Here is a 144,179-nt window from a genome sequence, read left to right as displayed (position 1 = left end):
GGTCCAGTATTTTAATTTTCAACTTTTAATTTTAATTTTCAATGCGGATAAATTGACCTTTTTCATTATGAGCATGAAAGTTAACAGGGTTTTAATACTTATTCATGTATTTAGGATGAGAGTTAGACATTCATCCTAATTACATACAATCTCTCTCTCTCTCTCTCTCTCCGAATCACCACAATATTAAAAAAAGGGGAAAAAAATAAAGTTATAATTTATTATGTTGAATTACGATAAATTTATTAGTTCACAATAATCACCAGATTTGATTTTATCAGAGTAAACAAAAAAAGACCATTTGTACACGCTTCCGGTGCTGTGAATAGTGCTCAGGAATGTAATGGCGGGCAGTCCTTTTCCAGATAATTCACTGATTCTGAAGATTTCAAGATACGAATTGCTCACAAAGATACGAAGTACAGTTTTTTTGTGAGTATTTATAAGATAAATTGTTGTTTTTGCATGTGAAATGTTTTGTAATAGAGAAACAAATTATCTTATGGGTTTAACGGTGAAAGTTGAACAAACAATATTACCAATGGCCAGTGGAAATCTATAGAAAGGAAGTACGTCGTAAATGGTGTAATATACATATTATATTTAAAAATACAGAAAGGGATGATTCTTCCTCCTCGAAGTATCAAATTAACACTACAATCAAATAGTTACTGTCATATCCCAAGACTTGTTAAGTGACAGTATATAATTTTTTGGTTCAGTATAGCAGGGAAACAGAGGAATTTATTTAAACCGTTCTCAGAATGTTTCCCTGTAATTATGCTTCTATAACTGCAGACTTTTTTGTTCATGAAGAAGGAGAAAAATAAACGATGGTTATATTTTTTCTGATGGACTGTGTATGGTTTATCAATTTTAAAATTTACAGTGAATTAAAAATAAAGGTAGTGTTTTTCAGTATAGTTTACTGGATATCCCAATTAATTTACAATTTGATCTGCCAAGGATCACATTAATTGGGCTTGAATCTAAGTCCTGAGGTCACTCAGTTGAAACTTAGCTATTTCAGGTAAATCTGAGTTGATATTAGTGTACAGTGTTTTGATATGACAATAACTAAAACCGAACGTTGAGAATATAATTTTGCAGGTGTAATTATTTACACCCATATTTAAATGATCATTGATGGTTCAAATATAATTTTTCTCCCCCTTTCTCTCTCTCTCTCTCTCTCTCTCTCTCTCTCTCTCTCTCATGATCACGATATTTTAAACTAATCACATTTAATTTTTTTTTTTTGAGCTAGGCATGTTTTATCGGTTCAAAATATTCACTGCAGGTTTGAGTTTTATCTGTTACATGTAACCTCATAGTATCCCCTTAGTAAATTAAGGACGCATTTCTAAGCACTTACAGTATGTTATGGCGGGCAGGCTTGGGGGTAATGCTAAATGTAATAGTAATGCATTGCAATGCATTACTTGAACTCGAAGTAAAGCTAGTAATATGTATTGCCAAAAAATTAGCAGTACCTGTAATGGTAATGTAATGTATTACCTTCTCAAATCCAGAGTAATGCTGGCATTACATAGCATTGCAAAGCATTATTTTGTATATATCTTTTTTAAAAAGTGGTAAATGGACCTCAAAATTATTGTTTGGATAATTTTTTTTAAATAATAGAAATGAATGAAAAAAAGTTAGCCATTTAAATAAACTCTCTGATCTATTTAAATGCACTTTTATATACTGTTGAAAGTACAATTACCACGCATTTAAATTTTCATATTTATAATTTTAGATCAGATTTAATTTCGAAGAATATTTTAAAAGTTTTTTTTTAAATACATCCCTTAAAACTAATTCCTGTATGAGAAACACTAATTACTGTACACTGTAAACTTATAATTGTCACCTTTTGAATAGAGTGTCATCAAAACAATGGCTCTAAGGTTATGTAACAATTAAAACAATGTATTGTTATAAGTACTCCAAAAACCAGCCCTTTCTTCTGACTGTGTTCATGAAACTTTAACTGAGTTAGTCTTGTTTGAGTTGACCATGACAAATCCATTGCACCCAAAGGGAATAGAAGACAGGCATTCTACTTTTAGAAGAGCAAAATGTACATACTGTCCAGTTTGTCAATGCATTTAATTTTTGTTATAATTTAAGGTACTAGATCCAAATAATCTTTATATGTCTTTATATGTCTTAATAAGTTTAGTTTTAGTTTTGGGGAGGGAGTAAATTGCTCAAAAAGTTAAATTGCTTTAAAACATTAATAGTTACACAAAAAGTGCATATAGTATATGTTTTATCTTATTGTTTATTGAAAAGTTTCAACTTCCTATGAATACTAAAAAGATATGTAAATTATTTACAGTGTAATAAATAAAAGTACTTGAAATTAAAGTTGAATTATCATTTATCATGTTTAGTTTTGAAGGGGTGGAATGCATGTTTATGAAAATAGTTGCAAAGTTTTGTATTTCTAATTTTTGAAAACCTCCAAAAGTAATGGTAATGGTAATGCATTGTTTTGCTAAAGTAAAGTTTTTTAAATTCACGGAAATGTTATATTTTTCTAACATAATGTATTCCGTAATTTTTTCTTCAACACATTTGATTCAGTTATTAAATATTGAATGACTTTTTGATTGATAATTTGTTTTTAAAGTTGACAGTAAAGCATATTTAGTGGAAAATGGGTTTATTAGAGCCATAAAAATGATTTCTGAATATGAATGGGTCAAGTTTACATATTTCATTAACGTTTATATGACGGAAAAGTAAATGTAAAGTCTATTTCATATTTCCAAAAAATGGAGTCTGAACCCATTCTATATGAAAATCGAACATTTCTGAAAACAATTTTACGCTTCAACAAACTCGTTTATTTAAATCACACTGACATCAAACAAAACAAGCAGACTTCGTAGCGTAGTGGTTAACACGTTCAGTCTTACGCCTGACCGTGAGCTTTGGAAAGAGTTCGAATCATGCGTGAAGCTTTTCTTTCTTTTTCAAATACTTTAAAAACATTAGTGAAAAATAAATTATTTGTCAATAATTCATTAAAGAAAGTATAGGAAACTAATGTGTAAAAGAATATATTGACAATATAATTTTTGAAAAAAATAACTTTTCATGAACTTTTAGAATTGAAAAATGTCTTTCAGAGATTGTCCGCACCTTTCAGGGATCGTCCGCACCTTGCACGCATTCATTCTTTCTAAGGTTTAAAGATAACATTAAAAAATGAATACAATCAGGTAAAAAGTTTATTTACAAACATCAGATATTGATTTAAACATTAAATGTTATCTTTAGACCTTTAAATCTTGTTTTTGTTTTGATACAAGATGATGGTTAAGGGTGACTTGGATCCCGTAATGAGGAGGAGTCATCGTCTCCCAGTCACCTGCAGCCGTCATTGGAAGATGCGGTAAGATTCGGGCTTTACTTCCTGCACATTTTTCTGATGTATACTTGCTGACAATTGATGCTTATTTGCCATTTTGCCTTCTAATTAACAGGATGCAGAGCAGCGGCACCCAAGGCGCAGCAGAATGAGCCATTTCAGCAGACATGGAGTTTGATAGAGAAGTTTTTTAAAATTTATTTTTATTCTCCTCCCTACTTTAACATTACTAATCATTGCCCTCTCAACCCACTCTTATACTCTTACCTAACTGTCCCCATTTGCTAACTTCCTTTTCACCTCGTTTTATTGTAATGATTATTTTACATGAATTTTTGTGATTTGTGGAATTGTTTTGAATCATTACTAATTATCTGTCAGTCTTATATTTTCAGAGACGAGGGACGACACGTGAAGTCTGAGGTCGGCCAACAGAAGAAGAGGAGTCCATTTCGCAGCTATGAGCAGTAGCCAACATTGGCCAAAGGGTTAAGTAACAAACTGTAATTGCTGCACTTTGGAATCCCTGTGTTTAAATCTAACTTGATCAAAGCGGGTGGGGTACTCCTTTTAACCTCGTGACTTTCTGTATTAACAGGGGGGCTGTTAGGCAAGCCTGGATCCCACTGTGGGCTACAACTTAATCGTGTGTCAGCAGAGGTGTGGAGAGCAGGGATCGACAGCATCCATCCATGGAAGAAACGGTAGGGTTCGTGTGTAATACCTGTACTGTCTGAATTTCTTTGCCTCGTTTTCTCTTGATGAAGACTGTCACCTCTTTTGATTTTTGTCTTTTTTCTTAAAGAGGATGATGAGACAGTCATGCGGAAGAAGAATTCACAATGGAGAGATCAACTGCGGCCAACCAAAGAAGTGTTGGTAAGATTCAACGTCTATTTGTTCTTTGCACTGTAAATTTTCATACCTTTTCTCACTCGACATGAGCTCTTAGTTTTCCTTTGACATCTTTTTATTTTGTTTTGGTAACAGCAGATGGTTAAGGGTGACTTGGATCCCGTAATGAGGAGAAGTCATCGTCTACAAGTCACCTGCAGCCGTCATTGGAAGATGCGGTAAGATTCGGGCTTTACTTCCTGCACATTTTTCTGATGTTTACTTGTTGACAATTGATGCTTATTTGCCATTTTGCCTTCTAATTAACAGGATGCAGAGCAGCGGCACCCAAATGCAAGGCGCAGAAGAAGGAGCCATTTCAGCAGACATGGAGCTTGATAGAGAAATTTTTTTTAAAATTTATTTTACCCCCTCCCTACTCTAACATTACTAATCATTGCCCTCTCAACCCACTCTTATACTCTTACCTAACTGTCCCCATTTGCTAACTTCCTTGTCATCTCGTTTTATTGTAATGATGATGTTTTACATGAATTTTTGTGATTTGTGAAATTGTTTTGAATCATTACTAATTTTCTGTCAGTCTTATATTTTCAGGGACGAGGGACGACACGGGAAGTCTGAGGTCGGCCAACAGAAGAAGAGGAGTCCATTTCGCAGCTATGAGCAGTAGCCAACATTGGCCAAAGGGTTAAGTAACAAACTGTATTTGCTGCACTTTGGAATCCCTGTGTTTAAATCTAACTTGATCAAAGCGGGTGGGGTACTCCTTTTAACCTCGTGACTTTCTGTATTAACAGGAGGGCTGTTAGGCAAGCCTGGATCCCACTGTGGGCTACAACTTAATCGTGTGTCAGCAGAGGTGTGGAGAGCAGGGATCGACAGCATCCATCCATGGAAGAAACGGTAGGGTTCGTGAGTAATACCTGTACTGTCTGAATTTCTTTGCCTCGTTTTCTCTTGATGAAGACTGTCACCTCTTTTGATTTTTGTCTTTTTTCTTAAAGAGGATGATGAGACAGTCATGCGGAAGAAGAATTCACAATGGAGGGATCAACTGCGGCCAACCAAAGAAGTGTTGGTAAGATTCAACGTCTATTTGTTCTTTGCACTGTAAATTTTCATACCTTTTCTCACTCGACATGAGCTCTTAGTTTTCCTTTGACATCTTTTTATTTTGTTTTGGTAACAGCAGATGGTTAAGGGTGACTTGGATCCCGTAGTGAGGAGAAGTCATCGTCTACAAGTCACCTGCAGCCGTCATTGGAAGATGCGGTAAGATTCGGGCTTTACTTCCTGCACATTTTTCTGATGTTTACTTGTTGACAATTGATGCTTATTTGCCATTTTGCCTTCTAATTAACAGGATGCAGAGCAGCGGCACCCAAATGCAAGGCGCAGAAGAAGGAGCCATTTCAGCAGACATGGAGCCTGATAGAGAAGTTTTTTTTAAAAATTTATTTTACCCCCTCCCTACTCTAACATTACTAATCATTGCCCTCTCAACCCACTCTTATACTCTTACCTAACTGTCCCCATTTGCTAACTTCCTTGTCATCTCGTTTTATTGTAATGATGATGTTTTACATGAATTTTTGTGATTTGTGAAATTGTTTTGAATCATTACTAATTTTCTGTCAGTCTTATATTTTCAGGGACGAGGGACGACACGGGAAGTCTGAGGTCGGCCAACAGAAGAAGAGGAGACCATTTCGCAGCTATGAGCAGTAGCCAACATTGGCCAAAGGGTTAAGTAACAAACTGTAATTGCTGCACTTTGGAATCCGTGTTTAAATCTAACTTGATCAAAGCGGGTGGGGTACTCCTTTTAACCTCGTGACTTTCTGTATTAACAGGAGGGCTGTTAGGCAAGCCTGGATCCCACTGTGGGCTACAACTTAATCGTGTGTCAGCAGAGGTGTGGAGAGCAGGGATCGACAGCATCCATCCATGGAAGAAACGGTAGGGTTCGTGAGTAATACCTGTACTGTCTGAATTTCTTTGCCTCGTTTTCTCTTGATGAAGACTGTCACCTCTTTTGATTTTTGTCTTTTTTCTTAAAGAGGATGATGAGACAGTCATGCGGAAGAAGAATTCACAATGGAGGGATCAACTGCGGCCAACCAAAGAAGTGTTGGTAAGATTCAACGTCTATTTGTTCTTTGCACTGTAAATTTTCATACCTTTTCTCACTCGACATGAGCTCTTAGTTTTCCTTTGACATCTTTTTATTTTGTTTTGGTAACAGCAGATGGTTAAGGGTGACTTGGATCCCGTAGTGAGGAGAAGTCATCGTCTACAAGTCACCTGCAGCCGTCATTGGAAGATGCGGTAAGATTCGGGCTTTACTTCCTGCACATTTTTCTGATGTTTACTTGTTGACAATTGATGCTTATTTGCCATTTTGCCTTCTAATTAACAGGATGCAGAGCAGCGGCACCCAAATGCAAGGCGCAGAAGAAGGAGCCATTTCAGCAGACATGGAGCCTGATAGAGAAGTTTTTTTTAAATTTATTTTACCCCCTCCCTACTCTAACATTACTAATCATTGCCCTCTCAACCCACTCTTATACTCTTACCTAACTGTCCCCATTTGCTAACTTCCTTGTCATCTCGTTTTATTGTAATGATGATGTTTTACATGAATTTTTGTGATTTGTGAAATTGTTTTGAATCATTACTAATTTTCTGTCAGTCTTATATTTTCAGGGACGAGGGACGACACGGGAAGTCTGAGGTCGGCCAACAGAAGAAGAGGAGACCATTTCGCAGCTATGAGCAGTAGCCAACATTGGCCAAAGGGTTAAGTAACAAACTGTAATTGCTGCACTTTGGAATCCCTGTGTTTAAATCTAACTTGATCAAAGCGGGTGGGGTACTCCTTTTAACCTCGTGACTTTCTGTATTAACAGGAGGGCTGTTAGGCAAGCCTGGATCCCACTGTGGGCTACAACTTAATCGTGTGTCAGCAGAGGTGTGGAGAGCAGGGATCGACAGCATCCATCCATGGAAGAAACGGTAGGGTTCGTGAGTAATACCTGTACTGTCTGAATTTCTTTGCCTCGTTTTCTCTTGATGAAGACTGTCACCTCTTTTGATTTTTGTCTTTTTTCTTAAAGAGGATGATGAGACAGTCATGCGGAAGAAGAATTCACAATGGAGAGATCAACTGCGGCCAACCAAAGAAGTGTTGGTAAGATTCAACGTCTATTTGTTCTTTGCACTGTAAATTTTCATACCTTTTCTCACTCGACATGAGCTCTTAGTTTTCCTTTGACATCTTTTTATTTTGTTTTGGTAACAGCAGATGGTTAAGGGTGACTTGGATCCCGTAGTGAGGAGAAGTCATCGTCTACAAGTCACCTGCAGCCGTCATTGGAAGATGCGGTAAGATTCGGGCTTTACTTCCTGCACATTTTTCTGATGTTTACTTGTTGACAATTGATGCTTATTTGCCATTTTGCCTTCTAATTAACAGGATGCAGAGCAGCGGCACCCAAATGCAAGGCGCAGAAGAAGGAGCCATTTCAGCAGACATGGAGCCTGATAGAGAAGTTTTTTTTAAAAATTTATTTTACCCCCTCCCTACTCTAACATTACTAATCATTGCCCTCTCAACCCACTCTTATACTCTTACCTAACTCCCCATTTGCTAACTTCCTTGTCATCTCGTTTTATTGTAATGATGATGTTTTACATGAATTTTTGTGATTTGTGAAATTGTTTTGAATCATTACTAATTTTCTGTCAGTCTTATATTTTCAGGGACGAGGGACGACACGGGAAGTCTGAGGTCGGCCAACAGAAGAAGAGGAGACCATTTCGCAGCTATGAGCAGTAGCCAACATTGGCCAAAGGGTTAAGTAACAAACTGTAATTGCTGCACTTTGGAATCCGTGTTTAAATCTAACTTGATCAAAGCGGGTGGGGTACTCCTTTTAACCTCGTGACTTTCTGTATTAACAGGAGGGCTGTTAGGCAAGCCTGGATCCCACTGTGGGCTACAACTTAATCGTGTGTCAGCAGAGGTGTGGAGAGCAGGGATCGACAGCATCCATCCATAGAAGAAACGGTAGGGTTCGTGAGTAATACCTGTACTGTCTGAATTTCTTTGCCTCGTTTTCTCTTGATGAAGACTGTCACCTCTTTTGATTTTTGTCTTTTTTCTTAAAGAGGATGATGAGACAGTCATGCGGAAGAAGAATTCACAATGGAGAGATCAACTGCGGCCAACCAAAGAAGTGTTGGTAAGATTCAACGTCTATTTGTTCTTTGCACTGTAAATTTTCATACCTTTTCTCACTCGACATGAGCTCTTAGTTTTCCTTTGACATCTTTTTATTTTGTTTTGGTAACAGCAGATGGTTAAGGGTGACTTGGATCCCGTAGTGAGGAGAAGTCATCGTCTACAAGTCACCTGCAGCCGTCATTGGAAGATGCGGTAAGATTCGGGCTTTACTTCCTGCACATTTTTCTGATGTTTACTTGTTGACAATTGATGCTTATTTGCCATTTTGCCTTCTAATTAACAGGATGCAGAGCAGCGGCACCCAAATGCAAGGCGCAGAAGAAGGAGCCATTTCAGCAGACATGGAGCCTGATAGAGAAGTTTTTTTTAAAAATTTATTTTACCCCCTCCCTACTCTAACATTACTAATCATTGCCCTCTCAACCCACTCTTATACTCTTACCTAACTCCCCATTTGCTAACTTCCTTGTCATCTCGTTTTATTGTAATGATGATGTTTTACATGAATTTTTGTGATTTGTGAAATTGTTTTGAATCATTACTAATTTTCTGTCAGTCTTATATTTTCAGGGACGAGGGACGACACGGGAAGTCTGAGGTCGGCCAACAGAAGAAGAGGAGACCATTTCGCAGCTATGAGCAGTAGCCAACATTGGCCAAAGGGTTAAGTAACAAACTGTTATTGCTGCACTTTGGAATCCCTGTGTTTAAATCTAACTTGATCAAAGCGGGTGGGGTACTCCTTTTAACCTCGTGACTTTCTGTATTAACAGGAGGGCTGTTAGGCAAGCCTGGATCCCACTGTGGGCTACAACTTAATCGTGTGTCAGCAGAGGTGTGGAGAGCAGGGATCGACAGCATCCATCCATAGAAGAAACGGTAGGGTTCGTGTGTAATACCTGTACTGTCTGAATTTCTTTGCCTCGTTTTCTCTTGATGAAGACTGTCACCTCTTTTGATTTTTGTCTTTTTTCTTAAAGAGGATGATGAGACAGTCATGCGGAAGAAGAATTCACAATGGAGGGATCAACTGCGGCCAACCAAAGAAGTGTTGGTAAGATTCAACGTCTATTTGTTCCTTGCACTGTAAATTTTCATACCTTTTCTCACTCGACATGAGCTCTTAGTTTTCCTTTGACATCTTTTTATTTTGTTTTGGTAACAGCAGATGGTTAAGGGTGACTTGGATCCCGTAGTGAGGAGAAGTCATCGTCTACAAGTCACCTGCAGCCGTCATTGGAAGATGCGGTAAGATTCGGGCTTTACTTCCTGCACATTTTTCTGATGTTTACTTGTTGACAATTGATGCTTATTTGCCATTTTGCCTTCTAATTAACAGGATGCAGAGCAGCGGCACCCAAATGCAAGGCGCAGAAGAAGGAGCCATTTCAGCAGACATGGAGCCTGATAGAGAAGTTTTTTTTAAAAATTTATTTTACCCCCTCCCTACTCTAACATTACTAATCATTGCCCTCTCAACCCACTCTTATACTCTTACCTAACTCCCCATTTGCTAACTTCCTTGTCATCTCGTTTTATTGTAATGATGATGTTTTACATGAATTTTTGTGATTTGTGAAATTGTTTTGAATCATTACTAATTTTCTGTCAGTCTTATATTTTCAGGGACGAGGGACGACACGGGAAGTCTGAGGTCGGCCAACAGAAGAAGAGGAGACCATTTCGCAGCTATGAGCAGTAGCCAACATTGGCCAAAGGGTTAAGTAACAAACTGTAATTGCTGCACTTTGGAATCCGTGTTTAAATCTAACTTGATCAAAGCGGGTGGGGTACTCCTTTTAACCTTGTGACTTTCTGTATTAACAGGAGGGCTGTTAGGCAAGCCTGGATCCCACTGTGGGCTACAACTTAATCGTGTGTCAGCAGAGGTGTGGAGAGCAGGGATCGACAGCATCCATCCATAGAAGAAACGGTAGGGTTCGTGAGTAATACCTGTACTGTCTGAATTTCTTTGCCTCGTTTTCTCTTGATGAAGACTGTCACCTCTTTTGATTTTTGTCTTTTTTCTTAAAGAGGATGATGAGACAGTCATGCGGAAGAAGAATTCACAATGGAGAGATCAACTGCGGCCAACCAAAGAAGTGTTGGTAAGATTCAACGTCTATTTGTTCTTTGCACTGTAAATTTTCATACCTTTTCTCACTCGACATGAGCTCTTAGTTTTCCTTTGACATCTTTTTATTTTGTTTTGGTAACAGCAGATGGTTAAGGGTGACTTGGATCCCGTAGTGAGGAGAAGTCATCGTCTACAAGTCACCTGCAGCCGTCATTGGAAGATGCGGTAAGATTCGGGCTTTACTTCCTGCACATTTTTCTGATGTTTACTTGTTGACAATTGATGCTTATTTGCCATTTTGCCTTCTAATTAACAGGATGCAGAGCAGCGGCACCCAAATGCAAGGCGCAGAAGAAGGAGCCATTTCAGCAGACATGGAGCCTGATAGAGAAGTTTTTTTTAAAAATTTATTTTACCCCCTCCCTACTCTAACATTACTAATCATTGCCCTCTCAACCCACTCTTATACTCTTACCTAACTCCCCATTTGCTAACTTCCTTGTCATCTCGTTTTATTGTAATGATGATGTTTTACATGAATTTTTGTGATTTGTGAAATTGTTTTGAATCATTACTAATTTTCTGTCAGTCTTATATTTTCAGGGACGAGGGACGACACGGGAAGTCTGAGGTCGGCCAACAGAAGAAGAGGAGACCATTTCGCAGCTATGAGCAGTAGCCAACATTGGCCAAAGGGTTAAGTAACAAACTGTAATTGCTGCACTTTGGAATCCCTGTGTTTAAATCTAACTTGATCAAAGCGGGTGGGGTACTCCTTTTAACCTCGTGACTTTCTGTATTAACAGGAGGGCTGTTAGGCAAGCCTGGATCCCACTGTGGGCTACAACTTAATCGTGTGTCAGCAGAGGTGTGGAGAGCAGGGATCGACAGCATCCATCCATAGAAGAAACGGTAGGGTTCGTGTTTAATACCTGTACTGTCTGAATTTCTTTGCCTCGTTTTCTCTTGATGAAGACTGTCACCTCTTTTGATTTTTGTCTTTTTTCTTAAAGAGGATGATGAGACAGTCATGCGGAAGAAGAATTCACAATGGAGGGATCAACTGCGGCCAACCAAAGAAGTGTTGGTAAGATTCAACGTCTATTTGTTCTTTGCACTGTAAATTTTCATACCTTTTCTCACTCGACATGAGCTCTTAGTTTTCCTTTGACATCTTTTTATTTTGTTTTGGTAACAGCAGATGGTTAAGGGTGACTTGGATCCCGTAGTGAGGAGAAGTCATCGTCTACAAGTCACCTGCAGCCGTCATTGGAAGATGCGGTAAGATTCGGGCTTTACTTCCTGCACATTTTTCTGATGTTTACTTGTTGACAATTGATGCTTATTTGCCATTTTGCCTTCTAATTAACAGGATGCAGAGCAGCGGCACCCAAATGCAAGGCGCAGAAGAAGGAGCCATTTCAGCAGACATGGAGCCTGATAGAGAAGTTTTTTTTAAATTTATTTTACCCCCTCCCTACTCTAACATTACTAATCATTGCCCTCTCAACCCACTCTTATACTCTTACCTAACTGTCCCCATTTGCTAACTTCCTTGTCATCTCGTTTTATTGTAATGATGATGTTTTACATGAATTTTTGTGATTTGTGAAATTGTTTTGAATCATTACTAATTTTCTGTCAGTCTTATATTTTCAGGGACGAGGGACGACACGGGAAGTCTGAGGTCGGCCAACAGAAGAAGAGGAGACCATTTCGCAGCTATGAGCAGTAGCCAACATTGGCCAAAGGGTTAAGTAACAAACTGTAATTGCTGCACTTTGGAATCCCTGTGTTTAAATCTAACTTGATCAAAGCGGGTGGGGTACTCCTTTTAACCTCGTGACTTTCTGTATTAACAGGAGGGCTGTTAGGCAAGCCTGGATCCCACTGTGGGCTACAACTTAATCGTGTGTCAGCAGAGGTGTGGAGAGCAGGGATCGACAGCATCCATCCATGGAAGAAACGGTAGGGTTCGTGAGTAATACCTGTACTGTCTGAATTTCTTTGCCTCGTTTTCTCTTGATGAAGACTGTCACCTCTTTTGATTTTTGTCTTTTTTCTTAAAGAGGATGATGAGACAGTCATGCGGAAGAAGAATTCACAATGGAGAGATCAACTGCGGCCAACCAAAGAAGTGTTGGTAAGATTCAACGTCTATTTGTTCTTTGCACTGTAAATTTTCATACCTTTTCTCACTCGACATGAGCTCTTAGTTTTCCTTTGACATCTTTTTATTTTGTTTTGGTAACAGCAGATGGTTAAGGGTGACTTGGATCCCGTAGTGAGGAGAAGTCATCGTCTACAAGTCACCTGCAGCCGTCATTGGAAGATGCGGTAAGATTCGGGCTTTACTTCCTGCACATTTTTCTGATGTTTACTTGTTGACAATTGATGCTTATTTGCCATTTTGCCTTCTAATTAACAGGATGCAGAGCAGCGGCACCCAAATGCAAGGCGCAGAAGAAGGAGCCATTTCAGCAGACATGGAGCCTGATAGAGAAGTTTTTTTTAAAAATTTATTTTACCCCCTCCCTACTCTAACATTACTAATCATTGCCCTCTCAACCCACTCTTATACTCTTACCTAACTCCCCATTTGCTAACTTCCTTGTCATCTCGTTTTATTGTAATGATGATGTTTTACATGAATTTTTGTGATTTGTGAAATTGTTTTGAATCATTACTAATTTTCTGTCAGTCTTATATTTTCAGGGACGAGGGACGACACGGGAAGTCTGAGGTCGGCCAACAGAAGAAGAGGAGACCATTTCGCAGCTATGAGCAGTAGCCAACATTGGCCAAAGGGTTAAGTAACAAACTGTAATTGCTGCACTTTGGAATCCGTGTTTAAATCTAACTTGATCAAAGCGGGTGGGGTACTCCTTTTAACCTCGTGACTTTCTGTATTAACAGGAGGGCTGTTAGGCAAGCCTGGATCCCACTGTGGGCTACAACTTAATCGTGTGTCAGCAGAGGTGTGGAGAGCAGGGATCGACAGCATCCATCCATAGAAGAAACGGTAGGGTTCGTGAGTAATACCTGTACTGTCTGAATTTCTTTGCCTCGTTTTCTCTTGATGAAGACTGTCACCTCTTTTGATTTTTGTCTTTTTTCTTAAAGAGGATGATGAGACAGTCATGCGGAAGAAGAATTCACAATGGAGAGATCAACTGCGGCCAACCAAAGAAGTGTTGGTAAGATTCAACGTCTATTTGTTCTTTGCACTGTAAATTTTCATACCTTTTCTCACTCGACATGAGCTCTTAGTTTTCCTTTGACATCTTTTTATTTTGTTTTGGTAACAGCAGATGGTTAAGGGTGACTTGGATCCCGTAGTGAGGAGAAGTCATCGTCTACAAGTCACCTGCAGCCGTCATTGGAAGATGCGGTAAGATTCGGGCTTTACTTCCTGCACATTTTTCTGATGTTTACTTGTTGACAATTGATGCTTATTTGCCATTTTGCCTTCTAATTAACAGGATGCAGAGCAGCGGCACCCAAATGCAAGGCGCAGAAGAAGGAGCCATTTCAGCAGACATGGAGCCTGATAGAGAAGTTTTTTTTAAAAATTTATTTTACCCCCTCCCTACTCTAACATTACTAATCATTGCCCTCTCAACCCACTCTTATACTCTTACCTAACTCCCCATTTGCTAACTTCCTTGTCATCTCGTTTTATTGTAATGATGATGTTTTACATGAATTTTTGTGATTTGTGAAATTGTTTTGAATCATTACTAATTTTCTGTCAGTCTTATATTTTCAGGGACGAGGGACGACACGGGAAGTCTGAGGTCGGCCAACAGAAGAAGAGGAGACCATTTCGCAGCTATGAGCAGTAGCCAACATTGGCCAAAGGGTTAAGTAACAAACTGTAATTGCTGCACTTTGGAATCCCTGTGTTTAAATCTAACTTGATCAAAGCGGGTGGGGTACTCCTTTTAACCTCGTGACTTTCTGTATTAACAGGAGGGCTGTTAGGCAAGCCTGGATCCCACTGTGGGCTACAACTTAATCGTGTGTCAGCAGAGGTGTGGAGAGCAGGGATCGACAGCATCCATCCATAGAAGAAACGGTAGGGTTCGTGAGTAATACCTGTACTGTCTGAATTTCTTTGCCTCGTTTTCTCTTGATGAAGACTGTCACCTCTTTTGATTTTTGTCTTTTTTCTTAAAGAGGATGATGAGACAGTCATGCGGAAGAAGAATTCACAATGGAGAGATCAACTGCGGCCAACCAAAGAAGTGTTGGTAAGATTCAACGTCTATTTGTTCTTTGCACTGTAAATTTTCATACCTTTTCTCACTCGACATGAGCTCTTAGTTTTCCTTTGACATCTTTTTATTTTGTTTTGGTAACAGCAGATGGTTAAGGGTGACTTGGATCCCGTAGTGAGGAGAAGTCATCGTCTACAAGTCACCTGCAGCCGTCATTGGAAGATGCGGTAAGATTCGGGCTTTACTTCCTGCACATTTTTCTGATGTTTACTTGTTGACAATTGATGCTTATTTGCCATTTTGCCTTCTAATTAACAGGATGCAGAGCAGCGGCACCCAAATGCAAGGCGCAGAAGAAGGAGCCATTTCAGCAGACATGGAGCCTGATAGAGAAGTTTTTTTTAAAAATTTATTTTACCCCCTCCCTACTCTAACATTACTAATCATTGCCCTCTCAACCCACTCTTATACTCTTACCTAACTCCCCATTTGCTAACTTCCTTGTCATCTCGTTTTATTGTAATGATGATGTTTTACATGAATTTTTGTGATTTGTGAAATTGTTTTGAATCATTACTAATTTTCTGTCAGTCTTATATTTTCAGGGACGAGGGACGACACGGGAAGTCTGAGGTCGGCCAACAGAAGAAGAGGAGACCATTTCGCAGCTATGAGCAGTAGCCAACATTGGCCAAAGGGTTAAGTAACAAACTGTAATTGCTGCACTTTGGAATCCCTGTGTTTAAATCTAACTTGATCAAAGCGGGTGGGGTACTCCTTTTAACCTCGTGACTTTCTGTATTAACAGGAGGGCTGTTAGGCAAGCCTGGATCCCACTGTGGGCTACAACTTAATCGTGTGTCAGCAGAGGTGTGGAGAGCAGGGATCGACAGCATCCATCCATAGAAGAAACGGTAGGGTTCGTGTGTAATACCTGTACTGTCTGAATTTCTTTGCCTCGTTTTCTCTTGATGAAGACTGTCACCTCTTTTGATTTTTGTCTTTTTTCTTAAAGAGGATGATGAGACAGTCATGCGGAAGAAGAATTCACAATGGAGGGATCAACTGCGGCCAACCAAAGAAGTGTTGGTAAGATTCAACGTCTATTTGTTCTTTGCACTGTAAATTTTCATACCTTTTCTCACTCGACATGAGCTCTTAGTTTTCCTTTGACATCTTTTTATTTTGTTTTGGTAACAGCAGATGGTTAAGGGTGACTTGGATCCCGTAGTGAGGAGAAGTCATCGTCTACAAATCACCTGCAGCCGTCATTGGAAGATGCGGTAAGATTCGGGCTTTACTTCCTGCACATTTTTCTGATGTTTACTTGTTGACAATTGATGCTTATTTGCCATTTTGCCTTCTAATTAACAGGATGCAGAGCAGCGGCACCCAAATGCAAGGCGCAGAAGAAGGAGCCATTTCAGCAGACATGGAGCCTGATAGAGAAGTTTTTTTTAAAATTTATTTTACCCCCTCCCTACTCTAACATTACTAATCATTGCCCTCTCAACCCACTCTTATACTCTTACCTAACTGTCCCCATTTGCTAACTTCCTTGTCATCTCGTTTTATTGTAATGATGATGTTTTACATGAATTTTTGTGATTTGTGAAATTGTTTTGAATCATTACTAATTTTCTGTCAGTCTTATATTTTCAGGGACGATGGACGACACGGGAAGTCTGAGGTCTGCCAACAGAAGAAGAGGAGACCATTTCGCAGCTATGAGCAGTAGCCAACATTGGCCAAAGGGTTAAGTAACAAACTGTATTTGCTGCACTTTGGAATCCCTGTGTTTAAATCTAACTTGATCAAAGCGGGTGGGGTACTCCTTTTAACCTCGTGACTTTCTGTATTAACAGGAGGGCTGTTAGGCAAGCCTGGATCCCACTGTGGGCTACAACTTAATCGTGTGTCAGCAGAGGTGTGGAGAGCAGGGATCGACAGCATCCATCCATAGAAGAAACGGTAGGGTTCGTGTGTAATACCTGTACTGTCTGAATTTCTTTGCCTCATTTTCTCTTGATAAAGACTGTCACCTCTTTTGATTTTTGTCTTTTTTCTTAAAGAGGATGATGAGACAGTCATGCGGAAGAAGAATTCACAATGGAGGGATCAACTGCGGCCAACCAAAGAAGTGTTGGTAAGATTCAACGTCTATTTGTTCTTTGCACTGTAAATTTTCATACCTTTTCTCACTCGACATGAGCTCTTAGTTTTCCTTTGACATCTTTTTATTTTGTTTTGGTAACAGCAGATGGTTAAGGGTGACTTGGATCCCGTAGTGAGGAGAAGTCATCGTCTACAAATCACCTGCAGCCGTCATTGGAAGATGCGGTAAGATTCGGGCTTTACTTCCTGCACATTTTTCTGATGTTTACTTGTTGACAATTGATGCTTATTTGCCATTTTGCCTTCTAATTAACAGGATGCAGAGCAGCGGCACCCAAATGCAAGGCGCAGAAGAAGGAGCCATTTCAGCAGACATGGAGCCTGATAGAGAAGTTTTTTTTTAAAATTTATTTTACCCCCTCCCTACTCTAACATTACTAATCATTGCCCTCTCAACCCACTCTTATACTCTTACCTAACTGTCCCCATTTGCTAACTTCCTTGTCATCTCGTTTTATTGTAATGATGATGTTTTACATGAATTTTTGTGATTTGTGAAATTGTTTTGAATCATTACTAATTTTCTGTCAGTCTTATATTTTCAGGGACGAGGGACGACACGGGAAGTCTGAGGTCGGCCAACAGAAGAAGAGGAGACCATTTCGCAGCTATGAGCAGTAGCCAACATTGGCCAAAGGGTTAAGTAACAAACTGTAATTGCTGCACTTTGGAATCCCTGTGTTTAAATCTAACTTGATCAAAGCGGGTGGGGTACTCCTTTTAACCTCGTGACTTTCTGTATTAACAGGAGGGCTGTTAGGCAAGCCTGGATCCCACTGTGGGCTACAACTTAATCGTGTGTCAGCAGAGGTGTGGAGAGCAGGGATCGACAGCATCCATCCATAGAAGAAACGGTAGGGTTCGTGTTTAATACCTGTACTGTCTGAATTTCTTTGCCTCGTTTTCTCTTGATGAAGACTGTCACCTCTTTTGATTTTTGTCTTTTTTCTTAAAGAGGATGATGAGACAGTCATGCGGAAGAAGAATTCACAATGGAGGGATCAACTGCGGCCAACCAAAGAAGTGTTGGTAAGATTCAACGTCTATTTGTTCTTTGCACTGTAAATTTTCATACCTTTTCTCACTCGACATGAGCTCTTAGTTTTCCTTTGACATCTTTTTATTTTGTTTTGGTAACAGCAGATGGTTAAGGGTGACTTGGATCCCGTAGTGAGGAGAAGTCATCGTCTACAAATCACCTGCAGCCGTCATTGGAAGATGCGGTAAGATTCGGGCTTTACTTCCTGCACATTTTTCTGATGTTTACTTGTTGACAATTGATGCTTATTTGCCATTTTGCCTTCTAATTAACAGGATGCAGAGCAGCGGCACCCAAATGCAAGGCGCAGAAGAAGGAGCCATTTCAGCAGACATGGAGCCTGATAGAGAAGTTTTTTTTTAAAATTTATTTTACCCCCTCCCTACTCTAACATTACTAATCATTGCCCTCTCAACCCACTCTTATACTCTTACCTAACTGTCCCCATTTGCTAACTTCCTTGTCATCTCGTTTTATTGTAATGATGATGTTTTACATGAATTTTTGTGATTTGTGAAATTGTTTTGAATCATTACTAATTTTCTGTCAGTCTTATATTTTCAGGGACGAGGGACGACACGGGAAGTCTGAGGTCGGCCAACAGAAGAAGAGGAGACCATTTCGCAGCTATGAGCAGTAGCCAACATTGGCCAAAGGGTTAAGTAACAAACTGTAATTGCTGCACTTTGGAATCCGTGTTTAAATCTAACTTGATCAAAGCGGGTGGGGTACTCCTTTTAACCTCGTGACTTTCTGTATTAACAGGAGGGCTGTTAGGCAAGCCTGGATCCCACTGTGGGCTACAACTTAATCGTGTGTCAGCAGAGGTGTGGAGAGCAGGGATCGACAGCATCCATCCATAGAAGAAACGGTAGGGTTCGTGTTTAATACCTGTACTGTCTGAATTTCTTTGCCTCGTTTTCTCTTGATGAAGACTGTCACCTCTTTTGATTTTTGTCTTTTTTCTTAAAGAGGATGATGAGACAGTCATGCGGAAGAAGAATTCACAATGGAGGGATCAACTGCGGCCAACCAAAGAAGTGTTGGTAAGATTCAACGTCTATTTGTTCTTTGCACTGTAAATTTTCATACCTTTTCTCACTCGACATGAGCTCTTAGTTTTCCTTTGACATCTTTTTATTTTGTTTTGGTAACAGCAGATGGTTAAGGGTGACTTGGATCCCGTAGTGAGGAGAAGTCATCGTCTACAAATCACCTGCAGCCGTCATTGGAAGATGCGGTAAGATTCGGGCTTTACTTCCTGCACATTTTTCTGATGTTTACTTGTTGACAATTGATGCTTATTTGCCATTTTGCCTTCTAATTAACAGGATGCAGAGCAGCGGCACCCAAATGCAAGGCGCAGAAGAAGGAGCCATTTCAGCAGACATGGAGCCTGATAGAGAAGTTTTTTTTTAAAATTTATTTTACCCCCTCCCTACTCTAACATTACTAATCATTGCCCTCTCAACCCACTCTTATACTCTTACCTAACTGTCCCCATTTGCTAACTTCCTTGTCATCTCGTTTTATTGTAATGATGATGTTTTACATGAATTTTTGTGATTTGTGAAATTGTTTTGAATCATTACTAATTTTCTGTCAGTCTTATATTTTCAGGGACGAGGGACGACACGGGAAGTCTGAGGTCGGCCAACAGAAGAAGAGGAGACCATTTCGCAGCTATGAGCAGTAGCCAACATTGGCCAAAGGGTTAAGTAACAAACTGTAATTGCTGCACTTTGGAATCCGTGTTTAAATCTAACTTGATCAAAGCGGGTGGGGTACTCCTTTTAACCTCGTGACTTTCTGTATTAACAGGAGGGCTGTTAGGCAAGCCTGGATCCCACTGTGGGCTACAACTTAATCGTGTGTCAGCAGAGGTGTGGAGAGCAGGGATCGACAGCATCCATCCATAGAAGAAACGGTAGGGTTCGTGTTTAATACCTGTACTGTCTGAATTTCTTTGCCTCGTTTTCTCTTGATGAAGACTGTCACCTCTTTTGATTTTTGTCTTTTTTCTTAAAGAGGATGATGAGACAGTCATGCGGAAGAAGAATTCACAATGGAGAGATCAACTGCGGCCAACCAAAGAAGTGTTGGTAAGATTCAACGTCTATTTGTTCTTTGCACTGTAAATTTTCATACCTTTTCTCACTCGACATGAGCTCTTAGTTTTCCTTTGACATCTTTTTATTTTGTTTTGGTAACAGCAGATGGTTAAGGGTGACTTGGATCCCGTAGTGAGGAGAAGTCATCGTCTACAAATCACCTGCAGCCGTCATTGGAAGATGCGGTAAGATTCGGGCTTTACTTCCTGCACATTTTTCTGATGTTTACTTGTTGACAATTGATGCTTATTTGCCATTTTGCCTTCTAATTAACAGGATGCAGAGCAGCGGCACCCAAATGCAAGGCGCAGAAGAAGGAGCCATTTCAGCAGACATGGAGCCTGATAGAGAAGTTTTTTTTAAAATTTATTTTACCCCCTCCCTACTCTAACATTACTAATCATTGCCCTCTCAACCCACTCTTATACTCTTACCTAACTGTCCCCATTTGCTAACTTCCTTGTCATCTCGTTTTATTGTAATGATGATGTTTTACATGAATTTTTGTGATTTGTGAAATTGTTTTGAATCATTACTAATTTTCTGTCAGTCTTATATTTTCAGGGACGAGGGACGACACGGGAAGTCTGAGGTCGGCCAACAGAAGAAGAGGAGACCATTTCGCAGCTATGAGCAGTAGCCAACATTGGCCAAAGGGTTAAGTAACAAACTGTAATTGCTGCACTTTGGAATCCCTGTGTTTAAATCTAACTTGATCAAAGCGGGTGGGGTACTCCTTTTAACCTCGTGACTTTCTGTATTAACAGGAGGGCTGTTAGGCAAGCCTGGATCCCACTGTGGGCTACAACTTAATCGTGTGTCAGCAGAGGTGTGGAGAGCAGGGATCGACAGCATCCATCCATAGAAGAAACGGTAGGGTTCGTGTTTAATACCTGTACTGTCTGAATTTCTTTGCCTCGTTTTCTCTTGATGAAGACTGTCACCTCTTTTGATTTTTGTCTTTTTTCTTAAAGAGGATGATGAGACAGTCATGCGGAAGAAGAATTCACAATGGAGAGATCAACTGCGGCCAACCAAAGAAGTGTTGGTAAGATTCAACGTCTATTTGTTCTTTGCACTGTAAATTTTCATACCTTTTCTCACTCGACATGAGCTCTTAGTTTTCCTTTGACATCTTTTTATTTTGTTTTGGTAACAGCAGATGGTTAAGGGTGACTTGGATCCCGTAGTGAGGAGAAGTCATCGTCTACAAATCACCTGCAGCCGTCATTGGAAGATGCGGTAAGATTCGGGCTTTACTTCCTGCACATTTTTCTGATGTTTACTTGTTGACAATTGATGCTTATTTGCCATTTTGCCTTCTAATTAACAGGATGCAGAGCAGCGGCACCCAAATGCAAGGCGCAGAAGAAGGAGCCATTTCAGCAGACATGGAGCCTGATAGAGAAGTTTTTTTTAAAATTTATTTTACCCCCTCCCTACTCTAACATTACTAATCATTGCCCTCTCAACCCACTCTTATACTCTTACCTAACTGTCCCCATTTGCTAACTTCCTTGTCATCTCGTTTTATTGTAATGATGATGTTTTACATGAATTTTTGTGATTTGTGAAATTGTTTTGAATCATTACTAATTTTCTGTCAGTCTTATATTTTCAGGGACGAGGGACGACACGGGAAGTCTGAGGTCGGCCAACAGAAGAAGAGGAGACCATTTCGCAGCTATGAGCAGTAGCCAACATTGGCCAAAGGGTTAAGTAACAAACTGTAATTGCTGCACTTTGGAATCCCTGTGTTTAAATCTAACTTGATCAAAGCGGGTGGGGTACTCCTTTTAACCTCGTGACTTTCTGTATTAACAGGAGGGCTGTTAGGCAAGCCTGGATCCCACTGTGGGCTACAACTTAATCGTGTGTCAGCAGAGGTGTGGAGAGCAGGGATCGACAGCATCCATCCATAGAAGAAACGGTAGGGTTCGTGTTTAATACCTGTACTGTCTGAATTTCTTTGCCTCGTTTTCTCTTGATGAAGACTGTCACCTCTTTTGATTTTTGTCTTTTTTCTTAAAGAGGATGATGAGACAGTCATGCGGAAGAAGAATTCACAATGGAGGGATCAACTGCGGCCAACCAAAGAAGTGTTGGTAAGATTCAACGTCTATTTGTTCTTTGCACTGTAAATTTTCATACCTTTTCTCACTCGACATGAGCTCTTAGTTTTCCTTTGACATCTTTTTATTTTGTTTTGGTAACAGCAGATGGTTAAGGGTGACTTGGATCCCGTAGTGAGGAGAAGTCATCGTCTACAAATCACCTGCAGCCGTCATTGGAAGATGCGGTAAGATTCGGGCTTTACTTCCTGCACATTTTTCTGATGTTTACTTGTTGACAATTGATGCTTATTTGCCATTTTGCCTTCTAATTAACAGGATGCAGAGCAGCGGCACCCAAATGCAAGGCGCAGAAGAAGGAGCCATTTCAGCAGACATGGAGCCTGATAGAGAAGTTTTTTTTTAAAATTTATTTTACCCCCTCCCTACTCTAACATTACTAATCATTGCCCTCTCAACCCACTCTTATACTCTTACCTAACTGTCCCCATTTGCTAACTTCCTTGTCATCTCGTTTTATTGTAATGATGATGTTTTACATGAATTTTTGTGATTTGTGAAATTGTTTTGAATCATTACTAATTTTCTGTCAGTCTTATATTTTCAGGGACGAGGGACGACACGGGAAGTCTGAGGTCGGCCAACAGAAGAAGAGGAGACCATTTCGCAGCTATGAGCAGTAGCCAACATTGGCCAAAGGGTTAAGTAACAAACTGTAATTGCTGCACTTTGGAATCCGTGTTTAAATCTAACTTGATCAAAGCGGGTGGGGTACTCCTTTTAACCTCGTGACTTTCTGTATTAACAGGAGGGCTGTTAGGCAAGCCTGGATCCCACTGTGGGCTACAACTTAATCGTGTGTCAGCAGAGGTGTGGAGAGCAGGGATCGACAGCATCCATCCATAGAAGAAACGGTAGGGTTCGTGTTTAATACCTGTACTGTCTGAATTTCTTTGCCTCGTTTTCTCTTGATGAAGACTGTCACCTCTTTTGATTTTTGTCTTTTTTCTTAAAGAGGATGATGAGACAGTCATGCGGAAGAAGAATTCACAATGGAGGGATCAACTGCGGCCAACCAAAGAAGTGTTGGTAAGATTCAACGTCTATTTGTTCTTTGCACTGTAAATTTTCATACCTTTTCTCACTCGACATGAGCTCTTAGTTTTCCTTTGACATCTTTTTATTTTGTTTTGGTAACAGCAGATGGTTAAGGGTGACTTGGATCCCGTAGTGAGGAGAAGTCATCGTCTACAAATCACCTGCAGCCGTCATTGGAAGATGCGGTAAGATTCGGGCTTTACTTCCTGCACATTTTTCTGATGTTTACTTGTTGACAATTGATGCTTATTTGCCATTTTGCCTTCTAATTAACAGGATGCAGAGCAGCGGCACCCAAATGCAAGGCGCAGAAGAAGGAGCCATTTCAGCAGACATGGAGCCTGATAGAGAAGTTTTTTTTTAAAATTTATTTTACCCCCTCCCTACTCTAACATTACTAATCATTGCCCTCTCAACCCACTCTTATACTCTTACCTAACTGTCCCCATTTGCTAACTTCCTTGTCATCTCGTTTTATTGTAATGATGATGTTTTACATGAATTTTTGTGATTTGTGAAATTGTTTTGAATCATTACTAATTTTCTGTCAGTCTTATATTTTCAGGGACGAGGGACGACACGGGAAGTCTGAGGTCGGCCAACAGAAGAAGAGGAGACCATTTCGCAGCTATGAGCAGTAGCCAACATTGGCCAAAGGGTTAAGTAACAAACTGTAATTGCTGCACTTTGGAATCCGTGTTTAAATCTAACTTGATCAAAGCGGGTGGGGTACTCCTTTTAACCTCGTGACTTTCTGTATTAACAGGAGGGCTGTTAGGCAAGCCTGGATCCCACTGTGGGCTACAACTTAATCGTGTGTCAGCAGAGGTGTGGAGAGCAGGGATCGACAGCATCCATCCATAGAAGAAACGGTAGGGTTCGTGTTTAATACCTGTACTGTCTGAATTTCTTTGCCTCGTTTTCTCTTGATGAAGACTGTCACCTCTTTTGATTTTTGTCTTTTTTCTTAAAGAGGATGATGAGACAGTCATGCGGAAGAAGAATTCACAATGGAGAGATCAACTGCGGCCAACCAAAGAAGTGTTGGTAAGATTCAACGTCTATTTGTTCTTTGCACTGTAAATTTTCATACCTTTTCTCACTCGACATGAGCTCTTAGTTTTCCTTTGACATCTTTTTATTTTGTTTTGGTAACAGCAGATGGTTAAGGGTGACTTGGATCCCGTAGTGAGGAGAAGTCATCGTCTACAAATCACCTGCAGCCGTCATTGGAAGATGCGGTAAGATTCGGGCTTTACTTCCTGCACATTTTTCTGATGTTTACTTGTTGACAATTGATGCTTATTTGCCATTTTGCCTTCTAATTAACAGGATGCAGAGCAGCGGCACCCAAATGCAAGGCGCAGAAGAAGGAGCCATTTCAGCAGACATGGAGCCTGATAGAGAAGTTTTTTTTAAAATTTATTTTACCCCCTCCCTACTCTAACATTACTAATCATTGCCCTCTCAACCCACTCTTATACTCTTACCTAACTGTCCCCATTTGCTAACTTCCTTGTCATCTCGTTTTATTGTAATGATGATGTTTTACATGAATTTTTGTGATTTGTGAAATTGTTTTGAATCATTACTAATTTTCTGTCAGTCTTATATTTTCAGGGACGAGGGACGACACGGGAAGTCTGAGGTCGGCCAACAGAAGAAGAGGAGACCATTTCGCAGCTATGAGCAGTAGCCAACATTGGCCAAAGGGTTAAGTAACAAACTGTAATTGCTGCACTTTGGAATCCGTGTTTAAATCTAACTTGATCAAAGCGGGTGGGGTACTCCTTTTAACCTCGTGACTTTCTGTATTAACAGGAGGGCTGTTAGGCAAGCCTGGATCCCACTGTGGGCTACAACTTAATCGTGTGTCAGCAGAGGTGTGGAGAGCAGGGATCGACAGCATCCATCCATAGAAGAAACGGTAGGGTTCGTGTTTAATACCTGTACTGTCTGAATTTCTTTGCCTCGTTTTCTCTTGATGAAGACTGTCACCTCTTTTGATTTTTGTCTTTTTTCTTAAAGAGGATGATGAGACAGTCATGCGGAAGAAGAATTCACAATGGAGGGATCAACTGCGGCCAACCAAAGAAGTGTTGGTAAGATTCAACGTCTATTTGTTCTTTGCACTGTAAATTTTCATACCTTTTCTCACTCGACATGAGCTCTTAGTTTTCCTTTGACATCTTTTTATTTTGTTTTGGTAACAGCAGATGGTTAAGGGTGACTTGGATCCCGTAGTGAGGAGAAGTCATCGTCTACAAGTCACCTGCAGCCGTCATTGGAAGATGCGGTAAGATTCGGGCTTTACTTCCTGCACATTTTTCTGATGTTTACTTGTTGACAATTGATGCTTATTTGCCATTTTGCCTTCTAATTAACAGGATGCAGAGCAGCGGCACCCAAATGCAAGGCGCAGAAGAAGGAGCCATTTCAGCAGACATGGAGCCTGATAGAGAAGTTTTTTTTAAAATTTATTTTACCCCCTCCCTACTCTAACATTACTAATCATTGCCCTCTCAACCCACTCTTATACTCTTACCTAACTGTCCCCATTTGCTAACTTCCTTGTCATCTCGTTTTATTGTAATGATGATGTTTTACATGAATTTTTGTGATTTGTGAAATTGTTTTGAATCATTACTAATTTTCTGTCAGTCTTATATTTTCAGGGACGAGGGACGACACGGGAAGTCTGAGGTCGGCCAACAGAAGAAGAGGAGACCATTTCGCAGCTATGAGCAGTAGCCAACATTGGCCAAAGGGTTAAGTAACAAACTGTAATTGCTGCACTTTGGAATCCGTGTTTAAATCTAACTTGATCAAAGCGGGTGGGGTACTCCTTTTAACCTCGTGACTTTCTGTATTAACAGGAGGGCTGTTAGGCAAGCCTGGATCCCACTGTGGGCTACAACTTAATCGTGTGTCAGCAGAGGTGTGGAGAGCAGGGATCGACAGCATCCATCCATAGAAGAAACGGTAGGGTTCGTGTTTAATACCTGTACTGTCTGAATTTCTTTGCCTCGTTTTCTCTTGATGAAGACTGTCACCTCTTTTGATTTTTGTCTTTTTTCTTAAAGAGGATGATGAGACAGTCATGCGGAAGAAGAATTCACAATGGAGGGATCAACTGCGGCCAACCAAAGAAGTGTTGGTAAGATTCAACGTCTATTTGTTCTTTGCACTGTAAATTTTCATACCTTTTCTCACTCGACATGAGCTCTTAGTTTTCCTTTGACATCTTTTTATTTTGTTTTGGTAACAGCAGATGGTTAAGGGTGACTTGGATCCCGTAGTGAGGAGAAGTCATCGTCTACAAGTCACCTGCAGCCGTCATTGGAAGATGCGGTAAGATTCGGGCTTTACTTCCTGCACATTTTTCTGATGTTTACTTGTTGACAATTGATGCTTATTTGCCATTTTGCCTTCTAATTAACAGGATGCAGAGCAGCAGCACCCAAATGCAAGGCGCAGAAGAAGGAGCCATTTCAGCAGACATGGAGCCTGATAGAGAAGTTTTTTTTAAAATTTATTTTACCCCCTCCCTACTCTAACATTACTAATCATTGCCCTCTCAACCCACTCTTATACTCTTACCTAACTGTCCCCATTTGCTAACTTCCTTGTCATCTCGTTTTATTGTAATGATGATGTTTTACATGAATTTTTGTGATTTGTGAAATTGTTTTGAATCATTACTAATTTTCTGTCAGTCTTATATTTTCAGGGACGAGGGACGACACGGGAAGTCTGAGGTCGGCCAACAGAAGAAGAGGAGACCATTTCGCAGCTATGAGCAGTAGCCAACATTGGCCAAAGGGTTAAGTAACAAACTGTAATTGCTGCACTTTGGAATCCGTGTTTAAATCTAACTTGATCAAAGCGGGTGGGGTACTCCTTTTAACCTCGTGACTTTCTGTATTAACAGGAGGGCTGTTAGGCAAGCCTGGATCCCACTGTGGGCTACAACTTAATCGTGTGTCAGCAGAGGTGTGGAGAGCAGGGATCGACAGCATCCATCCATAGAAGAAACGGTAGGGTTCGTGTTTAATACCTGTACTGTCTGAATTTCTTTGCCTCGTTTTCTCTTGATGAAGACTGTCACCTCTTTTGATTTTTGTCTTTTTTCTTAAAGAGGATGATGAGACAGTCATGCGGAAGAAGAATTCACAATGGAGGGATCAACTGCGGCCAACCAAAGAAGTGTTGGTAAGATTCAACGTCTATTTGTTCTTTGCACTGTAAATTTTCATACCTTTTCTCACTCGACATGAGCTCTTAGTTTTCCTTTGACATCTTTTTATTTTGTTTTGGTAACAGCAGATGGTTAAGGGTGACTTGGATCCCGTAGTGAGGAGAAGTCATCGTCTACAAGTCACCTGCAGCCGTCATTGGAAGATGCGGTAAGATTCGGGCTTTACTTCCTGCACATTTTTCTGATGTTTACTTGTTGACAATTGATGCTTATTTGCCATTTTGCCTTCTAATTAACAGGATGCAGAGCAGCAGCACCCAAATGCAAGGCGCAGAAGAAGGAGCCATTTCAGCAGACATGGAGCCTGATAGAGAAGTTTTTTTTAAATTTATTTTACCCCCTCCCTACTCTAACATTACTAATCATTGCCCTCTCAACCCACTCTTATACTCTTACCTAACTGTCCCCATTTGCTAACTTCCTTGTCATCTCGTTTTATTGTAATGATGATGTTTACATGAATTTTTGTGATTTGTGAAATTGTTTTGAATCATTACTAATTTTCTGTCAGTCTTATATTTTCAGGGACGAGGGACGACACGGGAAGTCTGAGGTCGGCCAACAGAAGAGGAGACCATTTCGCAGCTATGAGCAGTAGCCAACATTGGCCAAAGGGTTAAGTAACAAACTGTAATTGCTGCACTTTGGAATCCCTGTGTTTAAATCTAACTTGATCAAAGCGGGTGGGGTACTCCTTTTAACCTCGTGACTTTCTGTATTAACAGGAGGGCTGTTAGGCAAGCCTGGATCCCACTGTGGGCTACAACTTAATCGTGTGTCAGCAGGGATCGACAGCATCCATCCGTGGTAGAAACGGAGAGAACACGGAAAGAGTATCACCAGCCAAAAGAGGAGGAGTAGTCCATTGCCAAGCTTTGAGCAATAGCCAACGTTGGCCAAAGGGGTAAGTAACAAACTGCATTTGTTCCGTGTGTTAAAATCAAAATTGATTAAAGCAGCTTGGGTATTCCTTTGACCTCCTGACTATATGTGTTAACAGGAGGATGGTTAGGCAAGCCTTGATCCGACTGTGAGCTACAGCTCCATCATGTGTCATCAGAAGTTTGGAGAGTAGAGATCTACTGCATTCATCCATTGAGGAAAAGGTGAGTTTTTTGTGTAATTCCTAAATTTTCTGAATTTCTTAAGCTCGTTTTCACTTGATGAAGACTGTCATCTCTTTTGATCTTTCTTTCTTAAAGAAGATGAGACCATCCTGTGGAAGAAGAATTCACAATGAAGAGATAGACTGCAGGCCAGCCAACAAAGTGATGGTAATACTTATAGTATTCAATCCCTTTGTTCTTTGCACTGTGATTACTTCATTACTTTTTTTCACTTGACATTAGATATTAGTATTCCTTGAATATTGATTTTTTTTCTGTTAACATTAGGTTGTTTAGTCTTACCTGGATCCTTTTGTGACATTGGCCAAAGGGGTGAGTGACAAAGTGCATTTTTTGCACTTTTGAATCCATGTGTTGAAATCTTTGTTGATCAAAGCACCTGGGGTACTCCTTTGACCTCCTGACTTTTTTGTGTTATCAGGTGGATGGTTACGCAATCCTGGATCCATTATGTGTCAACAGAAGTGTGGAGAACAGAGATCGATTTCAACCATACATGGATAAACGGTAAGGTACATGTGGTAATGCCTGTATTGTCTGAATTTCTTTGGCTCGTTTTCACTTCATGAAAATTTTTTTCATACTCAGTTATTCAAAATTAGTATATCTTGCTGTTGTTTTTGTCAGGGGCATTTAAAATAGTTCATCGATACTCTGATAGGAGAGATATATAGCTTTTGATGGGATAAATGTCTATTATTTCTTTATAAATTAGTGAAGTTGAGATGTCTTTCCCGGAGACCAATTTTTCCACGCAAACTCTGCTAAAATTGTTTGAATTTTACTTTTAAAATACATCTCTTTAGAAAACCATAATCGTTAAAGCAACAATTTATATGTAGTATACAGACCGATTATGAGTCTAAGTTCCTTTTTCAGGTCTAGGCGGCCTCTGTTTTTGGAGGATAGATTTTATCCTCTAAAAACAGAGGATAGCGGTCTTGCCACCTACCGGAATTTTCAAAACTAAGGGCAGTTAACTCTTAACAAAACAAATAACAGCAACTCTTGCATTTATGAACCATACGCTGACTTCAAAATCAATTTTAATCATTTATTACTTCTTTCATTTAATAATTCTTAAGCACATCACTTTGTAATATTTTATTTGTTTATGTATGCACATGGCTGTATGAATATATGTAAATTTCTTAGTAAATATGTTAAATTATTTATTATATTTACTTATGCTATTCAAATTATTTATTTATTTTTATAATTATTCATTCAATCCATTTATACTTTTATTTGCTTAAATTATAAGGCAGAGTATATTTTGCGTTTTAAATACGCTTAAAATGCGTTTCCTTTTGTGTTTCCTTTTTTTAAATTAAAAGAAAATATAAAAGAAATATTAAAGTCCTTTTTTATTTGTCTAAATAGGGAAAAATCATTAAAAAATAAAACAAAATAACAAGAAATATTCAGTATCAAAGGAGCGCAAAAAGTGCTAACTTTGAGAATAAATTGCAAAATATCTAGACCTAGAATCTCAAATCGCCACATACAATCGATAGTTAATGTTTGAACTTGTACTTGCATGTACTCTGGTGCTTGCACTTTTTGATTAAAGGTAGGCACGAGGTGTTTGAAAATTACCTGTGTTTTCCTCTGAAATCGGAGGATAAACTATTCCACAATGCAACTCGGTTTCCATATATGGTAAAAATTTTGGTCGCCATATTGAATTTAGCTATCCTCCAAAAACGGAGGCCGCCAAGACCTGTTTTTTTCTGAAAGTGTATTGCACTATTGCGTAACCACTTTTATCCTTTTTTGATTTTTTCATTTAATTGTTAATCTGAATTTTTTTTTTATATAGAACAGATCCAAAAAAAATTTCATCTGAGCTGTCTTACAATTGTGAAACAAAGAAAGTTCTGGAAAATTATACAATATATCAGAATAAATTGAAGTCATGGATCAATCAAAATAATTAGGAAAGGGGCATTTATCGCTGAAGGAGAAATAGGACTCTGTTGTGACCTTTTGTTAAGGATATGAGACCTTGTGTTTAGGAATTTGTGATATAATGTTAAAGTGTGAATCACCTGTGACCTTGTAATAAGAGTATGTGATCTTTTGTCAAATACTATTATCTGCGACCTTGTGAGAAGCATGCATCTGTGATTGTCACACAATGTCCTGCAATTTCCGACTTGTGGTCCTTCGATCCTTTTTTTTGTTGATGTTTTCGGGCGAAAAAAATATAACTTTTCATGTGCTATCATCAGCAATGCTAGCAAATTCTGTTGTTACACCAGCTAAAAATTGGACAGTTTATACTTCCAGTAAATGAACGCATATGAAGCATTTAATAACATTTTGCATCAAAGAAACTTTTTCGTTGTTTTGTGTCATTTTTATCTTATTTTTCCTGGGAAGTTTTTTGTAACATCGAATGGGATTTTACTATTATCTTTGATGATTAATTTTATATTGATATTATAGAAAGAATGCAATAAAATGGTATACGTGTATTTGTATTAGTAGTTATGTCTATTGTTTTAACACCAATATCATTCATGATCATTACAGATGTACTGACAACAAATGATATTTGCTTCTTAAAACTTATCTTAGCCATTATCAAATATTCTTTTCAGTGTAACATCCAGTAAACAATAACATGTACATCTTCACAATGTGACAGAAAATTAAAAAAACATAATTCTAAATAATTATGTTCTTTTTATTGCTGACATCTTAGCGGACATTGTAGTGAAATGGCAGTGGAACTTTATACTTATAAAATCTGATACCTGATGTAATTCTGTGAATCAAATAAATGATAGCATGTAAAACTTAGTTTTTTGTTTTTTTTTTTTTATACCTTTGCATTGCTATTTGAGAGAGTAATACAGTGAAATAATTTTGAAACTATGTATACTTATCAAATCTGATATTAAGTAATACAGTGATAATTCGCTATATGACATCAAATGAACAATAACATGTAAATCTGAGTTGCTTTTTTAATGCAGTCATCTCATTGAGTATTGTAGTGCAAATATATTGGAACTTTATGAAATTTAGTAGTTAGACCATTAAAAAGTGAAAAAATGGCCACATTGAAAGTAAAAAAATCCAAATCATTGTAAATTTTTAAATGAATTTGAAAATAAAGCAAAATGTTCAATTTGTGTTTGTTTGATTTTTTTTTAAAATTATATTTAAGAGACTGGCGAAGCCCCCGAAAGCTCTCGATCGGGTTTTAGTATTTTATGGAACAGTTTTTGACTTATTTAAGTTATATATACTTTACATATAATTAATGCAATATATAACCCTGATCATCTTTATAAAAAATTTGGTTTGCTCTCTCCCGGCCGACCGCTTCGGGAGAGGGCAAGCATAAGCAATTTTTTGAAGATGGCCCGGCACAACAACAACAACAAAATTAATGTATTAGTCTTATGTAATTTTTGGTCACAAGAGGAATGGGGGCTCTAAATCCTCCAGTTGCGAGTTAGTTACTGGATTTTCTCCAACTCGATTTCCTTGATTAATCTTTTTTAATTGTCAATAAACGCGAGGCTTGACGAGCGCAAAACAATTGATATTTCTTCTTATCTATACTGATTTAGTTTTAACATATTGTAATCTATACGTTTTGTGTTAGATGTAATTGTTAAAACATTTTAAAAGTATATCTAGTAACCATTTTGAGGGTAATTCGACTTGTATATTTTTAAAATAAAGTGGTAAATAGTATATAATTTATTAAATCAGTAATTAATGAAAATGACATTTAACATTTACAAAATCTTGAATATTTTTTAACAAGTCTTCCAATTTTTTCCCGGAATTTACGACGCCATGCATTCTATAATTTATTTACATTTGCTAACATCCGATTTGATTTGTATGTAAAATGTATATCTGCATGTGTTTACCAATATGATTTTGTGGCTAATTGAGTTTTTACCCTACCTTTGGGTAGTGACAGTCCCAGTTTATGGTTCATTCTGTGGAATTGATCTTATTTTAAGAATATCTATTCTCTTGTTCATTTATGTCATTGCAGGAGAAATGGTACCAAAATCGTTGGTAAGAAACGAAAATAGCTATCTTGTTGTCGTGTCTGTTCGTTCTTCCTAACAACAATGAATAGATAAAAAGCGAGATCATTGCCCTCTTATTATGATGATACTAATTAAGCCCATTTGGTGGTTGGTATATAATTAAATCCGTTGGGATGATTGTTCCCAACCTGTTAAAATTTATTTAATTTACCTTAATACCTGTCTAAACTGTAAACACAAGTAATCGGTAAATCATAAATCGTTTTGCCTTTTTTAATAAATTTATAATTTATCTAAAAAATTCAATATAAATGCATATTGTGAATAAATGTTGTAAATCTCTTATTTATGTCTTTGGTATGTTGTACGTGATAACAGATACTTTTATCAGGTCTAGGCGGCCTCTGTTTTTGGAGGATAGATTTTATCCTCTAAAAACAGAGGATAGCGGTCTTGCCACCTACTGGAATTTTCAAAACCAAGGGCAGTTAACTCTTAACCAAACAAATAACCACAACTCTTACATTTATGATTTCACAATCAAACCAAATAAAAGGTATAATTTCGTATGATGACGGATAATTCTGGATATTAATTCAATATAACTATATTTTTGTAATTGCCATCAATCAGTTATTCCGTATACAGCTTGGAAAACAAATGTTACACTTACTTGCCTGTGACTGAGGTTAATTATAACCATGCTGATTTTCCAGTACCATAATTATGTGATAAGCAGTTTAGAAATTTTGATATTCAAATTTTTTGAAAAAATTAAGTTTAATCATTTATTATTTCTTTCATTTAATAATTCTTAAGCACATCACTTTGTAATATTTTATTTGTTTGTGTAATACTATACACATGGCTGTATGAATATATCTTAATTTCTTTGTAAACATCTTAAATTATTATTTTATTTATTTATGCTATTCAAATTATATATTTATTTTTATAATTATTCATTCAATCCATTTATAGTTTTATTTGCTTTAATCATAAGGCAGAGTATATTTGGCATTTTAAATATGCTTAAAATATGTTTCCTTTTGTGTTTTCTTTTGTCCTCCATTTTTGAATTAACATATTATATGGAAGAAATATCAAAGTCTTTTTTTTATTTGTCTAATTAGGGAAAAATCATATAAAATAACACAAAATAACAAGAAATATTCAGTAATAATGGACCGCAAAAAGTGCCAACTTTGAAAATAAATTGCAAAATATCTAGACATAGAATCTCAAATTGCCACATACAATCGATAGTTTAATGTTTGAACTTTTATTTACATGTACTCTGGTGCTTGCACTTTTTGATTAAAGGTAGGCACGAGGCCTTTAAAATTACCTGTGTTATCCTCTGAAATCGGAGGATAAACTATCCCACAATGCAATGCGGTTTCAAAATATGGTAAAAATTTTGGTCGCCATATTGAATCTAGCTATCCTCCAAAAACGGAGGCCACCCAGACCTGTTTATGTACATCTGATTGTACAATTATGTAATAACAGATGTTTTCAGGATGAAATACTTTATCATTTTACAGCATTCAGTGGTTCCATATCTGAGCTTTGGATTATGGGTTTTAATTGTGTACTATGTGCCTATCAACCTGATTCCTTGGCCAGTTATCTGGTTGTATGATAAGTTACTATGGATAACTGGTCCAGTGCTGATGATTACAGAAATTGTCCTTGCTCTTAATTTCCAAATGAGGTGTAGCCAGCGTGTTTGTGTCAGGATACAAGAAGACGATTCATCTTTATTTAAGGTGAGTTGATAAAATCCTTGATGTTTTAGGGGCAAAGTCAAAAGATTGATGCCTGATAAAAAAAGTAAATCAAAATAGTTTGGAGGGGGGGGGGGGGGGGGGGGTCTCAAGAGCCCAAAAGTTTTTGTCGTCCAACATCTATAATTACACAACAAGAAATTTTTGTACATGAGACTTTATGCACTTGGCACATATCTTTCTATCAACCAACAAAAGCTAAATAAATTATTTACAGTGTAATGAATATTAGTACTTCATAATTAGATTTGAATCAACATTCATCACATTTAGTTTTTGAGGGGTGGGGTGGGGATGGTGCTTGATGAAAAGTTTGTGAATTTAGTTTTTTGTCAGAAATTGAATTTTTTATTCCCAAGGAAGCTCTAAACACTGTACACTAAAGAGCTCTAATTGTAGGGTAGATTTATGCAGCTAGAGTGATCTGTCCCTATACTTGTGATAGTTAATGATACAATTTATAATACTTTAAAGTATTCTTAACATTATATTAGACCAAGATAAAGTTATTGAAGACAGAATTCACATATTTATTACAATGTAAGTAAACATTTATTTTTGTTTACTAAATCTCCATTATCTTTGAACTATTTTCCTGGAGAAATAAGACAGGTACCTTATCTTAAAAACAAACAAGATTAACTCATTATGTACACCTTTATATGATAAAATGTTCTCAAATCCAAAAAAAAAGGTTTTCATTGGTGTTTAGAGCTTCCTTAAGGACTATTCTATTTACTCTATGCTTTATGTGCTACAGCTTATGGTAATATTCTATTAACAAGTTGTGTAATTAGGCTAAAAATATTTATCTAATGTTACTGACTACTGAGACACCATTGCATCAGGTCAGACACTGTCGCATAAATCAATTTTAGTGACTTATTGAAAAGGGAAATCACTCAATTTTCTATTTTTTCAAGGCAAGTTGAAAAACAAAATTGAGTTATGTCCCTTTTCATATACTTTCGATTAGATACACAATGCATGTCTTTTTGAAAAGTGAAAATGGTACTTTAGGAATTAACTTTAAAAAATGTTTGGAATAACATTGTTTAAAGTTGAATACAAAATAAAATAACTGTATACAGGGAAATTTTTGCCTCCATTTTATTTTTGCTCCTTTTGCCCAAGACACAAGTGAGTGAATTTAAGACGGGGTGAATTCAAAGAAAACAGTGTAATTTGTTAAACAGGACCCTTACTTGGTGAATTTAAAATGGGGCAAAATTGTTTGTTTGTGTGAAAGGGCGAAAATAATACGGGGCGAAAATAACCCTGTATACAGTAATATAAAAGTACAACAGATGTAAGAATCGATTGATATCATTTTATTGACTGACAAGAATACACCTAAATAAAAAAAAGACCTGCCTGCTACATTGAATTTTGAAAATTTTTGTCAGGGAAACTAAAGATTAATTTTTTGAGGCCTTATAAATGTATTAATTTTCAATTTCAGACAATGAGTATGTGTCATAATTATGAATTGCAATACTACTGAATTTTCATTTTGTTTTGAATGTGAAGAATTAATTCTAAAAATAAATTTGTTTATAACTTTATAATCAAATATTATTATTCCTTGTTGCACTTAGTTAATTGAAACAAAGCTATAATATTTTCTTTTAAAATAAATAATTAAAACTTATTGATTTTTTTTAGTTGTTTAATCATATCTTATTCAAGAATCCCAATTGTGTTTAGTGTTTTGAAATAAATTAAGCTATGATTTTTTCCTTTATTTTAGCTAATCATCATTTTATTTTCTGCTGGCTGTTATGCACTAATGGCATCCTTTCTGTATGAGATTTATTCTACTGGCTCCACAACTCATTATTTGTAAGTGCATGTTTTAAAATTAAATTTCAGAATCTAGCAAATTGCATTTAATTTGATCAAAATTTTATTTTTTTCCCTTCTGACTAGTTAACACATTATAATTATTTTTACTATTAAACTGCAAATTTTAAAGGATGCAAAAATGATTTTAATTGTATTAAAAAAAATTAAAATGTGGGTATTTCTAATTTCAAAGTAAGTTTCAAGAGGAAAAAAAGTAGTTTCAGAAATACTAGTAATTATCATGATTATGCCAATATGGTACTGTGGAATCATTTTACTGGGTTATTCTTGGGGGTTAAGGTTCGTGTGAAAGCAATTTCGTTGGTTCAAGAGGACGTAATTTTGTAGGTAACCAATAAATACAGAAAATTCAGTTAATAAATATGTTAACAAAATAATTGTTCAGGGGGGATGTAAATTTGTGGGTGTAAGAGTGATCCACAAAATCCATGAAAATTGGTTCCCCAAGAACTATGATGATTCCACAGTTATCTATGATTGATTAAAGAATGGGTAAAAAAAGAAGATTAATATTTAAAAGAAAGATATATTTTCTCACTGTTGTAGACTGATGTTCTTAGTGCTGATTATGTGTGTAGCGGTACACAACATGATGTGGATGTCCCAGGATGGAATCCTATGTGATGCAGCTTTCACTTGTATGTGTACAGTGTGTATTCTTTATGCCATGAAGGAGGAGACAACTCTCATCAACTCACCTCTTAAGACTCCATCAACCTGGTTTCAGTAAGTGCATAACACAGTTATCTGGATAGTACGGAAGCCGGTAGGTGCCAGGTAGAAAAATATTTTATCTGGCGGCTGCCACATAATTAACTGGCGGCTGCCAGAAAGTTATCTGGCAGCCGCCAGAAATTATATGGCTGCTGCCAGATAAGTTATCTGGCGGCAGCCAGATTTTTTTATTTGGTGGCCGCCAGATAACTTTCTGGCAGCCGCCAGTTATTTATGTGGCTGCCACTAGATAATTATTTGGTGGCTGCCAGATAAAATATTTATTTCTACCTGGCACCTACCCACTTCCATAGGATTGCATTAGACCAAAAGATTTTTCTTTATTTATAGTGAATTCATGCATACAAATAGAGCTTCAACAAACTGATATCAGCTACTATAATGAATGATGCAATGCATTTACAGTTACATACAGAAAATTTTGGGTTTACGCAGAAAGAAAATTTTCACATCTAAGAAGATTTTTTAGCAGTAATTTGCTAATTGCTTTTATAGGTATGATCCCAAACAGTCTATGTTTCATCTGGGACTGTTCATCTTCAATAGCACAGTTGGTAAGTTATATGCTATATTATATTTCCATTTTCCTTATATCGGTAAAAAAAAAGGTACCGGTATTAACTTTAAACAGCAGGTTTTTTAAGTTGGTAAATGAAACTTGCTTTTCTTGTAAATTTGTGCTTTATTTTACAAAAGGAAATATGTTATTGCCTTGATGTTTTGACAGATAGTGCAGGCCTGGCCATTGGATTTCTTATGAAGTTTTTGCGACCATTTTTCCTGTTGACTCTGGGTGTTCGTCTTTATAGCATTCTGTATATTATAGAATCCATGAATAGAATAGATGAACTGCAGGTATAATTATCATTACTGTAAACCTGTATAATCAATACAAAAATATTTTTAAAAAATACATTGGAAAATCTATTTATTTATAAAGTAATACATGTATACACATTTCAAATAAAGTTACAGTTACTCTTTGGTATCTGGAATACTGATATTTCAAATACCAGTGATATTTGGAACTGATTTGGAAGTCACAACCACTTATTCTTCAACTATTTTACCCTTGATATCTCAAATCCTTGGATATACCCAGTATCTATAAATTTTTTTTCTCAGTCCCTTTGAGTTCAAGATAACAATTAAGGTTTTATTGTATTTTAAAAGTTATTAATGAAGTAGAATTCATAAGAATAAGATTGAGAATAAGATATTGAATTATACTGCTTTTTCCTAGCGCGAATACTCATGGGATACTTATGAATACCTGGATGAAGAAATAACACCCTGGAAATCTCCCCTGACCATGAAGTTGGCAGTAGTGTTCATGTTCACACAAATGACCAGCAACTTGTTCTACGAGAGTCAAGGTGTAACAATTCTAAACACATTCCCATTTAACCTGGTGAGGAATTTTTATCCCAAAGACATCATATTTGGTAGAGTTGTGCAAATGATTGCTGCAAACTGTTTCTACATCTGGAGATTATCCAATGAAAGGGCAGAGTGGAGCAACTAGTTCTCATGAAGTGATATGATTGGTGTAAATTGTCTTTACATTCAGAGAATAGCCAATCAAAAGGCAGAGTGAAACTACTGGATCTCATGGAATGGAATGATTGGTTTCTACATCTAAAGACTATCAATGATTTGACATAGAGGAATGACTGTTTTATTCAGGATTAGAATAAAAGATGTAAACTTTTGTGTATTGAAAGATTATGCAATGAAAGAATAGTTAGAGTGCAGAGCTGGTTCTATTAGGAGTAAAATGATTTGGTGTGAGCTTTTAAACAATTACTGAAGGGGAGTGATAGGTTCTAATTAAATGAGTTGGTTTCTTTGATAGATTTTCCAATATTGCTTTGCCATTAAATCCACATATCATTTTGATTATGACCAAGTGCATAGAATTCCAGTTTGATTTGTTTATATCTGAAGAAAGCAAGAAGAGAATGTGCTATTTTTGATAAGTTCTGTGAGAGAGAGAGAGAGGGGGGAGAGGAGAGATTTCAGTTTTGATAAAGTGCGCTTTTTGATTGTACTAGTACATTATGTACATGTATTTAAGTATCTGGACTACAAGTCAAAAGTAAATGGGAAATATTGTAATGCTATTTCTTTTTCTTTTTTTTTTTTTGTTTGCTTTTGACAAAATATCATTATAACCATATTGAACTGTTTTATGTACATCCTCTAAAAAACATATGTGTATTAATCTGTAAAAAAAAATTACATTTTTTGATATTACAATATTATATCAAAGCAAATCTGATGGTATAAGAAATGCATAATTTATATTCTCTATTTTTTTCCACTCAATGATCATTTCTATGTATATTTTTGACATAAATCTGAAATGCATTTCAACTTCAGTTTTTATACGCCCATCTTTAGACGGGACGTATTATGTTATGGCGTTCATGTCCGTCCGTCCGTCCGTCTGTCCGTCTGTTAGCTTTTTCGTGTCCGGCTCATAACTTCAATACTATTAGGCCTAGGATTATCAAACTTTGTCAGCTGATACTTCTTGGGTAGAAGGTGCGTCGCACATTTAAAGTAGGTCGCTCTGACCTTTAATTAAGATGCTATGGCCAAATATGGAAAAATCCTGTCCGGCTCATAACTAGAAAACTATTGGACTTAGAATCATCAAACTTGGCCAATTTATGCATCTTAGGTAGAAAGTGTGTCGCGACCTATTTCAAGGTCACTGTGACCTTTAATTTAAGTGAAATTTAAAAAAAAAACTGTCTTTTTACTATTAGATTACACAATCCCAAAAAATGCAAGAGTGTTGCAGTATCCTTATTAAAAAAATGTTAAATCAAGAAAATACTTTTTTTTTTTCATTATATACTTTACAGCAATCTGTAACAAATGTAATGTTATAAGAGAAATTCCACCTCTCCCATGGGTGTAATTATCAATGGTCAAGGAGAATTTGATAACAGAAAATTGCACATCAAATTAGAGAGAAATTAATGAGTTTAGTGTGAGGAGCTAACTGGTAGAGCATCTCTTATCAAGCAGGTGTTATCTATATCTCTTGGGAACTGGGCAAAAAGAATCAGCTGTGTTGGATTAAATAGTTGGCTAGCCTAACTTTTAAAATGAATTTGGTGAAAAGTAATTAAAACTTATTTGATATTGTATGATAAATTAATTTGTATAATAAACTAATTTGATATTGTATAATTTATTTAAAACTAATTATACTCGGGAGGGGGGATGATATTGGAATCAGCATGCCCATTGTTTGTATGAATTGCAGCTTAAAACCAGTCTGACATTAAATCTAAAAAAATCAAGTATTTTAAAAAAAAAGTTTTAATTATGGTAGATAGTCCCTACAAATCTAAGAGTAATGCAGGAACCTTATTAAAAATGAAGATGAACATCAAGATTACACAAGTTTTTTGTTTCTTTTTATAAATCTTTTCAACAAATTTAAAAAAAAAATTTTGTTTTCAAATTTAATTTCAGAATGACATAAATATGCATTTTTATTGCACAACAAAGCAGATAGTATGTATAGATCCATTCATCTGTTGGGAGTAATGAGTGGACATGCATCCAGTTAAAGATTAATGAGTTCAGTGTAGGGGGGGGGGGGGGGTTGCAGATGGGCATTTGTCAAGCTCTAACACAACCAGTTGAGGATCTATAATGTAATATTTGTTATAATTAATGTCTACACCACAGGAGATGTATAAACGAATATTATAAGGAATGGAAAAATCCTTGAAATCCTTGTATCAAGGTAGACATGATTTTCTTGCATTCTAAACTGTTTATGACAATTGAACAATATTTGACGGGCGTATCATGCTGTGGCGGGGCACTTTATTTAAATAGTTTTTGTTGATTGACTTGGTTATGTGTCTTTTTTTGATGATCCCCCCTTTTATATAAGCAGCTGTCCACTTTATTTATATGTATAATAATCCTAACTCAACCACGTGCTGCTCATATTATTTGTGTGTATGTTTATCTTCATTTGTATCCAAAGAAATGCTTTGCTTGCCTCCATTTTTTAGAGCAGTGGATCTTTATTGATGTCCGAAAAAAAACCCTCATTTTTTTTATATGAAGAATTATTTCTCATAGCAATATTTGTTGCAGTATCAGCATAATATAGGTCTTATATATAGTCACATTTCTTATAGGATCTTGACATAAATTACTATACTTCTATATCACCATGCAGCATCATTTAGTTACCAGTACAAGTCACATTAATATATCAAAAGCATGTAGTTCTTAGCGGCACCTATTCAGAATCTGTGTAGATTCCTTCTTTTCTCCTATCAAGGGTGTATAAAAAGATTCACTCATATGTAGCATTTTTATTCTTTTTTTTGGGGGGGGGGGGGGGGAGGGGGGCTTCCTATGTCCAAATTGGTGCATTTCTAATTTATGATGATGAATGTCCACATGTAGTTTTAAAATGCTGTAAAATGTTGGTCTTGATCACATGGAGGAAAGCTTATTTACAGCATAATACCACCGTAGAACATGTGTGTGTGACTCTCCAGTGAGAGGGTGAACAAATTCCAAACCTTTTGATTTATTTGAAAACCTTAAATGCCAAATATGCATTATGTACGATTTGGAGGCAGCATTTTAACCAATGACATTCAGTATTTCTTTAGAGTAGTTATTCTGCAGCATTCTCCCAGACTAACAGTTACATTGGTATAAACAGATACATCCACATCATATTTGTTTACTTTTGAGAAAATTTACATTTATACTGAACATTTTAAATATTTCATTCTCATTTACTTTGTATGAACCAATTGAATCTTGCACACTCTTTCATATAATGAGAGTATATAGTACAAACTTTCAGTGTTAGATTATTTTCAGCTAGTCTAAAAGAATCTTACTATTTATTCACCAAAAAGAACTTCGAATGAACTGTTATTTCACCTGATTATGAAGTAGACTTCTGTTACTGTTGTCCCTTCCCTAAGTGCCCTTAGAATGGATTCATTATCAATGTATATGTAATTGCATTAACATTTTTTTTTTTAATATTAGAGCAATAACTTTAATGTAATAATCTTCTTTTTTTGTTGCTTGAATGTTATGCCCTGTTCACACGGAGAGTTTAATTCGCAGTAAATTAATGATGCGAATCAAAATAATGCGAATTAAATTGCGTTCACACGACAGCTAATGCGAAGTAAACTAATGCGAATTAAAATTTTATTTCTACAAGGCTATTCAGTAAGGCTATTATGACGTCATTTACAAATCACGTCATTTTGTGCAGAGCAGATCTACATTTGACATAATGTCATAGTGTCTGTACATATTTTAGTGATTAACATAATTTTCCTTTGTTTTCCACTCAAAAATAGCACAAGTACCTATATTTGACCATCGACATGTGGCCTGTGACTTAATTCTGCCCTTACGCATGCGTCAAAATTTAATTCGAATTAGCTTCGCTTAGCGTTCACACGGAGCTAATGCGAAGTAATTTAATGCGCAGTAAACTAATTCGAATTAAACTAATTCGCATTAAATTCTCCGTGTGAACGCGGATCAAATTTAATTCGCAGTAACTTACGTTTAATTCGAATTAAACTCTCCGTGTGAACAGGGCATTAGTTTTTGGTGTTTTCTTTGTTGTGCTTTTTAAGTAGTTGTCAGACTTCTTAAAAAAATCTGCATGAAGAATGTTATATATTTTGTTAAAATACTAATTTCAGAGTAGAACACTGTTACAGTAGAATGATTTTCAAAAATACTTTTTCTTAGTTTTGTAATGATTTTTTTTGGATAAATTGCAAACTGCTGCAGCTGAGTTTGTTAGAATTAGAAAATAAATTGAACTGTTACTGTACATTGTTTTATATCCATATGATTCCCAGTCTTGGGAGATTTTTAAACACCATGAAGTATGCAGAATATAGAAGGGAAACAACTCTTACAGTCAAAGTTGATGAATCTATCAGGATTATCATCAAATTTTGATTCAAGAATTGAGGCAGAAAAAAAACAAGTTTCTGTTATAGAGTTACAGATCGTGTTTGCATTTCATTCCACTTCGATAATTTTTATAGAATTTTTTCTTTGCACCTATAACTCTAATTTTAAGGAGAACCAGAACATTGCTGGTAAGGAATAAGTATTGTTTATGCAATACTCTCCAAATGCTTGTTCATTATAGAATAATTAATACCCTGATACTATGGTTCAGTATTTTTGAATTTGTAAAGTTCCTCATAGGATAAGAAAGATAATCAATGAGGAATAGATACAATGTATTGTCCCTTGTAAAGAATGTTTCGTGCAACGAATGGTCAACACGTAACACTTTTACGTATACATTATTTTTCCTCCAAGCATTTTATATCCATAAACAATCCTTTTAAAATGCTTTGGCAGTTACAGCATCGAAGTTGTAATTCCAGAATATCCAGTTATAGCATCCAAGTTGTAATTCACTTTGCAGATCCAACAGAATATCCACACAATGACTTTCATCACATTTCAAAACAAGTTCTTATTTTCTCCATTAAGAGGACTGTGGTGGTCGTAGCAGAGACATGGATAACAGAGGTTCACAACTATTGAAATCTCGTGGTCCCTATTGTTTATTATTCAAATCTTGCATAATTTAAATAAAAAAAATCTTTAAAATAATCAAGGATAACTAAGTAAAACCTTTTGATTTATATTAAAAAACTATTCAGAATGTTATATTTCCGTATCAAGCTCATCAAGTTTATTTAATACAATAACAAAGGAGAAATCTGAAATTGCAAGTCAACTTGTGGCCATACTGCTGCAATTTCGCTAATTTTTTTTTTTTTTATCATTGACCTCTTTAATTTGCCTGGTTTGCTTTTAATCATTCATACATTGTTTTAAACTTTACAAACCATACACCCATATATAATATTTTACTTTAGATAGAAATACACAACCAATAACACAATAAAGTGAATTTTCAGAATAATGCCAGGACAGTCACATACTGTCGTAAACAAATGTTAATGGCGATGTTACCAATCTCTGTTATGTCTCTGGTTGTAGCCATTTTTAGACTTGTTAAACTTCTTGTAAAAGAGTATAAAAATTAGAAAATTGTATATTATAATATAGGTAGAGTATTTTTTTCTCTTTTCCAAAGAAGAGTAATTGGCTAGAAAATAATCATTACACAATTTTTAGGTGGATCTTTTTGGTAATTTGTTTGACCATTCAGCCTCCTTAATATATGTATTCAGTGTGGAACACAAACCTACTGGTATCTGTTATAGGACATAATTACACAAGTTTGTTTCATTAGAATATTTTATTGTATATTCAGTAGCCTTTTCTTTTAGCCAGGCCACTCCACAATGTTAAATAAAATGCATAGTGATATTGCTACAGTTATGAATGTTCACTTATATATACAAGCATGTAATGAGCCTTTTTGGAAGTAAATATATGTACAACAAAGGTATATTATTAAATATAAATGAATATTTTTGGAATGAAATTGAATAGAAAATGCACTGGACAATAAGACACAATACAAAAAAAAATAACATTGAAAAAATGCAAGAATGGCAATTCAGATCTACTTCCCTGCATCTTGTTTTAATTATAAAGAAATTTAAATTACTTGTATTTTTTGCACTTGCATGAGATAAAAATATAACAGTACCCCATATATAAAGTAAATGCTTTGAAAATTACTTGTTTTAATTAAAATACATTCTTTTAAAAATTCGGTATTCTTAAGATGTCATGTGAGCATAGGAATATCACAAAATACATTTAAATTAAAACTCCAGTAGTTTGTCTGTTAAGTTAAAATCACAGAAGAGTTAGCACTTTGATGACTGTAATACCTGGGTCTTCCTACCACGTCCCAAGTACAATTGTCTAATCTGGTCAGAGGTCCTGGTGCCGGGCCCACCAGGATTCACACCACTCTGAGCCAGGTTAGCTTTGTATGTAGGAAGAGCACTATTTCTGAGCTCCATTGCACTGGGGTTTTGATTTCCGTTCACAACAACTCCACCTCTCACTGTACCATTCATGTAGAAGCTTTCCATGGCCGTAGGAACACTACCGTTTCCGAAAGTTTTCATTGGTGGATACTGGTTAGTTGTTTCACTGATATGGTTCCCTGATATACGAATGGGTTGTTTTGAGCCAATGAAATTGTTAGGTTTAAATCTGTCTGCTGGATTAATAGGAAAATGTATTGGGGTCACAGGGCTAGCCCTATTAGAGTTTTGTGTGCTGGAAGAGTCTAAATCACTGGGTTCAGAGTCAGAAAAACTCACTCTCTTCTTGGGTTTCTTGTTCTTTTCTCTTAAGCAACTTGGTGAAGAATTCAGAATTGACTTTGGACTAGTTCCTCTTGTGGATCCATGGGAGCTGTTAAAACTGTTATCATGTAAAGGATGACCATTCCCTCCTCCACTGATAGGAGATTCAGGAATCTCAGGAGTACTTGTTTGACTATTATGCATGGGTGAAGGTGATAGTGTTAGTCTGCTGTTTGATGGGGGAATTTTCACAGGATTGTTAGGGCTATGAATCACTGTCACTATTGAAGATGCAGAAGAGCTCACACTCATTTTACTGTCCGGCCTTTGATGATTTTGAGAATTAACGGAATTGAGAAAAGAAGAGGCATCTCTAGTGACACTTCCTCTTGCAAGATTTTGTAATGATGTCTTATCCACTGTCTGGTTATTCTTCATGGAAGAAAAATTTTGTTTTGGCGATGAACTTGTAAAAGCTGAGATATTGCTTGACTGGAGATTTTGTTGGACAGCTAAAGAGTTTATTCTGGACACTATTGAGTTCACATTATTGAAATCTTGAGCTGGAGATGGGTGAGTATTGTTCACATTGGCACTTTGAGGTGAGTTTGAGGAAAGGTTCTCTGTGTAAGGTTGAAATGATTTTGGTTTCTTGGGAATGGGAGGTGGTGGTCTTTTGCCTTCTAAAGGCATTTGTCTTCCGACTACACTTCTCTCATCACTAGGATGTCCATTTGCTTGCTGAGCAGGTGCAATGATTTTCTGTGAGTTGTGGAATTCTTTACGTAAAGCCATTGCCTCTTGTCTGGATGAAGCAAGGCTTTCTCTTTGGATATGTTCCAACTTTTCCCTGTAATTCTCAACATCAGCATTAATGCGAAGAGCCAACTCCTTATGTCCAAGTTTTGTCACATCAATGCTCTGTTGACTGGCATCACTTTGATTTGATGAAGTCACCTCTGAATGAAATCCAGACTCATTTGGCACTGGCTCAACATTTTTGATATTTTTGATAATCATCGCCTCTGGAAGTTCATTGGGTAATCCATTAGTATCACTTATACCACTGGTGTCGGACATGTCTGACTGCCTCAGAGCATCATTTCTTTGAAAAAGATCACTTCCACTATCAGACAAAGAATTCTGAGGTTCGACTTCACAAGCACTACTAATATTTGACAAATCTGAGCTTCTGTGAGCATCATATCTGTCAAAGTTTGACGGACGGTGTGACATTTCACTGTCTCTTACAGAACTATTCATACTAACATCACTGTATCCACTGTTCTGTCTGCTGAAATTATACTCCTCATGCTCCGAATAATCAGATCCTCCACTTCGAACACTTCCACTTAATTTTGCAGGATATGAATATGTATATTCCTGAGTGCAGCTGCTAGGAGACTGTGTTCCAAATCCATCTGACAAACTATAGTGCTCTGTACTAGACTGGAGCATGTCCCGGTCAGGTGTTCTAGCATCCGGAATGGTGCTACACTCGCTGTCAGAGTTTGTGGATACAGTCATCCTATATTCCTTCCAGCTGTTTCCAGAACTTGTATGTCCATCAGTCTCACTTTCACTATTCTCACTGATCTCTTGAAGCTCATGAATATCATTGTGATGGGAATGATGAGATAAGGTGGTACCAGAAGGTCCATACATATTACGGATTCTGCTCTGGTGACTGAGGTAGATAGAGGGGTCTGTCCTCTGATTTCTAGAGCTGACTTTTCTTCCTGAAAGCCCTCCCTGAAAGTTAAAATAAAACAAACATAAGTGATCATTCTTTTATAGGTTTATGCCATAGAAATAAGCTTACACCCTAGAAAATACATGTAAATCAGACCTACCTGATGCATCAGTTGCATCTTGGTCATCATTCTCATTTTTTCCATTTCAGCAGGATTGAAGAGAGACTTTTTCCTGCTGCCCCTGGGGGACAAAGGAGGGGTGCTTCCCTTTGAGAAGTTGGAGGTTGAGGTAGAGCCACTATGGGAGGAGGATAAACTTTCTAGACTGCTGGAACTGTCCACAGACAGGGACTTTGGAGCCTCTTGGGTGTCTATTGAATACAAAAGCAGAGAAAATTATAATTAATTTAAAAAATCTCTGGTGAATTTTAATTTTTGCGTGAAATTAGTTCTACAATTTTATAGCAAAACTCTGAAAACTACTAATTTTGAAGGCAATCTTGGTCAAATTCTTTCAATTAGTAGAAGCTGTTTGAAAAGTACAAGTAAGCTTAAGTTTTTCTTTTCTTTTTCAAATGGCAATCAACTTACCAAAAACAGCAACTAAAGACTGTAAGGCAAACTGAAGTTGGCGACGATTAGCTTGTTTTCCAAGTCTAAGGGTGACTTCATCTTTTCCAACTTCAACCAAGTCCAAACCTGAAGATGAAAATTTCATCTTTTAAGTAAAAATAGCAAATATAAACAAACATAAGATTACAAGTGAAAACAGCTGAGAAATTTTTGAATATATGTATATCTTTTACCAAGAGAAGCCAAGAACTCATGACATCCAGTCATGCGCCACAGTTTGACACAGATTTGCACCTCAATGTTGGACTCCTTGGCAGCCATCTTGCTCAAAATATCTCTGATCTACAAAAGGTTACCAACATTTCTATCATTAATATTCTGACACAAACCATTACACCAGCACCATGTCCTTTTGTAGTTATATTTTTTATTACTGTAACCATTTTTTAATGTAATTAACTTACTACTAGGATGTAGGCCTCCCCTGCTTCATAATTTGGAAGGAATTTGGACAAGGCAGTCAAACAGCTTGGCGGCAGACCTACCAAATTTGAAAGATAAACATTTAGTCTTCAAGTCATATCTCAGTCAAAATTTTATCCCATTTTACTGAGAAATTTACAGAGGTAAGCTGAGTTGCCTTTCTTGGCCAATCATTTACTTACCAAGTAGAGCTTGCAGACTGGCACTGGCCTGAGTCAGTCGGTCCCCAGGATCTGTCTGAGGAAAGAACACTGCTGGTGGCAACCCATTCCTAGCGGCCTCAAACCGGAATCCCACAGCCTGCAGAAGGTCTTTCCAACCAGGAATACCCCCTACCTTGTTTTCAATTGACTGACAAGTGGTGTACATAGAATTCTTTATACCCTGATGAATTCTCTGTAGAGACTTTTCAATCTGTCCAAAAAATTCAAGGGTTCAATTCATATATGACAAATGCATTTACTGTTTTGTTTTGTTTTTCGTAATGACACATATGTAATAAATTACAAAGAGTTGTCTCCCTTCTGAGCACACTTACATATCATAATAAAAGTTCAAGTAAAGATAACAAAAAAAAAATTCTGAATTCTTACCAAATGCAGCAGGACTCTCATGGCTTCCCTACACTGGTTCTGTGACTGCAACAGCTCACAAATGGCATGACCCATCAAAGCTATCTTGCTGCTCAGCTTAACATCATGACCCACAAGAATCCAGCCTCCCCAGTTGGCAGGATGGGAAAATTGTTTTGTAGACTGAACAGACTTAATTCCATGAGACAGAGCTTGTGTCACCCTTCTACCCTCCTGGAGGGCAGTGTAGAAATTTCTCATCAGCAGCTTGGCTGCAGCATCGGGAACTGGCCAGAGAGAATAGAGAACACACTTGGCACCTGCACTCAACAGAGCTCGAGTGAGCCCAACCACACCATCAGAGTTTATACGACCTGCACGATCATCTGTATATCCTGAACTCAACACAACTAGTTTTGCATGAAGTTTGAGGTTAAGAATATCTGCTGCTGTGAGAAGATACTCTGATAAAGAAGGTCCATCAAAGCCTCCCATATCACTAGCACTGTCATCAGAGTCAATGGAGGGAAAGGAGTGCTGGGTGGTCAGATTATCACCAGGGCATAACACAATGGAGGAAAGTTTCCAGGACAAGTGACAGGCAAAATGGATCACCTCCACTTGTTCTATCTGATTCAAAACAGCTGCTTTGGTGGCTTCTGCTCCAATGAGTGGACGGCTGGTCAGAAGTTCACCCACAATTCTAGCCTCATATTCTGATCCTGGAATATCTTTGAAGCACCACCCTTGACTAACAGAAGATGGCATTTTTGGACTTCCCACAATGACAGCTCCCGAAGAGTCAATTACAGGTCTGCCATGACGGTCATGTTTCTGGCCATTTGTGAGGGCAGTGATGGATGGCATTATGTGCAGATTAAAGCGTTCAAACATGTACTCCTGATTCTGTTCCTTCCGCAACACAGGAAATGGAATCAGATACAACTCTCCCTGCAAAACTAGGACCAAGTCAATAGGTCCACCTCCCCATTCTGCAGACACTGTAGCAATAGCTTCCTCCATAGGACCAATCAACACTTGATATAACACAGAAAGAGGAGCCCTAGTGGATGCCTGGGATTTCATGCGTAGACTAGACTTTCTGTGCATGTTAAAGCTGTTCGTTGTAAAGGTGGTGGACAGACTGAACATACTACTGAGGCTGTAGTTGCTACTGTTGAGTTTGTGGTTCCGGTTGACCATTCGGAGGAATCCGGTTCTGTCGTTTTCAGCATTGAGTTTGTCACCAAGCTCCTCCAGATGCTGTTGCCAGACATCATCTGATTCACTGTCTGTCTCGCTCTCACGACTGCTGTTATTCCTAAAACAGGAGAGATATATTACATTGGGTTGTAATAAAAACTAATCACATACAAAACTAAAATTACTTCCAGAAGCTATGATATCCATACACAGTTAAACCTCATTATCTTGAACTCGATGGGGCCAAGAAAAAACTTGAGATATCCAAATATTTGAGATGTTGAGGGTAAAAAACTTTAAAAAATAAGTGGTTGGGACTTCTAAATCACTTTGACATATCCATAGTATTCAAGATATCGGTGCTCAAGATACTGAAGTTCACTGCACATTTTTATTTTTAAAAAATAATGAAAAATTACAAAGCCTTTGCTTCATTCTAAAAATTGGGCATAATTTAAAAAGGATGACAATACATGTATATGAAAGTCACAGAAAATTTCTTTCAGCTTATTTCACTTGCATTTATTTAAAAATGGATATCTAAAAATGAGAGATATCCTGATGACAGACCTGAGAGTGTGGCTTTCTATTCCCATGGACTCTCTGACATGTCCCACATACTGGTCCAGAACAGAACAGGAGCCAAAGTTAACACTCCTCATACTCAGAGTGTCGCTGTGTTCTCCGTAATCTGCCTCTAGCTCAGTCATGTTTGTCTCGTGAAATTTTACAATACCTAAAACAAGAAATATATACCGAAGATTAGTAATATGCTATTTGATATCTTTTAAAACTTGTGCATTACTCCTTTAGAAAATTGCATTAAATCACAACTGAAAAATTCATTAATAAAACCTGCACAGTTTCTGAAAAGCCATTAATGATTTTATCTTGTGCAATTACAATGTTTAATTTATTTTCTTCTACTGGTAATGAAAAAACATGAAAACTGAATATAAGAAGAAGTATCATTTATTAATGGTTGTTGCCATGCTCACTGTGAATTTACTTCTGCTTTTTCATTAACGTTTTATTGATTGATTTCAAAATTATTTTCAGAAAGCCTTTTTCTAGCTTCCTACCATTGTCAGGAGTCAGTAACCAGCTATATAGATAACCAGCTGCAATGGAGTAACAGAGGACCAGAGACTTCTGTTTGGAGACGATATTGACAATCTGGTCACAAGTGATTGGGGCGGGGTCAATATCATTCCGGTACATCCCCTCGCTTCCTGCCTGTCGCTCCAGCAGGTAGTCGATGAAAGCTCGAGTGCAGGCTCGCTCGGCCATAACCAGAGCCTCCTCATGTCGATTCAAGGAAACAAGAACTCGCTGTCAAGAGAAATAGCAAAATGTAAGAGTCTAGACATTTAAAGAATTCATACCGAGTTGAGGGCATGTCTTACAAGTATTTACCAATTCATTTCCTGATAAAAATTATTAACCACTTAAATGTACAACTTGACAAGATACAAAGATTCCTTCTGAGAAGGACATGATACTGTTCGGGGAGTCCTTGACATATCTGATAAAATGTCAACAAATATGGTTAATAACTTGCTGGCATATCTTTTTACCTGTAGCGCCTGATAACAAGCTGTCTGAAGGTCGAACAGTGACATCTTGTACTCGCTGTTGAGCTGGCCATCTCGTCTGATGCTCTCAAACAGGTCTGTGGCCTTATATAACTGTTGCTGACACTCATCCAGGTCCCCCTTACCCCACAGGGACAAACCGAGGCGGTGGCGAATCTTCGCCTCATCCTCTTTTCTTCCCAACTGTTCCGCAATCGTAAGACCTTGCCGCAGATACTCGACAGCTTGTGAGTGGTTATTAAGTGCATGGTGAACACGACCTAGACAAAACCAAACATTTCCATTACAGCAATGCATAATCCTAGTCAAATATATAACATTTTCTCATTTAATAGATGTGTAGGCTTTAATGTGAAAAAGCACTTAGTCTGTAGCTTCAGGAAACACAGAGATAACAAAGCCACTAATAAATACAAAGCCTGGAAACAATAACTTGTCCATCCTTACCCAGACTGCTGTAAGCTAGAGTTTTAGCCACTCTGTCATTCAGTTGAGCTGCGATGCTCAGGTGCTGCTCCTCATACTGAATGGCTTCCTCAAAATTTCCCAGTGACTCATGGGTCAGACCGAGATTTCCATAGGCTCGACCTAATAAAAAAGACAAAGATAAACTCAACAGTATTTCTTAGCACACAATTTCAAAAATTCATGTTATGCATTTTAATCTAAAATTTCCATGAGAATATTAGGAAGACTATTTGAAACATTATTTCTTTGAGGTGGAACAATTTTCTGCAATCTTGAAATTAAGCAATTTAAAATCTGAGCCTCAAAGATAAGCAGACACACATACACACAAAATACTACATGTTCTCTAAAAACTAATTCCTTGAAACCTACCGGTATCTAAAATCCAGAAGTTTAAGAATTTTGACATCAACATTCTCATTAATTTAACAATATGGCAAATTGAACTTAAGAAAAAAGTCCTTACAATTATCAGGAATCCACAAAATCACTAATCAATCCAACAAATTTCTCCTACTCCCATTGCATATTCTATAATTTCTAACAAATTCTAACAATTTAAATAAAAAGGATACTTACATTGACAAGTGGAATTGTTTGTCTGCTCTGCTATATGTAGGTCCATCTGATGATACTCCAGAGCTTTGTCGTAATCACCCATGTTCTGATAAACCCCTCCCAAACCACACGCTGCCTCTCCCTCACATCTCTTATCCTCCATCTCTTGAGCAATGGTCAACTGATGTTGAAGACAGGAAATGGCTTGCTCAAAATTACCCAGATGGCTATGCAAACAACCCAGCTCACCATAAGCTGATGCCTTTGCTGAGCTGCTGTTAAGCTCATGGGCCACAACAAGTCTCTTTTCAAAGCACACCAAAGCCTGTTGGAGGTTGCCCATATTTTTATGGGCATTTCCAAGCCCTCTGTATGCTTTGTCTTGATCAGACAAACTGTTGGCTTGTTGAGAAATGGCCAGGTACTGTTCATGACATTTTACAGATTCATCAAAATCTCCCAGGGCTTCGTAGCAATCACCAAGGTTACCCAGAGCTCGACCTTTGTCATAAATAGATGCTACACAACTCACTTGCTCTAGCATGGCTAACTGCTGTTCAAACAGTCCAATTGCATCTTCAAAACAGTTCATGTTCATTTTTGTTATTGCAAGATTGCCACAGGCCTGTGCTTCTAAGGAGCTATTCTGAAGTTCCCTAGCTTTCTCCAGTTGCTCCTCATAGCACTTCAATGCATCCATATAATGTCCCAGAGACATGTGAACATTTCCAAGGTGACCATGTGCTCTGCACTCACCCCGGCGATCATCCATGTCCTGTCTAATACTAAGCTCCTGAGTATGGTAACCTAAAGCTTTGTCATATTGTCCAAGATTCCTATGGGCAGCACCCAATGCACCATAAGAAGTTGCTATCAAATCTTTACTGTTTGTTTGTTTGGCCATTTGTAACTGTTCTTTGTATATTGCTATAGCTTCTGTCACATCACCCATCTTTAATAAAACATCTCCAATATTTCCCAGTGCTCTGAATATTCCCTTTGTATTCTTTATACTTTTCATGATAGTTAAACAGTTCCTTTGACATTCTAAAGATTCTTGATAGTCATGTAAAGCTTTATGGGCAAGGCCCAAGTTACAGTATGCCCGGGCCATGCCCAGCTGGTCTTTTAACTCCCTAGCAATAGACATGTCCTGTTCATAGTATCTCACAGCCTCTAGGTGATTTCCCAAAGCAAAATGAGCATAGCCCAGATTAAAGCAAGCTTTAGCTTCACCCTCGGAATCATGCAACTCTTGTGATAACATTAAGTATTGCTCATAAAATCTCACAGCACTAGCGTAATCTCCTCTTGAACTATAAAAATTTCCCAAGTTACACAAAGCCCTAGCTTCACTGGGAGTGTCTTTGAGTTCTTTGGAAATGTTGAGATGAGATGTGTAATGAAACTGGGCTTTCTCCACCATGCCCAGTGCCTGATAGGCCACGGCCAGGTTTCCATGAGTAGCTCCTTCAGAATGGCGATCGTTCACTTGTGAAGAAATTTGTAATTCCTGTTTATGATATTTCACAGCTTGTTCATAATTCTTTAAAGCACAGTAAGCATTTCCCAAATTCCCATATGCACGTCCCTGACTAGCATTATCACCAAGTTCCTTTGCAATGCGAAGGTGCACCTGATGAAGTTTCAATGCAGACTTAAATTCACTGAGTTGGTGGAAGATAATTCCCAAGTTAGAACAAGCCCGGCCTTCAGCCACTTTGTCTTTAGTCTGTAAAGCATTGTCAAGTTGTTTTTCATGATACTTTCTTGCATTTTCATAGTCCATCATGCACCGGGATGCATGGCCCAAACCAGCATAAGCCCGGGCTTCTAACGTTTTATCTTGTCTTTCCTCCGCAATCTGAAGAACCTGTTTATGATAAGATATCGCTTTTTGATAATCCCTTTTGTAATGAAATGCGCTTCCTAAGTTACTATATGCTCTGGCCTCTTCGACACTATTTTTCAAATTTTTGGCGATTTGTAAATGTTTATTATGACACTCAACCGCACTACTGAATTCTCCCATTGCCAGATACACAGCCCCAGCATTTCCAATTTCCCTAGCTTCTTGCAGTTTGTCTCCACTTTGCTTCATTAGAAAGAGACACTGTTTGTGGCTCTGTAGAGCATTGGGATAGTCTCCGATGGCAGTGTACACGTGTCCTAGACTGCCCAGAGCAGACGCGGCTGCCTGTCGCTGCTTGAGCTTCATTGCCAAGGCCAACTGGTATCTGTGATTGGACAGTGCCTCCTTGTAGTGACCTTTAGAAAAGTAGGCTGACCCCAGGTTTCCATAGGCACGACACTCTCCATCATGGTCCCCTGAAAATTATTACATCAAAATTGACTGAAAATTATTACATCACAATTAACTGAAAATTGTTACATCACAATTAACTGAAAATTATTACATCACAATTAACTGAAAATTATTACAGGAACAAGTTGACCAGGAATACAGTTTTATAAAGAAGTAAATGAGTCTACTTTCAAAGATTTAGTTAACTTGCAACGCATTCTGCACATATACCAAGGTCATACATCAAAATATGTAAGTTGCAAAATTAGTAATGATACTTTTGGGCACCTAAGAATTTGAAAAACAGGCTACAGTTCTTAAATCAATTAAATTTTGCATTTTAAAAATGTTGGTTATACATATTATATAACATATGATGCTTAAAGGATTCATAAACTTTCTCATTTTCATTTCTGAATTAATCATGTTTTAATTTTCATGTACATGCTTAGAGTATCAACTATAAAGTGATTTATCAATATCAAAATATATAATGCTGAGGAAGAATTACGACTCTGAAATTAATAATATCCATTGTGAATATACATGTATAGGTAATAAGATTGCAATATAAAAGGTGCTTATTTTTCCCTGATTAAAAATGTGTACTTTGGTGCTTATATACATAAAGGTATGAGGGTAGATGGCCAATAAATACTATACCCGTAGAAAAATTAACTGGAAAAAAGATTGTTTTCAATACATGATCTTATAATAAATTTATTAATCAATTATTTTATTTTAATGATCCCTAACTGACATTTAAGGGTTTAAAATTCAGCATATCTCAAGTACATAGCTGTATACTTGAATGTTTGAGATAAAACGAAATTGATAGGGGCACTTGTAGGTTAAATCATAAAGCAATATTATCAGATTATTTAGTTTTAAACTTCATGTGTTAAAAAACAACCTTGTAAACCCTTACTCAAATGGTCTGACATTTCTTTGCTAGATCACAAAATGATTGGTTTGGAATGAAGATCTTTCTATCAAGAATTTTCTTAACAACAGTAATGCATTTTTTATATGGATAATGGTCTGATAGGAACAATGGTTGACTCAAATGGAATTTCAAACACCAAAAAAATCAATCAAGGTTTAAGAACTCTGTGAATCATGTGCAAGCCTTCGAGTGTTCTAACAATGTTTGCGAAGAAAGAAAGGAATTGCGTTCTTTCTTGCATTTAAAGGAGACTGCACTACCAAAAAGAATTTTCAATCACTCTTATCAAAATGTTGTTGTAACGCAAGAATGTCAAAATAATTATCAATATTAAATAGTCTTAATTAAAATTTTACTCTTAGTGGCCTATTTTAATATCTTCAAAGATGGCACTTGCCCTGAGTAATCTCCCCTTGGATAGAATTAGTCAATGACATTTTAGGGCACTTATTAAAATATTGTGTAAAATGTACCGGAGTAGGCCCCCCCAGTTCTTGTTGAGATCTTTTTAGTACTGAATTATCTACTTTAATCCAACCATCCCTCACAATGGTCTTAAGAATTAAAAGATCATAAATACACTAAGCAAACAAGGACAAATAATTGATCGTAGATTTAAAAGGAACACAAATAATGTGTACACTTCTATTGGGAAAGTCGACGAAACACAACTGAATAAACACGCGCTTTACAGAATGGAAGCACGCCAAAATATTAAACTTGGACCTAGAAAAAACATGAGCCCCGATTCAATTAGCATAAGGCTGCAAAAGATCGACACTTGGAAGAAAAGAAAATTTTATTAACCAACTTCATGTCAATTATATCAATGATAATTTACTCTGTAGACACTCAAGGCATTGAAAAAAAGATTCACTTGCAATTAACAAAGCAAAGTTATTAGGATAATTGTGGCTCTTTTCACTTGTTTGATTACAAAATATGACAATTTTATGATTGTTCCCAGCCCAAATTGCAAGCAATTTTGACAATATGGCTAGCAGGCAAATTAAAAATTGTCAGGTTACGAAATCAATTCCGCTTCATTTTACATGGGAACAGGCAATTTGGGACTTTTTTGTCTCAATCTGAATGCTCAAATTTTGATCACAATTTGATTCTCTTTCTTGTTTTCAAGGTGATAGGTCTAAATGATTTAGCATTTTTTTATACTAATGAAATTGCAACAGAATATATTTGGACAATGGAGATCAACTGCTTTTATATATGGTTTTGTTCTCATGAATAATTGACTCTAACAAAAATGACTCTGATGAGTAAAAAACTCTACCTCTGACAAAAATTAAAAATTGATCCTATCGCAATAACCTTAGTACTTTTATATCTGACTAGTACGTCAACTATTAAACAGCATTTAAACAATAAGACAAATTCTTGTTGCAAGAAACACCTGTTCATATTTGTGATGCATGGTAAAATTTTATTCATATTTGTCAGCTCATATAGGTCACATTCTTTTGATTCATTTGGCCACATTTTTAGGTCAAAATAACCTACATTCAACATATTTTAAATTCACAATAACCTATAGTATATAGTAATTCATGATACATGTACTTGAAGACAGGTGCTTTTTTTATCTACCTACCAAGTGACTTTGCTACAGAGAGATCATGCTGCATGTATGAGATGGCAGTATCTATACTCCCCAGGCCCCAGTATGCACTGCTTAATGCAGAAAAGACAGATCCTCGAAGCTTTAAGCTGCATGTTCCAATCTGCAGAGCAGCTTCCAGCATAGACACAGCAGCACTGTAATGACCTGCTGCCAGAAGCTCCTGGCCAATCACAGAGATGATAACAAAAGAACTCTGGTTTAATTTCAACTTCTGCAATTGGTTGAATGTTGGTCCAAGTTTGTCTGAAAGGAATTTCAAGAAGAATAAAATTATTCTACACTCATTTTCCTTTTTTAAATACAGAAAAATTCAATTCTTTTACATATTTTTAAGTCAAAGTGAATTACTCAATTTGCGAAAAGGTATTTTTAAGTAAAAAACACGAGAAATCTGTTGATATTTCTTCTATAGAGATGTAGTTTTATATCCTTAATAAGATGTGTGAAAATCAGTGCTTTGAATTTGTACCTTTGAGTGGGGACTTGAGCGCTGCATCAATAAGACCAGTTATGAGGTTGGAGTTGTTTGAGTCTTGGGCCAGCCCCGCCCCAAACGCAGCCAATGCTTCTCCATGCTGCCCTAAGTTCTGTAGCGCTACACCCTCTCGTAGGTAGGCCTAGAATACAAAACAAGAGGGATTTTATTACACACTCTCCATTCCATCTTTGAGATTAGTGTTATGTTGCTATTTATTATTATGTGCTCATTGTGAGAGGGGGAAAAGTATCTTTTCTAAGAAATTATAACTGTTTCACACTTTACAGGCATATTATAAATTGTCTGGTTCTCTCTCAGACTATTACTAAGTTAAATAATGACTGGCAATATACCTTAATAATTTGAGCATAATTTATGTGGAAATTTAAAAAGAATATATTGTTTCCTCCATATAAAATTAGTTTGGGTTTGACTTCTCATTTCCAAGTTTATAATTATACATGTGCAGACAATTTTGTTTCCTTTGATCTTCAAAGGAAACCTATTTATCCCCCAATTGAAACAAATTAATATATCATAAATCTATAGGATAAATTATTGCTAATTAAACACATTAAGGGTATTCTTTTTCAATCCAATCTTCTGATATTTATCTCAATAATTGCTATGTTTATACATGCGTTTGACCAACGTTCATAGCGATTAGCACACAGATGAATGGACTAGATTTCTATTGAGAAAAGTCATTAGAAACTACAAAGGGCTTTCTTGCTTTCGATTGTCCTTCAGTGGTCACATCTTTATTACTGCAATGTCTGCGATGTGACTGAAGTTAATGGAATGCCGTACAAGTCTTGGGATGTTTTAACCAAGAAGGTTGATGACCCAAAGCCTCGTACATTGTGATGAACATGAAGACATTCAACCACCTCGTAGATCTCGTTTCTAACGCCTTGCAATAAATTTCACTAGTTGTGCCTTAATAAGTGCCCGTTATCGTCAATTGAACAAACAAAACTCATTCATTACAACTGCAAGATTCTAACTTTAAAACAACAAAAGGGAAAGTTTTCGTAATCGGAGATGAGACAGTCAGTGGTCTGTTGCCTTCGCTAGATCTCTATCAATCAAGTCGCCACACGACAGCAAAATGAAGTCTTAGAAAACAAAAAGCAGTGACATTCAAATATGAAAGAACAAGTGCATTTGCTCAGCAGAAGAACTTGGGACACTGGAAAACAATCAAGTATGACAAGAATTAAAAGGGACAAAGAACACAGCTCATTAGAAGTTAGGTCTGTGCGTATTCAGGTAGAAACTGCTGAAAGCTTCCTGCACTTAGCTGCCCTTTTTGGACACCAATATTAGTTTACAGTTATCAGGAGTTTTGATCTACCCATAATGACATTATTCATCGACATATTACAGCATAGTCACATAACATACCCATCTGCTGAAATTAGACTTTTGGTGATATTTAGGGGGGTATACCCAAAAATAGATTGAGTTTGTGGGTAAACTCAGTTTGACTATTGTCTAAGATCGTGAAAGTACATGGACAAAACAACGGAACAACTAAAATGAACCAGTGTTTCCAACTTAGGTAATAGAAGATTGGTACATTTCATTCAATCTTGTTCACCATCAAGTGTTCAGAAATTTCCTCTTTCTGAACAAAAAAGCTTACAAATCTATTTCCTGTTGGAGTTCAAAACCATTGAACAAGTAGACAAATTGAAATTGATTAAATCCCCATCTTCGATAAATTATTTTCACTTTCTTTTTCATTTCCAACACTACATCATACTAATCAATCATTGGGGGCAAACATTAGTCAAGACCCAGATAGATTTATCTCCCCTGCTCAATTGATGTTTCAAATTAAATTAAGGTTAGAGTGGGTTTGGTTTGCATTGGGTGGTCATTTTGCCGAGCGGGACAACCAGTGCAAACACAGGTCACAATAGTTTCCAATCCTTTGTAATCACAAAGAACAATTTTACAAATTAAAATCCCGAGACATTTAACAGTTAAGAATGACCATTTCTGAGATAAAAAGCCATTGTCAATATTGAAATGGGGATCAGCAATTGAACCTGTATCTATTAACTGTATACCTGCAAAAATATATTTTGAAACTTAAAACCATATGCATGGTTTAAGAACACAAGGAAACATAGATTGAAAGTTCAATGAACAACTCCTAACTGTAACACATACATGTATATAATAAAGCTAATCCTATAGATCAACACTTTGGGATGGATTAAACTGTTATGAAAGCTTCATATAGATATGTCATGTTTTGTGGACAAACATGCCCAATATATACACTTTGCAGAGCTTTGAGCTAACTTTGAACAGTTTTTATGAGAGGCGATGCCTCTTGAATTATACGAGTTAACAACGAGATTACTCTTGATCAGTGCATTTTCCACATAGCTTGAAAATTCAGACATTATGTATACTAAAATTGGGCAAACCTTCTCTATTTACTTTGAAAATCAATTAAGCTTAGTCAAAGATATGCATGCCTTAATTCCACTTAAAGAGTAATGATTACTGAAGTCCGAATGATTATTCCAAGCCAGTACTGACAATGACATCAAAGTGCATAGATATATGCAATAAAAATTTACTGCCTGAAACCAACCAGGTGATGTATGTAAATATTATTGCTTAATACAGGCAATAAACCTTAAAATCTACACAAGTCTGTGTGATATTTGATTTACTATTGAAATTTTTTTGATCACAGGAAAAGTTTTAAAATTGAATGATAGATTTTTCTAAAATTCATAATTTTATTATGCAGCACTGTCATTAATACTCTGTATTTGGAACGTTCAATTTAATTTTATACATCTAGGTGATCTAGAGGTTGAAATCTAAATAAATTATGCATATAGAGTTAAAATTAAATATGATTTTTCATTAAAACAAAATATGGGGTAACCACAGAACAAAAGATCCATTCTTATGTCATTTTATTCATAAATCAATGCAAAAAGTGATGAAGCTAGGTGACAAAATTTCTTCAATTACAAATAAATAGTTAATTTACACAATTTTGATGAGTTTGTAAAAGAATAAAAATAAAACAAAATCCCAAAATATTAACCTCAACTAAGTTAAAAAAACATTCTTTTGAAAAATATGAAAAAGAAATAGAATCTCATTTTCAACGAATAAGACTTAGTGTACCAATATATATGTGAATCCTTTCAAATCTGACATGCATTGGGACACAGATTTTGTGTCAGAATGGACAAGGTGTCGGATTGCTCAGGGTAAAGACCATGGAAAATAATAATAAAGTATAGGTCCGGAATCACAGTGAAACAGATTACACAGGTGTCAGATTAGACAGGGTTTACTGTATTGAATATGGTGCTGTCCCAGTGAAAATTTTCAAGAGGGTGACTAGAAAAAAAAAAATCAAAATATCTCTTTTTAAACTTTTAACTTTCTTTGATAGTAACTTTATCAATTGATTTATATGTGTGCTAGACCAACATGTATCAGACCATACGTGACAAAAGTCCATTTAAAATGCCTACTTATAAAGCAAAAAAACTCTCTGATATATCATTTTCTTCTATTGCAAGAGGTTTGAACTCAAAATAACCAAATTAAATTGTGAATAAAGCATGTGATACCACTGTTATTATCATAAGAGTACACTCTTCAGGAATATTAACTATCAAGACAATGGACTCTCTTCAGACTGGCTGACACAATTTTCAACAGTACAATATGGTTGGGACAGAACGAGAAAGGGTTTGATCAAATACTTGGACAGGAACAACCACAACTGCAGCTGTTTTCTGAGGGCCTATTGTAATCTCTTAGTTCTCATTGTTGAGAGGTATAGAAAAAGTTTGTTGAACTTCTAAGGAGAGAAAGTTGGAGAAGTTGATTGATACTTGCTGATTATATTTTTAGAGTGTACACTGTGGATCAATAGTGGGAAGAGACCCAGTCGGTCGGTATTGATCTCGGGGTCCATATTTCCACTGTTTCACAGGAAACTTATGGTTCCATCCAAATCTTTGTGTGCCGGTAATTGTCAAAGTTCCCAAGAATTTAATCATATTATAATCCCTTTCATGAAGAGTATTGACAAAGTCTATAGGAAAGAGGAATAAAGAAAACATTAGGGGGATTAAGACTTTTACTCTGAACTCGAATATTGACACGTTACAGTAATTAATCCAGTTAAATCAGATAGATTTAACTGTCTCTACAGAGTTTGTATTGACGCTATTAATTGCATCCATTTAATGCACAGTTTGATTCTTTTGTGTGGCCGTTCTCTTACCTCTACCCATTCAATACAAAACTAATCTGATGTTTTACATAGTAATCTAACATGAATTAAACTTTGTAAACAAGGGGTTAATTCCATTAATCAAATGTCATTCAATTTTGTGTCCTTACTAAATATTTCTATGGTAACTGTCTCCGACTTGCCATTGTCATTTAAAATTTTTGTTAAACATCAGCCTTAAACTACTTAATGTCAGATTGCTGAACAAGCTTTGCTTGTCTTAATTGTTGGCTACTGGCAGTTGGTATAAATTTTTTAGGATGATTTTTGCATTTAAATTTGCTGAAGTTTTACTGCAGGTTCAATACTTTCAAAGTCATGCCTTTGCCTACAGCCAGAACGGAAATGTTTCACACTCCTTTTAAGGAGAAAGCTGTCATATTAAAACTGAAACAAACTCTAATACCCAAAAGAGGCAGTCACTTTTCTCACCTGAAGCAAAAACTGAAGAATCCAATGTTTGGTATAGTTATTGTCTTGGTTTATAATTAAATGTTCTCATAGACCACACATAATGTGCTTTCAGACAATAATTTTCTTCTTAAAGCATGTATTTCATTCATATTTTAAGAGAATGTCCACTTTTTTTCTCCCCAGAGATCAATAAAAGACAAAAGTAAATTGGATATAATCAAAGTTCATGGACTTAATCAATAAGTTTTTTTTATGTGTGTCAGACAGTTGCAGAGATGAAAAGTACGAAACTTGATAAGATATTGTTGAGAGTGACAATAAATTAATTGTCATCTTTATTAATTAATAAACCTGCATATAAGGCACAATATTAATACATTTCAAGGCATTTAATTATCAATCTCTGTCTCTCGCATTATCTGAATGAAAAGTAAGAATTATTATAAATTGCACCACAGTGCTTTGGTCATCTGCACTATGGCGGGAATTCCACAATTCCTGACAATGATTAACAAACAGGAACAAAAAGAAAGTAAGCAGACACCTGTAATCGGACAGTCATGACCAGTGTCCATCATAAACCTGTCAGAAACTGTCCACTATGGGGATCCTGATGCATGTTCTACCATCAATCCACAGTGTGGACCACTATGTTCCACAGTGTCATTCATACATGAACACAGAGGACTGAATAACACCAGTTTTTATTGACCAATCAAAAAAAGGTGTAATCTGCAAAGGTGTTCTCCAAACAAAAGTCTGGCTGATGGTCTAAAGACCACAAAAACCATATGTCCCACTCTACTTAAGGACAATTGCTCATATAAAAGTGCTCCCTGCATTGTGTACATATTTTAATGATCAGCAAATATCAATATTATTACACATGCCATTAATGACGAGTTCCATCTTGCTATTTGCCCATTAATCAGCTCAATATGTGTACTTTATTCTTCATTTTTAGTCTATGCTGCTACAACATTGACTAATTTTTATTCAATATGTTTTTATTTAGCAGATTGTGGTCATCATTTTTACCTCAGCAACTTGCAAAACATTGAAGGTTAAGATCGACAAAAACAGATAAACAGCTGTGTTGCAAAAATGTATGAAAGATCAAAAGGTCCCAAAGAATAGTCATATTTATCATAGTCTAAAGTTTCAAAAGATCAAGTTGCATTCTGCAATCTGTTGCTGCATGGAAGGTCAAAAAATATTGAATGCTAATATTTTTGTTTTATCCATCAGAAAATTTGTGAAAATCAACAAGGTACAGTGAATGCTTTTTGTGATCTTCTTTTCTGCAAAGCTTTTTACCAAACAAGTTTAATTTCAGTATAGACTCCAACCACAAAAAGGGTCGGTTACTAATTGCCACCCATGACTTTATATTTTCCTTTCACTGCCAGTAGAGCAGATAAAAAAAATCATTACAAAATGATTACATCTATATCAGACAAAATCAGAATGGAATAAAAAATATAATCAACCACTTTAATCATGATGAAAAGATTCTGGCAGCATATAAACTTCTTTAAAATTGACGTATAAAAAAAGAATTTCAGCAACACTAAGCACGTGCCCTAAAAAGAAACCGTAATGGACCAAATGAACTTGTACAAGAAAAAAACATAACAATGATCCGATCAGAGTTCCGGCATGGGAAGCTGTCAAGAAACAAGCAGGTCAGAGACATTTCAATTAAATTTCTCACAGATTACATGAGTCTGGACAAAGAACATAGAATCCAAAGTTGATCTTGCATTCACCATGTCTATGGATTCGCAGTGACAACACCAAAGTTTCTGCTCAATTTGATGGATGACAAAGAATAGTTTTAAGCAAGTTACACATGTCATATTATTCCTCTAAATATGTTGAGACTCCATTTAAACATGCAAAAAATTTAAAGAAATTGTCCCAAAAGACATTGAATTTTCTCAATTAGCCATGCAATATACACCATTCTGTGAGCAGCAGATTCAAATTAAAAATGAAGAAAAAAGATAAAATTGGACATTTTTAGAGCTAGCTGTCCCATTAAGAGATTTTTCTTTCTTTACTGATTTTTATTTTCTTCTCTTTCTCTCTCTCTCAGTGATTTAAACTTTGTTTGATTTTCTCACCATTGTATATATTAAAATATGCACAATATCCATGCTTTATCTATGCAAAGTATCAGGTACCTTCTAACGTCATCTTCGCAATTCACCTCTTATCACCAAAAAATCTATATTTTGTTGACGTTCAAAACATTGGCCATTACTTACAAACTAAAACTGCATGTCACATGTTAAAAAATTATAGATTTTGGGGACAGAATGACATAGCTTTTACAAGATAATCTTCTGTGGATTGCTGTCAAAGTCCATTTAAAGGAGAGCCCCATGTAATCTTTACAACATTTATTGTCACAAGTGATGTAACCTAGCTCTTTTAAAAAACACTTGATCCCAGTAAATCTGACAAAAATATGAACTAATTCTGTCCATTTTCTATTAAATATGGAAGATCAAAGAGCCTCCAGTAATCCAGATTATCTTAGACATTCTATGTGAATCTTGTTAAAAAAGAATATTCTAATGATACTACACTGACAAAAGGTAGCTCATTTAAAAAAAAATAATTTTAGGTCATAGTTTAAACTCACTTTAAATGAAGAAAATGGTTGAAAATGTCGGCTTTGCACTAATTTCAAATATCAATTTCCATATTTCTCTTTGTATATGCACAATTACCATGTCAGGACATCAGGTGCACGGAAGAAATTAATGCATAAGGCAGGAGGCACATATTCACAAATGAAAATTTTAAGATAATTAGTACCACTCTATGTAAGGGACTGCTAATCAATGTGCAGACAGGGTCAGAACTGATTACATAAATCCTGGCCATTGTCATTTAGGACATCTTTACATCATAACTATTAGCAGACGACAGTTAAGATTGACAATGGATTGTAGCCACTAAATTTATTACTCCTCAGCTTCCTATATGAAGTGTTTTTTAGGAAACTTTGATGAATTATAAAAAGTTCTTAATTAATGGTGCACTCAAATATCTCAGGTTCAAACCCTATCCAAATCAGAAAAACTATATAGCTTTTGTACTTTCACTGAATAAATTAGCATATACATTGACTTAAAATTTGACCAGAAATGAATTTTTTTCTGATTGTTCAAATTCCTTTGCCTCAAAAGGAGCTCTCCACAGCAGAGCTTATTAAAATAGTGATGGTTGGTCACAAAAATAAGAACTTCCTAAATACTCAATATTTATATATATATATGGTCATTATTTTCAATTCTTACCTTTTTCTGGCCTCCCTTTGGCCCTTTAAGATCCTTGAGCTCTTTGAATGATCGATATGACCATTTCATCATTATGGGGATCCAAATTTTTTACGCTTGTGAAATTTCTCTTGACTCCAATATTTCATGATCAATTCCCATGAATAATAAGCTCACAACTCCAAGTAATATTATTAACAATAAATATCCCATTCACATTTTTCATTTTTTTGTTAAACTCTTATTTCATAAATGGAAATTTACTCATTGATGATTATATTCTTCTCCAATACATACATTTCTTAAACACAGTTCTCCTTAATAAACAAATAATACTTTAAAAGTCATATTTTTTTCCACATCAAATTTCAATAACCTCCACTTTTAATCCTAAACTTTCACTAAAATATGTATGCTCTCCTTTCAATGGTATATTATTTCATTCTACACTGGCACGAAAAAGGAATAACTTTTCCATTCAGCACGTAATTTAATTCACCGATGGACGTTCTGCTATATAGTGCAAGGTGCCAATTCGTAGACAAACAATGTATTCCGCTTTATCCCAGGTGTAAATTGATTGCCGCTGAGGAAACATGACATGTTTGTAGCTTGTAGGTTTGAGAGGTAAGGTGTGACCAGGTGTTAGGTCCCTCCGATACCTACATTCACCTGTGTTGTTCGCTCTCCGTACAGTTGATACTGATTTAACCTGCACAGGTAAAGACAGATCGGACTCTAATACCCTCTAATCGATCAACCATGACCAGGTAAATATATTAAGACATGAGGCCCAATAGCCAGATCAAACAGACCGATATAGGTTCATGCTATACCTATTTTTCTTGTATCATCTTTCTTCTCTGGAGAAACATTTGCATTTTATGAATTATAAATACCTGAAGAGTTTGAGCACACGCAATGTACTGTTTCCTGATCGAGCTTGATCGACCATCAATGGAAACCTGGGCCCTGCACTGCACATCAAGATATTGCAATTAATGACCTGTCAATTTTCTGATTAATATTATTTATGGTAAAAGGGACGTTTTTATTTCAGATGAACTCAAGCCTTCTTTTATTGTCTGTAGAATATTGCTCCACATGCAATTATTGATAAGAATTTTTAACTGTCATTCAGAATGATAAGCCATTAACAATCACAGTTCTCTCCCACATGATATCTCAAAACTTATTTCTGCATAATCAGCCACAAATAGAATCCAATATTAATACAATAATGTAATAACTATAAATTTTTCAATTTTGAATTCTCTTCATCAAACAGAATTAGATATCACTATTTGCAGTCTAACATAAAGATAATGTAAATTACATGCAATAATAATGTCAACTTAGCTTTAATGTTTTCAGTGGGACATTGCAACATTTCTAAGGACCCCTAGGACAGTTTGTATACAAAAGAGCAATTACTTCTGTGCACAATTATGAAGAATTACGAAAATCACCGAGGAAGCGTCAAAACGCTTTGAAGATCCTAACACCCAATTAACACCTATCAATACTTGTAATCTACAAGTCCTATCATTTTTTACTGTAAAATTAATCCCGGAGCCATAAATCATTTGCGACAGGAAATTCAATAAAAAAAAATCACCACAACCCTAAAAATATAATGTTCCCAAAATATACCCTGGGCTAATTGTTGAACTGGCCTTAGTACATTAATGACGATCTAGAAGAGATACAATCTTTTCTTAGGTGGGGATCAAAGGAATGACCTTGATTGGCATCCTGAGGTCACTAAATTTATTGCTTTTATATTAATACATTTCTTACAACTCACAGGTATTTTTCGCTGCTGGTTTCTCCAAAGGTATTCATTTATGGACGATGCCTAAGAGTATATATACAGGTATTGTGAAATTTTACAAATATGGTGTTCAATTATCTCATCTTGACTGTGCCTTCTTGTACCTCTTTGTATCAAACTAAACAAGTCCCTTCAAAATTTTTAATTACTTTTGTAGTTAATATCTTCCCTTAGTATAATATTACAGAAATGAGAAACAAAAAAAAAAAAAAAAACCCTTCAAAATAAATGATTTAACACTTCAAATCCAGTCCAAGTCCAATCCATTAAAAGAAACAAAACCAATATCATATCTTATGAGATTTTCCTATATCTAATAACTCTGCAATATAGAAACATCAGGGAATTAAAAAGTAATAGTGCTTTTGCCCTCTGCAACATTATGTCTGAGTAAACAATTGGTGCCTTAAGCTTGCCCTACATCATGGGATCAAAGTGGTTATCGAAAGATTTGTAGTGAAAATACAATAGAGGGAGAAAAAGTCATTATGGCAGAGACTTCGCATAATCTACCGCAGAATAAAACTTTTACATTCCATGCATGATTTTCTTAGGGTACACAATAAAGACACTTTATAGGGAATCACTGATTGCATTTCTTGGGAGGGTAACTTTGGTGCAACTCTTACAACAGCTTTGAGAAATTACTCCCTCATAATGAAGGGTGTAATCCTAAAAGTTTGCATTTTACACTTCAATGTGAAAGTTAATTCTACAAAACCTTTTCCCCCCATTAGTCTATATTTCTTTTTTTAATGTACACAATGACCTTTCTGCGACCTACCAGCAAAACTGAAATATAATGCAGGCATAATAATAAATGAAATCAAATTCAGAAAGTTCTTTTTCACACAAAGCCAAACAATGTAGGCCACATTATGTTGGTAAAAAGATTGTAGGACTATTCCTTTATCACTTTTTAAATAGAAGGAAAAAAAACCCAGCATTTTTCATTTTTAATGCCAATTTTAGCAATTTTTGGCAAAAAAATATGATTTAAACATAACAGTGATAAATTAATGCTTTCGATATATAGTAGCAAAATATAGCAATTCTATATGATTTTAAATTATCCACTTATTAATGCAAGGATATGGCTGCATTGGATAAAGGTGGGCTTAATTTGGTTTTCAAGAGGGGGGGGGGGGGGGTCTCTGGTCTAATTACACTTTTTAATAGAATGTCATGTCTCCAAAAGGTGCAATTTGCACATCTTTTCAAACACCGACAGATGAATATTTTGAGATACATTAAAAACATTTTGCAAAATAATTTCTCTAATAAGTGCAATGAATTTGCATATTTTTAATTCTTAATAAATTGTGACTGGATGACAATTAAAAAAATTGCCATATTAACTCTTCAGCAAAACAGTACTAAGTGCAATTTAAAATAAAAAGTCATTTCTGCAGGCTTTCGTTTTCCCCATTCCAATATATGTTAATTTCATTTTTAATATATAAATATCACTGAAAATAATGTTCAACAAGAATGGAATTTTTAATAATTATTTTCCATTTCCCACATAAATTTATCTGCAACTTAAATGACTTGACAAAGCCTTGTCACTTACTTCTCCTTAAAGTACAAGATTTATGATAAGAAAACTCTTCAAAAATCAAAAATATATTTTTTCTTGGTTCATATCTGAAAGCACTTGCACCTTTTTAAATCTTTCAAAATGCTTGGATCCAGGTAAAATCAAGGTAAATGGGGATTACGGATAATCTGCAACTATTAAATCCGTGAAGGTGAAATCCAATTTTATGTAAAAAATGTAGTGCATCCCAAGTTTAACCATTTGTTAGCATACATCATGCTCCAAGAAATTGATAAACCTGTTTCTGCAAATCTGACAAAAATAAAACTTAATACACTCTTAGTTAGATATTCCAAGAATGCAAAGTTGATACTAGATAAAAAAAAATTCATGTATAAAAACCTTTTCTTAATTGCATCAGTTTGTTTTACAAATAGTAAATGTAACCTGTGAATGCAATATATCTAACACTATGCATTGCTTGCATTATTATTGGCAGGTGCCCTGCTTTTGCACAATGTGTAAACCAACAAGAAAATTTGATTTTGATGATGCCTATTCTTTAATGTACATTTTGCTCAGTCATAAAGACAAGATTCTAAAGGGGATGAATTAAAATCAAACTAGAAAAATTCCAAGATGTAAATGATCAAGTGTAGGGTGAATGTAGCTGTTTCGTGCAGATGGTCTCCTATTCAGCAATTGATACCCATAAGGTTACGGTATTAATGAAAATATCTCCCGAATAAATTTCACTGACTTATTCAAATTTCAGAATTGAGAGTATCGCCATAATACAAGGCACCTTTTCTGGGTTATGAATATTTGACTTATTAAGAACTGTGCTTTTTTTCCTTAACCACCAGTCTTGATTGAGCCATATTTTAGAATCCTGGCCAATGAATGATTCATACATTTAAAATGTTAAGATTTAAATTGTTCTTAAATTTTTAAAATCTTGGATTCAAAAGGTTGTTAACTGTAATTAGGATAAGGTTCAAAAAACCTGCATGCATGCCAACTTTTAACTTCGGTGGACAAACATTTACAAAATCAGGCATGAAATGATTGAAAGCTCCAAAGGAAACATTTAAACAGATGTAAAAAATTACTGTTAATTGTTTTTTTTTTTCTTAAAAAAATGTCAAGACATTGTTTTCTGTCTGAGTGAAACATGACAAAAATATTTTTTTCAACAATACGGTCTTTTCATGACCATCTTCAAAAATAATTACCCTTTGGAAGTAATTTTCTCCAAATTTCTATCAGAACCCCTTAGTCATAAGTGGCCATTTCTATGTCCTTGTATCATTGTGGAAGTAGGTCATTTGAAAATTACTTTCTAAAAAGTTTTCATCAGAAGTAAGTCAGCCATACATAAATTGTCAACTATGTGTCTGCACGCAAAAGGAATTTTTCTTTTTCTGACTAAATACGGAAGGATCTGAATAACCTTCAACTTAATGCTGCACAAGTTACTCCCCTTGAAACACAATGCACATGAAGATCACAGAGCTTTCTCTCTCTCTTTTTGGAAAGAATTAATGTATTCTAGTTTAAAAGTCACTTGAATTTTAAATGAAATTTCATTGGAAAGTAGATGAACCTGGAAACCATTTACCCCCTCCCCTCCCCCCTACCACCCCCCCCCCCCAAAAAAAAATAATAATAAATGAGTCTGCAGAATCTTATAGACTTTTTATATGTTGACATTTCTTTTTATAAATGAAAATAAAAAAAAAACACTATAAATTTTGCTCTTTAATCTTTTCTTTGTGATATCAACCAGCTATGAATTTTTTTATGGATTTTATTTTTAAAGAAAAAGATAATGTGATAAAAGGCTATCACAATCACACTGGTCTCTTTGTACCTTTAAAATACAGTCTATTAATGGACAAATCCAATAGATAAAATGTTTATTGACACACTGACATTTTTGACAGAATAATGCTGATAAATATCTTTTTTTAACCTGGACAAATTCCAGTTTATTACCTATTCTCTACAATAGAGACATTCCAGGTAAACTAAATTGGACATCAAAGAGATTAATGCCGAGCTCTGCCTAAAGAGAGATAACTCCTGAAGTCTACCTGGATATAATGGGCATACAGGAAATATGTTTCAAAACAAAAAAAAGAAAACAAAAATAAAAACAAACAAACAAAAACAATACAAGTAAATTAATAATTAAAAAAAAAATCTAAAGTGAGGTGTTTTTTTCCTTCTGAAAAAATTTCAAAATGTGCGGTTAAAAAAGGAATACAGTGAAACCTGTCTTATCCGACATGCTGCGGGAAATAAAATCAATGTCGGATTAGGCAGTGTGTCGGATTACCCAGTGTTGAATATTTCTGAGCATTATCATATGTGTCAGACGACTTCATACAAAAAAAAATTTCGATAGGTTAAGAATACACTTATATTTAATTGTCAAAGTGTTTGCATAATTGTGTGTTTCTTTGCTGTATAAAATAGATCTGATTAGCATTTCTTTGAGAAACAGCGTTTGTGATATAGCATTAGTAAACTCTGTACTTTGTAGTAATATACGATGTTTTTCTTTTTTTTTTAATGGCCAAAACATGGAACTGCCGATCGCTTCGAGATGTTGCAATTTAATTTTTACTTACTACAGTCGATATTAAAGTAAATATTTCGTCTACCTTCTCTACACAGTGGTATTTTTTTCTACAGATTTTCGCCATTGTTTATTTCTCAACATAGACTGTGCTATTAATACCGTCACGCGACTTTTCATACAAACGGGACGTAACTCTAAAACTGTGATTGCGATTGTATTACTATTATATTTTAAATTTAATGGGCAACTGAAGACGGTATTTTTTGCTTTCGGCGAATCTTTTATGTACACAGCCTCGCTTGATTCAGTGTATATTAATCCGGAAATGAAGCGTTTTCTATACGACAAGATGCTGCCTTTCAAATTGTGTATTGTGTTACACAGTAGTTCGCCGTACTCATTTTTTTTTCATAACATGGTTTTACGAAGGACCGTGAATGCATATTTGATTTTAATTTCAAGCTGAAAATCTTATTTATTCTGTAAGGTAAAGGCAATCTAAACACCATATACTCTTTTTATTTTCTGTCGCGTGGATGCTATTTTTTCAGTGCGAGAATAAAATTGATAACAACAGGGACATATATATAACAACAGAAAAATGATTGCCTAATTTTTAATTCAAAAACTGTTCGTTTATAATTGCTTACATAAACACTTTCAAACTCGTACATGTAATTAACTACTCTCTAAGTAGACCAATCTTGTGACCAAACGGGACATTCACGTTACCTGGCCAGCGGCTAATTATACGGTACACCAGTGTAATTATGTCGGATTACTCAGGTGAAATCATAAAGTAATTATCTAGTTCTGTTGACAAAAAAGCGCCGGAATTCAGAATATACAGTGGTCGGAATATACAGTGTTTTATTCTATATAAATTATAAAGAAAATTTTGGGAATAAAATATTAGGTCGGAAAGTCCAGTGTGCCGGATTGCACAGTTGTCGGATTGCACAGTGGGCACTGTATAAACACTGCATACATATGATATATTTTATCCTGCCTCTGATTAAAATCTTGAAATAATTATTGCATTGGTCAAGAAGAATACTGTATTAATTAAACCATATTATACTGCCTACCGACATTATATTGTTAACAGTGCCCCCTCCACGTGACCTACCTACCACACATCACATCAACATGCCCCCTCCATGTGCTATACTGTCCAGATAAAATTCAATATGCTGTTTTTATTTGAACACGCAAGGAGCCTAATAATTGACGTCACATAAGCATTAAACGACATCACAATATAAACAATTGTTACTTAACTCAGAGAAAATGAACTTTATTTAATAATCTTCAACAGGATAAATTCGTTATGTAGATACTTAGAGGGGTAATACGAAAATATATGGGGTCCTTGAAATAATGCATATTGGGCGAGGTGTAAGGATCCTTGAAAAAATGCATATTGGGCAAGGCGTAAGCCTCGCCCAATATGCAGTTTTTCAAGGACCCCATATATTTCTGTATTACCCCTCTAAGTGTCTACATGTATAAGTAATATTGTACAATTCTAGTTTTCATAAGGAAAAGTCCAAGACAATATAGGTTGATTGATTGTTTTTAGTTTGATGGCCCTTGCAAGATTATTTAACTCATATGAGATGTCACCAGGCCCCGGGGCCATAAAACTTAGATGAGCTCACTTTTGATCTCAGTCTCACTTTAACCAAAGGAATTAATAGTAGAAAAGTGAGAATGAGATCAAAAGTGAGCTCGTCTAAGTTTTATGGCCCCGGGGCCAGATGCTGGTGAAGGGCTTCAAATTTAGACCTGTACTTGGCACTCAGGTCCATTTACAGTGAGGGATCTTTGGTGTGTCAACGCCTACTGTGACATGGGGCCTCGTTTTTAAGGTCTCACCCAAAATAATTTGAATTTTCACTTCCAGGTGTCGAGCAATTTGCAAAGGAACAGTTGCTACCTATTTTTGTTTTATTGACTTAGGTTTGTTGCAGCTGAGGCTCAAACACATGACCTTCTGATTAAGGAGTGAGTGCTCTTCTGACTCAGAGCTACCATGATGGAAAGACAATATAGATGTGGGTAGTTTATTTTAGAGCAAGAGCATCACTTTCTGTTTTGTTTGCTAATACTAAGACTAGCAAAAGAAAGCTAGCTTGCTAAAATGAGTTTTTATAAGGTACCAGACAAAAGGTTTTGGCCACAAGTGCAAACAATTGCATGCTGTGAGAAGTATCCTAATGTCGACATAAAAATGTTCAAATGGCAATATGATAGTGGAAAAGGTTATCAAATTATGTTTTGAAAGAAAGTTTACACTTCAAAATTAGATGCCAGTATACATGGGTTGGTAAAAGATACCTAGGACTTGGTTAAAAGCTTTACATGCATAAAAGTGCCCGAATAAGCACCAAATGTTTAATTTAAAAAGCATATGCATTACTTTCTTCCTGTTGTTTAATCAAATATCATAAAATGCACAAATTTGATGATTCTTTTATAGGCAATGCATGAAAAAGTTCCCTTTTACATGAGCATGTCAAAGTGCTTTTATGTAAACCACACTCTTTAGCAATCTAATTAAAATTAGATGTTATATCTGCTTACTTAATATGTATAACATTAGTATGCAAGTGGTTCCAAAATCTAATTTTATTAGAGTGCGCTCTTTTGGACATATCATAATTACTATAATAGTATGATAAATATAATTATTATACTTCTGTTAAAAAGTTTCCTTCATAAAGTTAAGAAGGTAAAATAACTATCTTTTATAGTCTGAAAATTTCCACGCATAGCAAAGCTATACCCCGGGGTATAGTTTTTGCTACCCACCCTCGGAAAATTTTCATGCAATTTTTGACGCCAATTTTAATTTCCTGCGATAAATCAATACAATGCTGATGTCATCATGACTTCAGTAGCAATGTGACGTCATCGGGATTTCAGCTTATTCTTGCAGTGTTATTCTTTTGTCGTTTTCATGTTTTGCCTATGAAACTGCAGTATTGGGTAATTCAACCCTCAGAAATTATAATATACATCAGTATAATAAAACGCTTATCCACTGGTTGTGAGTGGGATAGCTCTTTCATCAAACCCTTGACAGGAACTATACCCCTCGGGCAAGCCCTCGGGGAATAGTTCCTGTCACGGGTTTGATAAAAGAGCTATCCCACCCACAACCAGTGGATAAGTGTATATTATCATCTCTTTCATCCAATTTTACAGTGACTTTAGAGATAACTACGTAAGAATATTAAAATGCAATAAATTAAGTCAACTTACAATAAATTAAGATAACACTAAGTAGAGGACAGCTTTAAATTAAAAAACACAACAAACTTTTCCAATATTTCTTTGAATTGGATGACCTACCAAAGAGATGCCATTCCTTGATTTCACAGACACAGGGTAGAATGCACTATTAGCCATCAATAATATAATTTAAAAAAAAAAAAAATTAAAAAATCCAACAAAATAATGATTACTTAATATTGTATACATCTAACCCCTCAAAACTCTCACATCTCATATATTTGTACAAAATTGCAGAACCATGGGTCTGAAGTTACTAGTTTGTGTACATATTTGTACAGAGATTTTCGACCTGTGGACACCACTTCAGAACTTATTATACCCTCGCCAGACATAATGGACTGCTAGGATAAGTAAACATACCAACAAACTACATCGAACAATCCCCACTTCCTCTCACAAATAAAATCTATTTATACTCTGTTTTTATCCCATTACAGAAATTCTTCCTGTAGGAAAAGTTGTTAACTTTACACCTGCAAATGCAGGGGGTAAAACTCCTCAACTGAGCTCTTATTGCATTGCCTCACTGTTATATATAAAGGGAGGCAATTCTTATAATCTTATCTAATTGATCTACTGTTTTCTTCTCTGGCAACAAAAACATTAAGGGAACAAGAAATCTTTTTTGTTTAAAATTGATTGATTATACTTAAAATCTCCAGAGAGTATAGGTAGCGTAGACTGCATTTTTCCAGCACACCGACTGCACCCAAACACAGGTGTAAAGAACAGGCAATACGACACTGAGCGCTCGAAATTCCGATCTTTGTTCACATTAGAACCGAGGTTGATAAGCAGGGATGTTATGGACATAAGGTCCTTAAAAAAGATCAATGGGGGACATGTCTTTTCCAATCAATCGTCTAACCTAGATCGCCATACAGACAATATTGTCTTAAACACCTCTATGTACATTATGGGCACAAATTTTTTTTTAGCTGGATGATCTTGCATTTCACATGTGAATTACATAATGCCTGAATTAAATACAAGGTAGCCTTGCATGATAATTGGAACTTTATTGATTTTCTGAATGGCAAGAATAAATATTCGTTTTAAGAAAGGAATGAAAAAAAAAATACAAATTGGTATTTGTCAGGAAAAATCTCTCCATGGAGTGTGATAATTGTCTAAGTAAACTTTCTAAAAATGCATAAATAATTACAAAAACTATACAGAATCTGAAAAAAGGATCATTTTCCCTGGCCTGATAATTTTCTCCGTGAACCTGTTGTGCACTTGTAAATCATGGCTGTCGTATCTACAATTGTAAAACTACTTGCTTTACACTTGTTTTTGACTTGATCTTTGGAACTTTTGTGTGTACCTGAGGCTTGTAAAACACCACTTAACAAACATATTTATGACAAATGGCCAACGGAATGCACCAAGACCAAAAAGAAGAAACCAATTAAGACAGTAAAACTTCATGATTCAAAGCAAGATCATTTGCATAAAGTTTTTAATTATCAAAGAATCCAACTTTTCTTAATTGAAACAGCTAGGACAGAAAATGACTGTTTTATGTTTTGTTTCTCATGAAGGTTACAGTTAATATTTTGAAGAGCAAGCAAGATGAACACAGAAAATGTCAGAGCCATTCCTCTGGAGATGGACAAAATTCATCCGGTGACAGGAATATGACAGATAAAGGTGATTTATAACTCTCTTTGAGGTGGCTCTCCCTAGTCCAATGAACAAACCTAATTTTATTGCTGCAATTAATTCTTGACCTGATTAGTTCATGTACTGATTTTGGTAGACATTCAGATAAACATTTAGCCATATGTTATCTACAGCAAAGAGACAGCATGTTATATGTGTAAAAAATATTAAAATCAAAAATAAAATAAAACAAAGTAAAATAAAATAAATCAAAAGTCATAAACAACTACTTTAGAGCTGCATGAAGTATTGGACAGAACTATGAAATTTTTGATTGTACAAATATCACTGAAAAATAAAAATGATATAAATAATTAATTAAAGAGACTTAAATACATGTACCATCAACATGAATCTTTAAGGTTTCTTGGCTCTCCATCCTGAAAGCCCCATACAGAGAAATTCATAATTACTTGTCTAATTAGGGGAAAATCTTACACAATGTATAGAAACAGCTTTATTCACATGAGAATATTTATTTATAAATGTAGACTTTGTCAGGATATGATCAGTATGCCAATTTAAGAGGGCTGGGAGGTCGTGGCAATTTTTAGACTATATTGATCTCCTTTAGAAGAAGAGCTCCATGTAAAGATATACAAAAATGATCAAATTTTAAAACTAAAATGTATGAATTAATTTTTTCTTTGCCAAATGATAGTTGACAGCTTAAGATATCATATCTAAATAAATAAGTTATATCTGATGGTTAATTTGTTGACCCCCCCCCCCCCCCCTTCCCCCTTAACTCATTATTGACTTTTTGGTTACAAGATATTAAGGTTGATGAATTTTAGAACAAGAAAATCTCTGGTGAAATGTGGGTATATCTCGTTAAAATACACTAACTTTGAATTTCAACGCACTCCTGTATAAAAATATAGCTTAAATTACTATACAAATCTCCCATATTTGGATTTATGTCATATGTTCTCATATGACGTATTATTCACAAGAGAGACTCTGATATGTTTTACTTCTTAAGACCTCACAACCCTTATACATGTATCTGAGTCAGAAATTTTCTTGAGAATTGTTTTTTCTCTCTCTATAATAACTGTATTCAGAGTAGTTTTGCTTTGAAAGTTTGAATTACCAGAAAGAATTTCTAATTCCTGATGATTTTGAATTTGACAGACAACATACCACACTGATGTTCTTTGATCAAACAGGCAGGTATGGTATACACATGTACCAAAATCAGAAAAAAATATTCACATCTAAAAATTCCATTGAAACTTACTTGAAATGCCCCTGGCATTAGATTCCAAAGACCACACAGTCATCAAGACCAATATGGCCTTTGCCAGTACAGTTAGTCCACATTAACAAGTCTGTACCACTATTTGTTTCTTTGTCTGGCAAGGAGGAGCTTGGTCTAGACTCCACATAATGTAGCACTCTTGCATTGACACATGTGCAAGGTTCCTAGTATCTTATGAAATATCAACAGAGCGTATAGAGGGAAAAAAAAATCTTCTTTTGTATAAACATGGGCTTTTAATGGGAGACCAAATTCATTTACAACTCTCTTGCACATTCTATTGAAAATGGAGCATTAAGTATGTGCTCAATTAACAGGCTAACCAATTTGAGTCATTTTAATATCCATATCCTACATATGACTGGAAGTTTGCAGCATAAAGAGATATTTAATACGAAATAATTTATATTCAAGATCAAACAAGATATGCAAATTTTTAAAAAATAACTGTACATAAGAAGAGCAAAGGGGTCTGTCTATTCTTTTTTTATCGTTTTTAACACCGTTTCTTTTTACAGTCCGTACCCTGCATTACAATGCACAAAGTATTTAGAATTGAGGACCCGAGTTGATGTGGGATTTTTTCTGTCCCAATATTATGTGCTTACAGTGTGTGTCTAAAGTTTATGAAAAGTTTACATCTTGAAGTATGGTAATTAACATTCTTTTATTTGGTTCACGTCACACTGCATCACGTCACAAAATTTAAAAACATTGTGAAACTTCCACATTGAGTGATCTTTTGAAATTCATGCTTGATTTGTCCTAGGAAGCATAAACTCATGAAAAAATCTCATAATTAGAGGTAATACTAAATTGAAATACTAGATGCGAGTGAATGAATAAGTTTTTCTTAATACCACTATTTTCAGAATGACAGTTTTATTATAATTTAATGTATTTTAAAGATGAACATTACCCTTGCGAACTCTGATTTTCTGATAAATTGAAAGCTTTTAAGCTTTATACTTAAAAGCATATCAACCTAAGGGGTGAATTTAAAACATTTAACAATTAGAAGTATATTTCTCCCCTTTATCCTAAGAAAGGAAAAATATCTTAATGCAATTTTTGCTGTCAAACTTCACCAGTATCCATTACTGGGTAATCAAGCACCTTCTCCTTGAGAACTTGATAATTACAGAAAACTTTATACTTATAGCATTGTATGTCTAACAAAAAAAGGGATTTTTCTGCTTAAAAAAAGTTTTATATAGATGAATTAGGGATTAGCACCTTTGCAGCTACCTAGAGTTAATGCTCAAATTCTGTTAAGTTCTATTGAAATGACAAGACATTTGTAGTTGGTAGTGTGTCAAGAATTAAGGTTTGTGGCTCTTTAAATTTGGACTGATCAATTGCGGAAGACAAATGACGAGGAATCTGACACCAATAGTCAGTAGTTTTGGGGTCTATCCATCTACACATCACTCAGTTTGATGCATATCAGAGGGAATTGTGGGAAAAAGAGATAAGCATCTGAATTGTGGGTAATACTGAATGAACCTGAATGGCAAAAATAATCCTTTACAAGAATAGGTCCTCATCCTAAAACAAACACTATGCATGGAACATTTAATTTTAGATCCCTTGCCTTTTGTTCCTTCCAAAACCTTTACAAAAATAATTGGATACATTGACATGCAGACATTTTTTGAATGATCAAGATGGGAAACCTCTTCACACTAAAAAATTTATCCACTAGTTGATCATAATAACACTTTAAATGCAACTGTGATCCTACCATATAAAGTAACAATGGTGTTTTCAATTATGGAGTAGCTAATGCATCTTCCAACACATTAAATCATGGTGCATGCATTGTTTACTTGCTAAAGAAACAATCACCTGTATGCTCTAAGGGCTAATTTTACAAAGTCACCTTGAAAAATTTTGCATAACGTTTTAAATCTGAGTTGAGAAATGATAGAATTATGTAAATAAGCATTGGGATGGTGCATTCGGCTTATTCTGTCGTAAATTCCCTAAAGATACTGCCCTTTTCTTTTGCCTTAAATCCTCTACCACTAATGAAATTCTATACCTTCAACTGCAACAAGAGAAAGCAAGCATTCTGCCACCCCAGTGTGTATAATTGGTGGCAAGAGGTTACTTTATTCTTACGAGACAGCTCATTTCAAACAGAAATCAATGAAAAAAGATGACAGTTACTGCTAGAATTTGATAAATGCACATCATTTATGTGAAATGCAATTCATGATGCCTTACCTTTGCCCACTTTGGGTTGAGCTGCTTGGCTTGTTTTGCATCTTCCAAACTCTTCTGGAACTGCCTCAGTTTGCAGTAAGCTGCTGACCTATTAGTGAAAAGGATGTGGTTGGATGGATCAAGTCTTATGGCCTCTGAGTACAAATGGATGGCCCTGCGGAAGTCTCCACTGTTTACAGCTTCGGAACTTTCACGAATTTTTTGTAGATACAAAGTTTGGTTGGCTCCTCTGGGTCCACAGGGAGACTGCTGTGTGTCAGAGGAAGGTAAAGCGGGTTGTCTGGGATTTGACACAGTAGAATGGTTGGTGTACATTTGCGGGGATTCGGCATGGTGGTGCGGGGCCCGGTGCGTGATGGGGGAAGGTGGTTCTCTGGGAGATGGGGGACCCTTGGATCTGGGGGAAGATGGTCCCTTTGATCTGGGTGATGGTGGCCCTCTTATGCCATGTGATCGATGAAAAGGCTGAGCTGAACTTTTGGTAGCTGTGTCTTCACCAGACTGTAAAACATAAGAGATTAAACTGATGGCATTTTATGATCAACATTAATGCATAGGAAATTAGTTTGTTAATCCCTAAAAAGGGATGGGAATTTGTGATCTCTATTTTAGCACACACTGGACTTAAATTACAACCTAATAAATGTTTCATCAAATAAGAAATAAATCCCATCATGCAAGGCTTCATTTACAAAAATCAAAATCTAACTCCAAGTCAACTAAGATACTATTAAACTGGAATAAGGAATACTAAGTTCCCTACTGATAATTAATTGGACTATAATTCTGTCAAGAATCATCGAACTGAAATGAAATGCATTTTTGATTTGTAACATATCAAGAAAAACAGTCACATACTAAAAATCAGCTCAATATATGCAAGCATATAGAAAAAAAACCCCAGAAACTCCAAGTGAGACAGACTGCTGAAACGTTAATTTAGTCCCCTACAGTTTCACCTTTAGGTGACTAATACTACTAATCAAAGCCTGTCTCTGTAAAACATCATCTAATAATGAGACAACTGCAAGTGGTGGTTTGAATTTGATGCAAAGATGAGCTATGTCTAAAAAGAATTATGGTAGGAATAGAAAGCAACAACCATATGCTTTATTCAACTGGTTAGGTATATTGATTCTAATTACACTCCAAAATAACAGATGAAAAACCAAAATGCCTAAAGTAGAAGTCAGGATCAATGACAATACATGCACCTATAATTACAGTCATCTAGACGGAAAGTCAGTACTTTGAAGTGACAATGACTATAGGCCACAATGTCAGTCACATACACAGAAAGACATCTGAAAGATTTAGTTGTCAAATAATCAAACTATATAAAAGGGAGGGAGCCAAAACAAGAATCATATACTTGTGTTTTTCTTATATTTTATTTATGAATTAAGGACATACGCAACATAGTTTGAACTTTATTGTCTTTGTCCCTGGAGTTGAAGAGTTCCAATACTTAAAGGAACTAAATGCTACATTTTAGTGTCTATATATGGTGCTGTACACATCCTCTAAAACAAGTTTGGATAGACAAAACATCTAGAATATATGTATAGTAATTTTTGTATATTTTTCTTTGAATTATACAAGAATTTTCATTAATTGATATCTTTTCAAAACCCCTGGTAATGCATGCTGATTTTTGTCTATGAACATCTGATGGCTCTATAATCTTAAATTTAAGAATATCTTGAAATATTATCAGTAAGTAAGGTATGTTGCATATGTCCTTAAGCTTTGGAAATTTTATTAGAGTTTAGGATAGAGAAAACTATATGTTTCTTTGAAAAATATGTCCTTAAAACATAATGAGGTCTGCTTAATTTATCAGCTTCTATTTGATATCACGATTACTTAATGGAACTCTTTCATAGTGGAGGTAGGCAACGTAGATGTTTGCTTGGAACAATGTGCTGTTGAATACAACGCGAGATCGATCACTGTAGATTTTATAAGGACAGATAAGAAATTGGTGAAACATCTTGCTGAAAATTTGCTGAACCATATGCTAATAAAACTTGAGAGGATCTAGTCCTTATACAGTAAAACTAGGTTATAGCAAAGTCCTGGGGACCCTTGAATTTACTTCGCAATATCCGTAATTTGTTATACATTATGTATCCGTATAACAAATTCCTTAAAGTATGAATAACGAATTTGCAATATACATGTATTTTATTAGTATTACTAGCGAATATGTTAGGGAAGCAATTTTTACAAAACATACCTTGGATAACTAAGGTTTTATTATGAATTGAATTGTATATACAAATATTTAATGAAAATAAAGCCAAATCAATATTTATCAAATTATGAGATCTTTGAAAATTTGTTATAAAAGATGTAAATTTCATTATTTTTTACCTCTATGGGACTCAAAATCAGTTCTCTATATCCGTAAATTCATTATATCAGAATTTGTATATCCGTAAAATTTTACAAAGAATTGTTCAGAATTTTGCTGGGGACCCAAAAAAACTTCGCTGTATCCGTGAATTCACTCTATCCATGTTCGTACTTAACAAGTTTTACTGTATATGTTATATATATTTGATGATACTATAAGCTCTCACTTATGTGATTTTCTAATTAAATTCAACCATTTCTCTCTAAATATGGTTATACTTTTGGAAGCTGATAAAATATTCTTCACATTCCTTATTAGACAACCTACTATTTGGAGTTCAACCTTCACCAATACACTGTACTTTCGGTATACTGATTTGTTTGTATCATTCAATTGTCACAAGTGTAAACAATGTTATGCCCCGGAAATCTTGCGTGATTCGAAGCTTCCTCGACTTCATGACAAAAAAGTGGCGTTATGTTGAATTTGAACCTATATCAATATATTAACACTTTAAAGACATGTTCATGGAAAGTGTACAATAAATACCTTAGTGCTTCTGACTTCGATGTAATTTTGCAACCATACAGCATAAAAGTATTTAGTACCAAACTTATGAAATTCATTTTTAAAAGTCATTTATTTTTCCTTTCAGCAAGAAATTAATTTTAGTATGAAATTAATAGAACAGCTAGAAAACCTGTTGCCTGTCATTCATAGTGAACTATTTACTATTTCATTTGATAGCGCTATTTACAGATGGTTCAGTAATTCATTGATCGTTTATCTATGATAGTGTCTGTTATATCAGTAAGAATGCTCCATTTATAATATAAAATGATTTAATGGCTGGTTACTTTGTGAATTTTTAACATCTTCAAAAGCTAAATTATACTGCATCAATATCGCCATGATACTGCTATTAAGTAAGCAATAATTACACCAGGAATGTTACGCACCAGGTGACTTGAAATGACTGAACCGACCAATTTAATCAATATTTTACTGCAAGAAGAGTTTTTTTCAACACAAGAAAATCATTGTTTGCTTTAAGACGACAAGCTTCCTGGCACTTGCACTGTTAACAACACATTTTTAATGTGTGCACACCTTTGATTCATAGCTTTCAAATATTTCACCTAAACTCGTTACATTGTTAAAAAATATTAAACTGTGTGAAAATAAGAGTTTTCAAGTGTGATTAAAGCGTACAGAACTCCTTTTTTCACACAGTTTCTGACTCTTTTGATATGATGGTCTTGAATGGTTTCAAATGGTACTAGATGACCAAGCAGGTTTCGTCCTGAATATGGAAAACAAGTACGTAAATGGGACATTAAAATTCTACATAACAATGTACTGTGTACTCCCTAGAAAAAAAAAATTCTAGCTTCTCAGGAAACTCAGAATTCAACTAAATTGGCACATTACATTGATGCAGTTTGCATCTAGAATGAGGCAAAAACAAAAAAGTAAAGTTGCTTTGCACCTGTTTTACAGCAATTGCATTTTTATTTAAATGAAGGATGCAATAGGGCAATTAAATTGTATGCATTCTAAAGTAAAAAAGTAAAATCTGATGAAAGCATGATGAATTTAGTATTCCAGACTTATAGGAAACGTTTATGATCTTTAAACTAATCTGATGAAAGATATGATTGAGTGGGTATCCTCATCCAAAGCAGACGTAATTCACATTCATTCCTAAAATATGCATTTCATTCCAAAAAAAAAAAAAAAAAAAAACAGCCAAAAAAAACAAGAAGCTTGTGGGACACATTGCTCACCTGAGTTACCACTGCCCTGCTGTTTTCCATCAGCTGATTTTTTTTTAAAAACATATATAATATAAATATAAAAGATTTTTAAAGATTTTCCCTTGTTATTCCTATACATGTTAAACTTTAATTTAATTAATTTTCACTAATTCTTAATCGACTTCCCTTGAAAAAGGGCATGGCTCTTCATTTGACAAGCCTTAAATTCCCTTTTACCAAAGGAATTACTTTGCAGCTAGCTGAAATAGGCTAAGTGGTTCTTGAGAAGAAGTTGAAAAAGTGAAAAGTTTACAGGTGCCACATGACAAACAACAGAGGGGCAGGATGCAGGACATACTTAGATCAGAAAAGGTCAATTTAGCCTTAATGGCTCTGGTGAGCTAAAAATGAAGTGAGTTTCATACAAAATATTAAGCTTCCATCTAGTATCCATACAGTAAGCATTTATTGATGGAATTGTTACATGTGCAATTGCAAATGTACTTTACAGTATTTCATTTTCTCAAAAAAAAAAAAAAAATCCCTTTGTAACAAATCGTAATCTATTGAAAACATAACAAAGCCGCCATGAGACATAGCACCAAAACAATTTCAGCTGAACTGATAATAAGGCAACATGCATTTCAAAGAAAAGCCCTGAGAGAGTGAGTGTTAGGGAATTTTGGGCCATTCAGAGGTTGACATTTAAAAGACTGCGACAAAGACGGGTAATATAATGTAACTGTTCCCAGTGTGATAATGAAATATGTTTCTTTTTTCGTAGGGAGATAATTGGGTAGCTAATCCATTACAGAGAAAAAGTATGTGGAACATGTCTCAAAAGAGATTCATTATATCATTTAAAAATTTTCCTCAGAGTAGAAGATCTACTCATGCCAAGAAATATGTATTTTTTTTTTAGTCTTATAAAAGTCTGATTGCAGTTTTAGAATCCCCTGCAAAGCATAGCTTTCACATGGAGGCCTGCGTTTCTTTTATACACCCATATATAATTGTACTTTTATGTAACCTGTTTGTCAGTTGCACTGTTCATTGTAAATAAAGTTTAATGATGATACGATTCTAATCAATAATATTTTCTGTTTATTTTACATTCTCTTTTAATATGTCACGTACTGTATCTTCATTCTGCTTTAGGAAGTGGGTGGATGATTATAGCCTAATGATCAATAGCTAATATGCCAATTCATCTTACTTCTCAACAGTCAGAAAAGTACTAAGTGCTACAGGGGACTACAAAAGCAAGTTCTAAGCACTTTTCCTACAATTATAACTCATTTTCAGTTTCATTTGACCCAGCGAGGTATTCTAATTTGAACTGATATGAAGACTCAATGGCCATAAAAAATGCAGATCTCCTATCACATTTAAAGTTAAAACAATTTAGAGTTTTGGAACACAGAATTTTTCTACATATAAATAATTTGCTGAGGAAAACTAATGTGTCAACTTCACTTAAGTCACAGTTAAAATTTTGTTCACAAAATATGATAGAATTCTCTTTCTTAAGGTCTTAACTTACTAAGAAATCTTTCTCAGCAACACACTTTTCTTTTCTGCCTTTTAAACAGGTCTTATTTTTTGAGATCTTCAAACAAACTCCATCAGTCTTTTCTTAACACTATAGACAGAGTAAGTGATTTTTTCTGAGATAAACATCATGTCATCTGCTCCCCTCTTTATCTAGGGGATCATGTCCCTGCTCCCTTTCATATCAACAACATTGAATGTCCCCTCAAACAAATACCCTCTCAACAGCCCTGCAATATGACTCGGCCCATTGTAGTCTGGCAGAACTACAAATACCGACAAACTCTCTGTGGGTATCATGTAGCCTGAACATGACAAAATGAGAAGACATTTGATATTGTTTGGGTAGGTCAGTCTTCAAATTATTCAATATCTCCATTAAAATATGATGTATCTTCTTCCAAAAATTCTAATATACTCCAAAAATTAGATATCAAATACTATATATTTTTTGTCAGCTGTCTAGGTGTAACTTTAACTGCATCTTTATTTTTTCTAATGTTCTCAGCAAAAAATAAAGCATTTATTTCATCTCACTGTTAAGAAATCAAAAACTTGGCTTAAAACATTTGATTCAGATTGCAATATCATTCAATGAAAAGGGAATTCATAGTTCTCAATTCAATATAATAACAAATATCATTAATTTTTTGTCATAACCATTGTGTCCTTTCACAAAAATCATTTCAGTGAAAGAGAACTTAATATAAACCTGTACATGTTTTTTTTTTGGGGGGGGGGGGGGATAAAAATTACCTCAGTGTATGAGAACTTAATAGCTAAAGGAATTAACCATATCTGGCTTTGCTATCTCAACAGCAATGCTCAAGATTTCTTTAATTTCATCACTATAGGGCCTGAGGATGACTGCAGCTAAAAAATGAAATATATCACTTCTCTTTCCACACTTATTTTCTCAAGCTTTAAATTTTTTGTGTTGATCTCTTCTTATTGATACACACATGCCCCTTTTTTCTCTTTTAGTAGCTTTTTTTTCTCTTCAGTACACCTGCATATAAATGTTCATCCTCTAATGCCACCCCTCTCTTTTATACTGATTGTCCTTACTGTCCATTTCTTATTAGTGTCAACTAATAAAAATGCATACAAAATGCATACAATTTCAGCATAAATTGCAAGACAAACTTTGACAAAAAAGCTTATTTTTAATTTATCAATTACATAAAAGATTGATAGTCATTTATCCAAGCAAGAGTTTATCTCTCTTATCAGATGGTAAATGAACCTTAAATTTTCTGACCTTATATAGGATATCTCTGCATCTCCCTTCAGCTTGAGTTGTCACTAAATATATATGCATTTTTCCATACTAGTTGTAGACTAGCTTCCCTCTTTGAAGCTTCATATGCATCAAATACTATATATATGACAAGATATGTGTCATTGTAATACATGTATTTCTTCAACATTCAAAAGTATAACTTGGAAAAAAGAAACTGAAGGTTTCAACAAACCATTATCATCATCTGATAATTTTCCCCCGTCTGCAATAACACACTTTTCATAAAATCTCCTGTTCAAACAAAACTTGAAAAAAAAAATCATTTGCAAATATAAGATTTGCACTACCAAGAGTAATGGATATTAAATTTCTCTTTCTTAAGAACGTACAAGTTCAAAAATGGGGATAACGGGCATATTGTGATGACAAAAAAGGTTGTGGGAAAGTTTGATAGCGAGGACCAGTTGTTGATAACGTGCTGTTCTTGGCACAACAATGCACATTCAACCTTCTAACCTATGGAACAGAGAGAGACCAACCGATCAATGGCCAAAAACCGGGCAATAGATAAGTGTTTCCAACACCAAGGGGAAAAATATGCCGACCAGGTATTGGCATTATGTCCCCAAATAAACCCCAAACAATCAATACTGGTTCAATTATTCAAGCTCCAAACAGACATGCAAAATCCCAAATTAAACATGCCACAGAAATAAAAAAAAAAGTTTTGCAAGACATTAAGATTTCTTATGTTGTGCATCATACAACTCATGAGTGTAGTGCTTGGGTTTATTTAGGACAAGAAACTATAATAATTTAATTTCTACAGGTAAAAATGAAAGGTTCTGGCAATGAAAAAAATTGAAAATCAAAGAAAAGGTTACACCTCCAGTGTGGTAAAATTAACAATGTTGGTTCCAGAGAGTCTGTGAAAGGCAACATATCACACAACAACTATAAAATACAAAGATTTGCCAAGACACATGGTTTGGGGGCAAAGACACATCAGATGTATCATTGAAACAATCAAGAGTACATTGCAGTAAATAGAATTTATAGCTTTTTAGGGTTGACAGTGTACACACATTTTTATGCTATAATTGTCAATCATAAAACTGTTCTTGTGTTTAAATAAAGTGCTATATATTTGCATGTAAACTGTTTTGTAAAACAAATTTTACATCCTAACATCTTATTATGCATGGTCCTCTTGGTTCTGTGGTGGTAATATTCATGCATGGGAGGCCTATGGCCCTTCACAGTCACCTGAATCACACAGGTATCTTGACATATCTATAAAAAATGAATTCTACAACAACCAATACCCTATGAGCTATACACCTAAATAGGTGCAAGAAAATTAATGCTATAGAATGGGTCTTCCAATAAAAACAAGGGAAACAAAACAGAAAGAAATATGTATGATTTATATATGTAAAAACTAAACTAACAAGTAATGCAGGATAATGACTGCATGATGTGTGGTGGGACATCAAACTTGTCCAACAATTAAAGAACAGGCAAGGAATATGTTACTTGATTTTTAGCTAACGCAAGATGAAAACATGCAAAATATTCTTTGAATCATCTCTCCTTAATTTACATACCTCTTTACATGTACATATTGTACTTCATACAACAAGATGTTGAAATTGTAATCTATGAGTTAAGTTGACATAAAAATGCACTGTCCTAAGTCATTTTCAAATTATCATGTATGTAGCAAAGCAATACTTTAAGCATCTTTTTTCTCCCAAATTAGCTCTCTCTAGATTTTGATAATATGGCATTGTACCAGACTCTTTCAATATTGACACTTCTTGCTATTATTGTTATCATAAGTCTGTGTGACCATAGATCATCAAATACTGTACAATATGCTATGATGTTTATAAAAAGAGACCTATGGGTAACACCCTACTCATCTTGGCCTAGTTGCTCACAAGCTTTCTGAAGAAGAAGAAGAAGAATTTTTTCCCTTTTTACTTTACTGAAAATTCTTACTGAATTTTGATACACAATTCCTTGACCATACACTTTTTCTTAGCTCTGCACCTCTGAAAATATCAATATTCCAGTGTTCAAACTGCTAAATTTGCACACTCATCATATTTACCAACCTTATTTTATGAAAACTAAAACCTGCATATTTTTTATGAAAGGCTTACTTTTCATAATCATCCATTCAGTTTGTCTGCATTAGCTTTATATAATATACAGTTGAACTTCGGTATCTTGAATACTGATATCTCGAATACCATGGATATGTCGAAGTGATTTTGAAGTCCCAACCCCTTATTCCTTAAGTATTTTACCCTGGATATCTTGAATCCTCGGATATCTCAAAGTTTTTTCTTGGTCCCATGGAGTTCCAGATAATGAGGTTTGAAAATACGAGGTTCTGTAAATACATTTTCATATATGACCCAACTTAGCCCTTTACCCTAAGGCCTTAAATCTGAATTCAAAGAACTACAATTTGATAGATCTGGTAGAAGGGTTCATTGCTTCTTATTATCATGCAAACAGTAAGCTACATGTAGGTGTTTATAGGTAAAAAAGAATGGATAAGAAAAATTTGGTGATACACATTACAATGATTCAGAAGATGGACAAAAGCAACATCAGGTCAACAGTTACCATCTGAAGGACCCTGAAAAAGCAAAGCTACAGCCTTGCCAGATAGATGAAACCAAAAAAACTTCTGACAAATCTTTAATTATCTTAAAAAAAATTCAACTGATCCATATGTGTTTGATTGTTGGCAATTTAAAAATTTCCTTATAAATATTTCCAAAATTCTTCCCCTTTGTGAACATTCATGCCTTAAAGTAGAAGGCATTGATACATGTACAATGTTTATGGAATTGCGTCAAGATAGGGCAATTCCCTTGCAATGTGCACCCATCCGATGAGATGGAATGAATTTTCATGATCGATGTTATTAACTGAACAAATTTTTGTTAGGCAACAATTACTTGTAAATCTTTTGAAATACTCTTAAATTCCAATCTTTGCGAGCAAAACGACCACCATCATGAAGAGTCAATTATAAATTGAAAACAACTTCCCATAAAGTTTTAAATTATGATACAATTATAATGAAACAAAATCATTTTTTACAACCTAAAGGTTAAGGGAGAACTTCTCTCCCCCCATTAGAGAAAGGTATATATAACCTTAAAAGGCAATTTGTCAATTTGTTGTGTATATTTTATTTAATGATATTGCAGAACACAAAGAAAAGAGACTCTACCCTTAAACCATTTTACATTATCTTCATCACAAATCAGATCTTAAAAAAGAGAAACATATGTTTGTACAAAAAGAAGTTAGAGATAATTATGCAGGTTGGGGCACGACTGATGTCCAGGGGAAAAATTAATCTCTGTAGAGGGCTCCAGATCTTTAAATTAAGAGTTACTTTTTTAAAAAGTGCATATCCTCTGGTATGTTTAACTATAATATGACCCTGATAACTGTTGACAGGGCTATGTGTGTCAACAACCAGCACATGATAATTACACTTCTAGTTCAACCCCAAGTCAACATTTTTGTGTATAATTATTGGTATGGGATTGCCGTTTTGTAACGACAACTTGTTGTGACTCGGGTATTCAGCACTGCCAACTTAGGGGTTGAGAGTATATCATACCCCCACCAAAAGAATTTCATTATTAAGTCCTAATCTCTTTAGTTTATTCTCAATATGCTGTTTTGAAAACAATGAGAGCGTTTTTGCTTTTAGCCCTGAAATATTTCAATTACAAAAGAAAAATACTGTTTAAACATCTTCTTTATAATTCTATTGACATTTCTTCTCAGGATTGACATAATTTTCTATCTTCTTAACAGAAGAGTGTAAAAATGCTTGTCCACCATTCAGCAAACATTGATCTGTAGGTTTGTTACCTTTAAAAATTTACAGATTTTCTGTGAAAAATTCCTAGCCTTCATGTTAACTCTCAGACTGTCCCTGTAATGCTGCTATATGACTCATGGATCCTGTCTTCCTGCCTTCAAGTGGACCAACTGCAAGGCTTTCTTAACCCTGACTAGACTGCCTAATGAAGAACATGTTTCATATTGCCTAAAACAATACTTAAGACTCTGAGGTGGGTGCTGTGTCTGTACAGAAACATTTGATTTTAAAGTCACATCTTTTGAGATGTAAAGATAAGTACCAGGATCAGGTCATTCTGAAGATCGGGGGGGGGGGGGGGGGGGGGGGGGGGCGAGGGACTGTGCTGCAGTATTAACCTCAACATCCATGAAGTCCTTGGCAAGTTACCATCTGTTTTAGTTTCTTATTTTCATCCTTACTCTCTTTCATCATACCTTGATCTCTGTTTAAACATCTTATGATAAAAGTTTCATATTATGATCATCAAACCATTACATGTATTGGGGTATTTTCAAATAGCATTCTTTTTGCAACATAACTAATTATGAATTAGAGTCCCAAACTCTTTTTGTATGCACAAAAGTAAATCTACTTTCCAGATCAAATCTAATTGATTTTCAGTGTACACATTAGAGTCAAGGACCTTGAAATTACAACTAATGCTGTCAAAGAAAGACTTGGCCTAATGCCTCTGAATGAGCTAATTTGAAATTTCAAATGTGATTCCTTAATTAAGAGTGTCTCAAAAGTCCATCATTGATACCTTGAGCTCAATTAAAAATATATTATTATGAGCTATATTTCTAAAGCTGTGTTCTGTAAAATCCCTCCAAATATTTTTTAAAGATCCATCACATCTACTTTAAGGTCCTGATCTCTATATATCTGTCTTTTATCTTAATCAAGTATGTAACTTTAGACAATTTGTTATTTGTTTTTTAACTTAATTGATCAAGTATTATGCTTCCTATAGTTACAGAAATACACCATAGTTGATCAAGGACTGCCGTGCTCACCTTACCAAAATTTAATGTAAGTGGTGCTAAATCTCATATCAAATGAACATGATAAATGTTCTATAATATGTGATACTTATTTTCATAGTTACCGGTATGTTGTTCAGAAAAAATTCCAGTGAATGTGCGATCTTAAGAAAGACTGTTCTAGTAATTGCACTGGCCCCTAAATCATTTATGCAAATTTGGTCTAGTTCAGGGCTTTCAGTGCCATTTGTCTAGAAATCATAAGATGAAATGCAGCATCTGAAGCATGATTGTCAGAAACATGCTTAGACATATCATGTACAGATTAATTATCATTATCATTATGGGAGCACATCTGCTTGAGAAACTTCAACTTCAGGCCATGCACTCATAAAAAAGCGTAGTCAGAGTCAGCTACAATGTAGCATTGTTGTATTGAACCCTAGATAGATCACTCCTGCAAGATTTGTCTGTAGGTAAGGCTAATACTTACTAAACCAATGAGCCTTCTCCGAAACCTTTAAACAGAGACTCTGACTCTGGGGGTGAAGCAAAATCTCAATGATCTCAACTTTGTTGAGATGAGATATAAAGCAAATATTTTGAGAATTATACACACTACAGAATGTTACTTAATATTCAGACTTCAGAACCAAACAGCTCCTAGCTTCCAAACTGAAAACAAGTTTTGAATTTTTTTACTAAAAAAAACTTTTGCATGTTGAAAATGTTTAATCTGTGAAATTAGAGTGATGCTTTAATGACTGAAATGTTTGATAATTATACAGAAACATAAAAGAATTCATCTTGTTCCCAAAGAACATGTTTCTTGGAAATTTTCAATGTTAATAAATTCATGTTCCTCTTTTGCTAAAAATATATTCATTCAAATTCAGTCCTAAGATGTTTATTACACCTAGAAGTGTGCACAAATACTGGCTACTGTACATTCTTACTTATGACTCTTCAACACCCCTGTATGAAAGTTGAAGTGTTTCTCAGACCACTGCAATTGACCTATCAAGTTGTCTGTGACCTATGGGGTCCAATATGATGGCTACTTATGCTGTGGACATACCCAGGGTGTTTTAAGGTAGAAGTGTTATTCAAGGGTTATACAAATGTGCTTAGGAGCACCCAAAGTGTAGGACTACCGCTGGTGATAAATCAAAAGGATTACTGAAGGCAACGGGCTAAGTGGAGGTCCACAGCATGATGGGAATTGTATTGAATCCTTCACATCTTCAAGAGCTTGTACAAGAGAGATGGGGTTCAAGCGAGTTGTTGAGTTGTTCGTGTGCACTAAGCCATGCAAAGCAAATAAAGGCTTGAATAAATAGGCCAAGAGACAGGTAATTTGAAAAAAGGTGATTTTCAGAAGCTAAGGAAAAAATCCACATTGATAGTAATTTGTCAAAGGGTTTTACCAGGAAGGCGGACTCTATATGAGGTGTCTGTCACTGACCTATTCAATCTTATAAACCACTTGATTTTTTTGTATGGCCATACTGCCCTAGATTTGTGGAGCAAATATTAAAAAAGACTGATGGAACATTTTAAAAAGATTCTTCCATTTTTTGTATTCTTTACTATAACAAATGATTTAGGAAATTTGGGCATTAGAGAATCTGAACACATGCATCTTAGATAATGACCTTTTTATATGGAAAGAGGTATTATTATTATTAGAAAATTTAGAAAAAACAAATATTAAACTCAATTTCTATGTTAGGGTACTTTGTGGTCAAGACATTTTTAATATTGCTCTGAAACTTTCTTAAAAAGCCATAATTTAGTTGCAAACGGTGCTGAGTTCAATGAATCAACTATATATCTTCCTTGGTGTGAATTTTCGAAAAATAGTAAACCAATAATATTCCCTAAATCAAACACTGAAAACAGCCCAGTGAGAAAACTAATGAAAAGCCAGGTACTTTTTTCTCTGCAAAGAACCACACAGTATTCCTTTAATTTGTTATCAGTATACAAGTATTTGATTTGTATTAAAACTATAATTTTACAATTCTCATTCCATTGAAACTATTTAGTTTAATAATGGCATTTATTCCAAAGTAATTGATCACAATTGCAATCAGATATTCATGTGTAACTGCATTCAAGGTATATACACTGTACCTAAATGTCAATTTCTTGTGCCATAGGCCAATTCATTACAAAATATTTTCACTGCATATTATGAAAAAATTTTCAGAACATTTAACAGACATAAAAGGTAATGGATATACTTTCTCCATTATATTCATGCAATCCATACAAGAAAACTGCTGAGTTAATATGAACTCTTTTGGACAAATTGATGGCACCTCAACAATTAAATACAGTGATTAGCAGCTAGCTCTGATTTCAAGAAAAGGTGCTATTTTCATCAAATAGCATTTATCAAAGATACTCTCCATACCGTCAAAAGAATCCATTTTATTGTCATTGGGATCATGGGGGATCAAATTCTTGAGAAAGCCTATTATTTAATGACTATGAAAAAGCTTTCTGTACGGTTTTAATGTATGCTGGATGGTGCTGCTCTTTCGGTCATAAATCCTGCAAAAACGATAGACTGAATCATTGGGACGCAGTCCACATACAACAGTAATCACCATATTCGGTGCCTCTGGTTTCAAATAAAATGTATCGTATTAAGCAAATTCGTCATAAATTACACATTAAAAAATACTAACTATATGAAAGGTTCGACTTCTTTAACAGTATTTTTTACGCAAATTAAAATTTTTTTTGTGACTGCGAAGTGACTTTGAGAATGATCAAGCACTTTTCATTCAACGAACCAAAATATGTCCTTTTTCTATATTAACTATTATTCAGACATGGGCAATAAAAAGTTTAAAATTTAAAACTGCCAGCTAATAATTGGATTAACATGTCGTGATTATAGTCGGAGGTATTCTAATGACTCTATTTGAAAGAAATGAAAATCTGCACTGCCAATTGCTTTATTAGTTCAAACAGATATATCTGAAATTATTATTGCAACTTTACCGATATTTTTCTGATAAGTATCTATGTACCTGCCACACATTATGTTTAATTGTCAGCATTGATAAGGCATCATTTCAATATATTTTCAGAATAGAAACCTTGGCCTTTACATGTATAATTTTTTTTTTTTTTCAAATTCAGCATCAATAATTGATTGCAAACAACTGTCAAAATTAAAGTTTTAAATAACATAATACTGATTTGGAAGGAACTGTAAAGGAACCTAATATTCTGAGACACATGATACACATAGTTTTGTCAAGCCAATGGTGAAGCTATCAAATCTCCTAAAAACTAAAATATTCACAATAATTTACATTTTTATATTTTCATGGAGAAATTTATCTTATCCCAGAGGATTGCCTTCTAAGTTTAAATTTCTCTTTCATCAACCTTAAAATTTTGAACAGGGACTCCAATCGTATAAAGTCACATTTTTCTTCCCGATATTAATAATATTAAGGTACAAAAATAGCAAGTGCATTCAGCCTTTCAGCAAAACTTTGTTTTGAAAAACAAAACTTGAAGGCATGAGTAAGGATACAAAATATTTCATTCATGTCCTCCAAAGTACTTGATATGACATCCTCCCTGGTATTTGTTATATACCTTGGAAGTTATCAAAGTTTTCAAAAGTACTCAAATGTTGACAGATTTTAATATCGCATACGGACACATCGATAAAAAGAAGTTTTTTTTTAAAAGCTTCACCTAGGAATTTAGCAATAAGTGATTGATGGAAGAGCACATTCCTCATACTTAGGGAGATCTCTGTGGTCTGTTTACCCAGCCTGATAAAGTTCTTGTGCCGATTGTTGGGTACACAAGGCGAGCGTGCCCCTCCACAATCTGCCTAATACCTCCCGGTAACCTGTCCTTATGGATGTACAGGCACAGTTAGGTATCTATAACATCATTTTCTAATCTTCTAGATTACAAGAACAATAAATAAACAAACTTGTACTTGATTAAACAAAATCAGAGATTACGTATTAGAATAAACTTAATCAACATGGTAGAGATTAGCTTGAATAGCTTCCAGAAGAAATGAACAACCACAAGCAATCATTTAATAACTGCAATTTTAAAATGTATTCATTTGTATCATTCTCGACTGCTTTGTTGAGGGGATTAAATTGTTGTTGGCTTTTTAACATGTGACTAATTCATCCAATGATCAATCAAAGTTAATCGTCATCACACAACACGTATGAGAAATAAGTAAACAAAATAACTTCATGTATTGTCGGCCATTTCCTGAAGAAATTCCTTTATACTTAACACCAAATGGAACTTAGGTAGATCAAACATACCATTTGAAAACATTCTTCGTCATAATGTTCATGTTTGGTACATTGAAGAACCTATGTGTGAGAGTGCAGCAAGAAAATGTCCAAACAAAAGCCCGGCTACTTTACAACAGTTTCTTCTAAGGTTGTAATACTTTTAAGCATTTTGACAATTAAAGTTTTAATTGCTTCCCCTAGCTATAAATATATGGCAAAAATACAAAATTTAATTAGAAGCATAATTAACACTGAGCCATCTGACAAAATCAATATCCTTTTAAAAATAAAAATACATCCGACTAATTAAAACCTCAACTCTAAATTCTAATGAAGATCAGCTTCAAAGTCATTCAATGAATACAGAACTAAAAGATTAGGGGTGAAAATAATACATCTTCGCGATACAATATATATCGTATATCATATAATTGGTACGATTATTTTGGATACATTTTGACTGAAAGAAACAAATTCAAAGTTGTTTTTTGTTTTGTTTCACTAAACCAGAAACTTAATCGATGTTCAAATTAACTAGAAAAAAAATGATTAGAATGAATTGATTGCTAATGATTATTCCACAAATTATTAGCCATAAAAATCCCATTTTTAAAATTTAATAATGCTGTGTAACATGATTTTACAAATGCCCAATCTAGCTGAATAACAATCTCAATCAATAAATGTACCAAACCAAAAATGGAGATTCTGTATAGTGTACCATACTGACAAAAAATGCCTTGGTGAATCAATACCACTGAGAACGGTTTCACTACTAGAAAAGATTGAAGCTGCATTAAATGCTTCTCCTTAAATTTCATTACAATATTTTTAATCATGATTAAATCAATATTCAGCATCAAGGTTTGAAACTGCTTTCCTGAATAGAATGGGAAAATAAGCTTGAATTGATGTTAAACAATATAAACTTCCTTACTTCCATGCTTACCATAAATATCTTCTTTATTTGAATTAGAGTAGAGAAATTAATTATGAAGGAATTAATGCACATTTCAACCCCAACCCCCATCCTTTAGCCTTTCCCCTCTCCTTCACACACATACTTTAAAACAAACTAGCAATGATGAAGCTTTCCATTTTGTATGACCATTTCCCCCTTCCAAATGTCCTTATTTCTTCAGAGCACTTGAAAATTTTAAACACAAATCCTCACACAAATTGCAGCATATATATCCAAACCCATGTAATTAGACAGGTTGGGCACAATAGAAGGGAATTGTGACCAACCTTTTAGATTTCTGTTATTGGCTGCATTCAGTTTGCATTTTAATTGTCAAAGCCATTCAGCAAATGTAACATGATGCAATTGTGCATATGATACAACATACTTGATGCAAAAGTGTAGCTCTGTCTATCTGTGGGAAATAAATATGGAACAGCACTCAGGCATACCAGACCATATAAGTAAACATACAATACTCTGGTATATGTATGCCTGTCTGAATTTTATTTTCCAGAGAACTACAGTTCTGCAGCCAGCAACAACAGACTACCCTGATATTTGTATATTAAATGTCAAAATACTGCTCTCTCCCCCTTCCCTCCTTTGATCCTCCTCCTGCCCCCCCCCCCCCCAAAAAAAAAATTATCATTTCTTGGTAGTAAGAGTGAGAGTAAACATTTTCATCTGGGAAAAATTTACTCATTTAATAGGGTTTCAGGAAAATTAATTTGTATGGGGTGTTTGGGAGGAAGTTAATCTTTTTGGGAGTTGAACTATGTTCAATCTCCCTTGGTCATCACGGGCTTTCTAAGCGCAGTAATTTGTATTGATTATATAGTGACCGTCCGTGGGGCTTCTGTGTCGACCAATTTACTCCTGTGATATTCAATGTAAACTTGCATAAACGTCCGCCATAAAATAGTCCATTTTCTGAATTTATCTAACTTTGATAAATGACATGAAACTAAATGCAATTGAATTTCATTTAACTTAATTTGAATACTATATTTTGATTAAATTAAAATTGATCTATACAGAACTAAAAAGATGTTGAAAATTCCCTTGCAGCACATACAGCGGCACCTGTAAACAACGAGATGGAAATTAACGACAACTCTGCACATGTAACTATATGACTGCGCGAAACCTCTTGGCATTGACTAACGCGTGGTAAAAATTATTTCACAATCAATATTATACCTATATTTTTTTAGCCATAAATATTCCAAGTTTTCAACAATATTTATTTGGTAATACAATAAACATCAAAAGAATAAACAAATTACATGTACATTGATTTGGATATAAATGAACAATTGTTCGTTTAATATTGGATCCTAATACGTTTAACATCGAAGAGGAAGAAAATCGAAGAGAAGGTGATTAACGTAAACAGAAAGGTGAAACTTTAAGATAAATTACTAGATTAAGCTTTTTGAGTTTTCAAGTTGTTTTCATGTTGTGGCATAAAATTTATAAGCATTTCACTTATATGAAATTCTTGATAAGTCGGAACAGCCGAGTCTGACATTTGAACTACATGTACATGTAAATTTTAAGTGGGAAAACAACAAATTATAACCGTTTACGTTAGATTCATATAACAAACTGAAACTGTTTTTTTTTTTATTGTTATTTTTTCAAACTTCCAGACAATTAATTGTCATGTGAAGAAGGAATTAAACCATGGCAAAATCTCGCAAATATTTCACCTATGCTTCTAAGTACATTAGGACAGACACAACTGTAAAGTCTATACAACTGTAAATGAATTTACCGTGCAGTGATTTTCAGAGCAGAGTTGTCAAAATTTTTGAATCACTGTCAGACATTTGGTCTGACAAAGTCAAATGATCTGTTAGACTGGACAAAGTTTTGACAGACCAGATACATGCATCTTATTTTGTACGCTAAATCGCTGATAAAGGGAAAAAATAATAGCACTAAAATAAGAAGTCTTTTAAGTTTTATGATATTCGATCTCACAAAAAATCCAATCTTATGATACAGAGTCTCTAATCAGAGACATGCTTTAACAATTTTGATCGACAATCGGCACCATACGGACGTTTTCGACGTTTTGTGGCCCTTACCTAGGCACAGCGTTTTAGAAATTTGCATCACGTTCAATGTTTTAAACGGTCGTTTGGACCACCGTTTTCTTGTACGTTATCGGTCCAGAAAATTCCTTTCCGACCTTGCCGACAAGACTGAGTGTTTTTGACCACTCTGCAGATAAGAATTACTTATAAAGAGAGAAGTAAATTTGTGACAATTTCAGATGACATTAATTTTTAATCCTAAATTTCATGAATTTATCAACATTTAGTGGGTCACGTGTACAACACTAGTACTGAACTTGAAAAACGTGTGTTACATTAATTAATGCATTTCAACATGTCTGCATATAAAAGTGTATTGCAGTAAAACGTTATCATTAAAAAATGTTTCATTTGATTTTATCAATAAAACAATTAAAATGAATGAATGCATGCGTGTGCGGACACAATGGCTTATTAAGACCAGTGATCGATATGTGAGAGAGATCGATCCTCATTATTACAACAGTTTTATTTCTTGCAGTAGCTCGTTAAACTACATCTGATTTTTGAAAAATCAAAACAGATTCAAGTCGATCGTTTTAATTCATTGAAAGTTTGAAAAACTTGTCCAGCTCAGCTATATAGTATACCTGAAATTCAATTACACTGAAATTTGTAGCAAATCAAAATCACAAATAGTAAATGTCACTCGCGTTGCACAGTTGTTCAAAATCGTTTGCTCTTGAGATTCAAAGTAATGTGTTAATCATTACGTCGTGGATTCGAATCCCACTGCGGTATGCATTTAGAAACGGATGAGACCGTATAAACTGAGATCCCATTTCGCAGTAGATGCTGGCACCAAAAAAAAATCCCTCACTGCTCAATGGTTCTAAGTGTCCTGTATAGGTAAAAATTTGCAGCCCTAGCCTCCATTGGCAAGTGGTAGTGTCTCTTTATGAGTAAAAATTCTCGAAGAGATGTAAAACAAACAAACAAAAGGCAAAGTCTTCTAGGTACTTACTTCTATATAGAAATTTCTTGACATGAAATTAAAAATTATGGGATGTTAAAAAAAATACATAATGATTGAGTTATAAAGATAAAAAAATTTTGATAGGAAAATTAAATACAAAAATTCTATAAAAATTAATTATTGTGTCCGAAAAGAACCAGTTATACCCAAAAGATAATATCAACTGCTTGTTCCAATCAGAGGGAAAAAAAATGACGATATAGCGTCTGGTGATGGTAACATTGAAAATAAAAAGTGCCAGTTGGTTGTTGGCACCAAGGATCTTCTACATATTCAGAAGAGAGTAGGGAGGGCGTCTTGCTTCAAATGCTTTCTTAGGTATTTGAAATAAATTATCAATGTTCGAAAAATTAAAGAAAGGAGCCCAGAGGATAAAGATTTTATTTTCAGAAATTGGGATAAGCTGTATCGTATGCCCATTAATATTTTACTGATTCATATATTACATCCAAATGACTTAAAAAGTTTCGTTTGTTTTGAGAGAACTTTGCTGCAATAGAACCATTAGAATGCAAACCATTCAAAGTTGTGTTGATTCATGCAGTTTGCTTAACAAATTAAGACCGCGGAACAATTTGGGTGGGTACAATTTGACACGGACGTCCGAGAAAACATTGGATTGAAATTCTAGTTTGAAATTCATTTTCAATCCACCTCAGCTACGCAAGAATGTACGGTGTTACTGATTGACCAAGAAGACAAATAATTTCAATTTTGGAATAGTTTGAAATTTATATAAATCAGAATTTTCTGTCCAGTGTATTTAAAGAAATATAAATGGACAAATATTTGATTTATGTTTGGTATGTGTATGTGTGTGCTGGGAGGGAGACGGGCTGAACGATCTTGGAATAAATATGAAAATTTTCTTTTAAATTGACAACCCCTCCCTGCTTTTGTTTATCAAACAGTTTTCAGTGAAGACAAAACTAAAAAAAAAAGCTTTTGTCATCCTAGAAATAAATATATTCTATCATGTGAAGGCATGATCTTACTCGACAATTTTTGCCCCCCCCCCTCTTCTAGAATCAAATGGCCGTCCCTGAAAAAGTAATCCCCGTCTTCTTTTACGTATCCTTAAAATTATAAGCTAAAGTACTCATAAATATGAATGTCAAACAACATGTATTTGGGAATTGAAATTATTTGTCTTTCGGATCATACATTCACATTTTAGGTTTGAAAACAGCTCAGGTGGATTGAAAATGAATTTCAAACTAGAATTTTAATCCAATGTTTTCTCGGACGTCCATGTTGATTGTACCCGCCCATTTCATTGTCTCTCTTTAAACATTATGATTGTAACAGATGAAAATTTAAATGACGTAAGCTGAATATTTCTAATTTCGCCAGTTAATGTTCTGCGCTCTTATATTATATGGATCCCTATGTGGAATTGGCTAAAAATGAATTTTGGATATTTAATAAATTAAATAAATTGGGATTTAAGTTGAATGTATGTGTACAGGAAAAAAATCTTCATAATTGCAAAACATTGTTGTTAATATTGTGTAGATTTAGAGACCCCTATGAGTTTGATATTGCCATATTAATTTATGCGGACACATTTTTTTCATGACAGGCACGTAGCGTCGGGGAGGGGGGAGGGGTCTGCCCCCCCCCCCCCCACTTTTTTTCCAAACATGAAATTTTATAAAATCTTAATATTGTAAATGTTCATTGAAAGTCCGCCCCCCCCCACCCCCACTGTTTGTTGCAGAATATTCAAATAAGGGTGATGTAGTAGTGTATGAGTAAAATTTGATACTGAAAGAAGTTTGAAACCTATCCCCACACCCAAAAAATAGAATTTTCGAGTTAATTTTCGAGCCCCCCCCCCCCCCCTTTAAAAAACTATGCTACGTCCCTGCATGGGAATATTAAGTGGTAAAAGTTTTTGAAAATCTGAATAAGAACAGCACGGTTAAAGTCATTAAAGTTACTCAGGTGAGTATTGTGGTCCATGATCTTCGTTATTCAAATGTTTTTGAAATTATTTCTAATGTTTGGTGTTGTACATGTATCTCTGTCAAATCTGCAATAGTTGACTTATATCTAAAGCATGAAAAAATGTTCCGACACTATAGCTCCTTTACTTCCTATTAAATCTTTCACATTACGATGTTCAACTCCCATGAGTACTTTCAGTACTTTGATTTACATAGGTTTTAGACTTTATGTACATTTCTATGCTATTCCTCATGGAGAAGAAAAAACCTTTAAAACAAAGTGCAAAGAAAGAATAAACCGTACAAATGTTTATTCCACGTACTTCTCAATAATTTGTTTTTAAAAGTAAAACTTTTTTTTTTAAAACAAGGATCTATTCCTTCTGCACATCATTAGCACAACAATTTTTCCCACAAATGAAAATAAGTATTTCAATATTAAGAAAGAAAATTTAATATGTACACTATAGAAGTTATTTTTCTACTTTATATCATAAAACCTTCTAATAATTATAAATTATTAAATATATTAAAAACACTGAATCAAAAATTATTTTACTAATTTCTTTTCAATGTCTAAAATATCTCCCTCCAACTTCACTTTTCTGCACCGTATATAATCAAATTCATGTATAATCATGGGGAAAATTAACATTTCTCTTGATTTTATTGCCTTGTTAATGAAATTAGTGGTTTGCAAATTTAATTGTTTGTTTGATATTACTGACACGTTTTCTTCTAACAGTAACACAATAACAGACTACTATGTAACACCTATGTGTTAATGTTTTATTAAAAATCATTTCCTCAGAGAGACCTACTGGGCCTTTTTTGACTGTAAAAAGAACAGGTAGACGCTGAAGACAATTAACGTGCTACTGGCACCGTTATAAATAGCCCTACCTGTTAATGCAGTGACTAATTTACGGCCAATTTACACCCCAGTTTTACCTTTTTAACAAATAAAAAAGTCATATATTGAAACTGACTTCACTTATCAACAAGTATTTAAACGTGTTACTTGATTAAATAACAAACAATATTTACGTTTCTGTTAAATTGTAGCTTAATGAGATGCACGTGTAATTTATCATTTCGTTAATTACTGTACCTGATGTTTGCCTCCGCTTTGCCGTGGAGGGCCCGGGGCTCGGGGCTCCGCTCGATTCATTCAATAGGTTTTCATTTAGTAGACATCCAAAATAAGACATACACATGACAAACCGAAGCAATTCGAGATAAAATTCCTTTTCTCTTTTTTACATGACGATTACCAATACAATCGTGTAAATGTCTTTTTACACAGGTAAATACCTGTCCGCCATTTTGTCAAATAAATTTCATCTTATTTTTTGAGGACTCCATACATCACACGATTAATAAACGTATTTCCAGCGAATTCTATCACAAGAAGCAAAGAAAACAGAATGATATTAAATTCTCCAAACGAATCAAGCTGAAGGAAAGCGAAAACAATACACTACTTGGCAAGGTAACACATGTAGTGTGACACCGCGACGCTCTATCGCACCTTGTTTACGTATGGTACAACACAGGTAAACTGACAATCCGTCACGGGAGACAACTCATTCTGTTATCGAGCCCATTCAGAGAGAGAGAGAGAGAGAGAGAGAATTCTGTACAATCGGCATAGATAACGAGATATTCGTTATCAAACCATAGGCATTTCCCAGTTTAATTGTTAAAAACCTGAACAAACAATAAATTAAAAACTCAGAAGTTTAAAATCAAAATTCGGTTTTGGAAATTTGAATTTTGAATATTTAAGGCAAAAATCTAAAAATAAATAAATAAATAAATAAATAAATAAATAAATAAATAAATAAATAAATAAATAAATAAATAAATAAATAAATAAAATAAAATAAAATTTTAAAATCTGTTTGGAAATTTCAAAATTTAGATTTTTGAACTAAATATATTAAATTTCAATAAACGAAAGTTTGAGTTTTTGAAATTTAGAAATTTGAACTAATATATTAAAATTCTAAAACTCTGAATCATTTTATAAACGTTACACGGACTGAGAAAGGGGGAGGGAGGGGCGTGAGAAGGGGTCTGGTTGCTTATCAAATTTAAGGTCTTCTCCAAATTTTTTGTCAAAAATTTTGTCGCCAAACAGAGAGACAAATCCTCACCTATTCAATTTAAAGTTTGTGACTGCACCTTTTATCAGGGTTGCATTATAGAAAATAAATGATATTAAATTTGATAATTTATCATAGAAACAGAGATCTTCATATTCAGTGCAGTAGACCACGTAAAATAAACGTGTTTTTAACGTTTTCTTTGACAATGACGTTTTATTTGCAAACATTTTTTTGATCTGTACACAATTTCAAATTTTGTCAAAAAATATATATAAATATAAATAAATAAATAAATAAATAAATAAATAAATAAATAAATAAATAAAATATTTAATAAAGATAAATAATAAAAAGTAGTAATTCTTCATAAAAAATTAAATAATTAGCTACATCAAATCACAAATTTGTTATATCAGATTTATCATTATTAATTTGATATATCAAATTACCAATTTGTTATAACAAATTGATAAAGGTGCTGCTTTTTTTTTTTTTTTTTTTTTTTTTTTTTTAAGCTTTAAACAACTACAAATATGCAGTATTTTTCAACAAAACATTTTACATCTACAATTTTGGTTTCAAATTCTTTTTTTCTTACATCTTTTGTCAGGAGACATTGAAATAAATCCAGGTCCTAAAAATGATCAAATACACACACTGGTCCTAATTACACTGAGGCCAGGAAAGATTTCTTCGATAAGTTTTTGAGATTTAATAAAGTTCATATTGTTGACACTCATACTTTACTCTGGGGGGATACCTCACTCAGTATTGCTGAAAATGAATATCTCTTCTCTATTGTTCAATCTTATATTCAGCATTCAGGCAGATTTAATTGATTTTTCTAAAAATGTGTATAGATAATAATTTAGCAGTATATGTTTCTATGTTGTGAGTTAATTTACTTTGTACATGCTGTTGGACACGTCTGATTGAATTTTTGTGATATAACATGTAGGGAGAGGGCGAATTAAGTTTTTAGAACTTGTGCCCAATCCCATTGTATATATTTATTGCAATAAAATATGTTCAAATCAAAGGTGCTGCTGCGGCCCTAATACGCTTCCGTATACGGTTTTCTACCATATATTTTGTTCAGCTGCATTTTGTAATCTTATTAGCCCATGAACCTTTAAGGTCAGTTTGAGTGACACATGACATTATATGCATTTCAGACAAGGTTGGGAGTTGAGGTCTTGGATTTATATCATCACAAGCGAGACAACCTCATTAGAGTAGCTGACGTCAAGTTATTGGATTTTCCGCCCAAAAAAGAAAATAGAAAACAGTTCTCGGCTGCCGAAAAGGATTTCTAATATTTTCATTTCTTATAATCAACACAGCATGTGTTTATGTTTTACACAAAAGTGCGCAGTTAAGCTGACAATCTCCCTTGCAGAGTTGTCGTCGTTGCTCTCTCAGACAATGTATGAGCCGATGGTAGAGAGTGTTAAGCTAAAGTATTCGTGCATCGAAATGATGACTTTCACCTCTCTCTGGTCAAGTTTTGAGGACATGTACAAATATATGTGCTAATTAACGTGGAGGATTCTCTGAACATCACAGAACGAGGATATTACGTTATGATCGTTTCCTGAGTCTTAAGGCACGCGGAAAAGTAAGTAACTTTAATAAGGAAGTTAATTAACCATATATATGGCGGCTTAGAAATGTTAAAATTCAATGTCTAGTTCTGAGGCATCCTCGCAAGCCAGGGGTCCTGAGTCAACACTTTGCCGTTGGACCCCTGGCATATTTCATTCAACATGCCAGAGGTCCAACGCCGACGTGTTGACTCAGGACTCCTGGCTTGCGAGGATGGTTCTGGGGCAAAGAGTTTCCACATTGTAGAAGTTTTTTTTTCAGTCTAGAATTATTCTTATCTTGTAAGTTCGAAGGAAAATGCAAAAGTTGAACATGTTGAAAAAAAAATTATTCTAATAAAAAAAGGCCGATACAACAGTGGACATTACAGAATGAGGGTATTATGTTATGATCGTTTCCTGAATAAGGCAAGAAAAATAAGTATCTTTAATAAGGAAGTTATTTAGCCTTATAGTTGGAAGCTTTGAAATGCTAAAATTCATTATGTCTAGCTTTAATGCGAGGGTTTTTACATGTACATTGCAGAAGTTTTTTAGTCTAAAAATATTTTTTAGACTTCTGTAGTATACCAGTGTTCTCAGATTGTAGCCCCTAAATTTATTTTGCATAAGTAGTTTCTCTTGCAAGTTTGAAAAAGAATTTAAAAGTATTAAAAATGTTATTCTTATCATTTTAAAATACCTCTTTCAGAATCAAAAACAGAAAATACTTACCATTGAAATACACAAGATATAAGCAATCTTATAAATTTCACTTAATTTGAAATACGATTTGTACATTTTTAACCGTATTAAGAAGTAGCATTATGAAATTTTATATTAAAAAAAAAGATGTAGTACTTGTGTCACAAGTGTTCATTGATATTGAAAGCATGATCTAAAGTATGTATCTAGATTTATGATACCACCTAAATCTTTCACCAAGTCTTATTTAAAGCATGCGCAGAAAACGGTGGGAGTAACATTTTGAAAGAAATCATCATCCTGACTGTTGTCATTTGTTATTGTAGATGTCATAACGGTGTTATAGAGTAGGACCCCCGCAAATTCTATACTCTAGAGTAGGATTCCCCCACCTCCGGGGGTAGAAGTCCTGCTCTAGAGCAGAATTTCCACAGGGAAAATCCTACGCGTCACATTGAAATTAAATGTGTATAATAAAAATGTAAGTTGTATTAATTACCTCTGTAAGATGGAAGTGATGCTTTAAATAACTTTTTATACGTTTAACTTTATTTTCGCTTAATTTCTACTATAGAGAATTGTTCATCTGCACACTAACGCAATATTCCACAGAAATCATACAAAAGTGCAGGTGGAATAGTGGAAGAAATTTGTAAAAAAAAAAAAAAAAAAAAAAAAAAAAAAAAAAAAAAATCTTTTTTTTTTAAATTAATCTTACTTGGATATCTATGTATAAACACGCCAACTAAGAGTTTTGAAAGAAAATCTTACTTCTGTAATTATCTCAAAAGGAAGGGATAAAAATAATGAAGAATTTTAATAAAATAATTTACAATTTTAGTGATGGATTACGATCCAACAGACATCTTGAGGAAATATGGAGAAAGACCTGGACTTTTTCATATATCATTGAACGCCTCACAAAATCCACCAGCACAGCAACTGACACATAGGATCAAAGTTATGGAGAAGTTAATCCGGGACTTCTCAGAAGGATTTTCAGGTCAAGCGTCTAGAAACTTACTTGGAACATTCTATTTCTACAATAACCAATACTTAAAAGCTGTTGAAACATTTCAAGAGGTTCTTAAAATCGATCCGAATTCACTAACTGCCTCAGCAAATCTTGCATTTGTCTATCGGAGATTGAAGCAACCTTCCAAGGCGGAAAAGTATTCAACTGAACTTGCATCAAACGATGATGAAAGACAAGGGATTGCGCTAGCAGATCAAGCTTTTGCATTCATCTTTGATTGTCATGTAGAAAAAGATGTAATGGAAAGGAATAAAGTACCAAAAGATCTCCTCGTTCAAAGTCTGGTAAAGCTTCAAAAGAGTGACCGAAAAGATCTCGTCATGGAGGTGAACTTTTGGTTAGGTCAGACATATTACCGCCTCCTCACACAGTGTCCAAGACAAAAAGGAACGGAAGAAAAAGCAAAAGAATTTTATATGAAAGGTGTTAAAGCATTAGCAAAAGTTACCAGATTTAGAAAGGATGACGACTTTACAAAGACATATGTATCCCCAGCATGGGCTTTTCTTGGTCTTTTCCTATCAAGAAGAGGAACAATTAGGGACGAGAATGGAAAATCGACAGAGAAAACCATTGAGCAAATGGACGATGACATCAAACACCATTTGAAGGAATTAGGTCTAATTCAGTTTTTAGAAAATCCTGAAGATTGCTTTAAAAAGGGTCTTCAGTGTGGTATAGAAGCAAACGAAGAACCGTTCAAAGAATCAAAACTCTCTACTGAACTATTAATTCGATACGCAATTTTTCTAAAATCTAAAAGGAGATATAAAGAAGCTTTAGAGAAAATTGACGAATCTTTGGAGATTGATAAAAGCCAGGGAAACTGGTTTGCTTGGACAGTAAGAGCAGATATTTTATTCAAATTAGATCGAATAGATGAAGCAATCAAAGATAAGGAAATAGCGTGCTCTTGGAATGCAAGTACCCAAGATCTTTGTGAACTGGCCAAAGCATACCAAGAGAAATACAAGTCATACAAAACAACAGATGAAAAAATGGCAGATGAATTTCTTTTGAAAGCCTCTGGATGTTTTCTTCAAGCAGTAGAAAGCCTTAGGCAGCAGAAAAGACCAGAAGTGCATCGTGCTTACGGCAGATTCTTACGCGAAATAGGAGAAGTTAGAGAAGCTATAGAATGTTTTAAGAGAGCAATGGAGGTTGACACTGCCAACAAAGCAACACAAAGCTTTATTCAATTATTTGAAACACTTCTTCAATTCTATCAAAGCTCTGTTTTATCGGACAATAAAGATGAAAGTGAAATAAACAAGTTATTGCATGAAATGGCCTATTTTTATGACGTGGCGTTACGAATACATGGTCAATTAATAAATGAAACCAAACAGTTTTTGAAAGATTTTCAAGTGGAAATGTCTGTTTTGACAGCTTACTTTCAATATTACAGAAATAATTCTTCGTTTCATATCAACGATAAAAGCTTATCCGAAATTATTACTTCAGCAGTTGAGCCTGAAAACATTGACATATGGAAAGAGATGGTAGAGAAAAAAATAGCGCAATTTGAAACCCGAGAAAAGTCGAAGAAGTCTGACGGAAATGCAGAGGGAGTTACATTTTGTTCGAAATGTAAATGTCAGGTCGGATATAAGAGACAACTTTCGGCTTTTCCTGTGCCGCCCGAGAGACCCCGAAATATAAGATACCCATACGATTTCTATGTTATATTTTCACCACTTGACAGAGATTGGGTTTGTCACGTGTTGTTGCAAACTCTAGAAGTATCATATGGATATAAAGGCGCCGTAGCGGAAAGAGATACAATTCCAGGTTCCATGGATATATTTAAACGCACATCCTTTATTCAGAACTGCCCTAAGATACTTGTAGTGTTGCGCACAGAGTTTGAAGACTATCCTGAATGTAACTATGAGTTGGCTCATGCTCTCCATAGAATGAACGATGGAAAATCGGAAAATTTAGTGATCCCAATATGTCGTACCATTAATGGTATGCACCCAAGTCTTAAGACTATAACGTACTTGGATGCAGTAGATGATTGTGATTGGAATAAGCTGATCAAGGCATTGGAGCTGAAATGATTGATAGGAATATTACTTCATACTAGTTTTAAACATCTACTAGTCTGCTTCCTCCTCTTTTCTAACATACATGATAAGGGACTTGCATCTGAGAAAAGCTGGCTCTGCTGTCTTGAGAATTCATTGACTTCTCTCTCTCAAACACACCATCCTACAAGAAATTAGTTTAATTCAGTATACAAGGTAATATTTCTGATTTACATCAACCCAAATACACACAAGATAAAAACATTATTTTTTTTCTCCCACGTATGCAGAGTCAATCAAATTGACTATGTACTGTAGAACAGAAAATTGCAATATAATCATTTTCAATAGTTGAATTCAAAGTAGTATTCACACAAGTATGACATGTAAAGGGTAAGAAGTAGACATCTAGAAGTTCGTTACTTTGCTGTTATGTCAGCATATGATTTTTGTGAAGCAAAAAGGACAAGGATTACTACACGAGATCACGATAGGAGACAGTTTAAGTAAAATACCGGTGTAGAAGATAATTGCTGAGACTTACCGTTATGTAAATTAAGCTATCTTGGACAGTGTGCATTTTTCTAGATTCTATGAAAGCACCAGTAGTAAGGCGATTTACAAATGAATGTATATATTGTTCAAAAGTATAACGGTATTACGCAAATAGTACACTGTACTTTTCAGTAAATTATACTTATTTTATAGTCTATTTTTATGCTGAAATGTTTGTTTGTTTGTTGTTTAACGTCCCTCTCGAGAATTTTTCAGTCATATGGAGACGCCACCACTTTGCGGTGGAGTGCTGCAAATTTTGACCTATACTCGGCACTCAGGGCCATTGAGTAGTTTGGGATCTCTTTCGTGCCAGCACCTACTGCGACACGGGATCTCGGTTTATATGTTTCATCCGAAGGACCGGTCTTCACGTCCCACGGTGGGATTCGAACCCGCGACGTAAGGATCAACTCCTTACTACATTATGCTGAAATGTGTCATTTTTCTAAACGATGAAGCCCTGAGATATATAGGATCTCCCATGATTTGTAGTTGGATATGATTTTTATCCAACGAGTTGTGTGTTTTTTATCCCCGAGCCTTGGCGAGGGGATAAAAACACACAACGAGTTGGATAAAAGTCATATCCAACTACAAATCATGGGAGATTCTTTTTATCCCATGTTTTATACTTCACAACCAATGTTTTACACTGTTTTATATAGGACTCCACTTTATTTTACTTCATCGCGCTAACGCAAAAACCATTGTGACGTCACAACTGTGGATTATGAAAAATTTATCCAATGAGTCATATCCACGGGATAAAGGGGTAAACATGGGATAAAAATTTATAACGTAATGTCAAAAATGCATATATATACTAGGCATGGGTATTTTCATGTAGAATGGTTGTATATTAACATTTTTTTATTTTTAATTTTATACACTTTGTTTTGCAATCAATTTTTATTTCTTGCCATTGTATTTGGAATAATATTGTCTTTCTTATTCCTAAATCCCAAGGTTGAAAGATTTCAAAAAATAAACCTTGAATTTTTATCGAAAAGAGGGAATTGTTATGCTAGTTGTGCCTAGATTTACATATTTTCTTTTGATAAAATAGGCTGTTGCAGAGGACAGATGTAAGGTTCAGCCTCAACTGTCTTATATGGACATGTCATTTATGTGTTGAAACCTCCTTATTTGAAACCTCATTATATGCTGATCCTTTGTCTTTATATGCCGATACTTTGTCATTGTATGCTGATACTTTGTCATTGTATGCTGATACTTTGTCATTGTATGCTGATACTTCGTCATTGTATGCTGATAAATTTGTCTTTATATGCTGATATTTTGTAAATGTACACTGATACTTTGTCATTTTATGCTGATACTTCGTCATTGTATGCTGATAAATTTGTCACTGCATACTGATACTTTGTCATTGTATGCGGATACTTTGTCACTGTATGCTGATACATGTACTTTGTCTTTGTATGCTAATACTTTGTCATTATATGCTGATACTTTGTCATTGTATGCTGATATTTTGTCTTTATATGTTGATGCTTTGTCTTAATATGTTGATACTTTGTATTTATATGCTGATACTTTGTCTTAAAATGCTGACACTTTGTCATTATATGCTGATACTTTGTTTTCTATATTCTGATAATTCTTCATTACATGATGGTACTTCAACTTTATATTCTAGGGTTGTAAAATAGTACTTCTAAAATTCTTGGACAAAAGCTTACAAAAATATCTGAGTTATTTCTGTGTTGACTTGAACATATTTTATTATTTAGATGTTACAACAAAAGGATCAGATATTTCTGTGTTATATCGGTGTTATTTTTTCCATAAGCATGTTACAATCATAGTTTCTCCAATATATATATGCAAATATATCTATGAAAATTATAACCCAGATAACCTAGATAATAACCAGATTCAGAGTTTGTTTCTTATTTTAATGAATATTATTTGGCGGATAATCATTTCAGCTAATAAATTGTCCATGCAGAAAGAAAAGCTATCTGTTGTCAAATACACTAAAACGAATAACACTTTTAATTTCACTTCTACCCAGAATTTTTCTGATTTTATGTTAGAAACACATGCCTTTGGTCCACTTCAACTTGTTGTGTGATACAATGCAAGCGAGACAACCGCATTTCAAAAACTTGCTGACGTTGTTACTGGATTTCCCCTCAAAGAGAAAACTGAAACTCGGTTGTTAGTTTTCTTCCTCCTTAATTTTCATTTTTGTTTAAATCAACATACCATGTTTTTTTTACGAGAAGGTGCATTTGAAAATTGTGCAGTTGAAAATTATTTTTAGCTGACTTACAGTCTTCTGTTAATGTTGAGGACGTACGTACCGTGTGCTGATGAAGTATTTTCTGGTCTACAGAGAGATTTTCACAACTGAATCATTATTATTGCTATGATTATAGTAAGTACTTAAAATTATTTGTTGATAATTTTATCATATATACGGCAGCATGACATGACATGAAATGTTATTTGACGTGAGGGGTTTTCTTTTAGAGACCCGCCATTTTGTCTATTGCTTATCTTGAGATAATTTTTATACTTCTTGGTATTGATAGTACATGTACATAGTTTTTATGATCTGTAATCTTTGAAAATATCTTTCTGTTGTTAACTTTGAAGCTTTTAGCAATGATTTTACACACATTTAAAAAAAAAAGGAAATTCTTTGAATAGTAAAAGACTGTTAGAATAGTAGTCTTGACGTCATAAATATGCGATAAATACGCCAGTTATAAAAGTCTTACCTCAAAAATTGAAATAAAACTTCGGAGCATTTTAATAAAATGTATATGGATGGTCAAAGTTAAGTGGAATGTAACACTAGTACATGGATTTTTCAACAAAATTCATCTATCTTATAACAAACAGTACATGTACTTAATAGTTCAAACTTGAAGAGTATATTACTTGAAATATTTAAAAAAGCAGGTTGTAGGTCAAGTCCAAGGCCACAAGGTCAGTAACCCTGTGCTCCCCTCAATCTGTTCCATTGCATTCTCTCTCTCTCTCTCTCGTGCACCTCAAGGTGTTCTTCCTCTCTTTCTTTTTCCTACAGGGACTCATATTAAAACGATTCTCACGTAGAATTAATGTATCTTCGGAGAATACGGCCTCTCCAGTTCCATCGCTGTACTTTGCTTGTTGTAGATAATGGGAATGTTTTTGTTCTTTTATGTGATTGTGGATTTGAGGTCTTGTCTGACCAGGTATCTAAGGGAATTTCTCCGAAGGAATTTACGTTGGAATGCATTAAACCATTCACCATAGTAGATTCTAGTATAGAACAATACAGCAATATGGATTTGATATGAAGATTTTCAGTTTGGTTCTTGTGTTGTACTCTGTTGACTTCCACACTTCTTTCAGGGATGAAAATGCAATTCTGACTAAACCTAACCCTCTCCTTATGCCTGCTTCTGATCCTCATGTCCTTTGTTATTCAGGGTGATGACATCAATTTCTTTTCTATTGATCTTCACTCTTTTCGTCTAACTCACGTTTAGTTTGAGTGCAGTATATTTTGCGATAAAATTTAGTCTGCCAGTCTTTTCTTGCATGCCACTATATTTGCTGGATATCAGTGCCAAATTGACCGGGGTGGGCTTTTTCCAGCTACATGTATTCATTCCTCTTTTGTTAGTGTTTCTCATTATACAGTCTACCACAATGATGAAAAGGAAACCAGACGTAACAAACCCCTATCTCATGCATTTCTGTCTGTACTTCAAACCAGTTTGTTGTTATCCCGTTTTCTTCTACATTGCTAGTGCTTCCATCATATATTTTCTTGATGATATTTACATATACTTCAGGAATCCCATACTGCCTTAGTTTATCTCACAGCTTTCCCTTATTATGCTACCTATAAAACCTTATGTATAATGGTGCTTGCCACTCTATTGACTGTTTCAATATGTTTCCTTGTATGTTCTGAAGTTCCTCTCCCGCTCCTAAGTTCATTTCCTGCATGCACGCTAATTTTTCTAGGTTTCTCCTTCCTCAGCTTTAGCTCTTGTCTTAAAACTCTATCCTTTGCTTTGTATTCTTTTTTTGCTATCTTCTATTCCATCTCTTATTCTGTCTATCGCTATTTTGAAAAACACTCTGGATGGTACTGATAGTAGGGATATTCCTACCCTGTTGTCACATCTAGTAACATGTAGGTCCCCTTCCTTTGGTATTTTTACAATGTGCTCTTTCATAGTCTGGTGGCATCATTCTATTCACTGATGATTCAGTTGAACAATTATCTCAATTTGATGATGTAGATGTTATATTTTGTTTAATAATTCTGCGTTAAGTTTACTCCATTTTTCATTTAGAAGATGGCTTTAATTCTTAATTTCGTCTTTTGTAATTGGCCATGTATCTTTTTTGAATGATACATTCTTCAGGAAGTTGTTGGGATGTTAAGAACTCCTTCAAAGTGTGACCGTCATCTACCTTTTATCTTTTCGTATTTAAGGAGAAGCTCATCATTCTTGGTATGAAACTTGTTTTCTTTCCAGAGAAGTGTTTAGTCAGTTGCTACACTTCCCTAAGATGTTTTTATTTGGCTGTATTTTCTGCATGCACGATATTTTTTTTCTAGGTTTCTCCTTCCTCAGCTTTAGTTTTTGTCTCAAACACTCTCCTTTGCTTTGTATTCTGTTTTTCTTATACTCTTTAGTAGTTAGTCTTTGTGTTTCTTCTTTCTCCTAACATTTTTTTCTGTTGTTCCTTTAAGTATATGTCTTTCACATGGTTCCATTTTTCGTCAACTGTGTTGTCCTTGTCTGACAGTTGGTGAAACGTATTTCTTATTTCGATCAGGAATCTTCTGCACTTTTTTTTTTATTTTTTCACTCTGCTGACATATACATCTTCCTGCTATTCGGTATTTGTTTTGTATTTCTGCAGAATTTCAGACACGAAAATTCAGAAGATATATTTAGCAGTAGGTCCTAAAATCACTTAAAACATTGAAATTATTGTCTTAGACAAGTATCATTGGCGTTTATAAACCTTTTCAAAACAATAGAGAACTGTAAGAGTAGCATTTTGAAAGATATCAACAACCTGTTCATATTTTTCAGTAACATGGCAACATTAAAAGGCCACACTAATGATATAAGTATGATGATACATGTTTGTTTAATAATACATAGAAGTAACAATTCACTGAAGTCGCGCTAAAACTTTAGGAGGATTAGCAATTAAATTGTTTTAATGATCTTACACTGAAATTAAAAATAGATGCAGATTTTTTTAAAGTGTCTCAGACCTCAAAGTGTCCTCTAATATTTAGAGGTCACCTGCCTCCTGGCCAAATATTTTAAGGAGCCAAACCAGTTCTTTTCTCTTAACTACAATGAATGAATTGTGGGTTTTGACAGCTCTCTCTCAGCAATACCGTTTTCTTGGTGATGATGCCGTTGAAAAATTGCTAGCTTGCAATCCGCCAAAAACCTGCTTTAAAAGCGTTGTCTCACAGTCAATTTGATGAGCAAGTATTAACAAACACTTCGGTAGATAGACACACAAAACTCAGGAAACATCGTGTAAATGAATTTAATATTCAAACAAAATGTTTAAAAAGTTGCCTGTTTGTGTTCCATGTGTTATTCATATAAGTCACATAGAAAATAAAAATGTTGATGATGTACTTGTGTATTTCACTAATAGTTATTTATCAAGAAGTTAATATTCCATAATATATCCATGCAAAAGTATAATATTAATCACTTATTATTTCAACCAGAAAGACTTGGAAGAAAATCTTACTTCTGCATTAAATAATCGAAGGGGCGGGGGTGGGTTAGAAAGGAATGTAGACTGATTGAATTTTTTTTTTTAAATTTTAGTAATGGATTACGATACAAAGGACATATGGAGAAAATATGGAGAAAGACCTGGACTTTTTCATATATCTTTGAATGCCTCACAGAATCCACCAGCCCAACTACTGACACACAGAATAAAAGTTATGGAAAAGTTAATCCGGGAATTTCCAGAAGGATTTTCACGTCAAGCATCTAGAAATTTACTTGGAGTGTGTTATTTCTACAACAATGAGTACTTGAAAGCTGTTGAGACATTTCAAGAGGTTCTTAAAATCGATCCGAATTCCGTAACTGCCTCTGCAAATCACGCTTTTGTTTATCAGAGATTAAAGCTAAGTTCCAGTTCCAAAAAGTATTCATTTGAACTTGGATCAAACGAAGTCGAAAGACAAGGGATTGCGCTAGCAGATCAAGCTTTTGCATTTATCTTTGATTGTCATGTAGAAAAAGATGTTCTGGAAAGGAATAAAGTACCAAAAGATCTCCTTGTTCAAAGTCTGGTAAAGCTTCAAAAAAGTGACCGACAAGACGTTGTCATGGAGATAAACTATTGGTTGGGTAAGACATACTACAGCCTACTTACACAGTGTGCAAGAAGAAAGGGAACGGAGACAATGGCAAAAGAATTTTATATACAGGGAATCGAAGCATTGGTAAAAGTTACGGGATTAAGAAAACAGGGCGAGTTTACGAAGGAGTTTGTTTCCACAGCATGGGCTTTTCTTGGTCTTTTCCTGTCCAGAAGAGGAACAATTAGGGATGAGTCTGGAAAATGGAAAGTAAAAACCATTGAGCAAATGGACGATGACATCAAAGACCATTTAAAGAAACTGGATCTATTTGAGTTTTTAGAAACCCCTGAAGATTGTTTTAAAAATGGTCTTGAGTGCGTTATCAGTGCAAATGAAGAATCGTGCGAAAAATCAAAACCATCCACAGAACTTTTAATTCGATACGCAATGTTCCTAAAATTTAAAGAGAGGTATGAAGAAGCTTTGGAAAAAATTAACCAGTCTTTGGAGATTGATGATAGCGAAGGAAACTGGTTTGCTTGGACAGTAAGAGCAGATATTTTATTCAAATTAGGGAAAATAGACGAAGCAATTAAGGATAGGGAAATAGCATGTTCATGGAATGCAACTTCTCACCATCTTTGTGAATTGGCTAAATCATACCAAGAGAAATACAAGTCATGCAAAGCAACAAATGAAGAAATGGCAAATGAATTTCTTTTGAAAGCCTCTGGATGTTTTCTACGAGCAGTTCAAAGCCTTAGACAGGAGAAAAGACCAGAAATACATCGTGCTTATGGAATATTCTTACGCGAAATAGGAGAAGTTAGAGAAGCTATAGAATGTTTTAAAAGAGCGATAGAGGTAGACACCGCTAACAGAGCAACGATAAGCTTTACTCAATTATTTGAAACACTTCTTCAGCTCTATAAAAACTCTATTCTATTAGGCAAAAATGAAAGTGAAATCTATAAATTATTGCATGAAATGGCCTACTTCTACGATGTGGCGTTACGAAAGCATGAGCAATTGACACATGAAACCAAAAGGTTTCTTAAAGATTATGAAGTAGAAATGTCAGATCTGACAGCATACTTTCAGCATTACAGAAATGATTCTTCGATGCAAATCAACGAAAAAAGTATATCCGAACTGATAACTTCAACAGTTGAGCCTGAAAATATTGAAAAATGGAATGAGATGGTAGAGAAAAATTTAACACGTTTTGACGCCCGAGAGAAATCAAAAAAGTCTTCGGAAAATGCAGAGGGCGTAACTCTCTGTTTTAAATGTAAATCGCGGGTCGGATATAGGAGACAACTCTCTGCTTTTCCTGTGCCGCCCGAAAAACCTCGAAGTATACGATATCCGTACGATTTCTACGTCATATTTTCACCACTTGACAGAGATTGGGTTTGTCACGTATTATTGCAAACTCTAGAAGTATCATATGGATATAAAGGCGCCGTAGCGGAAAGGGATACCATTCCAGGTTCGAAGGATTTATTTGAACGCATATCCTTCATTCAGAACTGCCCTAAGATACTCGTAGTTTTGCGCACAGAGTTTGAAGACTATCCTGAATGTAACTATGAGTTGGCTCATGCTCTCCATAGAATGAACGATGGAAAATCGGAAAATTTAGTGATCCCAATATGTCGTACCATTAATGGTATGCACCCAAGCCTTAAGACTATAACATACTTGGATGCAGTAGATGATTGTGATTGGAATAAGCTGATCAAGGCATTGGAGCTGAAATGATTGAATATTATAAGTATTATAATTATTACTTTTTTCGTTTTCTTATCTGCGAGTCTACAAGTTTCTTGTTTAAATATGCATGATAAAGGGAAAAAAAAATTAATGTCTATCTTTCTATCTATATATCTCCACCGGCAAGTGGTGGCGTCTCCATATGAGTGAAAAATTCTCGAGAGGGACGTTAAACAATACACAAAAATAATTCAGCAAGAAAGGTAATATTCAGACTCAAGTTCCCATAAAATAAAAACAAAGGTTGTATCATGGTAGCGACGCTTGATACATGTAGGAAAATACGTTTCTTTTTCACCACCGAGCGTTGTCGCAGGGGGCGGATCCAAACACTTTGACACTTTACAAGCGATATCTGCATTTGATCTTTTGTATGCCCGGACCCCCATCTCCGACCTGTGCCCTGTCCTGCCCATTATGTCTTGCTCATCAATTCCACTTTGGTATAATGCAGTCGCGCAAGTTCTTTTCCCAGAATGATTGGTGAAATTTCCCTTCAGCCCCGCACGATCACATATTACTTTCATCATAGATTTCAGTTTATTAACGCCGACAGCCTGAATGCCGTACCGTGGTGGTGATCCAGCCAGCGGCCTTCGGTAGAACAGACTTCATTTCCAAGGGCCTCCAGATAAACTTTGAAGAAATCCGCCATGCAACGCTCGCCTACAACATAAAAATTCCAAATAAAATATATAATATAAATCATAATTATGATACGCAATAGGCATAGGTGATCTCTGTTCAATGTTTATACCAGGGAGTCACTAAACCTTAGAATCTAAGTAAATTAGGAGATGAAAGGGGGGGGGGGGGCGGGCGGAACCAATATTCTCTAGATAAAGTAATAAAAGACAATATACTTGCAATAATTTTATAAACAAAATTTAACTTACCAGGCTGGCAGTAATGCCTTATTTGTTTGTTGTAAAGCTCTTTATGCGCCAATCCTCCCTTAAAAGTTTTGGTAGATCTACCAGTGAACTCAATGTATTTTCCTCGACCGTCTTCGTCCACGACAAACTGGTTGCACTCAAGAGAATGGTGTTCATCGTGACCTCTCAAACCGAAAAACTTGCAACAGTAATAGAAGATAGTGCACTGTAGTGTCTCTGCATTTTTCAATCCAAAAACACCCTTCTCCCATATTTTTGCTTCGTCTTCTGGCAGTATCGGGTCGGCCTGCTTACGTTTCCCGCCAATACCTCGACTAAGCGCATCTTTCATTTAACTGTCTAAAATTTTCCGAAAGTCGGCAAATCTTGAATCCCGGGTATCAAGGAAGTTTTTGTCATAAATCCCATTGTCGCGAAGGTATCTTAATATGCCACAGGATATGTAATATAGAGTTTTTGCCGGATATTCTTGACCATCTTTTTTGCGCGCTCTCATTATAAAACGTCCCAAGAAAAAGTTAAGCTGCACAGCGTCCATTGAGACCAACTCTGGTATTATGTACTCTTGACCTTGACCCTGGCTGTTGCGTTCGAGTCGCCAACTTTCAAATATGTTGAAGGCCCAACGCGTATTCTTCTTCGTGTTAACATTTTCCTGGCTTTCGATTAAGGCTTGAATTTCGCTTTCGTCAACAACGTTACCAAATCTCGTGCCTTTCGGGTCATTGAGCTCAAAGTTGAAATCGAAGTTCGGTAGGCCTATATCGATAGAGTCCGTTGCTTCTTGTAACTGAATTTCTGCCAGTTGATAATTCATTTCAATTTCATCACACACTTGCGAAAGCGTAAGGTCATCTTTCTCCGATGTTTGCAAAAGAAAGTCTACATCGGCCATGTTAAGTGTCTCAAAGTCCATCATATCATTTAACACGTCCATATCTGATGACTGTCAACCGAGCTATGCACAATTTGCACGGGACGGCGGGAAAGATTTGTCACATGACAGTAAAATTGTATTTCATTGGAGTTTGGCTGTTTCGTAATGAATAATTATTAAAAAATAACACGTGTTCAAATGTAAACTTTTTAATTGGACCATGATACAAGACAGTTATTGAATATTTATTTTGGTGTATCCTGAGTTATTTAGGCGAAGGGCGGAGACTCGTGCTTCGCACTCGTCACCACCCTTCGCCCAAATAACTCAGGATACACCAAAATAAATATACAATAACTATTACTTAACCTTTACCCATAACCTATATAGGTAGTAACGTTTAAATACAACCTATCATTACATCAAATGCTGACTGACGTTTTTCATACTAATTGTACGGGCAGGTGTGACCGGTCGGCAGAGGGTGCTAACTCATCCAAGGCATCTGATCCCATCTCTGATGTTTTTGGATGTCCGTGTTTGCTCTGCTCCCGATTTGTATTGTTTAAAAGGACTTTGAGCTTGAAGTCCCTGAGATTTATCCATGTATCACTGTGTTAGTTAGTGACAATTGGAGTGGTTTTAATTTGTCAGGGTTTTTTGTGTGTAGATTGATTGCTTGTTAATGTTACTTTATATTAAGTTTTTCTTTTCGTTTTACAATGTATTTACATTCTTGCTATTGCATTAGGAATATTGTTGTCTTTTATTATTTAAAGGATCTTAAAGAATAAGCCTTGGCATTTTGTTTTTTTTTTTTTATTTTGTTGTTGTTGTTGTTTTAATTCAAAACAAAGGAGTTCTTATGCTTTTTATGCCCAGAAGATTACGAATTCCGACTTTTTGTAGTTCAACATTTGTCATATTACAGATTTTTATTTGATTAAATAAAATAAATTAATATTTGTTTCAGTTCATCTGAAAAAAAAACCCACTAAAGTTAAAACCCCTCCAGTTATCAGTGGAACGCTGCAAAGTTGTACTTTTTCCTTTGTGTGCATTCACTATATCTATATTAAATAGTCCTAGAATTTGATCTCCTGTCTTCATAGTTTCTTATCATTTCCCATATTTTCTCTTTTTTTACACCACTTGAAGAGGCTGCGATTTTCAGCTTATCTTAGTGACCTATGCCATCTTTCATTTCAATGGCTAAAACACCATGGCTTGACATGCTGAATAAAGAAAGTTTTATATTCAATGACAGTCATTTTACCCTATGACTAAGTCTTAAGGACCCTGTATATACTATGCAAAGGTTCTTTTTAGTTTTCCATTTTCAACATGAAGTGCCAACCATTATCTTCAAAGACGATTAAGTTTAGTCATTAGAAATAACTAGAGTAGACGGGAATTTAGTGAAGAATAAACACAAGATATGAATGCATTGTTACAAAGCGAAATGTAATAACAAAGCAAAATGTAATAAACTGGGATGATTACATTTTGCTTCGAGATCAATGCAAAATGTAATAACGTAAAATATAATAACATATTTTTTAAATTATTACATTTTGCGTTGTTATAATTTGCGTCGAGATTAAGCAAAATGCAGCATCGCAAAATGTTATAATACACATTTTGGTCAGTTTTCAATTAAGTAGTGGATCAAAAAAAAAAAGAAAGAAAGAAAACAAAAGGAAAAACAAACGTATACTAATTCTTACTTAGAACTGATTTTATCATATAATGATTTCATTAGTCATTAAATGCAGTTGATATTCATAACATGGGTGTTGCATATTAGAAACGTGGGTGGGTGGGGGTAATTTCGCTGAACAGTGTATCAATTTGATTTTGCTTTTTGATATGCACACGCATATACACGTATGTTCTTTAGCTAGGAAAAACTATTTATTTATACTGGAAGGTGTATATATAGCGGGGAGGTGTTTTCTTGACAGTTAAAATTTATATATTATCATACAATTTAAGTTATATGAGTTACGTTAAAATGGAGAAGAAGGTGTTACCTTCTTTTAAGTAATATTACAGTACTTTTTGTGTTAAAAGTGAGAGAGGGATAAAGATCGATGTTATGCATGTTTTTAGTATAAATAAGAGGCCCCAAATCATCTGTTCCATCGCCTATGTAAGGTTGTTGACAGTGCTAAAACCTTACCGGGTACATGTATATCCCGCCCTCTCCCTGCGTGCAGGTATATTAGTAAATAAACTCATATTGGACATTAAAAAGACATAAAATTAAAGAAGAATTAACAAAGTATTTTTTTTCTGAGCTCCAGTTTTTAGCATTGTAAATATGTCTACGTCCATTCTTCCTACTGTTTTACAAATCACGTGCACTGCAGACCAGCAAAAATAATATGCTCTCTCTCTCCAACAAAACATGGATATTTTCTATGTTGCATTAATCTCGACGCAAAATGTAATAATCCAAAAACCGTGCGATTACATTTTGCGTTATTACATTCTGCGTTGATCACGACGCAAAATGAAAAATGGGTTGTTGCACATTGTAACAATCTCAGTTTCTTACATTTTGTGTTGTTATTCAATTTCGCGTTGTAACAATGCATCCCCTCAACAGATCCTTGAACATGAAATAAGCTTTACTCAACAAATCATTGAAAGAACTCAATGGAACCTGTGCTATAAGGAATCTCTGTTTTGTGTGTCAAAATTTGCACACAAATTAAGGAATTAAGGAATCGAAAGACTAATGTTCGGAAGGTATCCAAAATTTTATATGTTGGCAAATTTATTTATTTATTGCTTAGTAGGTATCAAAATTTCAAATTTTGTAAAGTTCATTTATTTATTATTTTGTACACTATCCAAAAGTAGCTCTGCTTTTTAGAAAAATTTCTATTATAGAGAATGAATTAATTTCTTTTCTTTTCAAATTTTTAGGTTCTTTCATGGTAAATGCAAGAAAATTTCCATGATATTCTCTCTCTTCTCTCTCTTTCGTGTATCAGGTACCAAGTCCGTCCGCTTATTTTTTAAGGTTATTTTGGTAAGTATTGCCAGTGACCCTTTCATAAGTTGGTATTTTTTTTTTATAGAACCAGTTGACAATAATATTTCAGATCAATGCTCTAATCCTTTTACTCGTGTTTCAAATAATATTTTAGGAATTGACACCAATATCCAACTGTTTATTCTAAACAAATTAATCTTATGTCAATACCCTTTTTCCTGAGTTCAAATAATACCGTATAGCGGGAATTTTTAGCGGGGTGCTAACTTTGACTTATTTAAGCGGTTTTGAAGAAGCCCGCTAAAATCTTAATCGTTTAATTTGTACCCTTGCGTGTAAGTACTGAATACAAGAAGTATAACTTTGTTCAGTCTGTTGTCAAATTATATCTCTCTCATCTGATGTTGGTTTTTACTCAAAATCTTGCCTAAATCAGTATTAATGTGTATATTAAAGGAACTGAAAACGCATCCAGAAGGAGAACTTCCTCTACTTTACAGTCAAGGAACTGTGCGTTCGCCAAAACAAGTACCGCCAAATTATTGGCATACGTTTGAGCACACAAAACGTCAAATTTTACACCCACTAAAGAAACCCGCTATACACTAACTTTGGATATAACCATCGATATTAAACATTTTCTTCTCAACAAATCAAACAGCTAACATTTCGTTTTATGTCTTCCATGTTTTTGTTGAAGAGTTATAAGCCCCAAATCGGAATATCTTTCGACCCTTTCCGTCAAGTCGAATTTTTTCTCGACGGAAAAGGCCGAGCGATGTTCCGAATGATAAGCCCCCTCAAATCCCTACATTTTCCCGTCCAGAAAAGGACTCGCCAATAAATCGGACATAGAGTTTTGAATCAAAATCTAATTTACTTTTAAAAAAATCTTTATAGGCTAGTATATACAGGTAAATGTATATGTATTATTTATCATTATTGACTTTAAACTGAAAGCTTTTCGAAGTTTCATTTCCGTTTCCTGATTTTACTTTAAATTTTTTCAGTCAAAGTGTTTTTATAGCTGTATAATACACACAACTTCCGACAATAGCAGTTCACGTAGGAAGGAAAACATTTCATGATAAAATTCAGTGACTGTGAAAAATTTTTCAACATGAGTTTGATTTCCTGGCACCCTTAATATTTCATTGTCTTTACAACTTTGATATGCACATAGATACTGCACTACTGCTGCTGCATAAGATAAGGTAAGAAATATAAATTTATCTGCCTTACATGTGTATACATGTACATGTCGAGTATACTGTAGTGAGTCATATTACTTTCCAGTTTCACAGTTAGCGGACAGTTTTTAGAGCAGCAGCCGAGAAGTCAACAGTCAAACTGTTGTTTCTTTCCTGAAAATGGATTTATCAAGTAGCTCGGGAAAATATTTTGAAGGTAATTATCAGGAATTAAATAACTCATTTTAATTCCCTGCCCATAAAAATACTTAATTTTGATTTTGAAATAATTTTATGTACGAAGGTACATAATACCATATAAAGAAATCCCCCCAAACTAGATTCTGAGTAAAGATGTCTGTATATGAATTTGAAGTCCCGTTTTCTTGTTAAAAAAAAAAGAATTTAAAAGATTCTTTGTTCAAGATGGACCCTTCCTGTGTCCCTACACCCTGTCCTGCCCTGTGGGAAATCATAAATATTTCATTTGCAATTAAATTTAACAATATTTAGAGAAGTTTTCATATATACAACTATATGTTCAAACAAGGGCCCAAGGGCCTAAATGGTCACCTGAGTATTATACAACAGTGTAATCGATCCATAGATTGATTGATCGATCATATGTTGTTTTACTTCCCCTTCGAGAATTTTTCACATTTAGAGACGTCACTATATACCACTGATGGGCATTAGATTTAGATCTTTACTCGACACTAAGGGCCATTGAGCAGTGGAGGTTCTTTATCGTGCCAACGCCTACCGTGACAAGGGGCCTCGGTTTTTAAGGTCTCATCCGAAAGACCCACACTTTCACTTCAAAGTGAAGGAACAGTTGCTACCTATTTTTTATCGACTTGGCTCAGTCGCGGCCATGATTCAAACACACCACCTTCGATCATGGAGCGAGCGTTCTACCGACTGAACTACCGTAACGGTAAAGGATTCATAGAAGTATAAAATAAAATTAACTGAAATATGAAGCTATGTTGCCCAAGAATTTCAAAATTCTGATAAAAAATACCCTTAAGGCGTGCTTATTGTAACGTGCAAGACACGAGTGATCTGCTTGGGATCGTGGTTGGTTTTCCCGGGTCTTACAGGGATTATAAATGAATGCAAAATATTCAAGTACATCTACATTGAACACTTCCCTAGTGTGTGCGATATTCCATATATACAGATATGTTTTTGTCACTTGTCCAGTGCCACAATTAAGTATCCAAAGAAAATCTCTAATGACTGTATATTTACTCGAGGTGATGCCTCTAGACTACACAAACAACTTAGGTGCTTTCCAACAGGTAATTTGGTACCAGCAATTGCCTCTTGGCTATACAAATAGTTTTGTAATACAGTTTAACTTCGGTGTCTCCAACACTGATATCTCGAATACCAGGGATATGTCGACGTGATTTGAAAGTCCTTACCGCTTATTCTTTAAGTATTGTACCCCTGATATCTTTAAGTTTTTCTTGGTCCCATCGATTTCGAGTTAATGCGGTTTGACTGTACTTGTTACCAGCACTCTCCACTTGGCTTAGAATTCAACATGTCTATTTGCCACTTGTCAGTAACTATAACATGTCCCCTAGTCACTCTCTGTTCACTTGTTCTTTTTGCTAAAGTATACATGTATAATAACTTTTTGCAGTCTCTTGCCAACTGATCTCCATGAGTTTACCTGGCAAGAAGTCGTCAGTTATCCAACAGAACTCTACAGTATACACATACTAAGTACAATTGGTCCTTTTGCAACATAAATAATGAGAGTAACTCATTTGCTGCACTCATTACAATTTTTAACTCTGTTTGCCTCCTAGATACAGAGGAGCAAAGAAAGGCACATTTACTTATATTTATACTTTTACATTTATATTATTGCATTTAGTCTGCTTAAATGCTCAGGGACAGAGGAGAATATTTTCAAAGGATGAATTCATTTCTACCATGTAATCAATAGAGCCCCGCTCAAACACCAGAACCCCTGACACAGGAGTCATGAAATTAACAGTTTTGGACGATGCACCATTTCTCATCATATCTTTGTACTTAGTTCATCAGCTTAATACCCAGAAGCAGAGAAGATTTTCAAAGTAATGACTACATTTTCACTATTTAATCAATAAAACCCTGCCCCAACACAAAAACCCCTGAACCAGAGGCCATGAAATTCACAATTTGGGAAGGGGCACCTTCTTCATCATAACTATATATTTAGTTCACCAGCTTAAAACCCAGGAGCAGAGGAGAAAATTTTCAAAGAATGAATACATTTTTGCTATTTAATCACTAGAACCCCGCCTAACACCAGAACCCCTGACCCAGGGGCCATGAATTTCACAGTTTTGGAAGACGCACCCTTCCTCATCATGACTGTGCACTTAGTTCATCGGCTTAATGCCCAGGGGCAGAGAAGGTTTTCAAAGAAATAATGCATTTTCATTATATATTCAAGATAGCCCCGCCCTAGCACCAGAAACCCTGACCCTGGGGTCATGAAGTTTGGTATAAGGGCTCAATTCTTATTACAATCATACCAACAGTTTGACTGCTTGATTGTCCAGGAGTAAAGAGGAATATTTTTAAAGATAGCATTGATTTTGATGGTTCTAGCCCCACCTTTCAGGACCCAGGGGGCAGGGGCCATTAATTTCCCAAATTTTACTCCCCCTCACCCATAGATGCTATATGCCAAAATTGGTTGAAATTGCTTCAGTTGTTCCAGATAAGAAAATGTTAACGCCACCGACGGACAGAAAAAAAGAGAAATGAATCCTGATAGTCTCATCTCTACCCTAATTAAGGTGCATTATTTGAACAGACTCGAATATACACCACATAACTATCTTGCTCATTTTTGACAATTGTAGCATTCTAATCTTTCAGAAGTTTCCACAGATTTTTTTTCTAAGCATTTTTCTTAAATTGTGAGTTCAACATTTCCAGGATTAGAACAAATTGATTTCATACATTGTAACATGCAAGAAAATAAGTTTGACAAATTTGTAGGTTTGTAGAATTTTTTTTCCTCGAAGTTTTGATGTTCCATAGGTCGAAGGCTAAGGTCCTAGATTGAGGCTAGTTAATTGTTCATATATTAAAAATTCATTAACTTTCTTTACTCATGACCATCTAATTAGGCATAACTGCATGGTAAAGTGACAGGTAAACCTTCCACTAAAATTATGTAAAGCATGTCACTTGTTTCTAGGGCTCAGTGCTTAACTAACTTAGTTAATTTCTTTAGTAATGCCATGACGCTGGTAAACTGTTTGCATGATTCTAATATGCAATTAAACTAACACTGTGAAATCCATGTCCGGGTCTAGGGTTCTGTTCCTAGAGACCCAGACTTTTTAAAATCTCTTAACCTCATGGATATTTAGCTGACAATCAATGTGCATGATTATTTTTAGCAATATGCAAAATCGAAAGTCATATTCTTTGGCCTAAGATTCGGGCCCATGGTTTGAGTAGTACTAAGCTGATTATATTTTGAAAATACTAGTACATTACAGCTTTGGAAAATCTTCTCCACTCCTGGACATTTTAGGCAAACTGCTTGGATAATGATGAGCAGTGAAATTCATGTCCTAAAAAATTTAATACCAGAGCGGACGAAATAATCACATAGTGCGTTACCTTATAACTTTGATATTTTCCATTACTTATCTAGCAGGTACACTAATTAAATAACTTTAAAGACATATTACATATTTAACACAAGTTTGATACCCCCCCCCCCCCCGGGTTCAGGTCCCAGGATGGTTGATATACAGTTTGTACAAAATTCTTATACTTTAAACATCTTTACACATGGTCATTAAATAAAGTAATTAGGTAACTAGGTATGAGTTCTTTGATAAAAGGTAATCTTTTTTTTTTAACTTAAGGGTTGGTATAAGTACATCATAAACACAGGTATGCACAAATTGTAACTAAGTATTTCGAGAAGATTTTAATAAAAAAATCCTGTACACTTGAATCGAATACTCTGGACATAGTCCGTGGCCGAATCACTGACCATGGGATACTGTTTTGTTTTTTTTTTTTTTTGAAATTCTTCAATAAACAAAGATGCTGTCACAAAATATTGTCATTTCCAGATAGGTGGTTCTTCATGAAAAATGGACAAATAGTAATTAAGCTTAAAAGTCCATTAAAATAATACATCGGGAGCAGAGCAAACATGGACTTCTAAAAGCATAGAGGTGGGATCAATCTGATTAAAATCAGATCCTTTGATCCGTTCACATAGATCGCTACAGATCTATGTGAGCGGATCAAAGGATCTGATTTTAATCAGATTGAGGTGGGATCAAGTGCAATGGAGAAATAAGCATCTCCAGTCGACCGGTCACAGCCGCGCTCTTTGTCATGATGGGGAAATAGTAAAAATCCGTAGACAATTCAGTGTGTAAATAATGGCCTAACAATTAGTATGAAAAACGTCAATAAGCATTTGACTAAAATGATAGATTGTACTTGCTGACAATGTCATCGTATCGACCATTATGTAGAACTTGCGATATGTTGGCATCAAACGAAACTGTTGATATCCTTGTTTTCAACTTATTTGTCAATAGCTTGCTTCGGTTTAGAAATTGTTCCTACGTGGAGTATGTTTTTGCGTATGAGATCAACTGGGAGATATAAACTCCATATGCAGGTGATAAGGGTACACGTATATTGCTACATATTTAAATATAAGGGAATTTGACGATAGAAAAATCGAAGTCATTACATTTATCATTAAGTTTTGTCGTAAGGTTACCATTAACGTCCTTTTCTAGTAAAATATATAAATATGAAACAGATGTGTGTCAGACTTGTGGTAACTTTTATTTCAAGTTCCCTGGGATATATCGAGTCGTCGTTATATCTAAACGTCGAGTGGAAAACCACAAGTGTTTTCTTCTTCTCATGTAGAAGTTTGAGAGATTTTTAAGATTTTGAAATGACCCTATCCTATTTATGTTAATTATCTATCTCTGGTCCTTTTACATAACGTGAATGTCAAGGCCCAAGACGCTGGTTTGCGGACGGTTTGATTGAAATTCGCCCATTGATTCTACTGAAAAGGGGAAAAAATGTTACATTACTTAAAAAACACGGTAGACAACGGGCGAAGACCGAACGCAGTAGTTTACCTGATGACAGGTGCCACAAGCTAAGTGACATAAAATGCACATTGTAAATTGAAATATGAAGACCAATTATCTTTTTCAGTCGAAGAACCTAACACTAAAGCCATGTGGAAAAAGTGTGGAGAGAGGCCAGGCCTTTTCCACATAACATTGAGTGCATCACAAAATCCACCAGCTCACCAGTTAACACATAGGATCAAAGTGGCAGAGAAACTCATTCGAGATTTCCCAGAGGGATTCACTCGCCAAGCATCTAGAAACTTGCTTGGAACTTTCTATTTTTATGATAGTCAGTTTTCAAAGGCTGTCAAAACATTTCAAGAAGTTCTTAATAGAGATTCAAAATCACTAACTGCTTCTGCAAATCTTGCGTTCGTTTATCAGAGACTGAAGATAAACTCTAAAGCATCACAATATGAATCTAAAGTATCGATAAATGACCCAGAGGGCCAAGGCATAGTTCTAGCTGATCAAGCCTTTGCACTTTTATTTGATTGTTATGTTGAAAAAGACATTTTAGATAGGAACATACTTCCTAAAGAACTATTTTGCCAAAGTCTGTTAAAGCTGGAAAATAGTAATCGTCATCAGTACATCACTGAGATACAGTATTGGCTCGGGGTAACGTGTAGCCGTCTGTACCGTCAGTGTCCCAAAAGAAAAGGAACAGAAACTTTAGCAAAGGAATGTTACCTGAAAGGGATTCGATTATTTACAGAGGTCATTAAATACGAAAGTAATGGCGGACTTACTAAGGAATTCGTATCAACATCATGGGTCAATATAGGAATTTTCTTGTCTAAAACTACAGAACACATTGACGATGATATAAAACGCCATCTCCAGAAACTAGATTTATTGCAATATTTGCAAAATCCCGAGAAATGTTTTAAATTAGCCCTACAATGTGTGTCCGTTGATGAATCGCAGTGTCACTCAGAATTACAACCTTCAAATGAAGTATTAAACAGATATGCTATTTTTCTCATGTCTAGTAAAAGAAACGAGGAAGCTTTAGCAAAGTTAAATCAATCTTTGTCTATAGATAATAGCCAAGGAAACTGGTTTTCTCTGACATTACGAGCTAAAGTACTGTCTAACCTAGGCAGGACTGATCAAGCTATTTATGACTGGGAGAAGTCCTGTTCCTGGAATGGGATTCCTACAGACTGGTGTGAGTTGGCAAAAGCCTATCATTCAAAGTACAAGTCGTGTGTAATTAGCGACCAAGACACTGCCCAAGACTGTCTTTTGAAAGCCTCTGATTATTTTTTGCGTGCTGTCCAAAACCTTTGGCAAGAAAAAAGACCAGAAATACATTGTGCATATGGGGAATTTTTGCGCGATATTGGAGAAGTGCGAGAAGCCATTGAATGTTTCAAGAGAGCAATTGAAGTTGAAACTCCTGACAAAGCAACACACAGCTTTTGCTTATTATTTGAAACTCTTCTCCAATTCTACAAAAGTTGTAGAGAAAATTCAGAAAAAACGGAAGAAGAATTGAATAAATTATTAGATGAAATGACGTACCTCTATGACGTGGAATTACGAAAACATGGGGATTTGAAAAATGAAACGAAAAACTTCATAAGATATTTTGAAGAAGAAATGTCATTATTGACAGCTTACTTTAAGTATTATAGAAGTCAACCTGCATTTTATGTTGATGGAAAGAGTTTATCCAATTTTATCACATCTACAGTGGAGCCTGAAAATATAGAAAAATGGATGACTTTGGTCGAAGAAAATGTAAAACAAATTCATGATCGAGACAAATTTAAACAAGTTGAAAGTGTTTGTTCAAAATGTGGCGGTGGTGGTATCAGACGACAACTCTCATTTTTTCCCGAACCACGAGTTAAACCTCGAAGTCTGCAATACCCTTTTGATTTCTACGTCATATTTTCACCACCTGATAGGGATTGGGTTTGTCACGTGTTGTTGCAAACCCTTGAGGTATCATACGGATATAAAGGTGCTGTGGCAGAGAGGGATATGATTCCAGGTACTAACGAACTCTTTGAGAGGGTCTCTTTTATACAAAACTGTCCCAAAATACTTGTGATTCTGCGCCAGGAGTTTGAAAATTATCCAGAGTGTAATTTTGAATTAGCTCATGCTGTTCTCAGAATGAAAGACAAAGACTCGGAGCGAATTGTGGTTCCAATATGTCGAACCATCAACGGCATGCATCCAGTGTTGAAAACAATTACATACTTAAATGCGGTCGATGACTGCAACTGGAATAAACTCATAAGAGCAATAGAGTCAAAGTGATATATATATATATATTCAATCAATCTCTGTTACATTATTGCAGTGATTTTCTAAAAAAATTAAGTAGATGAGTTAATACAAGTAAATGTCCCCAAAAGCTAAGTGAAAACATATTCAGCAAGTATATATTTATTGTATCGGTCCCTTTCGTCCGTTATTTGAAGTGAAAAGCAACGGTCCTTAGATAAGGAGCTGAGACAGAGAAAAACACTCTGCTCATGGGAACCGAGCATAAATGAAATTGGGAAGTCCGTCACAAGAATATTTAGGACATTAAATTTATTTTAGTTTCTTGTGTACGTCCCTTCGAGAAAATTTCACTCATGTTAGGATACCACCAATTGTCTGTAGAAGGCTGCAAAGTTGTACACGTACTAGGCACCTATGATCATGAACTGTAAAAGATCTCTTTCACGCCTGCATCTCTTGAACCGCTGTTTATATAGTCACATCCGAACAACCGGAATCTACGTAACATACATTAACATTTCGGTACCCTGCATCAGTGTTTGGAGGGTGTTACTAATGACAGGATCAAACCTACATTGTAGTGCTTTTTTGAGCACTTTAAAGGGGCTTGGACACAGGTTTGAGGTAATATTTTCAAATATATTTAGTATAATATCATGACTTATATGTCAAATATTAAATATTATATATTAAAGAAAAAACTTCTTTTATCCGAAAAACTAAAACTAAATTTTGGCATTCATCCTTGCACTTTCACTAAGTAAACTTTAATTTTGATTTAAGAAAAGTGGAAAATTTGTTGTGTATTAATGAACAATATCAAAACACGTACAATCCAGAAAACTCAGAGTAGAAACATGAGAGCAAATCTAACTCACTTGTATTGTCATTCCGTGCTCAATGATGTGTACAGATTGCACACATGGTAAAATGTAAATATTAACAATAACAGAGCACGTGCCTAAGTATGTTGTTTGGCGTGAAGTTATAAATAATGTCCTTATTAGATTTTAAGAGGTTTCACGTAAGTTCAATTCATTAAACTGAGGTTATATTTTTTAATAAAAATAGAATTTTACAATTGTTAAAAAAAACAGCAATGCAGCTGTGTTCAGACCCCTTTAAGACTGCCAATATCTAAGTTTACTTTTTAAAATGCCTTATTAGATATTTTTTCCATGTCAGTATGTTTTTGGTACTTCAACTAACCATGTATTTGAGTAAATCTGCTATACCAGTATGTTTGGTTCCTGCTCTTTTCCGGTATTATGGTACTTTTTCTAATGTTTTAAGGAAATAAAAGCATGATGATAAATGTTTTAAGCTTTCATTTTAACTGGCAATTAATATAAACATTTAAGGACTAACGACTCTCTGCTCTAAATTTGACATTTTTTTATCTTCCCAACATGGATTTTCATCAAAAGCTATAGCATAAAATAGTATGAAGTATTTTTTCAGAAATGATTTTTATGTCAGACCATGATATGAATTTTAACACAGAGAATTAGAAGAATAATAATTTATTATCAGAACATTAAATTAAAAACATAATATAAAAATATCATTTAGTCATATACCTATCAAATTCATATTAGAAAAATATAATAAAGCGCTGCTTCCAGAAAATAACAATGTTATATGTATATATGGTTGTTAGAAAAGATTTCGTCCATTAGCAAGAATTATCTTCCTTATAAATATTTTTTCAATGGACAAAATGTAATTCTAATAACAATTCTACATATGGTACTTGATACATGTACATTAAAGCATTTTTGAAATGGTTTATTAAAAAGATAGAACTTATTCAATTTGTAAGTGGTTGAAAACTGAATTTAAATGTTTTTGTCAAAAATAATAAAACACATTGAAAAGTATAGGCAAGAGGAAATAGAAGTCAATGTTTCCATCCATAGGTCAGGTTTGATCGAACTGATTACTCAGTGGTCTCAATTATTGAACTCTTATGAAGTAAACTATGAGTAATATTAGTATTTTGTAGCTGAAAAGTTATCTCCCTTATCAGAGGATCTGTCCCCATTTACATATTACCTGAACTTCGGTACATATTGCTGTATCTTGTATTTCTTGTGATTTGACTCTATGCATGTAAAACATAACCAAAAAATAAAAATAACATTTTCCGAATTTGAAATGCACACGAAAGGGATTCTTTTATCCTTTGATGACTTAGTATGGCTTCCATAACAAGTTGCAACATAATGATGAGTGAATATCAAGTTCAGTCTATTGTTTGATTTACACAATGTTATGATTGAAGCATTTTCCTGAAAAATGAAAAAGGTATTTTATTGAAGCCTACTTAAAATTTATTTAGGCCCGTAGAACGTGGGGTGGGAGGGCCTGTTATTTAATAAAGCAATGTATGTATAAAATGTATTAAAACAATGTAGGTGGAATAACAACAATATAATGATTTCGTTCAGGGTGACATAATGTGTTTTTCAACTGCGTTCGGGATGATACAATGAATGTGAACAAAAACATCTTTGTATGTTACAAACAAACAAAATACAGGTATCAGAAGTAATTCTTTACCATGCAGTTACAGGTATGTTATGACAACTTTAATTCTTCGAGATTTTCATTCAAGCTGGGATTTCACCAATTTAAAACGTTGGAAGGATGGTCAATTTATACCTGTACTCGACACCTTTGACCATTGAGCAGTGAGGGTTTTTTTCGTGCCAACACCCACTGTTACATGGGACCTCGGTTTACACTGTTTCAAACGAAGGACCGGTCTCTGATTGCTTCCAAAAATAACACACACACACACATTCTCCATTCAATATAGCAGCTATTATATAGGTTGCAAAGAAAAAAAATCCAATGCCAAAGATGAATCTTTTTTATGGGTTTTGAATTTTGTTGTTATAAATCTAGTTCATTGCGTTGACTACTTACTTTAACGGACTGAGCTGGGGATGAGCAAAGAGCAAGAACTTGTCAGTCTCACCATCAGGGATGACGATCAAGGGGGGGGGGGGTCGTATGGCACTCTATTGTATCACATCATATATACTGGGAGCAAAAGCATCAATGGCAAAACAAAATCAGTACCGTAGCATTTTCAGCAAGTCAAACTTGTAAACCATTCAGCTGGAAACAGAAAAAGCAATTTAAAATTCGATGTTCGATTACACAGGAAGAAAAAAATTGTTTGCTTACGCAAAGAAGTAACTATACAGTTTATCGATCATTTCGCTGTATCTTGACCACTGATCAGACAGGTATGCTGATGAAAATAACATTTTCCTCTGTCTGCAGGGTATACTAGTAAATAATAGACAACATAGGATCATTAAGTGATTAACTAATATGTGGCAGATCCATACCAATCATATTCTATGACCAGTCGTTTACATGTTACCCATCTGACTATCCAATCAGAACATTTGTGTGGAATTATTGTTCCCAGGGGATTTTAATGATATTACACCGGAAAGTCAACAATGATTTTCTGTAGTGAATTGTTAAGGGAAGGACTTCATGCTGTGTAATTTGAGAATATGTAGACGAGTCAGGTAAAGATTTATGCATGTAATATATATATTTATTTGTCTATTATTTATAAATTAATGATTCTGTGAAGTCAATACACAAATTAATATAGTAACGATTTTTATTGATATAATATTTCTTAAGGTCAGATAACACGTTCCTCAATAATATACATGTGTATGTATTTTTCAAGAATTTGTCATTAAAAATATTGCTACTTTAACAAGTTTCCTCACATAAATTAAGGTACCCCACCAGGCATTTGTGCAAAATACCAAAGGATGCTATTAACTATATAATCATTTTGGAAATCCCTTACATTGCCAATATCACACTTTCTTGGTATCTTCACCTACTAAGACATTTTGAAAACAGTTTAAAAATCACAAGACATTACAAATTATAATTATTTATTGTATATCACGAGGAGGTACAAACAGATATTCGAGCAACGTGTCGTCAGACCTTAAGATTTCATTAAGAGATTTTTTTAGGCTGAATACCCTATAGATACTGATATGTGTGTGTTGACACATATTTACAATTTACAGTATTTTTTTTATATTTGTCAGAAACCTTTACTTATTCGCTGCAAAATGGAAAATGGATTTGGAAACAGTTCTCCAGCTTTCAATTCTACTCAAGTTTTGACGACACCATTCCAAAATGATACAGTATCTACTGCTGGAGGACATACACATGAAGATCGCTTTTTTGTTGTCTGGATATCCACCTTCATTTTAGTCGTAGCAATTCTAGTTATAACCTTGAATCTGCTGGTAACCTTCACCTTCTGGAGACAAAGTTCCCACATGGAAAGCAAAAATGTTTGTTATGTGTCCATAGCCATTTCTGACCTGTTTTCAGGACTCTATCTCTTGATTAACACTTTTGCCTATCTAAGGACACCGATGGAGTTTTCCTATACGTTGTGTTTATCGTTGCATACTTTGGGAATGATCTTGTATTATGTTTCACCATATCATATACTGATGTTGACAATATTTCAGTTCATTGAAATTCAATTTCCTTTTCGACCGAAAAGTATGTGTAGGAAATCGTTTTACGTGAAGTTGTGCTGTGGGTTGTGGATTACGTTAACGCTTGTTTTCGTCGTTCCTCTGGTTTGGTTTTCAGAGGAAAAGGATATAAAAGAATGCTCACTTCTCAGTGTGTTTGGTAACTATCACAAACGACTGAATTTAAAAACATTTCTATTTTACGTCATTTTCCTGGTCTTGCAGACCTTCTTCAGCTTACTTCTTCTGCAAAAAATTCGATCAGTTTTATGTAGAGCTTCAGTTTATGAATCAAGAGAAAACAGTTCTGCAGAAAATCACAGAAACGAACACATGGATAGCAATCAAAGTTTGCCGTCTACAATGACTGATGGAGCAAATAGCAAAATTAGCAAACGCACGCATGACCGCTTGATCTCGTCAGCAAAAACGCTTTTCATTTATCTGTTTGCTTACATGATATGTACTTTACCTATAATGTCTATGGTTTTTCTTGATATGATATTGAAGTACGATTTCTTCCACAGCAGAAAAATTACTATTTCTCTGGGAACAATTGCAATGATTAATTCTATCATTAATCCCATGTTATATTTTCGAAGATTTCATGTACTTTGTTGTTAAGTCTAGCAAAAAAAGTTAAGATTTATGCAAAAAAAAGAATAAAAAACACATAGTTTCCTTTTTCTGTATACGAGATCAACTTTTCATGTCTATGATATTAGTCTTTTTTGAGTAAAGTCGGGAAAGTCTATCAAAATTTTAGTGCGAATAGCTAGCAACCTGGTAGACCCTCAGCTGGTATCTGTTTTCTGTCAAAGTCAGAATGGTGAAAATGTGTATACGTCTTTTCCTTGTCTGATTCACATTGCTTCTCTCAATATTAGGCACTCTAGAGAATCCAATCAATCAGCCTGACTTGTCCGTACTTAAAAAGAATGCTGCAAAGAATTAAAGGATTTATTGAAAATTAGGAGGGCTCATCCAAATGTCATAAAATCAGCCGAATTCTTAACCTCACCAAAGATCTACAAATGATAAAAATCAATGGATTATCATCATCAACCGTAATCAAAAGGAATCAGTGACTAAATTTAGAGAAAGGTCAATGACTCAGATCACTCTGTAATCATCATTAATGTACCAATGTATTGTAATCAGAGCGTTGACATTAGGAAGGCGTATTCTGCCAACCTTTTCTTTCACTTAATTCGAAACATTCAGATACAAGTGTATTCTCTATTTTGGCTTCTTTTGAATGGTTATTTTTTTTCAAAACAATTAAAACCTACTAAAATGGAACATATATTTACTCTGTATCTTAACGTTATTTCTATCAATATATGGGTAAACCTCGCACCACTGACAAAGTTTGATGATCATATGCTTTACACTGCTCAAGATAAGCAATCTACTACCATTTGATTGATTGATTGAAAGTATGTTTTTACGTCCCATTCGAGAAGTTTTCACTCATATAGAGACGTCACCTTATACCGGTGAAGGACGTCTAATATAGACCTTTACTCGACACTCAGGGCCATTAAGCAGTGAGGGTTCTTTATCGTACCAACGCCTACTTGGACACAGGGCCTCGGTTTTTAAGGTCTCATCCGAGATGAGACCTGCAACTTTCTCTTCAAAGTGCCGAGTGCTGGGATAAGGAACAGTTGCTACCTATTTTTTATCGACTTAGGTCAGTAGCGGCCGTGATTCGAACACACGACCTTCCGATCACGGAGCGAGCGCTCTACCAAATGATCTACCGTAACGGTTTACGAAAAAAAAAAATTCAAAAGTATGTTACTGTTACCTTTTTGAGTCAACAAAGCCCGAGGCCAAGATGCATCAGTTGACAAAATTTGATGACCCAGGCTGCTTAAAACGATTTTCATAGAAGAATGATAAAATTTTTAAAAAATACGTCACAGTGACCTACATTTGTGCTGACCCTTCTTGCATCATTTTTTTTTAAATTTGGTGACCCTATCTGTCACGATAGTGTTTATAATATTCTGGATAAAGGTTTCAAAATAATTAGCCAAGAAGTTTAGAAAGTAGGTCACATTGACTTATTTTTGTTGACACAGTGCAAGGTACCAAGATGAAACAACATGACAATGTTTGGTATTAGATGGTTTGAACAAGGAAAGCCGTAAAATAAATATATTAAAAAACAGTAGGTCACCGTAGCCTACTTTTAAGTTGACATATCCCGAGGCCCCTCCATGCGTCGACTGAGTTTGATGATCGAAACCATAAGTTACAGTGAGCTGTTTTGTGGTTGGCACACCCGTGAGCCCCTAGGTTGCCTCATATGTCTAGATTTGATGACCCTCCATGTCATAGTACTCAAAATTGTAGGTATTTAGATTTCAGAATGTTTCTTGTACATTGTAAGTCAATAAAAATTAAGAAAACAGGTAACTGTATCCTACTTTAATTTCAGCACATAATAAGCTAAGGTTAACAAATACATCAACTAACAAAATGTTTATGTATGATGTACAAAATATTCACTTATGTTCAGACATGTTTTGAAAGGGGAATAACCGTAAAATTCAGAAATTAAGGATGACGTTTACTCAGATGACAAAAAATTCCACTGATAAGAACGAAAAACCACCTATTGCACATTGTACACTTATGATTCGTGTGTTAAATTTCAATTTCAAATGACTAGGTCAATGACCTACTTTTCAAGCTAGTGGCCCCTGAGTATTTCTCGGAAAATACCTCAATTTTTCACACTATGACCAGTTTTTTCTTTACTCACAAAATATTACAAGCAACAAAACTCTTTAAATAATGAAATATAATAGAAATGGAACAGCGTTACTTCATATAAATAAACGATTAGAGTTTGGGCCATAAATTTATTAATTATTACAGTCCGAATTTCCTCTGTCAGATTTCTATTTTTTTCACCATTTTTAATCTAATATTACAAAAATCTGAATGATAAGAACTCTAAATTATTTATAGCCTCAGCTTACTTTTGTTGCCCTTATTCTAATGGTATTAAAATTAAATGAAGTCAATGATCAAATTATTGAGATATGTTGTCTGGAATGGTTTTTGTTCATATTTTTGATTTTCTTTATTTCATGGCATTCAATTATTTGAAATAATTCAAGAGCTTTAACACACATAATATTTGCAAAATGATGTTTAAAAATACATGTAACCTTTACTTTGTAATTGATATTGCAAGAAATGTAATTTTGTGACAAAAATGAAAAATTAAAAATTTAGTCCGAATTTCCTCTGCATTACCATATATTGACTTTTGTTCTTGCATATTTTCTTCAAATAATAAAATATTTAAATTTTTAAATTGATATTGAGTTAAAATTTGGTTATTTTATCCATTTAGAACAATTTTTGATTTAACATATTGTACTTTATAAAATTTCCCTTCTGTCTTCTGAAACCTGAGTAAACGTCATCCTTAAGCCACTGTGATATTTTATTTTTTCGTTGACACAGTTTTAGAACTGAGATGATTTGACAGTGTCCACTATAGTCATCTGACACAATTTATAAATGGATAGCTGCAAAAACCCAGAAATAGGTCACCATGACCTTTTAGGTCAACATATCTCGAAGCCCGAAGATGCATCAATGACAAGTTCATTGTCCTAATCCGCATAGCTGGCAAAATAAAGTTTTAACAGTTTTATTTTCAGTCAGTTTTGAAGTGCCATTGAAACCACTACCGTTGGCCTAAGGTAATGCCTTTAAAAAACTTTAATCCACAGTATATTTTCATCCTTATGTTTACGGTGATAATCTGCTTGGAGATTTTGAGAAGAATTTTAGATATATATTATATTTTCCAAATTATCTCCCCTTGTCAAAGGGTCACATTCATACTCTTCAATAAAACTTGTCTAGTCTGGATTTAATTAAATCCCAAATCTCACCTATTACGATGTAAAATTATAGTCACTTTCAGTAAATTTAAGTGTTTGAAATGTTGTCTAATCTGGAATGTTGTCTAATCCGGCCAATTTCTATGAAAGCAGTGGTGACCGAATTAGACAAGTTTTACTGTAATATCTGAATGAAAACTGTAGGCCCAAGTATACTCTGTGACACATTTGATTAGTATTGGCTGAGGGATTCTTGAGATATATCCACATTCCAAAAAGGTTACGCACACCACAAAAATGGCCATAAATTGCATTTAAAGTTACATAGTGAGTCAAAATCATGCGTTTCTTTTAAGATAATTGTATCATAAAGCTAAAGATTTATGAGAAATATAAATAAGGCGAAGTTTTGAGATCTCAACTACACGGTAAAAGCAAGAAAAGACTGCAAAATGTAAGTGCCGGAAAAAGAAAAGTTGTATCTAGGGCGTGGTTGTTATCGTCAATGTCAACAATGTCAAGGCCATGTGTCTTTTATTTTTAGCGTGAAAATTGTAAACAACATTGAATTAGAGCTATCAAAAGTGAGGAATAAGTTCTGATCATCTTTTTGAAGATTATATCAAAATCCTCGCTCATCCAACATTTATGCCTATGGAATTGACGCCATGGTAACTTCTTCAACTTTTCTGCGCATGTGTACCTTAAAGAGGAAGAAGTGAAGCAATATTTCCGTGTTGGGGCAAACTAAAATTATTTTTAATTATATTTTTCTCCATAAAAGTAGATTATTTAGGTTCTGAAACCTGTAATTTTCTGAAACCTAATACTTTCAAGAAATGTATAAAATTTGCATGTGTCTTGCAAAAATTCTACTTTCGTCAATTTTCCCGTTTGTCCGTCACAGTGTCTCTTTAAAATCTTCGAGGCTTCGGATCAGAAGAGCTAACAAGAGGTCCATGGGCCACATCGCTCACCTGAGCACACTGGCCAGGAAGAAGCAGAAATCAGTTCAGTATATTGAAAAGTTTTAGGGGGGGGGGCAAATTTAAATTACACTACCTCAGGATGTTTTTAATCCTTCTGTGTCAATTTTACTGATCATGGCTTTGCTGATCTTAAACAGAAGAATTTTAAAGATTTTTTTTCTATGTATTCCTATGTAAAACTCTGATTGCTCATTGTGGCCCTACCCTACTCACCGTATATTTGAACAAATTTGAATCTACACTACCTGAGGATGCTCCTAAAATAATATGACTAATCATGGCTTTTCTGTTCTTGAGCAGCAAATTTTTCAATATGATTCCTATATATTCTTATGCAAAACTTTGACCCTCTGTTGTACCCGAAAACCCTGGGGTCATGATTTGAACAAACTTGATTCTACAATACCTAAGGTTGCTTCTATATGAATATGACTAATAATGGCTGAGTTGTTCTTGAGAAGAAGATTTCAAAGATATTTCCAATGTAACGTGTATGATCAGGTTCATGGGATATATAGGTTTTTCCTTTTACTCTGTCTGAGTTAATGATTGGAATGATTATTAAGACAGCTATGTCTGAGGTTATATCAAATAGTACTTAAATTTTCTCTTATCTGAAAATGGGGACTAGGTAAGGTACTACTTGCACCGTGTTTCTTCCCTAGGTTCCCATTGATAGATAAGAACCAGTTGTCTCAAATTTCTTCAGGTTTACTACACCCAGAAATTAAGTACTTAACAAAGATTGCATTGAAGTCTATGGAGCAATTTTTTTTTAAATAAAAATTCAAATAATAAGAATATCAGTAAATACTGTAGTGAAGAAATGCACTAAATAATACACATTAGAAATGGAATGCCAATTGAAAATTTTTTTTTTACCAGGTAAGATTTTTAAAATTGATTTTTTTTTTAATTAATTGAAAACAGAGGGATATAATAACTCTTACCAAAATTCAATCAGTAATTTCTCATGACCAATTTTTACATTTCAATATGTCACATATTCGTTTCCATATTTTTCCATTTACCATATTAAGGAAGGAAGTTGAATCATTGTGTCTATATTTAATTTCTTTAATGTGCTCTGTTATTTGGCAAGTTAGATGTACTGTTAAATTTGAAAAGAAAAGTATAAACTCAAATAGAATGATTTTAATGTATATTAGTTGGTTAATTCAAAGAATTCAATGTGACTTTCATAGATTAGATGAAACACAATTTTATAATTTCTGGGCTTCTACTCACCTTTTCTGTTCTGTAAATAACGGTCAGCTTGACCTCCACGTCATTGTCTAAATTCTTTTCCATTGTCATCCATTCAGTGTACTTGCTTGTAGTAAAACCGGTTTTTTTTCTTCATTCATAATATTTCTACGTTTAGATACTATTAATACTGTAAATACATTGTTGATCTATATAGGTCACTATATGAGTTCGTTATATGTTGTGATGTTTTTATAAGATTTCTAACTTTTAAAATACTTTGTTACAAAGTAATATTGTTGTGTTTCTATCTATTTGTTATAATATTTACATAATTTGTAATTATGTATTTGGCTGAATAAATATTTATTCAAAAAAAAAAAATTGCGCTTCTTTAAATACAAGTAGAATTGCACTCTGCTGCAATACAATGCAATACATTTGCTGATCTTTTTTTATTGAAAGACTGATATGGATAAATGCGAAACATCCCGAGGAAAATTGGAGTGTCGAGTGAAGTTCTTTAATTGCAAGCTAATTAATTTTGCTTTTAAATATAAATATAACTGTCCTACAATACATTGCATTGTAATGCTTGATGTACTCTCTAATTAAAACATACTTGGTCAATTTTAATTATTAGACAAAACAGTGACAAAAAAATATAAATTTTCCTGTTTGACTGATGAGTGAATATTTTGAGACTCAAACAAAGCGCCGATGACTTTGTAGAACAATCAAAGACGCTTTTCAATACTGCTTAGCAGTACTTGTTTAGTGAGATAAGCTCACACTAAGTCCTTTACACGCAACATTACCCGTAACCGTTATTTACTCTGACTTTAACACATGGTCATTTGTGAATGTCTCTCTAAGGTCTTATATATAGTACACAAGCCTGTTACTCGTTAGCATTGCTTAAACATTTACATAATATAAAGCAGAAATCAATGACCGTTTTGTCTACGTTGTTCAAAGGGACATAATTTGAGTTATCGAACTTTGAAACAAAACTTTATGCAAATTTCCAAATAAACATTCAATCACAAGGACAAATTGTATATAAAAGCTGTCTTTGGAGGATGGATGGTGGGGAATATTTCTAATACATTGACAAGTTAAATAATTGTGCTTGTTTAAATACAAGTAGAATTGCACCATACTGCACTCTGCTGCAATACAATGCAATACATTGTGATGCCTGCCAAATTGTCCAATCAAAATTAACTTAGTCAATTTTTTTCTTAATTGAATTTAAAAACTGATTGAATACACACACTTTTTTCATTTTATGCTTTGAAAAAAAAGGTTTCAAAAACAGACTAGAAAGCATTTCTTTTATTCTCATATTCTTAAATATTTGTTTTCTTTCATATGAATCAAAATTAACAATCAGTAATTAAGTCGAAGGACTTTCGCAAAGTTACGTGTTACTGTTTTGTTTTTTTTTCATCGAATGACTATTTTGAGTATTCGCAAAAGATCGAAAAGAAATGAACACTCCTTTTTGACTGATGAGTGGATTTTTTTGGTTTGCAAGAGAATTTATACTGTTTACCATAATAAGAATTTAACTGCATTTTATTGCACTGCACTACAATGCAATGTCAATTAATAAAATGAAGTCCATTTTTGTTTTACGTTATGGTATTGAAAATAAGGTGTAAAT

The 144,179-nt window shown here is 34.9% G+C and overlaps 5 protein-coding genes, 1 long non-coding RNA gene and 1 pseudogene across 6 annotated transcripts; 5 read left to right on the top strand and 2 right to left on the bottom strand.

Moving 5' to 3' along the window:
• The first annotated feature begins 27,956 nt into the window (after nt 1-27,956).
• LOC133175216 (uncharacterized) lies at nt 27,957-28,801 on the top strand. Its single transcript, XR_009719251.1, has 4 exons — nt 27,957-28,154; nt 28,265-28,443; nt 28,540-28,645; nt 28,742-28,801. It is a non-coding gene; the product is annotated as an uncharacterized LOC133175216 (long non-coding RNA).
• A 3,728-nt stretch (nt 28,802-32,529) lies between these two features.
• Nucleotides 32,530-38,694, top strand: LOC133175399 (uncharacterized). Its single transcript, XM_061310503.1, has 7 exons — nt 32,530-32,716; nt 34,239-34,463; nt 36,232-36,323; nt 36,894-37,073; nt 37,578-37,636; nt 37,810-37,937; nt 38,326-38,694. Exons 1-7 carry the CDS (start codon nt 32,567-32,569, stop codon nt 38,605-38,607), a joined length of 1,116 nt encoding a protein of 371 aa, XP_061166487.1. The 5' UTR covers nt 32,530-32,566; the 3' UTR covers nt 38,608-38,694.
• A 5,699-nt stretch (nt 38,695-44,393) lies between these two features.
• Nucleotides 44,394-103,928, bottom strand: LOC133175528 (tetratricopeptide repeat protein 28-like). The gene is made up of 16 exons (XM_061310645.1): nt 103,502-103,928; nt 80,302-80,802; nt 57,879-58,026; nt 57,380-57,652; nt 52,541-54,847; nt 51,941-52,081; nt 51,476-51,753; nt 50,981-51,230; nt 50,469-50,634; nt 48,717-50,016; nt 48,306-48,537; nt 48,105-48,181; nt 47,874-47,982; nt 47,659-47,766; nt 47,227-47,438; nt 44,394-47,125 (listed from the first exon to the last, which is right to left on the bottom strand). The coding sequence occupies exons 1-16, from the start codon at nt 103,559-103,561 to the stop codon at nt 44,924-44,926; spliced, it is 8,364 nt and encodes a 2,787-aa protein (XP_061166629.1). The 5' UTR covers nt 103,562-103,928; the 3' UTR covers nt 44,394-44,923.
• A 2,122-nt stretch (nt 103,929-106,050) lies between these two features.
• Nucleotides 106,051-111,327, top strand: LOC133175379 (tetratricopeptide repeat protein 22-like). The gene is made up of 2 exons (XM_061310476.1): nt 106,051-106,119; nt 107,631-111,327. Coding segments are annotated over exons 1-2 (2,259 nt in total). The 5' UTR covers nt 106,051-106,118; the 3' UTR covers nt 109,889-111,327.
• A 4,937-nt stretch (nt 111,328-116,264) lies between these two features.
• Nucleotides 116,265-118,517, top strand: LOC133175326 (uncharacterized). Its single transcript, XM_061310420.1, has one exon. It carries the CDS (start codon nt 116,265-116,267, stop codon nt 118,515-118,517), a length of 2,253 nt encoding a protein of 750 aa, XP_061166404.1.
• A 203-nt stretch (nt 118,518-118,720) lies between these two features.
• LOC133175325 (uncharacterized) lies at nt 118,721-119,756 on the bottom strand (annotated as a pseudogene).
• A 9,995-nt stretch (nt 119,757-129,751) lies between these two features.
• Nucleotides 129,752-131,923, top strand: LOC133175324 (uncharacterized). Its single transcript, XM_061310419.1, has one exon. It carries the CDS (start codon nt 129,752-129,754, stop codon nt 131,921-131,923), a length of 2,172 nt encoding a protein of 723 aa, XP_061166403.1.
• The last annotated feature ends 12,256 nt before the right edge of the window (nt 131,924-144,179 follow it).

Source organism: Saccostrea echinata, unplaced genomic scaffold (assembly GCF_033153115.1).
Source record: "Saccostrea echinata isolate AGI-Se365-2 ecotype Australia unplaced genomic scaffold, CSIRO_AGI_Sech_v1 ptg000062l, whole genome shotgun sequence".
In the NCBI taxonomy this organism is placed as follows: domain Eukaryota; kingdom Metazoa; phylum Mollusca; class Bivalvia; order Ostreida; family Ostreidae; genus Saccostrea; species Saccostrea echinata.
The sequence above is the reverse complement of the archived record's forward strand: the minus strand, read 5'-3'. Positions and strand labels throughout refer to the sequence as shown.

Bases quoted from the DNA above. Each gene is read 5' to 3' on its own strand.
- LOC133175399 (XM_061310503.1), top strand. From the start codon at position 32,567: ATGATTTTGTGGCTAATTGAGTTTTTACCCTACCTTTGGGTAGTGACA. The intron at 36,324-36,893 runs GTAAGTGCATGT...TCACTGTTGTAG, and splicing joins GGCTCCACAACTCATTATTT to ACTGATGTTCTTAGTGCTGA. The intron at 37,637-37,809 runs GTAAGTTATATG...ATGTTTTGACAG, and splicing joins CATCTTCAATAGCACAGTTG to ATAGTGCAGGCCTGGCCATT.
- LOC133175528 (XM_061310645.1), bottom strand. From the start codon at position 103,561: ATGAATCGAGCGGAGCCCCGAGCCCCGGGCCCTCCACGGCAAAGCGGA. The intron at 51,231-51,475 runs GTAAAAAGATAT...TTCTCTTGACAG, and splicing joins CTTGTTATCAGGCGCTACAG to CGAGTTCTTGTTTCCTTGAA. The intron at 47,983-48,104 runs GTAAGTTAATTA...AACCTTTTGTAG, and splicing joins GGGAGGCCTACATCCTAGTA to ATCAGAGATATTTTGAGCAA.
- LOC133175326 (XM_061310420.1), top strand. From the start codon at position 116,265: ATGGATTACGATACAAAGGACATATGGAGAAAATATGGAGAAAGACCT.
- LOC133175324 (XM_061310419.1), top strand. From the start codon at position 129,752: ATGTGGAAAAAGTGTGGAGAGAGGCCAGGCCTTTTCCACATAACATTG.